This window comes from Sceloporus occidentalis, unplaced genomic scaffold (assembly GCF_023333645.1).
Source record: "Sceloporus occidentalis isolate IW3139 unplaced genomic scaffold, rSceOcc1.0.p SCAF_21, whole genome shotgun sequence".
In the NCBI taxonomy this organism is placed as follows: domain Eukaryota; kingdom Metazoa; phylum Chordata; class Lepidosauria; order Squamata; family Phrynosomatidae; genus Sceloporus; species Sceloporus occidentalis.
Genome location: NW_028317001.1, coordinates 9,840,478 through 9,984,656, shown reverse-complemented (window position 1 = coordinate 9,984,656; position 144,179 = coordinate 9,840,478). Strand labels below are relative to the sequence as shown.

The following is a 144,179-nucleotide window of genomic DNA, read 5'->3' as shown; positions in this document are numbered from 1 at the left end:
ATCAAGTGTCCAGTCCAGTGTCCAGTATCCAATCTTATTCAAATCCTTCTGTTAATTCAAATGCACCAAAGAAAACCCCTTTTGTAAACACAAACATTCAGGTATTCCAATGCTTTAGAATCCGTTATTAACTTTCTACATCAATTTCTTACAACTCAATACTTAGTGACTTTCAGCTTAAATACAACAAATAGTCTGTAAAGGAGTAGCAGGCACCTACCACAGAAAAATAAGTTCAGAAGCTTACTCCTTTTTTTTACCAACGTGTTTATCAGTAATTTACAACAGAGTCCAGCTTTCCTCAGTCCAAGGTTTTCTTTTCCCACACTCTTCCTGGTAAGGAGCTGCTGCTCACAGATTCAATTATAACACAGAGAGTTATCAAAATCTTCTTCTTTCTTCAATGTATAAAGTAAAGTTTGCCGCGTTGACTGGTACCTTTTGGAAACAATTATTGCAACGGCTGCCTTCCAACTCCCACTCCTTCTTCTTTGGTTTTCCCCATAGGAGTCTGCCCCTGAATCAAAGGAATAAGGGAGTCTCCAACAGGCTCTCGTACCACAGGTCTCCCCGACTCTTGGTATCCTTTTGATCATGGGCTTGCAGTAGTTGATCATTGTGGCGTGGAGCCTCGTATCACACCGCCACGCACCTTCGTGGAGAAACCGGATGTCTAGCTCTCTTCTGTTGTTGTCATCCCTTCAAAAATTTAAACAGAGCTATCATATCACATGTTAACTTTCTCTTCTCCAGGCTAAACATCCCCAGCTCCCTAAGTCATTCCTCATAGAGAATGGTTTCCAAATCCTGCACCACTTTAGTTGCCCTCCTTTGGACACATGCCAGCATTGTGGAAACTGTTTTTCTTGGAAGCCACATTTAGTGAGACATCAGAGAGTCCACACAGTAGAGAAGCCATACAAATGCCAGCATTGTGGAAAATGTTTTTCTTGGAAGCCACATCTAGTGACACATCAGAGAGTCCACACAGTAGAGAAGCCATACAAATGCCAGCATTGTGGAAAATGCTTTTCTTGGAAGCCACATCTAGTGAGACATCAGAGAGTCCACACAGTAGAGAAGCCACACAAATGCCAGCATTGTGGGAAATGTTTTTCTTGGAAGCCACATCTAGTGAGACATCAGAAAGGCCACACAGGAGAGAAGCCACACATATCCCAGAAATGAAATAACATTATTTTTGTCAAGAAGGAATACAAATAACACTTTTTAAATCCTGTGGTGATATGAAAAAGCCCTTGTGATTTTGTGTGTTACGTTTGTCTGTCCATATGTCTGTTTATGTTTTAAAGTAATATTTTGTTAAGTTTAGCTTTTAATTGCTATTAGTGTAGATCATTGCTTTAGTTTGTAAACTTGACTGGGATTATTGGTTGTGCAATAAGTTAGCTAGATAGAGTGGTGGGATTTGTTGTAGAGATAAAAATAAGAATGGAACCAACTCTTTATCTGTTGAATATAATACAGGACAGTGAAATAGAAAAAAGATATGGGAATCTCCTGTTCTACTTAATTGTGGCTGCAAGAATGATATTTGCGAAAAAATGGAAGAGTAAAGAAAGCCCAACTCTAAACGATTGGAAAGAAAAGATCTTTGATATGATGAGGCTGACAAACTCACATATCTGCTCAGGGATGAAAGCAACAAAAGGTTTTCAGGAGAATGGAATCAACTAGAAAAATATCTTAGAATAAAGTGATTGGAATAGTATGTATAATATATCTTATAAAAATAACGGTGAGAGGGAATAAAGAGTAACAGATTATAAATGGTAATGAACGCAGATAAGGAGAACGATCAAAAAAGGAAAAGTTACTGGTAAAAAATATAACAATAGCAATATATGTAATCAACAAGGGTGATGGTTAATAGAAAGGAGGTACAGATATAATAGGAGGTTGTAGAGAACATGACATTGGAATAGGAACTAAAAAGGTTTTATAAGCATGGAAAGTTTGAATTAAAATAGTTAAAGAAAAAATATTCAGAATAAGAGATAGGAAGTCATTTTATGTTTCTTTTTTGGTATGTATGTGTGTTATGTATATTTGTATATTTGTTTTTGGTGGTTATTTGTTTATCCAAATCCCCTTTCCCGGTTTGATATGTTTTTTATAAATAATAAATTCTAATTATTTTTTTTTAAAAAAGAATAGTTATGGGAATTATAGCTTTTGGAATTCGTGGGATGTTGGCTGAAGAAAGTTGTAGGCTGGTATTAAGAGAAAGGGGACTAGTTTGGGAATGGCAAAGGGGGCCTTGTTACCTGTGGCACATAAACTATGGGAATTGGAGGTTTAAGCTAGCTTTAGAAGGGGGTGGAGTTTTAGGTTTGGGGGTTTTAATGTATTCTTTGGGTTGGGGAGGATAGTTCTGACTTAAATGCTGAATTTCTGCCTATGTTTTCTTAATAAAGTTCTTATAATAATGTAACATTGATGCACAGAAGTTCTGCATTTACCCATAACTGACCCTTTCTTCTTTTCTCAGCATTCAGTTCCTTTCCCAGCCATAAAAAGAGAGGCAAACACACACACAAACACACACACACACACACACGCACAGAGCTATATGTACAAAGCTGTGTCTTCCCAGCCTTTCCGTCCTGAGCCCAGCTCCTCAGCTTGGGCTCCATTCCGGAAGGAAGGAAGGAAGGAAGGAAGGAAGGAAGGAAGGGAGTACTCCTTCCCTTTTTCCAAAGGCCAACAGTGGAATAAACAGCAGCAGCAGCAAGGGCATTGCTATTCCTTTGCATGCTCAGGAGGGGTCTTTGTGGCAAATGTGCACACACAGCCCCTGAAGCCGCTGACCTCACAGCCTGCTCTGAGGGAGAGACGTGGAGGAGGGCCCGCATTCGGAGGATTGGCTGGAGGGTCTTCTAGGGGGTTGTTTTAAGAATGAAGGAAGCCCCTCTTCTCCCCCCCAAAGAAAGGCATGGGGCCTGCCAGGTCTCCTCTCCCTCTCTCCTTCCCTGCCCCCTCCTCTGGGGATTCCTTGGGGGCCCAGGTACTTGGGTGTTATTATGAGAAAAGAGGGCATGTCCATGGAGGGGAGGGGGATCCAAAGGTAAAAAGGGCTTTGAGAATCCCCCTCCCTCCTGGAAGGGTAGTGGGGCAGCAGAGAGAGCCTCCCTTCTGAGGCCTCATTTGGGGGAGATTTATGTGCCAAATAAATAGCATCACTCAGGATAGAATAGGAAACAACATTTTTCCTGAGGGAGGAGTTTTCTGTGAGTTCTTGGGGGGAGAGGGCTCTGTTTGGGGGGAAGAGAAGAGCCCAGGTTTAGGCCAAAGCCAAGAGGAAGGACACAGAGGGACTCAAAGTCCCTTCTGAAGATAGGGGAACCCCCCCCCCCCAGCAACCTGGGAACTAGGTTTAGAGGTCCCCCAGGATCCAGATTAGGCATCCCCCCCACAAATACATACCTTGTTCTTCACAACATCCCTGTGGAGGAGGACCAGCAGCTATGGCCCCAGAAAGATTCCCCCACCCCCCATTCTGGAAACATGCAGAAAGGGTCTTGAATCCCTTTGAAGGGATGTGGGTTAAAGGAGGAGAAGGAAAGAAGGAAGGAAAGTGCCAAGGAAAGAAAAGCATAAAGGTAGTGATGAAGTCGGGGGGGGGGGGGGAGGGGGACATCTGGGACCTGATTCAGGCACCTTCCCCCCAGAACCCATTATCAGAGTCTTCCACAGCTCACTGTGACACTTTAATTGACCATTTTGCAGATAAAATCTCTCAGATAAGAGCCCACTTAGACACCGGCATCATTGCAGAGGCTATAGGTGAGGTGTACAGTGACTCCGTGAATATAGTCATACTGGATCATTGAATCTATGAGTACTGAGGACATGGACGAGCTCCTCGGAAGTGTGAAGACGACTTGCCCTCTTGACCTTTGCCCTTTATGGCTGGGCCTCCAAGGAGTAGATGCACTTAGGACACCTGAGATATATCATATATGAATCTCAGCCTGAACAGACCGGTCAAAATAAAGCTGCTTTGGGTCACTTTGGAGGTATGCTGTTTAAATGACACATGTACCTTAAGAGGCCAGAAGCTGCACCAAAGCTGCCCTCCAGTTCTTAGGACTGGAGCATGGCTTTGGTGTGGCTTCTGGTATCTTAGGACGCATGCAGCATTTAAACAGCATACCTTCAAAGTGATCCGAAGCAGCTTTATTTTGACCTGTCTGTTCAGGCATTTAGGGAGGGCTATTTTCCATCTTGCTTAAAAAAAGCGGAGGCATGGCCACTTCTGAAAAAGCCCTCCCTAGATCCCTTGGACATGAACAATTACAGACCGGTCTCCATCTTTCATTTCTAAACAAGGTGATTGAGAGGGCAGTTCCTCTTCAACTCCAGGCGGTCTTGGATGAAACAGATTGTCTAGACCCATTTCAAACTGGCTTCAGGACTGGATACGGAATACTGACGGGGAAGTGTGACTGCTGGTGTTTTTGGACTTCTCAGTGGCTTTCAGTACCATCAATCATGGTATCCTTCTGGAACGGCTGAGGGAATTGGGGGTCGGGGGCATGGCATTGCAGTGGTTCTGGTCCTATCCCTTGAGTAGATTCCAGATGGTGATGCTTGGTCCTCTAAGAGGGAGATTAAATCTGGTGTTCTCCAGGGTGCCATCCTGTCCCAAATGCTGTTTAACATAAACACGAAACTGCTGGAAGAGATCATCTGGAGGCATGGAGTGGGGTGCTATCAGTACGCTGATGACACCCAACTATACCTCTTCATGCCCTAGACCTCAGTGTCAACTAAGGAAGGCATCTCCCCTCTGAATGAATGTCTTGAGAAAGCAATGGTCTAAATCATAGAATCATAGAGTTGGAAGAGACCGCAAGGGCCATCCAGTCCAACCCCCTGCCATGCAGGAAATCCAGATCAAAGCATCCCCGAAAGATGGCCATCCAGCCTCCGTTTGAATACCTCCAAGGAGGGAGACTCCACTACACTCCTAGGAAGGAGTGCGTTCCACTGTCGAACAGCCCTTACTGTCAGGAAATTCCTCCTAATGTTGAGGTGGAATCTCTTTTCCTGGAGCTTGCATCCATTGCTCCAGGTCCTAGTCTCTGGAGCAGCAGAAAACAAGCTTGCTCCCTCCTCAACATGACATCCCTTCAAGTATTTAAATAGGGCTATCATATCACCTCTTAACCTTCTCTTCTCCAGGCTAAACATCCCCAGCTCCCTGAGTCGATGAGGAAAAACAGAATGAAACTGAATCCAGATAAGATGGAGCTGCTCGTTGTTGGAGATCCTAATCCAGATATGGAGGTTTGTCACCTGTGATCCATCTGTGGACGGGGTCACACTTCCTCTAAACGACTGTGTTTGCAGTTTAGGGGTGTTCCTGGATCCGTTGCTCCAGACGTTGGCTCAGATAGATATGATGACCAACACACACATATATACCCACTCTCTTCTAGGTCAGCATTCTCTGAAGATGGCAGCCACAGATACCAGCGAAACGTCAAGAATAAACTCTTCTAGAACATGCACAAAGCCCCAAAAACCCACAAAAAACTACTCCTGGTTTATTTTTTTTAGCCAGACTTAAAATGGATCCATTGAAGAGCTTCTCTTTGATACTTGAACCTCTCAACTTGTGCATAGGGAAGATATTACATATTGTACTATTTCTATATGAAATAAGATTCAACCATTACAGGTGGAACTGACTGGACAGAAGTCAAATTGGGAAAAAATGTTTATAATGGAGTCTCAAAAATGTAATAATAACAATTTATTAACCTTTCAGAAAGTTAACAACAAACCATCAGGAAATGTAAGAATATAGATCTATAGGCACTTCAATGTTTCATTTACTATTATTGTTATTGGATTTATTGTTGTGCTTATTCCTCTGTGATTGTCTGTACAATATGATTTTAGGTAGAGTATTAGAATAAAAAAGAAAAGAAGTAGACTCATTGAAATCATTGAGAGACATGAGTCCCACCCAGCCCTTCCCCCATTGACTTCTTTGGGAATGAAGAAGGTTGGGACCAACCCTAGGACTGCAATCCTGGCTCCATTTTCTTGAAGTTGAATCCCAGTGAAGTCTGGTGCAAAACGCAGTGCTGAAATGATGATGAAGATGATCATCATGGTCATGATGATGATAATAATAAGAGTCTTCCCTTCAAAACCAAAAGCCTTGTGGAACTTCAAAGACTAATAGAGGTCCAAATCACATGGCAGAAATAATCCACTTAGAGTTCACTTTAACTGCCTTTGTTCAGCAATAGACAGTCCTGGGGATTGTAGTTTACTGTGGCACCAGAGCTCTGTGACAGAGAAGGCTAAATGTCTCACAAAACTACAGTTCCCAGAATTCCCTAGCATTGAGCCAGGGCAGTGAAAGCAGTCCCAAACTGGAGTATTTATTCAGTGTGTTTTGGATCTCTGTTAGTCTTTGTTTTCAGAAGGCTCTGTGGTTTTGTTGACAAGAGATTTATTATTATTATTATTATTATTATTATTATTATTATCCCATTAACCCCCCCATAAAGGTACACAACTCAGAGTACAAATTTTAAAAAATATAATTAAAACATATGAAAATATTAATTAAAATAGAATTTAAAAGAATTAAATGAATTTAGCTCTCCCTCTGGAAGTGGAAGCAAACGGACCTGAAAGTGACACAGAATGGGAAGAAGGGAAAAGGGGGAAATGCTGAGGGGGGATCTCTTCCTGGAGTTTGCAACCATTTCTCCGTATTCCGGTCTCCTCCGCTGGGAGGAAGGGAGAGTGTGGAATTCTGGGAGAGGCTGGCAGTTGGCTTGCAGCCTGAATAGGGTTCTAGAAGGATGGTGGGTTTGACTGTTGGCTGGTTTGGGAAAAGGGCTCCTTCTGAATTTTCTTGGCAGGAAAGGGAAGGTGAGGACCCCCAAATTTGGTTCCTCTGTGAGAATGAAGACTGAAGGGGGAACAGCTCCCATTTTGGAGTCAATGATGGGGGGCAGGAGGGTCTTCTTTAGGGAGCTAGCCTTGGGGGCTGGAAGCAAAGAAGGCCTCCTCCTCCTCCTCCTCCTCCTCCTCCTCTTCTTTCCTCCCAAAAAGGCAGTAAGGCTCCTAGGGCTGCCAGGCCTCCTTTCCCCCCTTGGGAGTCTCCATGGGGCCATGAGATTTCAGAGGGGGAATTAAAGGGAGGATGTGCGTGTGTTTACGTGTGAATATAAATTTGCTTCTTTTCAGGAAAAAGGAGACTAGCTCTGGTGTTGAATCTCTTTGCAGACTCCTCACTGAAGGCTGAAACCTGGAGGAAGGGGACTCTGACTCTGTTTCCTTCATTGCATACAGTTGGCTCTCTTTCAACTGGGATGGACATCCTATAGCCCACCAGATATTGACAAACTACAGCTCTCATCAGCTGGGAATTGTAGTACCCTGACACCTGAATTCCCATCCCTAGTTTAGGACTAAGCCTTGTGCGTAATCCCAGCTGGAGGGGTTTTATTTTTCTGTTGAAGAAAGAAGGAACAGAAGACCCTTTTCCTGTTCCTCTGTTCTGTTCAGTTGGTTTCAATCTAGAGCAGGACCGCTCAACGTGGCAGTCGGTAAGGGCCACAATTTTAAAGGCTGAACTTATTTGGGCTGCAGATAGGTTTTTAATGGCTCGCTTTCCAACTTTTCACTTGAAGGCGAGTGTTGACCCTTCCTCTGCCGCCAATGTCCAGCTCCTTTCCAGGAGAAAGCTGGAAAGCCTTGAGGGGCAAGCATTGAAGTCTATAGTGTAAATGCAGACTGAAAGAAAGAAGTTGGAAGCATGAGCTTTTGTAGATTTGAGCTTACTTCCTCAGATGCAAGAACTTTCAGTTAGTCTCAGGGGTGCTATAAGATGGGCAGAGGTGCCTTCGGCAGTGCCTCCCCCCAGCCTTCAGAGCCCCACATAGCTGCTGCCTGGTGGGACTCCAAAGGCACTGCTGCTTCCAACCCCCATGCCTTCAGAGTAAAGGAGAGGGAAAAGGAATAGAGGGAGGTGCCCCACTACTCCAACTGTATGCTACTTTCCTGTGGGGCCAGCCAGTGTGGCACAGTGATTTGAGCATTGGACTAGGACTCTGGAGACCAGGGCTGAATTCCCTGGCATAAGTCCCCCCTCCCAGGATTCAGGAGGCAGTGTGCATGTGGGGGGAGTGTGTGGGAGTGGGCCTCAGAGTCCCATGGGGCAGAAGCCCCAGGGACTCAGGAGGGAGAGGGAGGAAGCTTCAGAGCCCCATGGGAGTCTGAAGGCTTGGGGGCAGGGTCTGAGGAGGAGGAGGAGGAGGAGCGCGAGGCAGGCAGAGGGAGGGAGCGAGGGTGGGAAGAAAATGGCTACTGGGGTCTGTTTTGCAAGGGTTATGGGGCTTGGTGCAGCTCTGCACAACATGCAGCCTTGACCATAGCCACCAATGTCCTCCAAATCTTTGCGGGCCACCTGAAATCCTTTGGTGGGCCTTATGCGGCACGTGGGCCATATGTTTTGCAGGCCTGCTCTAGAGCAACCCTAAGAATGAGGGACCTCCAAAATGCCTTGCTATTCACTGGCTGAACAAGGTCTTGCAAGCTCAACCTTTTGGCTTTGTTGACTCAGTCCACTTGGAGTGCACTCTTTCTCTTTTCCTGCTGCCTTCCACCTTACAGACCATCCTCTTTCTTTCAATGAGTCATATCATGTTGCTGGGCAGTTAAACCAGTCCCAAACTAGGTTATTTCTGCAGTGTCTAAAAAGTAGACATTAGAATTGAAACCAAATTGAACAAACTCAGCTCCCTCTCTGGAAAGTGTCAGCAAAGAGGCCTGGAAGGGACATTAAATGGGAAGAAGGGGGAAGGGGTAAATGTTGAGGGGGGTCTCTTTTCCCTAGAGATACCCATTGCTCCTTCTCCCGGTCTCTGGAGGGGTCTTCTGGGGGGAGGGAGTGCATGGAATTTTGGGAGTGGAATTTTAGAGCTATGCCTAAGGTCCGATACACTCGATTTATTTGGTCTTCGAGGGAAGGTTGAGGCTTGATTTGCTCTGAGAGCCATTGAATTATAATTTTGGTGGTCCATGGAAGACTGCATAAGTGTTGCACATGTAAAACACCTCCATTTGTACTTTCTGCAGGTGTGCAAAGAACCAAGATGGTCTCCAAAGGAAGGAAGAGAGGAGAAACTACCCTCAGTTCCTCCTTCGAGGAAGAAAATGGAGGAAAGAAGGCCTGGGACAGTTAATGTCCAGCCCTTCTTTGTTATAGTGAAGCCATTGGGAATTTGAGAGACTGGGATGCAACGGGGGTCAGTTATGTACAATCCTCTGTCTTTCAGTGATTAGTTGATCCATGGTCCCTGCCATCTTGCCCTTGCTTCCCCTCCCAGTCAATCAGGGCCAGGGATGGTGGGAGGGACTGGGATTCCAGCCAATGGCAGACCATAGAGTGTCCTCAGGAGGACTTCTTCTCTTCCTAAAAGAGCATTGAGCCAATGGCTTTGAGACAGCCTGCCATTTCTCCCCTTCTCTTGAGCTCACTGCCATTGCTGCAAACTGAGTCCAAAGGACAAAAGGAGTCTGCCCTCCATGAAGACAGCCAAGGAGAAAGGAGAAGAGGGGCCCTTCCCAGAGGCTCAGGCAAAAGCAAACAGCTGCAGCCTCTCCTAGTTTGCCTCTCCTTCCTCAGAAAGAACCTTGCAGTCTTGATCATATTCTGAGGTTCCTTGGTCCCAGCCTCCCTTTGATTCTCTTGGATCCCTCTCCAAAATCTCATGGCCCCACAGAGACTCCCAAGAGAGGAGAGGAGGCCTGGCAGCCGGAGAAGAGGGGAGGAGGAGGAGGGCTTCCTTGCTTCCAGCCCCCAAAGCTGCCTCCCTCCAGAAGACCCTCCAGACCCCCACCCTTGGCTCCAAAATGGGGGCTCTTCCCCCTCAGCCATCCTTCTCACAGAAGAACCAAATTTGGGGATCCCCCATCGCCATCTCGAGGCTCCCACCTTCCCTTTCTTGCCAAGTAAACCCAGAAGGAGCCCTTCTTCTTCCTAAGCAGCCATTGGTCAAAGCCACCAGCCTTCTAGAACCCTATTCAGGCTCCAAGCCAACCGCCAGCCTTTCCCAGAATTCCATGCTCTCCCTCCTCCCAGCGGAGGAGACCGGGAGACGGAGCAATGGGTGCAAACGCCAGGGAAAGAGAGGCCTGTTACAGACTGCCAAAAAAAAGCTGCTTCGGGTCTCTTTGGGGGTATGCTATTTAAATGATGCATGCACCCTAATAATCCGGAAGCTGCACCAAAGCTGCACTCCAGTGCTTAGGAATGGAGTGTTGCTTTGGCGCGACCTCCAGACTCTTAGGACCCATGCATCATTTAAATAGCATACCTCCAAAGAGACCCGAAGCAGCTTTATTTTGGCAGTCTGTAACAGGCCAGAGTTTGTTTCTGAAACTTTTTTCAATAAAGAACATTCCTAATACAGCGCCGCCCTCTTGTGGATACTCAGGGCACTGCAGCCTCCTTGGGCTTCTCACCAACTTCTATTCTGGAGCGCCATCTGGTGGTCACTCTTGGCAATTCACTAATAGCAGTTAACCAAATTAAACAGTATATAAAACAAAAACATGAAAGAAGCTAGACAAGGAAACTGTTACATGGATTTGTAATTCGTTGACTGGCCGAATCGAAAGGGTGCTCAACAATGGCTCCTTTTCATCCTGGAGAGAAGTGACCAGTGAGGTGTCCAGTGGGATTCTGTCCAGGGCCCAGTGCTATTCAACATCTTTATCAATGACTTGGAGGACAGAATTGGGGACATGCTTATCAAATTTGCAGATGACACCAAATTAAGAGGAGTAGCTAATACCCCAGAGGACAGGATCAAAATTCAAAATGACTTGAATAGACTAAGAAGCTGGTCCAAATCTAACAAAAATGAAATGCACAGATATAGGATGGGGGACACCTGGATTAATGAAACTACGTGTGAAAGGGATCTAAGAATCAAGTAGGCACAAGTTGAACATGAGTCAACAGTGTGATGCGGCAGCTAAAAAGGCCAATGCGATTTTAGGCTGCATCAATAGAGGTATAGTGTCTAGATCATAGGAAGTAATAGTGCCACTCTATTCTGCTCTGGTCAGACCCCACCTGGAATATTGTGTCCAGTTCTGGGCGCCACAATTCTAAAAGGATGTTGAGAAACTGGAGCACGTCCAAAGGAGGGCGACTAAAATGGTGAAGGATTTGGAAACCACAATGGGACAGTCTCAAAGCCTCAGGCAAAGAGCATCAGATTGAAGTCTGTAGCAAGGTAGAGGTGAATGAAGGGAGAGTTGGGGAAGGAGGGAGCGATCAGGTGGGAGAATCAAGGGAAAGAAGCCCAGGGGCGGAGCCAGAGAGGAGCTACAGGAGGGTATAAAGAGAGAGGAGCAGCCTTGCGTGGGGAGAGGGTACAGACGCGGAAGAGGTGGGCGTGGAGAAGCGGTCGAGTTAGGGATAGCGAAGGTATTCCACAGCCCTCAGCGGGTAGGGAGGCCCGTCTCCCTGCAGACTAAACCAAGCCCTAGACCTCCAGGACCCCATTAGGCTCTGAAGTTAAGAGACCCTAGAGAAGAGGGCGACTTCCCTTATCCAGAGGACGAAGGTTGGGGAAAGGCTGAGACAAAGAGTTTGGTGAGTGAATGGTGGGACAGTAAGGGCAAGCGGTGGGAGCAAGGACCCAAACCGCAGGACTGGGAGAAGGCTGACCGGGAGTGCCTGGAGAAGCATTCGGGCGGAAGAGCCCCGACTCTAAATTGAACTCACCGGTCGCGGAGACCTAAACACCCCGGACGGGGTGGTTGGACACAGGTTCTTGTTTTGGGACTGAGTTGTTGTTTTGTTGGACCCTGTTTCTTTAACTGTTGCTAATAAAGGCACCATTGTTGCAGCACCTGTGAGTTAAGGCAAGTTTGTTACACACGTGTTGGAGGGAAGGAGGGAACTACAACTCCCATCATGCAACCCGCCGCGCCGGCTCTGCCCACAAAGTCACAATGGGACAGTCTCAAAGCTTCAGGCAAAGAGCATCAGATTGAAGTCACAATGGGACCGTCTCAATGCTTCAGGCAAGGAGCATTAGACTGAAGTCACAATGGGACAGTCTCAATGCTTCAGGCAAGGAGCATCAGACTGAAGTCACAATGGGACAGTCTCAATGCTTCAGGCAAGGAGCATCAAACTGAAGTCACAATGGGACAGTCTCAATGCTTCAGGCAAGGAACATCAGACTGAAGTCGCAATGGGACAGTCTCAATGCTTCAGGCAAGGAGCATCAAACTGAAGTCACAATGGGACAGTCTCAATGCTTCAGGCAAGGAGCATCAGACTGAAGTCACAATGGGACAGTCTCAATGCTTCAGGCAAAGAGCATCAGACTGAAGTCACAATGGGACAGTCTCAATACTTCAGGCAAGGAGCATCAGACTGATGCCACAATGGGACAGTCTCAATACTTCAGGCAAGGAGCATCAGACTGAAGCCACAATGGGACAGTCACAATGCTTCAGGCAAAGAGCATCAGACTGAAGTCACAACGAGACAGTCTCAATGCTTCAGGCAAGGAGAATCAAACTGAAGTCACGATGGGACAGGCTCAGGCAAAGAGCATCAGCTGCCCTCAGTTCGCCTCTGACATCTTCCTCCTCCACATCTTTGTTATGCCCAAGTTTGTAAGGGCAACCTGTTTAACTTGAGAGCATGTAATGAAAATTTCTCTTTCTGTGGACTTATTCAGAGCAGGACTAACACAGATAGTGAGACACCAAATTTGGGTTTAAACACTATACATGCAACATTTATTAAATCACAAAAATAATACAAACATTGATTATAAAGAGCTCTTTCATTCACTCATACATTCATACAATACTCACACACACTTTCCTTCCGCCGGACATTGATCAGTTGTCCTCGAAGGCTGGGGATGACATTGTTGCCTCACGGCTGGTGCCAACAAAATTAGGGTGAAAGCCAAGGATCCTTATACTTTTATTCTTTCTGGCTTTTGGCTGTTGAAATCTTGCAATATTGCAGCCCATTACTCAACTTTTCCTTTTCGGGAGGAGAAAGCTGTTCAAACAGTCCACGCTGTTCAAAGGCAGGTCGTTCTGTTCAAATTAGTCCGTTGTCCTGTCAGTTCCTCTTTATTGCCACTCAGGAGAAAAAGCACCTTCCTGGTCATACTTCGACACACCTGAACATCTCCCCGCTTCAGCTTCCAAATTCCTCAGCCTTTCTATGTCTCAGTTGCCAAATCCCTCCTTCATATCAATGCTCTGCGCGGAACCATCTTGTTTAGTTCTTTAGCTTGTTTTAAACACCATTCCTTGGTTCTTGGTTCTTCAGCTCTTGGTTTAAGTCAGAACTCACACATTTGTCTTACATCTTTAACTTGGACACCATCCCACTTCACATGGTCCTTTTTTCCTTTCTGTCTTCCTCCATTCGATAAATGTCTACCTGGGGTTCTTCTTTGCTGGGGCAGGTATCAAGCGACTCCCCCACTGCCAGGTCCCAGGCTGTCATTCCCTCCTCCCCCCCCCAACGGTCTTCCTTTCCCCAGTCTGGGGCCAGAAACCCAAATCCTCCAGTGGTGGCCTGGATGGTGTGAGCTTCAGGAGGTTTCCCAGTCTTGGGCTTGGCTCCTAGTTCCTCTGAAGAAGGCACCTGCTCCTCCACCACCGGACTCTCCAGAACCACCTGGTTCCCCAGGGACTCTTCTTGTTCCTGGGTCTCCATTGGAGTTAAAACTGTGAGACTTTACAAACGGTGAGATCTGGAGTCAGTCCTCTGCTCAAAAAATAAAACCCATTTGAAACAAAAGAAGCTTTATTGATGGATCCAGGCAGAAACATCCATTAACACCTTTTTGCAAAGTCTGAAGTCCGAAGGAACTTACTCAACCTTCTCTAATCGAGCCCCCAATTCCCAACCTAAAGCAACACAAGTGGAGGTTGCATAGATACCAAGGTTGTCTCTACTTCCCCTTCCCTTCTCCCAGACAGCCTCACCTTGAAGAGCGGTCTTCTCAAGCCAGCTTCCCTCCTCCTTGATAACCATCTACAGCTGCAACCCCATCCATCTTTCCAAACACCCTCCTTCATCTAAAAGCCACTCTGTCTGTCCTTCTAATTTCCCACTACGTGCTTTCTATAACCCATCACACTACACTACCTACTATGAACTACAACTATAACTCCTACTTTAATACCAAACCCTAATATTTTACTCTTTATGACAGAACCTTTATACACTGTTTCTGACATGCAATGGGCCAGTCTGAATCCTTCAGGTAAAGCGCACCACCCTGAAGTCACAATAGTACCGTCTCAGTCCTTCATCCAAGGAGCATCAGTCTGAAGTCACAATGGGCCAGTCTCATTCAGGTAAGGAGCACCAGCCTAAAATCACAATATGTCATGAATACCTTTATTCATGCATTTATTCATTTGGGATTCATGCCATAAAGGTTATAGGTTTAGGTTAGAGTTAAGATAGATGGGATTTATGGTGGGTTAAAATAATATGTTTTAATATGTGCTATAATAGAAGACACTAGAAAGAGGTAGAGAGATCATGGCTAAAGAATGTGATTGTTTGCTAGGATTGGAATGTGTGGGAATCATCCTTCTAACAGAGGCTTGGGTTTAAAAGACTGGTCTCTGTAAAAGGAGGGGGAACATAGAAAGTTATTGGTTTTTTTATATTGTATTATGTTGTTATGTGTTTATGCTTATTATATTTTTATACGGTATCATATTAGATTGGGATTGATGGGGTTTCAATATATATATATATATATATATATATATATAGACAAGCCATAATGTTAATTAAACTGTTTTTTTTTTAATAATCTTTATTGAATTTTAACATATAAAAAAAAGGAAAGTCAAGCTCTTTTCTAGTCAATATAGTCATGCATTGTTCCTTTACTCTTCTCTTTCCCTCCCCCCTTTATTGTTCTTTATGTTGCTGAACTCTTAGCTACAATTTTTAATTCCTCATAAAGTCGATCAAGTATTAACTCTTTATCTCTTGTTTATCCTTACTCTTCTGCTTAATTACTAAGACTATGGCCTGTTACAGACTGCCAAAATAAAGCTGCTTGGGGTCTCTTTGGAGGTATGCTATTTAAATGATGCATGGGTCCTAAGAGTCCGGAGGTCGCGCCAAAGCCACACTCCATTCCTAAGCACTGGAGGGCAGCTTTGGTGCAGCTTCCAGATTCTTTGGATGCATGCATCATTTAAACAGCATACCTCCAAAGAGACCCCAAGCAGCTTTATTTTGGCACTCTGTAACAGGCCCATATTTCCCATACATCCTCTTTTCTCTTGTTTTTAACAAACCAAGTATTATCCCTTCACCTTTACTTAATACATTTTCTACATATTCACTATATATTTATCTATTTTTACTTAATTATTTTTCTATCTCTTATCAGATTGGTATATTTGCAGCAGCCTTATCCAGGTGTCATTCCCTTCTTCATCCTCTTTCTCATTTAATGCCATTGTTAATTTGTCCATTTCCCATGCCTCTAGACTTTTCTCTAGCCAGGTCTCTATATCCGGCGTCTCTTTGCTTTTCCATTGCTTTGCTAATACTATCCTTGCTACCGTAATCAAATATAGTATGGTCTTCTTTTCTTTTCTTAATTCTTTATTTTCGATTATATTCAGCAGGCACATTTCTGGGAGTAATGGAAATTCTATTTGGGTTATTTTTATTAAAATCTTGTGCACTTTAATCCAAAAATTTTTTATTACGGGGCATGTCCACCACATATGATAGTAACTACCTATACCTTTTTCACACTTCCAACACAATGCTTTATCCTTTTTATATATTTTTGCTATTCTGCTCGGGGTAAGATACCATCTATGTATCATTTTATAATAATTTTCTTTAATATCCATGCATAATGTAAACTTAAGATCTTTCCCCCATGCTTTTTCCCAGCTTTCTAATTGGATATTATGCCCTATATTTTGTGCCCATTTTACCATTCCCTGTTTTATATAATTTTGTTCTAGTTCCAGCTTTAAAAAATGTTTATAGAATTTTGCTATCTTTTTTCCTTTCCCATCTTCTAATATTATATCTAATTCTGTTTTTTTATCCGTTATGCCATATTGATTCACATCTATTCGGTATCTTTCCCTTAGCTGATAGTACAGAAACCACGGTATATTATAACCCTCCGCATATAAATTTTCCCTTGTTTTCATAATTGTTTTCCCTTCCTCCCATTTCAATAAATCTTTATACTTTAGCCAAGCCTTACCCTCTATTTTCCCTCTTTGAAAAAGTGCCTCATGTGGAGAGGTCCAATCTGGTAGTTGGCTGTAAATTTTTCCTTTATATATTTTCCATACCCTCCATAATGATCTTCTTATTATATGATCTTTGAACTCTTTATTTAATTCCACTCTATCTAACCATATATAAGCATGCCACCCGTATCTCAGATTGAATCCTTCTAGTTTTAGAGTTTTTTCATCTTTCAACTCTATCCACGTCCTTATCCACTCCATACAGCATGCATCAAAATACAATTTAAAATCTGGCATTCCTAGTCCTCCTCTTTCCTTAGCATCTATCAAGGTTTCCCATTTAATTCTCGCTTTCCTTCCTGCCCAAATGGACTTTCTTAAATCTTTCTCCCATTCGCTGAACACTTTATTATTAGTTATTATTGGTATGTTTTGGAATAGAAATAAAATTTTTGGTAATACACTCATTTTCACAATCGCTATTCTCCCTAATAACGATAATTGTAACTTCGACCATTTTTCCAGATTCTTTTTTATATCTTGCCAGTTTGTTTTGTAATTGTTGTCAAATAATTCACTATTTTTTTTTCGTAATCTGAATTCCCAAATATTTAACCTTTTTCTGTATTTGTATTCCTGATTTTCCCTGTAATTCTTTTTGTTTACTTTCCTTAATATTAAATGCGATTATTGCTGACTTTTCTTTATTAATTTTTAATCCTGCTAAATTTCCAAATTCATTTATTATGTCCAAAATTCGGATAATGTTTTCAATTGGATTTTCTACTATTACCATTACATCATCTGCGAATGCCCGAATCCTTATTTCCTCTCCTTTAATCCTGGATCCTTGTATCCTTTCTTCCTGTCTTATTCTGTTACATAATATTTCTAGACACATTATAAATAGTAGGGGTGACAAAGGACAGCCTTGTCTTGTACCTTTATTGATTATAAATTCTTTTGTTTTAACATTATTTATTATAACTTTTGCTTTTTGTTCTTTATATATCTCCTCTATCCATGACTGAACGTTGATCCCAAAATCCAATTTTTTTAACAATTTTATCAAAAAAACCCAATTCAAATTGTCAAAGGCCTTTTCCGCGTCTAAAAATAGCATAGCTGCTTCCTTTCCTGGTTTTTTTTCATAATATTCTATCAAGTTTAAAATTATCCTTATATTTTGCTTTGCCTGTCTGTTTGGTAAAAAGCCACATTGATCCTCCTTTATCCAATCCTTTAATACTCTTTTAATTCTTTCTGCCATTATAATTGCAAATATTTTATAATCAACGTTGAGTAACGATATGGGCCTATAGTTTTGAGGGTGTCTCAAATCTTTCCCTTCTTTAGGGATCAAAGTTACATTTGCCTCTTTCCAAGTATTTGGTATTCCCTCTACCAGTATTTTGTTGAAAACTCTTTCCATTGGTTCTAACAATTCCTCTTCAAATATCTTGTAATATTCTAGAGTGAACCCATCAGGCCCGGGTGCCTTCCCTTTTTTCCCTTTTTTTATCGCTTCCCTGATCTCCTTTTTCGTAATCTCTTGATTTATACCTTCCTTTGTTCCTTCCTCTATTTCTATTCTCTCTATTTTCTCTATATATTTCTCTAATTTCCTAAGTTTCCCTTGGCCATATTCCTTTTCCCCGTACAGTTCTTTATAGTATTCATAAAATATATCTCTTATTTTTGTTTGTTCTGTTGTAATTCCTTGATCTCCTAATATTTCAACAATTTGCCTGGCCTCTTTCATTTTTTTAACTTTATAAGCTAAAAATTTGCCTACTTTGTTCCCTTGTTCGAATTGCCTTTGTTTTATAAATTTCATTTTTTTACTTACCTCATCTGCCATGTTTACCTCTAATTGTTTCTTTAATATTTTCAATTTTTTCCCTAATTTCGCATTTCCTGGCTTCTCTATTATCCTTTTTTCTATATCTTGTATCTCATCTGAAATTTTCTTGGCCTCCTCTTTGTTTCTCCTATCTCTCTCACTTTTTTTCTTTATTAAAAGTCCTCTAATTACAGCCTTGTGTGTGTCCCATATAATTTTCATACTGGTATCTTTTTCACTGTTTTCTAAAAAAAAGAATTTCATTTGCTCTTTTAATTCTTTTATAAGTCCTTTATTTTTTAATAATGTATTATCCAATCTCCAATTATATTCTTTTCCTTTTTGTTCTAATTCTAACCATATTTGATTGTGATCTGAATTCTTATTTATTTTTATTTTAACCTCTGTTACTTCTCTCATCATTTCTGCTGAAATAAAAAACATATCTATCCTAGATGCAGAGCTATGTGGAGCTGAGAAAAAGGTATGATCTTTAAGTTCCTTGTTTTTGATTCTCCAAGGGTCCAATAGGGATAGTATATCTAGCATATCAAAGAATTTCTCTGGAAGTTTCCCTTGGTTCTCTGCTATCTTTTTATTTGACATTCTATCTAATTTTGGATTTACTACCCCATTCCAATCTCCCGTAAATATATGATATTCATATTCCAAATTTGTTATTTTCTTTAATAAATTTTTATAAAATTTTGCTTTTTTTTCTTTTGGACCATATATTCCCACTATCAATGTCTGTTTCCCATTAACCATTGCCTCTATTCCTACATACCTGCCCTCCTCGTCGTTTAGCACTTTTTTTATCGGGATTTAATTTTTAAATAATAGCTACTCCGTTTCTTTTCCTTGTGCCTGCTGATATAACCACCTCCCCCAATTTTGGATTTCTTAAATATTTTTCATCTTTTTTCTTTATTCTCGTCTCTTGGATGCTGCAAATATCCCATTTCTGTTTTTCTAATTCATGAAATATTTTTTTCCTTTTGTAATTCGAATTCATTCCTTTTATGTTCCATGAGAGGAACTTCATTTTCGTTATTATTTGTCTTTCCTTTTATTGTTGTTGTTCTCTTCTTGCTCCTTCTTTCGGAGTTTTTACTTCTTCTTACTCCTTCCCTTCTTCCCACTCCTTCCTTTCTTCAATTGTAATTTCTGTATTGTCTCCTAGACTCCTTAATTCCTCTTCCCACTCCAGATCTGCTCCCCCCGTTGCTCCTATAGGGAGATCCTCATCATCTACATCAGCTTTTCCTTCGTCTTCCTTTTCTTCTTTCTTTTTCTTTTCTTTCTCTTCTTCTTCCTTTTGCATTCGATTCTGCTCCTGTTCTTCTCTTCTCCTTTCAACTTCTAAGTCTTTATCCAGTTTTTCTTCTTCCTTGAACCATCTATTGTAGAATATTTTCGCTTTTTCCACTGTATCTATTTTATAATGTCTGCCTCCACATGAAGGAGATCCCCTCCGGTAGCTCCCATTTATATCTTATGTTCTTTATTTGTAGCGCTCTTGTTAAGTTTGAGTACTCTCTTCTCCTCCTCAAAATGTCACCAGGTATGTCCTTAAAGATTTGAACCTCATTCCCATCTACTGTAATTTTCTTTTTATAGCTTTCCTGAATTATTCTATCTTTCACTCTCTCTCGTGTAAAATAAACCACAATGTCCCGTGGCAGGTTTCTGTTTTTAGCTGCAACTGAGTTGATCCTGAAGATCTTATCCACGTCCAGATCTAAAAGTTCTGGTTGACATTCTATCAGGTTTGCTAACACTGGAACTACTTTGTCGTATAGATTCTCGTTGTATCTTTCTTTCAGACCTCTTATTTTAATACACTTTCTTCTTTCTTTCATATCTTTTATTTTATTTTGCTCTTTTTCTTGTGTTTGTGCTTGAGATAATTCTTGTGTCACTCTCTCTAATTCCTCAGTTTTTATTTCCAGCTTGTTCACTTTCTTCTTAATTCCTTTCATATCTTCTGATAGTTCTGCCATTGTATTTTTCAGTTCCTCCATATCTTTTTTGAAATCTGCCCTTAGTTCGTCTCTAGAGTCTTTGATTTCTTGTCTTATATTTGTCTCTATTTTTTGTATCGCCTCTAGTATTTTCCAATTCGGGTCTGTTGTTTTAAGTTCCACTGAAGCTCTTCTCGGTATCATCTGTCTTGCTTCTCCACCTTGCATCATCTTTTTCTCTTTCTCTTTTTCTTGTCCTCTAGTCATCATTTTAAATTCCTCTAATTCCAGTCGTCGGTGCTATTATACCTCTTTGCCACTACGCGTCGCTCTATTTCTTATTCCTTTTAAATTCTTTTCTGTTTCCTTATTTCTATTTCCCAGTGTAGTTATACCTCCTCGCCACTAGATGTCGTTTCCTTTTTCCCCCTCTGTTAGTCCCTTTTGAATTCTCTTCTATTTCCTTATTTCTCTTTTCCGGTGCAATTATACCTCCTCGCCACTAGATGTCGTTCCTTTTTCCCCTCTGTTGGCTCTTTACCGGGACCTTCTTGCTTCTTCTCCTTACTCTCGCGTTTCCGGTTCCTGTCCCTTCACTTCCCTTCCCCACACGTGGCGTCTGACCTTGAAAACGCTGAACAGTAGGTTTTTAGTCCTAATATCCACTGCCTCTCTTCCCAGTCCCAAATCGTCTTCTTCTCCTCCTAGTCCGCTGTCGTCTTTTTCTCCTCCTGGTCCGCTGTCGTCTTTTTCTCCTCCTGGTCCGCTGCCGTCTTTTTCTCCTCCTGGTCCGCTGCCGTCTTTTTCTCCTCCTGGTCCGCTGTCGTCTTCTTCTCTTCCTGGTCCGCTGTCGTCTTCTTCTCCTCCTGGTCCGCTGTCGTCTTCTTCTCTTCCTGGTCTGCTGTCGTCTTTTTCTCCTCCTGGTCCGCTGTCGTCTTCTTCTCTTCCTGGTCCGCTGTCGTCTTCTTCTCCTCCTGGTCCGCTGTCGTCTTCTTCTCTTCCTGGTCTGCTGTCGTCTTTTTCTCCTCCTGGTCCGCTGTCGTCTTCTTCTCTTCCTGGTCCGCTGTCGTCTTCTTCTCCTCCTGGTCCGCTGTCGTCTTCTTCTCTTCCTGGTCTGCTGTCGTCTTTTTCTCCTCCTGGTCCGCTGTCGTCTTCTTCTCTTCCTGGTCCGCTGTCGTCTTCTTCTCTTCCTGGTCTGCTGTCGTCTTTTTCTCCTCCTGGTCCGCTGTCCCCTTCCTCTCCTCCGTTTCTGCTTCTCTTTCAATCTCTTTTCTCATCTATACCCGCCGCTTTCCCTCCTCTCCCTTCCTCCAAGCTAGCGGTCGGGCTGCTTCGCTCCTCGGTTTGTATTTTCCTTCTGCTAACACACGTTCTTCTTATTGTTATTTTATAGTCTTAAATTGGTTTTCTCTCCTTCCAACCTTCCTCCTCTCTACCTCCGATAAAGTATGTTTGATGAGGATCTCAATCTACAGCAGCAGCTTCTTTCCTCCCACTCCTATTCTTCCTTCTTTCTTCTTTCTTTCTCCCCCTAAAAACCGGGCTGGCGGGGCTTTGCTTGCGCCCTGCTTATAGTCGCGGTTTGCCCTCGTCCTCCTTTCCTCCACCGATCCCCCACAAGAAGCCCTTTTAGTGGCTCCTTCTGCAAAATCCTGTGGTTCCTAGAGGACCCCGCGGGCCCGCCCGAGTCCCCTTTACCGGGGGGAGCGATTTTCCCCACCAAAACACTATAAGCGGTCACTGCTTCTTGCCTGCTACCGCAAGTTGCAGCTTTCACTCCGCCATCTTTCCCGGATCCCCATAATGTTAATTAAACTGTTGTGTGGTTGAGTTCTGTGGTCCAAGGCATATGAGAGCTTAATTGTCTTTAGAAACGCTGCCAGAATCCTGGATGGGAAGACATTGCGCAGAAAAGGGCGGGAGAATGCTCTGTGGGAAAGGGCTATCCAATTAATTAGCTTTATTGGTTAATGGAGTGAGGTTAATTGATATGGTTATAAAAGTAATATATCTATACTTTCTTTCATTCCTGACAAAAAAGTCACTTCTATTGCATATATCTCCTTCAATGAAAGCTGTTCCTTTTTCAAAGTACTGCCTGTTGTGTTGCAAGAGGGGCTGCAATTAGGACCCTGACAGATATTTCTCTCCCCTTCCATTCAGCCTGCTATCCCAAAAGAGCTGGAGAGTATACCCAACCAACCACAGAACCTTCCCCTGCTCTTGTGTTATACCAGATCAGTCAAAAATACAACTCAGATAGTCCAGGATCTCCTTCTGGACGAAGAGGCTGACCTGGCTTGTTTCACGGAGACCTTGCTGGGTGATGAAAGCTCAGCCACCTGGGATCGGGCCTTACCAGCCGGGTTCTCCGTCAGAGAGCAGGTAAAGGGATGTCGCGTTGGTCCATGAAGACAATCTTGCTTTGCCCAGGATACATATCCGTAAGATGGACCACACTGAATGTATTTATTTCAGCTTAAAGATTAGGAAAGGTCTGGGAATTTGTTGGTTTACCATCCGCCCCGTTCCTTAACAGACTCCCTAGCGGAGCTGACATCTGGTCTCTGAGCTGCTGCTGGATTCACCTAGGCTTTAAGTCTTGGGTGTCCGCAACATCCCCCTCGATGCCTCTCCTCAGCATTCACAGGGATTGCCAGGGCCTAGATGCTGCTGCTTATTCCACTGGCGGCCTTTGCGGGAAAGGAAGGTATGCTCTGCGGGTTCAGCGGCCTCCCCTTCCTTCCCTCTTTTCTTCCTTTGAGGAGACTGCAATGGAGCCCAAAGTGCAGAGCTGGACTCAGGAGGGAAAGGCAGGAAAGGAAGGCTCTCTCTGTGTTTCTTGTATGTGTGTGTGTGTGTGTGTGTGTGTATGTGTTTGCCTCTGCTGTTCTTATGGCTGGGAATGGAGCTGAGGACTGAGGAGAGAAGAAAGGTTCAGTTTGGGCAAATGCAGAACTTCTGTGCATCAAAGAGTCCAGTGTGTTGAAACAGCAAAGAAATTTATTGAGAACACATAGAAATTCAGTGTTTAAGACAGAACTGCCCACTCCAATCCAAGCAATACATTAAAACCCCAAAATTAAAACATCACCCTCTTCCAAACCTAGCCCCACCTCCAATTCCCACAGTCTATGCCCCACAGGTAACAAGGCCACCATTGCCATTCCCACAAACTAGCCCTTTATGTCAATACCTGCCCCCAACATCCCACACATTGCAAAAGTTATCATTCCCATAACTATTCTACACATCTTAACAAATCCCAGCCCTCGAACTACCTAACCTATACTACAACCCACAATCTCCAGCCAAATTTACATCCCAAAGTAATTATCTATACTATTAGCAATTAAAACCTTAAAATAACAAAATACAACTTTAAAACACAAACAGACATATCGACACACAAAGCTTACAAACAAAAACACAAGGGCCTTTTCTTAGCACCACTGGATTGAAAATATATTTTTTGTATTCATTATTGAGAAAAATAATGTTAATTCACTACTGGGATTTATGTGGCTTCTCTCCAGTGTGGATTCTCAGATGTGACACCAGGTTTGACTTTGAAGAAAAACATTTCCCACATTGCTTGCATTTGTATGGCTTCTCTCCTGTGTGGATTCTCTTGTGTGTCACTAGGTTTGACCTCTGAGAATAATAGTTCCCACAACGCTGGCATTTGTATGGCTTCTCTCCTGTGTGGACTCTCTGATGTGTCACTAGGCTTGACTTCTGAGGAAAACATTTCCCACAATGCTGGCATTTGTATGGTTTCTCTCCTGTGTGGACTTTCTGATGTGTCACTAGGTTTGACTTCGAAGAAAAACATTTCTCACAATGCTGGCATTTGTATGGCTTCTCTCCAGTGTGGACTCTCTGATGTGTCACTAGGTCTGACTTCGAAGAAAAACATTTCCCACAATGCTGGCATTTGTATGGCTTCTCTCCTGTGTGGACTTTCTGATGTGTCACTAGGTTTGACTTCGAAGAAAAACATTTCCCACAATGCTGGCATTTGTATGGCTTCTCTCCTGTGTGGCCTCTCTGATGTTTCACTAGGTGTGACTTCCTAGAAAAACCTTTCCCACAATGCTGGCATTTGTATGGCTTCTCTCCTGTGTGGCCTCTCTGATGTTTCACTAGGTGTGACTTCCTAGAAAAACCTTTCCCACAATGCTGGCATTTGTATGGCTTCTCTCCTGTGTGGACTCTGATGTGTCACTAGGCTTGACTTCTGAGGAAAACATTTCCCACAATGCTGGCATTTGTATGGCTTCTCTCCTGTGTGGATTCTCTTGTGTGTTACTAGGTGTGACTGCCGAGAAAAACCTTTCCCACAATGCTGGCATTTGTATGGCTTCTCTCCTGTGTGGACTCTCTGATGTGTCACTAGGCTTGACGTCTGAGGAAAACATTTCCCACAATGCTGGCATTTGTATGGCTTCTCTCCTGTGTGGACTCTTTGATGTCTCACTAGGTCTGACTTCGAAGAAAAACATTTCCCACAATGCTGGCATTTGTATGGCTTCTCTCCTGTGTGGACTCTCTGATGTTTCACTAGGTGTGACTTCCTAGAAAAACCTTTCCCACAATGCTGGCATTTGTATGGCTTCTCTCCTGTGTGGACTCTCTGATGTCTCACTAGGTCTGACTTCGAAGAAAAACATTTCCCACATTGCTTGCATTTGTATGGCTTCTCTCCAGTGTGGATTCTCTTGTGTGTCACTAGGTTTGACCTCTGAGAATAATAGTTCCCACAATGCTGGCATTTGTATGGCTTCTCTCCTGTGTGGACTCTCTGATGTTTCACTAGGTCTGACTTCTGAGAAAAACATTTCCCACATTGCTTGCATTTGTATGGCTTCTCTCCTGTGTGGATTCTCTGATATCTCACTAGGCTTGACTTCTGAGGAAAACATTTCCCACAATGCTGGCATTTGTATGGCTTCTCTCCTGTGTGGATTCTCTTGTGTGTTACTAGGTGTGACTTCCTAGAAAAACCTTTCCCACAATGCTGGCATTTGTATGGCTTCTCTCCTGTGTGGATTCTCTTGTGTGTTACTAGGTGTGACTGCCGAGAAAAACCTTTCCCACAATGCTGGCATTTGTATGGCTTCTCTCCTGTGTGGACTCTCTGATATCTCACTAGGCTTGACTTCTGAGGAAAACATTTCCCACAATGCTGGCATTTGTATGGCTTCTCTCCTGTGTGGATTCTCTTGTGTGTTACTAGGTGTGACTTCCTAGAAAAACCTTTCCCACAATGCTGGCATTTGTATGGCTTCTCTCCTGTGTGGACTCTCTGATGTCTCACTAGGTCTGACTTTGAAGAAAAACATTTCCCACAATGCTGGCATCTGTATGGCTTCTCTCCTGTGTGGATTCTCTGATGTGTCACTAGGACTGACTTCAAATAAAAACATTTCCCACAATGCTGGCATCTGTATGGCTTCTCTCCTGTGTGGACTCTCTGATGTGTCAGTAGGCTTGACTTCTGAGGAAAACATTTCCCACAACACTGGCATTTGTATGGTTTCTCGCCGGTGTGGATTTTTCGATGCATGACAAGGACTGACTTGTAGGCAAAACATTTTCCACAATGGTGGCATTTGTGTGGCTTCTCTCCTGTGTGGACTCTCTGATGTGCCACTAGGATTGACTTGTAAGCAAAATTTTTCCCACAATGCTGACATTTATGTGACTTCTTTCTTGTGTGGATTCTCTCATGACTGACAAGTGATTCTGTAAACAAAGAAAATGACAGACAAGACAATCTCAGCATTAAGAGAAGAAGATGTTACCCCAAGATTTAGCCCAACGTTCATCCCTCCCTATTTCAGATTAGATTAATAAAGTTGGTGTGAGTGGCCTGAGCATGACCCTGTTCTGGATGCTCCCAAATCCATATAATGATTGTAACCTTACTCATAGGAGCGACCAAAAAAGAGATTGAGGGAACTTTGATGAGGGAATCAGTAGAAGCAGAGAGTCAAAGGACTGTTGAAAAAATATTCCATTAACCATGTGCAAAAATACTTTGATTGACAGGTGGCATCATATCCCGTGAGACTGCCATAGAGTCTTGAGTCAGAGCCCAAGGCATGATGCAAGCAAACTGCAGAGGATGCTTTATGCTGTTTGGCTCCAGGAGATGACTCACAATCAATACAGTATACAGCTCACATGCGGATTGGTGTGGATTGGAGTTGTGTGAGGAAGAGATGGTGAAGTTGATGGAAGTCAGAGAGGAGAGCTTGCAAATATTTGTATTATTTTGCGAATCAAGAGAGAGAATCTCCAAGGATTTAAATGAAACCAATTGTGTTTCTGATTTATTTTTAAGTGAAAAGTGGCCAGTGCATTGCCAATATCTATATCTGGATATTTGTTTCCATACTCTGCTATGTTATTCTTGAGCTGCATCTGGGAGTGTCACCCTCAGATTGCACTGTATATTGGCTTGTGAACGCAATAGGAATTCAGAGACAAGAAGGAACTGAGAGCCAGTATGCTAATCCTTTTTGTCTGAGATATTTCCACCAAGCACCCAGTGAATTTAATTTAGTTTCAAACCATTCTCCCCCAGGAATCTTTCTAAAATGATATAAACCTTTTTGGGGTCAGAAACACTCGGTTTCTGACCCCAAGAAACAATTACAGTATAAATATCTGCCCTGACTGACTGTTCTTTGACATCAGTCCAATTACAGACATACAGTCTGTCGGTTTACGTTGCTAAACACCTCACTACACTCGCCAGCTCCACTTGCCATGGAAGTTACTGACTTCTCTCCCCATTCTGGACCCTCAAGAATTGCAATCAAGATCCACCTAGGTAAAGTTTTACCATTAGGAAAGCCTCACACTATTCACCACTCCCACCTTTGTTACTAGTTCTTGTGTATGTGTGAACACCCATATCTGTATATGCATGTATATGCGTGTATATTGCTTTTCCCCTAAATAAAACATAATCTATTTCAATTGCATTTGGAGTTCTGTGTGCTTCCAGGCCCGATATAGTTGAGCTGAATCCCAAGGTAGTTTTTGCCCCAACCAAACTATATGTCTGCTTTCAGCTAAGTACCACATTCCCCTAAAAGCATAGCAGTTGGGAGTGTCCTCCCCAGACTCCAGCATTTTGGATAACAAAGGGTCTCTGGAATCAACCATGGTACTAAGCAAACTCAGGTTGGAAAAGAAACATTAGAGGAAAAGCAGGTTTGTGTCCCCTTTTCCTCCCTTCATAGATATTACTCATAATTGCTTAATGGCACCCCTAAATATGTCTACAAACAAGGATTTGAGCCAATTCTCTCAAACCAGTTCTTAAAATCTGTCAGGTTCATGGCTGCCTCCCAATCCCCAAGGCCCCTCTCCTTTGGTCTCTCTCCAATAGTGCCTCACTAAACTACAAATTCAAATATTCTACAGACTGTTGCTATCACAATTAAACTGCATTTTTTGTTTAGGATGTTGCCAATACAAATATCAGAGGTTGAAATTAAAAATTGGCAAGTATTAGTGAATAGCTATTGTAATGGGAATAAAAAAGCAAGGATTAATAAAAGATATTGGTATAAACCCCAAAAAGAAGGAGGTTTGGGTCTCCCAAATTTAAAATTGTACTATAATGCAAACCAAATAAGATATATTATAGATGGAATCATAGAGAAAGGGGAATTAGATTGGTTAGAGATGGAAACAACAGGAATAGAGGAAAAATTGGAAAATATATTTTTTAAAGAACTTACTATGAAAGAAATGAAAGAAATAGAAAACCCCTTTTTAAAGAATATATTAGAAATTTGGAAAAAAAATAAAGAAAAACTAATGCCAGCTATTTCACCTTTAACACCAGTTATAATGCTAAAAAATTTTCCAGTAAATTTAAAGGAAGAAGTAGAGAAATTAGTAAAAGGTCAAGAAATATATAGGATAAAAGAATGGATGAAGATTATGAGGGAGAAAGGGAAAATAAAGGAGAAATTGCAAGGATCAAAATTAACTTGGTATAATTGTATTCAGTTGGAACAATGGATAAAGAAGTATGAGAAAAATATAGGAGAGATTAGAGAATACACAAAATTTGAACAGTTGATTAGGCAAAGAGAAAGTATAGAGGCGAATGAAACTTTGAAAGGGGTCACAAGTGAAATATATAAATTATTATTAAAATATAATGAGAAAGAAGATTATTTATATGAATCCTTTGTATGAAACATAATCTGAATCCTAGGTCTGGACCTTGATCTGAATCTTTGGAATGAACCTTGATCTGAATCCTGCGTCTGGACAATGATCTTAATCCTTGTGCTGAACCTTGATCTGAATCATAGCTCTGAACCTTTATATGAATCTTTTGTATGAAACTTGATTTGAATCCTTCTTCTGAAACGTGATCTGAATCCTTCTAATGAACCTTCATCTGAATCCTGGGTCTGCACCTTGATCTGAATCCTGTGTCTGGACGTTGATCTGAATCGTTATTCTGAAGGTTGAATTGTTTTTCTGAACCATGATCTGAATCCTTGTTTTGAACATTATCTGAATTCTTGGAATTAAACTTGATCTGAATTGTTTTTCTAAACCTTGATCTGAATCCTTGGTGTTAACATTATCTGAATCCGTCTAATGAACCTTGATCTGAATCCGTCTAATGAACCTTGATCTCAATCCTGGGTCTGAACCTTTATATGAATCCTTTCTATGAAATTTGATCTGAATCCTTCTAATGAACCTTGATCTGAATCCCTCTAATGAAACTTCATCTGAATCCTTGTGCTGAACCTTGATCTGAATCATAGGTCTGAAGATTATTTAAAGACAACATGGGAGGATGATTTAGTACAAAAAATAAATGACCACGAATGGGGGAAAATTTGGAATCAACGCCATTTAAAATTTTATTCTATACGAATAAAAGAGAACTATTACAAAATAATTTGGAAATGGTATTTAACGCCTGTAAGGTTAAGTCATATAAATAAGAATTATTCAAGGTTATGTTGGAGAGGGTGTCAAGAGATAGGCACTTATATGCATATGTGGTGGGGTTGTAGAACCGTAAGGAGATTTTGGCAAATTGTATTTGAGGAGATAAAAGAAATAACAAAAATTGATTTAGAATTTAGTCCAAAGATAGCGTTATTATCTCTATATGATAAAATTAACTGCACCCAAGTTATAAAGGATTTAATTACAAATTTATTAACAGCAGCGAGATTAATGATAGCAAAAAAGTGGAAAGACCAGGGAGATTTACAAATACAAGATTGGTATAGAGAGATTTGGCAAATAGCAATTAATGACAAGTTAACTAGTGAAATTAAGTTTAGAAGAGGAATAATCAAGAGAAATGATTTCGAAGCAATATGGAAAACATTTGTACAAAAAGTTTTAGGAAAAGAAGGAGGTGTTTTACCACCAGAGGAAGAGTTACAATTCTGGAGATAGAGTAATAAGAAGACAGGCTCGGGTGATGGGGAGCACTTGGGGAAGGGGGAAATTATGAAAAATATATGATGAAAAGAAATATGAATTAAAGTTAGATAAAGTAGTAAAGAATGGAATATAAAGGGATATACTATATGTATGGGGAATATAATGTAAAAGTCTTTTTTATATATTATTGTAAGGTGAATTTAATCAATATTTTATCAATTTATTATAATAACATGTATTAATTTCATTCTACCAATAAAATAATTAATAAAAAAAAAAACTGCACTTGAAAGGGATCTAGGACTCCTAAAGGCCAATGTGATTCTAGGCTGCATCAATATGAATATAGTTTCTAGATCAAGGGAAGTAATAGTGCCACTCTATTCTGCTTTGCTCAGGCCTCACTTGGAATAATCCTCACTTGAAATAATTCTGGGCTCCACAATTCAGTTAGAACATGCCCAGAGAAGGGCAACCAAAATGGTGAAGGATCTGGAAACCATCAAGCCATTTTGCACCCCATGGGAGCAGCTTAGAGAGCTGGGTATGTTTACCCTGGAGAAAAGAAATTTAGGAGTGGATATGATATCCATGTTTAAATATCGAAAAGGGTCGTCGTATTGAGGATGGAGCGAGCTTGCTTTCTGCTACTACAGAAAAAAGGAGACACCACAATGGATGCAAGCCAGAGGGAAAGAGGTTCCACCTAAACATTAGGAGGAACTTTGGGACATTAAGAGCTCTTCGACAGTGGAATATACTCCCTTAGAGTTTGGTGGAGTCCTCTTCTTTGGAGGTCTTTAAACAGAGGCTGGATGATGCTTGGAATGTGTATTCCTGCATGGCAGAAGTGGGTTCAACTGGATGGCCCTTGTGGTCTGTGATTCTATAATGCTAGTGGATTCTGGTTCCTTACCCACAGAGGCCACATTCTCATAATTCTCCATCATTATATAATTGTAAATAAGTCTCTGCTTCTTCGTCAACAGTTTCCATTCCTCCTCAGTGAAATATACTGCCACATCCGCAAAGGTCACCTGCAACAGAAAATAGCCCTCATCCACAGAGTGACTAAGCAAAAGGGGAGGAAAGTAGATGGTGCATCCAAGTATTATTTCATCACTTCAGAATTCAGTCCAGGAAATAAACTTTTAATTCTGTCAGCAAGAAAAAAGCTACTTCCTTAGAGATCGAGTTTGTCTCGAATCCTTTCAATATAATATACAATATCATTTAGGCCATGGATGGGATACTGAGGATGGATTAGGATACTGACTATCCCAACACATACAGTACATTTAGCCACAAAAGAATTATGGTGCATTTAGCCATTTCTTGCCAAATTTTAGAACCAAATGTCATTATTACAAAACATTTCTGGGGAGCACTCTGGGCTTGAGGGCCACTGGGCCCACCTCCAATTTAGATCCAGAGATATTCTCCCATATCCCCCAACTTTTCACAGATTGGAAAAGCAATACACATGTGGAAAAGCAATCCAGAAGGCGGTCGAGATGGCCAAAGTTGTTTATGAAGAAGATCACACAAGCAAGGAAGGGCACAGCAGTTTGCTTTTGCTTCAGCCTCTTGGGAAGGGCCATATCCTGTCTCCTTCTTTCCTCTCCTCTCCTCTCCCCACTTTTGAGTTGATGGGGTGCAAACTGAATGGCACTCAGTAATTGAAGTGAGCCGAGAAGGGGGAAAATGGGAGGATGAGAGAGCAACTGGGACATTTTTAAAAGCCCCTGAAAAAGTGGGGTGACAGAGGATTAACCAGGACTGTCTCTGCTAAATTGGGAGAGTATGTTCTCCGCCTGCTTTCAAGAGCTTGCCCAGCAGTGACACAGATGAAACTAATAGGCAAGAACCTCGACTCACCAAAGAGTTCTTGTATCTCTGCATCCTCTTTCTCTTGGAGCCCAACTCCATCCGCTTGGCCTCTGTGTCGGCCATCAGGTGGGCAGGGGTCCTGGTGGTCTTGCTCTTGGGTCTCTTCCAGCAAAAAGGGCCCCAAAGCTGTGTCCAAGGGGGCCGAGATGAAGTTCCTGCGAAAAGAGACCAGAGATTCAAAAAAGGACGCAAATTGAATCTCCTATAAAGAATTACTCCAAATAAATAGAACTGGTTATAGAATAAAGACATGAGAAGATCCTAATGATCAGGGTTATGATCTTTCATGATTCTTTGACAGACAATTAAGAAAGCTCTTTCTAATGGATAAAAAACAATACAGTATTTGCAAATCAGACTCTGATCTAGAACAGGAAATAATGTTGAATAAAGAGAACAGCATCCTGCTGGTGACATACACAAGTCACATATGCCTCCTTTGGGCCGATGCAGAGATGGGTATCCCCTTCCTCCCTCCAAACAAAGCCCCCTGGACCTAGCTTAGATTCACTGCAGCTCCCCTACACAACAGATACTCCATGCCTTATTAGAGTGGTGAGGGATGAGGGGATTGGGAATTGGAGAGGGCCCTGGTTATGTCCCTGCAGCTAGATGTGAAACAACTGCATCATAAATGAATAAATGAATAAATAAATCATGTGCTGAAAACTGCAGAGGTCCCCAGTGCTTTTCCCCATCATCAGCCCCTTTCCCAAGAAGGCTGCATCCACACTGCAGAAATAAGGCACGTTGACACCGCTTTAATCACTCAGTGCTATGGAATCCTGGGATTTTACCTTTGGACACTTAGCCTTGTCTGCCAGAGAGCTCTGGTGTCACAATGAACTACAAATCCCAGGATTCCACAGGATGGAGCCAGGAGAGTTAAAGCGGTTTCGAACTGGATTATTTCTGCAGTGCAGATACAGCCTGAGTCGGCTGGAAAAAGGTAGAAGCGCCCAATTCTTCTTTTTACCCTCCTAATAATGGTTTTCCTTTCTAAAAAATTAAGTAGTTTGTTTTAGTCTCTAATCCTTATTTTTGTTCTTCTTGTTTGTTTCTATGTTTGTTTGTATCATTCTTGGTAATATGAGTTATTCTGGTCTGTCTCCTTCCTTCTTACCTGAAAATCTATTAATAAGGAAACTGAAGAGACTTCAGTTTATCTCAGGAAGGATCTATATCTCCCAAGGCCCCCCTCCCTCCAGGACCTCTTCCACTCTTCCTTCAGTCTCTCTCTCTCCCCTGGAGGCCTCAAAATGACAACTGCCAAGTGCTGAGGAAGAGGCAGCCATTTTATGTTCTGGCAGCCATTTTATTGTCTGCTTGTGACTGAGGGGAATAACATTCCAGAACCTTCTCTGAGGCCTCAGTTGAACAGAGGCTTCTCTTTCTCTCCTGAGGCTCCAGAGTCAGAAGGAGGCCAGGCTCCTTGGGCCAAAAGGAAGGAAGTGTGTCTCTTTGTGTGTCTTTTGTGTCTCTTTTCTGAGAGGGTTTTCTTACACAGCTCTGCTCCTTCTGGGGAACATGGGTTTTAAAAGGGATCAGAAATGGGGAGGATAGGTTTAATACAAGCCTTATTATTATTATTCATAAACATCAGGCTTTGGCTTCTAAGAGGAGGCTAGTCCCCCCAAAAAAGGCCAAAAGTAGCTCCTTTGGGAGGTTTTAGAAGTCTCTTCAGCTTTCTTATTAAGAGATTTTTACGCAAGGAGGAAGTTGACAAACAAGACCATCTCATATTACCAAGAATGAATCAAACAAACAACAATAAAAACAAGGATTAGACAGAAAAACAAAGTGCGTAGTTTTTGAAAGTAAAACCATTATCAAGAGGGGGAAAACCAGACTTGGGTGCTTCAACCCTTTTACAGCCAGCTCAGGCTGTATCTGCACTGCAGAAATATTCCAGTTTGAAACTGTGTTAACTCTCCTGGCTCCATCCTGTGAAATCCTGGGATTTGTAGTTTGTTGCGGCACCAGAGATCCAGAGCCACCCCAAGGCATGGCTCTCTTTGCCCTCCTTTGCTTGCAAATACAGTGGGCCCCTGGTATACGCGGGGGATCCATTCCAGACCCTCCCACATATACCAAAATACGCATATACTCAAGTCCACGCGTGCCGACATTGGGGATAAAAGTCCGTCTCCTCCCCTCCCCAACTTTTTCCCTCCTCGACGCCACGTTCGGGGGAAATGCCGCTTTGGGGTGTTGGAGCCCACTATCCGGCCCTTCTGCGGAGGTGGTAGTGATTGTGGCGGTGGCAGCGAAGAGGAGGCGGAAGAGCAGCGCCAGAGGCCTCCTCTCCACCTCGGCCTGCACGCCCCCGCTGCCCCCATTGCAGAAGGGCCGGGCAGTGACCCAGAGGCCTCTTGGCCTCCAATAGCCCCTCTGGCACTGCTCCTTGGCCTCCTCTCCACCGCCACCATCACCACCACAGGAGGTACCATCGGCGAAGGCGGAGAGGAGTCTGAGGCTTGGCCTCCTCACAGCCGCAACTCCACTGCCGCCGCCAACGCGAAAGGGCCAGGTGCAGCCTGGAGGCCTCTTGTCCAGCTTTTTTCATGTTTTTGTTTTATATACTGTTTAATTTGGTTAACTGCTATTAAGGGACATATCTATGAGATTCTATGATAAGGGGTGCACTATAAACCTTTCAATAAATGAACAGGTATTGCAATCCTATATATACATATTATCAGACATAACTCCAGAGAATGTTAGCCTTTTGGATGTCACAAGGTTCCTCTCATTCTTCAGTGCAAGAAGCAACACTTCAGCTGCCTTTTAGAAGATAAAGCAAAAAGGCTTCCAAAAGGACTGAAGCCTTGGGCAAGTCTCACTCTCTCAGCCTCAGAGGATGGCCATGGGAAACCCACTCTGAAGAAACCTAGAATCATAGACTTGGAAGAGACCCCAAGGGCCATCCAGTCCAACCCCATTCTGCCATGCAGGAACTCTCAATCAAAGCATCCCTGACAGATGGCCACCCAGCCTCTGCTTAAAGACCATAAAGTCACCATAAGACCTGGAAACAACTGGAAGGCAGACACCAAGAACAACATTGGGAAATAGGGGCAAGCCTTGCCTTGGGAAAGTGCAATGACTGGGCTCTTTGTTTGACTAATGTGGATTCTTTGTTTGTATACTTGCCATTGAGTGTCTGATTTGGAGGACTCTGTGGAACTATTTGAGCGAAATAGATTTATTGTGGAGAACTGGGTTCTCTTTCTTTTTTGTTCTTCCCCTACCATCTAGTGAAGGACTACACCTGTAGAAATATAGTAAAGCTTCTCTAATGAATTTACCCGTTTGGGATCTTGAAACCACACGTCTCCTTTAAGGCAGAGTGGTGCTCTCTTAAAACGGAGCTGAGTTTGGAGGACGACGAGGAGGACTGCTGACTACTGATTTATATTTCAACTCATTAGGCTCATCTCTTTTCTCCTTATCCTTCTAGATTCCATCAGCTTTTCATTCTTCTAGGAACTGTATAATTAAGAATTAATTCAAAATATACTGATTTTCCTATCCTGTTCCTGGCATTACCAACTCTTGAAAGACATGTGCACGGAGGCTGGAGGACAGATCTGTTTGGAGGACATCTGGAATTAACTCTACGAACGCTAAGACTGAATCAACTATTTGGTTAACCATTTTACATACATTCTCTTTTTATCTTTATTAATCTGCATATAAGGAAAGATTGGACTACTCATTATTAGAAATCTTTTTTCCTTTATTGAGAAGATTACTGTTTACTGATAGGCTTTTGTATATTTTTTTTCTCTTCTTTCCTTTTTTCTTGGTAAGTGCATATCTGGCAATTATACTTTATTATAATTAGAACTTTCTCAATACTTACTGAACCTTTGTGAATTAACTTAAGTATTTTAAGAAATCCTCCAATTACTATTATTATTATTACTCTTCTCTTTCCCCCTCTCCCTCCAACTACTAGAATAGATTAATTAAAGTTAATTTTGAACATCTATTTTAAGGTTTATTAACTGGGGAAAGCTACAAGGTCTTAAAGTGACAAGAGGAAACAGTTGCAGTATTGTATTATCTTTTAGAAGGGGAAATCCTAAAACTCAAGGTAACAATTCAGCTTAAAGCTTAATTTGTATCAAAGTTTGTTTAGTTTTTTGAGATTAGGGTCCTAATTGAAACTATTTTGAAACTGTAACTGTTACCTCTCTTTATTATTCTTCATATTGGAACAGGAAAGTAACGAATTTAAACAACTGTGCTAACTCAATCAAATTGGTTGGGGAAAGAAATATTACTTAACAACCTTTTTTATTCTTTTGAACTACCAGTGCTAACTACCTTTTTGTTTTTGGTTATATTAGACCTAATTTGGCAGGTCTATACAAGAACCTGTAAATTTATTTGTGATAAATAAATTATAAAAAGTGTGATAAAAAGAAGAAGACAAGGGGGAAAAAGGTTTGAAAAACAACCAATTGAATAGGTAAGCAACAACAATAGAAACAATTCAAAAATATAAAAAGTATAAAAAGTAAATTATTATTGGAAATTTTTGGGAGTACTAATTTTGATTACTTAGCTTAAATTCTGAGAGACCCTAAAATTCATAATTTTGGAGGATAGAAGTGTAATATTGTGGTATTTTATCTGAACTTCTAATTAGCAAACTAATTTCTCTCAATTGATCTTAGCAAAGAGATTTCAAATTTAATAACAGAGTGTCTAATACCTTTTGATTAACACGTTATTCTCTAAAAATAAAGATGCCTGTAGGAACGAGGAAGACAACATCACAAGCCATAACGGCATCACAGAGAAGATCATCAACTCCAACCATATCCGAAATACATAGTAAAACAATAGAAAACAACGAGTCTCTCCTAGAAGAAATGAGGAAACTGCAGGCAGAAACGCATAAAGAGATATGGAATTCTAGAGATGAGTTAAAAAATGAAATTGCTGAGGTTAAAACCAGGTTGGACAAAATCAATGTAGATATAACTACGATCAAAGAAAAAGTGAAGAACCTTGAAAGGAAAACAGAAGATCTGGAAAAACAAAATGAAGAAAGAAATACGGATTTGAAAGAAGAACAGGAGCAGGTATTAAGGATCCAATTGAAGCAGAGGGAGAATTGTTTAAAACTACGTGGCCTTCCAGAAAAAATAAACGAAAATTTATATGTAGATCTGTCACCGCTCTTGGCTAATTGCGTTGAAGAATCTATCGACCATTTTCCTTCGGAACTTGACCGCGTATACAGATTGAATTCCAGAGTTGCTAAGATGAAAAAATTGCCGAGGGACGTGGTAATTTATTTTGTTTGTAAACAAACGAGAGACCTCGTGCTCCAACAAAGCTATAAAAAGAAGCTGTTGATCGAAGGGAAGGAGATCTTGATCCTCAAATATATCCCTGGTAAAATTCTCAAGAGAAGAAGAGATTATTCATTTGTGACGGACAAATTGAAGAATTTAGATATTCCATTTAAATGGGACGAAATTGAGGGGATACACGTCTTCTGGAATGAGAAAAGGATAAGAATTAATTCAATGGGCAAGGCTGGAAAATTACTGGAAGATTTACGAAGAACACATGACAAAAGAAACAGTGACGAAGATAAGGGGGGGAGTACCTAGGAAATTGATTTAATTTAATTAACTCTATTTGTGTAAGCTCCATTAGAAAGTATTTTTGACTTCTTGTAGGTATCTTATTCTTTATTCTGTTGTCTACGAATTTTTTTACTTTTTAATTTCCCTTTAACTGTAAAGAAATTATATTGTGTATTACCTTAATAAACTTTGATATTTTGACTACATAAATAATTGTCGGAATTTGACTTAATCTTGTAAGGTGCAAGTATATCCTTGAATTTTGTAAAGTAATATATTAAGACTACTAAATCTCAATCTCTGAAACTAGTATACTACTCCAAGGGGAAGCACTCCAAGTAAATATTGGTTCAAAATAAGATATCAGCTACTCTCCATATTAAACATATTTATTCCAGCTGTTAAAATAAACATTAATAAATATGAAAATTATATCTTTAAATGCTAAGGGGTTAAATTCTCCCCAAAAGAGAAAAAAGGTTTTTCATTTTCTTGAAAAGCAGAAAGCAGACATTGTATGTATACAAGAAACCAAAATCAGGAAGAAAGATGCTAGACTGGTCCGAAATGAACGATTGGGCAAAGAGTACTTATGTGCCATTGGGAAAGCAAAGCGGGGCTTAATTATTTACACCAAGAGTGGATACGAATCTAAACAAGTTATATGTGACCCTGAAGGCCATTTTCTAGGGGTTGAACTTATTTGGAAGGGGGAAAAAATCCTAATCTTAGGAATGTATGGTCCACAAGAAGGGAAGAGTAAATTTTTCAAAAAACTTAAGAGGAAAATATCGGATTTGGATTATACTAACATGGTTTTGTTGGGGGATTTTAACGGAGTGATGGATCCCCAAAACGACAGAACCTCAGGGAAAAAAATTAAAGAAACACAAGGGAAATTGCCCCAATCTTTTTTTGACCTTATTAAGGACTGGAATATGATAGAAGTCTGGAGGCATTTATATAAAAACCAAAAAATTTTTACCTTCTACTCGGAAAGACACCAATCCCTCTCTCGAATAGATATGTTCTTTGTTTCTAGCTCCTTGATTTGTAAAATTGATAAGATGGAAACTTTAAACAGAAATATTTCGGACCATAACCCAATAGTCTTAGAAATTAAAGAAACACATAAAACCTTCAATTGGTATTTAAATGAAGATTTATTGAAAGACAAAGAGGTAGTTAAAGATGCTAAAATAATGATGAGAAATTACTTTAAAGAAAATTTAGACAAAGAGGTTAAATTACCCATGGTATGGGATGCAGCTAAGGCCGTTTTTAGAGGTTTCTTTACTTACCAAAACATCAAGCATCAAAAAGAAAAAAACAAAAAGGTTATGAATTTAAATAAATTACTGAAAGAGAAGGAAGAAAGTTTAACTAAATACCCTGGTAATAAAAAGGTATTAAACGAAAATAAAATATTGCAGAAAGAATTGGACTCATTTACCACGGAGGAATTGGGGAAAAAGTTGAAATTGGTTAAGCAAAACTATTTCGAACATGCGAACAAAACAGGTAAATGGCTTTCATATAAACTAACTAAAGAAAAACAGAAGAAAATGATTAGTAAGATTAGGAAAGGTGAAATCCTTCTAACTAAACAGGAAGAAATTAAAGAAGTTTTTAGAGAGTTTTATCAACACTTATATGCTGAAAGAGCGATTGACACTGGGAAACTCGAGAATTATATCCAGGATTGTAATATTCAACCTTTCTCAGACAAAATGAGACATGATCTCAACCAACCGATATCCAGACTGGAAATTGAAGAAGCAATCCAGTCATCTAAATTGAGGAAAGCTCCGGGTAATGATGGATTGACTAATTTATTTTATAAAACATTTAAAGAAGAGGTGGTAGATACTCTCCAAACAATCATGAATGAGGCAATATCAGGGAACTTACCCCCTTCATGGAAAGAAGCTGAAATAACCTTAATCCCCAAAGAAAACAGAGATTTGGAAAATCCCTCAAATTACAGACCAATATCACTTTTGAATTGTGATTATAAAATTTTTGCATATATATTAGCTAAAAGATTAAAAAATTGTTTAAATGAGACCATTGGTAATGATCAAAGAGGTTTTTTACCTCAGAGATTCATTAGGGATAACACTAGATTTCTGATAGATGTTCTAGAATATTGTGATAATCATTACGATAAAAAATTAGGTATATATTTTCTTGATTTGGAAAAGGCCTTCGATTCGGTTAGTTGGGATACGTTACTAAAAATGTTAAAAGTATTTAAAGTCGGAGATAATTTTACCAATTGGATAAAGGCCATTTACAGAGATCAGAAAGCACAAGTCAGAATCAATGGGAAAAAACAGAACCAATTATAATCAAGAGAGGAACTAGACAAGGGTGTCCTCTTTCTCCGCTTTTATTTTTGATGGTAATTGAAATCCTGATTAGGAAAATTAATGAAACTAAAGAAATTGAGGGAATAAAATTAAAAAGAAACAACTATAAGATTAAGGCATTTGCAGACGATATTATTCTTTTTTGTGGAAACCCAAGAGACAACGTTAAAAACATTGTACAAATATTGGATGAATTTGGTGAGATATCTGGGTGCAAAGTAAATAAAGACAAATCCGGTATTTTGGCAAAAAATATAAATCAGGTTGACCAATCAGAATTAGAAAAGGAATCAGGCATTCGTATTGTTAAAAACATCAATTATTTAGGACTTCAAATATCTAACAAAACTATAGAACTATTTGAAAACAATTACAAAAAACTATGGGGCAATATTAAAAAAGAACTGATAAATTGAAACAAACTCCAGATGTCTCTAATGGGGAGAATAGCAACAATAAAAATGATGGTGCTCCCTAAGATCCTGTACTTGTTCCAGACCCTACCCATTGGGATCCCCAACAAAATATTTAAAGAATGGGATAAAGATATATCTCAATTTATCTGGAGAGGGCACAAACCGAGAATTAAATTTAAATTAATGCAGGATGCAAGGGAAAGAGGCGGTCTAAATTTACCTAATTTGAGAATTTATTACGAGGCATGCTGTCTATTATGGCTTAAAGATTGGATTTTGTTAGAAAATGACACATTATTAGATATAGAAGCAGATGGGATGAATTATGGATGGCATGCTTATTTGATCTATGGAAAAGAAAAACAAAATAAATCCTTTGCTAGACATTGTATAAGAAGAGCATTAATAGGAGTATGGAACAGGTACAGAGGCAGGATAATTACAAAGATTCCTGACTGGACTTCCCCCCAAGAGGCTTTCTACAGGAAAGAGATGATTAGAGAAGATGACTGGATTAGATATAAAGACCTGATCGATAGGAGGAACCCGATAGTAAGTCTGAAATCCAAAGAACAATTGATTAAAGAGGGATGGAACTTCAATTGGTTTACTTATAAACAACTGCAAGAAAGATTTAGAGAAGATGGTAGATTATATGGATTCGCCCATCGCAACGACAAGTCAGATATAATTCAGTGCTTAATTGATAATTCGGTGAAAGTAATCGGGAAGGTTTATAAAATCTTATTAAATTGGGACATGGAAGAAGAGGTAGTAAAAAAACAAATGATTGCATGGGCTAATAATATCGGACACCCCATTCATTTGAATCAATGGGAGAGAACTTGGAGGAATAATTACAAGCTTACGGTCTCTCAGAATTTACGTGAAAATTTTTATAAAATATTTTATCGGTGGTATTTGACCCCAAACAAAATTGCCAAAATGTCTAAAAATTCCAATAACCTATGCTGGAAATGTGGTAAGGAGGTGGGAACCATGTATCATTGCTGGTGGACATGTAAATTTGCTAAGGAATACTGGAGGAATATTAACAACCAGATTAATATTATTATGGGTAGAACCATTAAACACAATCCGGAATGTTTTCTGCTGGGAATATTTGAAGAAGACATAAAGGGAAAAGAAGAAAAAGTACTGTATTATTTAGTAGTCTTAGCTAGAATGTGCTATGCGCAACATTGGAAATGCCAAACAATACCGACAATTGAAGAATGGATATACAAAGTTTATGAAGGAATAGAAATGGATACTAACTCAAATTTTGAGGGATAAACCTACAGACAAAACAAAGGAGGACTGGCAAGGTTTCTTTAAATTTTTGGACCTTAAGTGGGGTAATACAATGAAGCCTTCTATGTGAGATAATACGACACTTTGTTTTAAACATAAATGAATGAGAAATTGTGTTGTAAAAAATGTATTTTAATAAGGGTGATTGGATCTAGATTGTTGCTTTATTGCATTTTAAGAAAGGCAAGATCAATCAAAAATAATATGAAGACTGGTGAAGGGAAGCTTTATGTTGGTATGAATGTGAACCAGAATGATTGGGGAATTTACTGATCGAAGACCCAATATGAAGAAGGAGATGGTTTCACTAGAGAGAGAGATAGAGAGCTAAAATAGTTAAGTTAAGAGAAGTAAGTGTAGAAGGTTGGAGTAGGTTGAGTATCAGAAGTCAGATTAGTTATCGAAGAAGAAGAAGCGATAGTGTTAAGGAAGGAAAGAAGGAGGTAAGAAAGAAGGAAGATAGAATAGGAAAGGTATTTAGTTGAAGGTTTTAGACCTGGGGTTTAGGGATAAGTAAAAGAAGGGTCCCTTCTTCCATATATTGGGAAACAAGTAGGAATGGAACGTCATTATGAATGTACCTCTGGTATTGTTTTTGTCTGGTTGTTAAGTTGTGTTATTTTAGTGTATATTTGTATATATTCACTTTTTGTTTATTTGTTTTATGTATCTGTTTTAATAATAAAATTTATTTAAAATTTTTTAAAAAAATAAAGATCATAATAGAACTTTACAAAATACAACAAAGTGTATGAAGGTTTGTTTTCCAAAATGTATTTTCGACCATTAACATTTCTACACTTTCTCTCCAGTGTTGATTTTGAGGCCTCTAAAAGCGTGAATTCTGAGAAAATTGTTTAACACAGTCTTACATTTCTATGGCTTCTTTCCTATATGAATGCTTTGGTGATGTGTAAGGTTGGTACCTGAATGAAAACACTTGCCACACTCCTGGCGTTTGTATGTTTTCTCTCTTGTGTGGACTCTGTGATGAACCATAAAGTTTGATTTGTCTGCAAGGTATTTTCCACTCTGCTGTCATATCTATGGTTTCTCTCCTGTGTGGACTCTCTTATGCGCCACAAAGTGCGTCTTTGGAGCAAAGCATTTTCCACACTGCGGACATTTGTATGGTTTCTCCCCAGTCTCCATTCTTTCACGAGTCTCAAATTCTTCTAGAAAGATGGCCAAAGACAGACAAGGCTCAACTCAGCATTAAGAGAGGAGAGGCCTCACAATCTACAATGGAGCTAAGCAAGCTCAACTAGGAAAACAGATATGAGAGCTAAAGGAGTTTGAGTGTCCCTTCATAGATATCAGTCATCATGGCTGCAATGGAACCCCTTAAAATGTCTGAAAACAACAACTTGACCTGGGTCACACAAGTTTAATTGTAGCGGTTGTTAACATTTTTTAGGTTCGCAGCTGCCTCACAATACTTGAGGTGCCTCTATTATGCAGTTTCCCAGAGTCCCAAACTGAGTTCTGTCCAAACAGAGCCAGACATCTTTGCTCTGCTCCTTCCCTCCTTCCCTGGCTTCCAGATCCCTGATCCCCTTCCATTTCTCCCTCCTCTCTCCAACTTCCCCACCTGCTCTCTTCTCCATCTGCACTGATAAAGCATTTCACCTTCAGCATCTCTTCCTTGCCATTCTCTCTCTTAGACACACTGAGAAAGTATGGGGCAGGATAGAGACACTTTCAGTCCCATTCGGTGAGAAAGGTAGGATAAATGAATCCATAGGAAAGGCTGGATAAGGGGGCTTGGAATTAGGTGAGGCTAGGGCTCAAGGGAGAAGCCTTGAAACAGCCTGAAGGCATCTTCAAAACAAGGTTGGGGAGAAACATTGGACCCACAGGGATCTCAGAGGTACCTCCCGTTGAAATAACTCAATACCCCCCCCACTTTCCTTAGGGGAAGTAGAAGCAGTTTTGTCACTGTTGGGGCCACTCTAAGCCCCAACTCTGTAGTAGGGCCAAGGGAGGCCTTTTCCCCAAGAGGACATTGGAAGCTTGTCCAGAGCATAGAAAAACAGGGACCAAAAAATCCCTGTAAACTTGCTGAAGGATATACTGAGGAACTTTTGGGGCCAAAAACATTAACTGACATGGTTCCTTCCTAGGAAATCCTTGGATTGGCAGTCAAGGAAGCAGTATTTACGATCCTTAACTAGAGAGCTCAATGGACTACAAATATATACATATATAAAATAAAATATATAATATAAAATATATAAAATAAAAATGGACTACAAAAATAGTAGTAGCTCAATGGACTACAAATCCCAAGATTTCAGATGATGTTGCTATGTCCCTCCCACATCTCTGGCCCTGATTGGCTGGAATCCCAGTCCCTCCCACCATCCCTGGCCTTGATTGGCTGGAATCCCAGTCCCTCCCACCATCCCTGGCCTTGATTGGCTGGAATCCCAGTCCCTCCCACCATCCCTGGCCTTGATTGGCTGGAATCCCAGTCCCTCCCACATCTCTGGCCCTGATTGGCTGGAATCCCAGTCCCTCCCACCATCCCTGGCCTTGATTGGCTGGAATCCCAGTCCCTCCCACCATCCCTGGCCTTGATTGGCTGGAATCCCAGTCCCTCCCACCATCCCTGGCCTTGATTGGCTGGAATCCCAGTCCCTCCCACCATCCCTGGCCTTGATTGGCTGGAATCCCAGTCCCTCCCACCATCCCTGGCCCTGATTGGCTGGAATCCCAGTCCCTGTTCCTTGTGTTCTAGTAGACATTTGTTCAGGCGGCCATTTTGTGTTTCAGTGGCCTTTTTCTTCTGCTTGTGTCTGAGGGAATATTGTTCCAGAACCTTCTCTGGTTCCTCAGTTGAACAGAGGCTCCTCTTTCTCTCCTGAGGCTCCAGAGTCAGAAGGAGGCCAGGCTCCTTGGGCCAAAAGGAAGGAAGTGTGTCTTTTGTGTCTCTTTTCTGAGAGGGTTTTCTTATTACACAGCTCTGCTATTTCTGGGGAACATGGGTTTTAAAAGGGATCAGAAATGGGAGGATAGTTTTAATACAAGCCTTATTATTATTATGCTCCACAAACATCAGGCTTATTCTTATTCTTCACAAACATTGGGCTTCTAAGAGGAGGCTAGTCCCCCAAAAATGCCAAAAGTGGCTCCTTTGGGAGGTTTTAAAAGTCTCCCCAGTTTCCTAATTAATAGATTTTCAGACAAGAAAGAAGGAGACAGACCAGAATAACTCATATTACCAAGAATGAAACAAACAAACCTACAAACAAACAACAACAAGAAGAATAAAGTTTAGACAGAAAAAGAAACTGCTTATATTTTAAAAAATCAAAACCATTTCAACAGGATAAAAATTCTATCCTTTTACAACCGACTCAGGCTGTATCTGCACTAGAGCCATAATCCAGTTCTAAAGTGTGTTAACTCTTCTAGTTCCATTCTATGGAATCCTGGGATTTGTAGTTTGTTGTGGCATTGGAGCTCTCTGGCAGAGAAGGCTAAGTGTCCAAAGCTAAAATCCCAGGATTCCATAGCACTGAGCAGTTAAAGTGGTTTCAAAGTAGCTTATTTCTATAGTGCGGATGCAGCCTTCTTGGGAAAGGGGCTGATGATGGGGGAAAGCAGAGGGGATTTCTGGGGGTTTCAGCAGGTTATTTGTTTATTTATTTATTTATGATGCACTCATTTCACATCAGTCTATGGGGACATAACCAGGGCCCTCTCCTTTTCTCAGGACCTTCATCTCAGCCTCCTTGTACACAGCTGTGGGGCCTCTCTTTCTGGAAGTGACCCAAGTCCAGGACCACCAGGACCCCTGCCCACCTGATGGCCAACACAGAGGCCAACCGGAGGGAGTTGGGCTCCAAGAGAAGGAGGCTGCCGAGGTACAACAACTCTTTGGTGAGTCACTATTCTATTAGCTTCATCTGGGTCACTGCTGGGCCAATTTATGAAAGGAAGCAAATAAAGTACTGTCCGAGTTTGGCAGAGACAGTCCTGGTTAATCCTCTGTCATCCCAATATTTCGAGGGCTTTTAAAATGTCCTGGTTTCTCTCTTCTTCTCCCACTTTACCAATTCTTCAGCTCATTTCAATTTCTGCATAATGATTGCCAAGGAGTTTGCAGCCCATCAACTCAAAAGTGGGGGTTGGAGAAGAAAGAAGGGGGCAGGGACTTGCCCTTGCTAGGAGTCTGAGGCAAAAACAAAGTGTTGTGCCCTTTCCCACTTGTGTGATCTTCTTCAAAAACAACTTTGTCCATCTTCACCACTTTCTGCTGTTGCTTTTTAAAAATGACATTCGCCTCTGAAATTTGGCAACAAATGGCTAAATGCACTATAATCTTTGGAGGCTAAATGTACTATACGTGTCGGGAAAGTCAGTATTCTAATCTATCATTAATATCCCAGCCATGGCCTAAATTACATTGTATATTACATTGAAAGAATTCGAGACAAACGACCTCAAAAGCAGTAGCTTTTTTCTTGCTAACAGAATTTAAAGTTTATTTCCTGGACTAAATTCTGAGGTGATCAAATAATTTTTGGGATGCATCATGTGCTTCTCCCTCCCCTTTTATTAGTCATTCTCTGGATGAGGGCTATTTTCTGTTGCAGGTGACCTTTGCGGATGTGGCAGTATATTTCACTGAGGATGAATGGATACTGCTGACGAAGAAGCAGAGACTTATGTACAATGATGTGATGATGGAGAATTACGAGAATGTGGCCTCTGTGGGTAAGGAAGCTGAATTCATTGCCCTTACTATGAAGACGGAGGGCCCTTTCATTCTGCATTATCATGGCACTATGATTCCACTTTAGAATTATAGAATCAAAGACTTTAAACAGATAACAAGGACCATCTAGTTCAACCCCTTGCCATGCATTGAAAGCATCAGCAGCAGATGGCCACCTAGCCTTTGTTTAAAGACCTTCAAAGACCTTTAAAGACCTTCAAAGAAGGAGCGCTTTAGAAATTAATAATAATAATAATAATAATAATGAGACACTACCATGCTCTGAGGGAGTATACCCCACTGTTGAATAGCTCTTACTGCCAGGAAGTTCCTCCTAATGTTTTGGTAGAACCTCTTTTCCTGTGCCTTGCTTCCATTGTTCTATGTCCTTTGCTCTAGAGCAGCAGTATCTCTTCAAATATTTGAACAGGGCTATCCACTCTTAACCTTCTCTTCTCCAGGCTAAACATTCCCAGATCCCTAAACCACTCCTCATAGGGCTTGATGGTTTCCAAACCCTTCACTATTTTTATTGCTCTCCTTTGGATAAACTCCAGCTTCTCAACATCCTTTTTGAATCGTGGTGACCAGAAATGGACACAGTATTCCAAGTGAGGGTCTTACCAAAGTAGAACAGAATTGCACTATTACTTCCCTTAATCTATAACACCGAATCAAAGAGTTGAAAGAAACTAGAAAGGCCATCCAGTCCAACCCCCTGCCATAACACTATACCCATATTTATGTAGCCTAGAATCACATTGGCCTTTTTAGCTGCTGCATCAAACTGTTGACCCAGGTTCAAGTTGTGGTCTACCAGGACTCCTAGATCCCTTTCACACATAGTTTGTCATAGCAGCTTTCGTGAAATCTTGGAATTTGTAGTTTAGTGAGTCACTATTTCTCTCCACTTTCTAAGGATTCTAAATATCCTATCCTAAACTGTCAATTCTAGGATTTTGTGGGAAGGAACCATGGAGATAAATGCTTTTTGACTCCAAATGCTCCTCAGCCCATCCCTGACCAAGTTTCCTGGCTTTTTTGGCCCCTCTTCAAGCCTTTTGAGACTCTGGAGAGTCTTCTTGGGTAAAATCCCTCTGTTGGCCCTGCAATGGCTTAGAGGACAATGGCAATGTTATCTCATGTTTCTTTTCCTACCTGAGCCTGCTTAGTTCCATGGTTGGTTCAAGAGGCCCTTTGTTACCCAAAATGCTGGAATCTGGGGAGGACACCCGCAAGTGCTATGCTTTTAGGGGAATTTGTTACTTAGCTGAAAGGAGATATAAAGTTTGGTTGGGGCAAGAGCAACCTTGGGATTCAGCTTAACTATACCAGGCCTAGAAGCACACAGAACTCATAAGGCATTTGAAATAGGATTTTTTATGTTTTATTGAGAGGAAAAGCATAATACACACACACACACACACACACACACACACACACACACACACACACGCAACAACTAGATAACAGGTGGGAGTGGTCAAGTGATGTAAGACTTTCATAATGGTAATACTTTACCTAGGTGGATCTTGATTCCAATTGCTGAGGGTTCAAAATGGGAAGAGAAGTCAGGAGCTCCTGCGACAAGTGGGGTTGGCGGCTTCATTGAGGTGCCTAGCCAAGTAAACCCACAGACTGTCTGTCTGTAATTGGACTGAAGTCAAAGAACAGCCACCCAGGGCAGATATTTAGATGGTAATTGTTGCTTGGGGGCAGAAACCGAGTGTCCAAAAGGGTTTAAATCGCTTTAGGATACACTGGTACCTCGGGATACGAAATACCCAGGTTACGAAATTTTCGGGATACGAAAAACGTGGATTGGAAAAAACTGTTTCGGGTTACGAATTATTTTTCGGGTTACGAAATTCGTTTTGGCGCGAAATTCAAATGATGCAAAGTGCAACGTACAGATTTTCCAGGGATTTCCAGGGCTAACGGAAACCTAAGGGGGCTGGGTTAGGGGTTAGCTTTGGCGCGAATTTTGAATTTCGTTAGCAGCAGTGATTGGCTTGAGAAATCAAGCTGATCAACTGTATTGGCTAACGAAATTGGGGGGTGGTGGCCTGGCTTGAGGTACAAAAGCCGGCTTCCATTGATCTGCTCCTTTGTCTGGCCCTGTGGACTGTGTGAGGAAGAGTTGATATTTTGAGCTCTGACTCTTGGGTTCACTTGCGGTTCGGACTTTGCCTGGCTTTGGACTTTTGCTGCCTTTGCCAGGTGTATCTTCGGATCAAGACCGGCCATCAGGAATTTCTCTACAGGTAGGTTGATGGATTTTTACCTTCTTCTTGTGGGGTGGGCTGGGGTGAGACAGTGTGACCATGCTTTTGCTGTGGGGTGCTGGGTTTTTTTTTTTTTTTCAAAGTGTGGATTGTGGGTTTTGCTACTGGCATGTTCAGATTTGTGGATTATGGGCTTGAGGTGCTGGGTTGCTTTTTTTGGCTTTTTTCCTTTTAGGGTGGCATGTTCAGATTTGTGGATTATGGGCTTCACATGCTGGGTTGCTTTTTTTGGCTTTTTTCCTTTTAGGGTGGCATGTTCAGATTTGTGGATTATGGGCTTGAGGTGCTGGGTTGCTTTTTTTGGGTTTTTTTCCTTTTAGGGTGGCATGTTCAGATGTGTGGATTATGGGCTTCACATGCTGGCTTGCCTTTTTTGGGTTTTTTTCCTTTTAGGGTGGCATGTTCAGATGTGTGGATTATGGGCTTCACATGCTGGCTTGCCTTTTTTTGGCTTTTTTTTCTTTTAGGGTGGCATGTTCAGATGTGTGGATTATGGGCTTCACATGCTGGCTTGCCTTTTTTTGGCTTTTTTCCTTTTAGGGTGGCATGTTCAGATGTGTGGATTATGGGCTTCACATGCTGGCTTGCCTTTTTTGGCTTTTTTTCCTTTTAGGGTGGCATGTTCAGATGTGTGGATTATGGGCTTCACATGCTGGCTTGCCTTTTTTTGGCTTTTTTTCCTTTTAGGGTGGCATGTTCAGATGTGTGGATTATGGGCTTCACATGCTGGCTTGCCTTTTTTTGGCTTTTTTTCCTTTTAGGGTGGCATGTTCAGATGTGTGGATTATGGGCTTGACATGCTGGCTTGCCTTTTTTGGGTTTTTTTCCTTTTAGGGTGGCATGTTCAGATGTGTGGATTATGGGCTTCACATGCTGGCTTGCCTTTTTTTGGCTTTTTTTCCTTTTAGGGTGGCATGTTCAGATGTGTGGATTATGGGCTTCACATGCTGGCTTGCCTTTTTTGGGTTTTTTTCCTTTTAGGGTGGCATGTTCAGATGTGTGGATTATGGGCTTCACATGCTGGCTTGCCTTTTTTGGCTTTTTTTCCTTTTAGGGTGGCATGTTCAGATGTGTGGATTATGGGCTTCACATGCTGGCTTGCCTTTTTTGGGTTTTTTTCCTTTTAGGGTGGCATGTTCAGATGTGTGGATTATGGGCTTCACATGCTGGCTTGCCTTTTTTTGGCTTTTTTTCCTTTTAGGGTGGCATGTTCAGATGTGTGGATTATGGGCTTCACATGCTGGCTTGCCTTTTTTTGGCTTTTTTTCCTTTTAGGGTGGCATGTTCAGATGTGTGGATTATGGGCTTCACATGCTGGCTTGCCTTTTTTGGGTTTTTTTCCTTTTAGGGTGGCATGTTCAGATGTGTGGATTATGGGCTTCACATGCTGGCTTGCCTTTTTTTGGCTTTTTTTTCTTTTAGGGTGGCATGTTCAGATGTGTGGATTATGGGCTTCACATGCTGGCTTGCCTTTTTTGGCTTTTTTCCTTTTAGGGTGGCATGTTCAGATGTGTGGATTATGGGCTTCACATGCTGGCTTGCCTTTTTTTGGCTTTTTTTCCTTTTAGGGTGGCATGTTCAGATGTGTGGATTATGGGCTTCACATGCTGGCTTGCCTTTTTTGGGTTTTTTTCCTTTTAGGGTGGCATGTTCAGATGTGTGGATTATGGGCTTCACATGCTGGCTTGCCTTTTTTTGGCTTTTTTTCCTTTTAGGGTGGCATGTTCAGATGTGTGGATTATGGGCTTCACATGCTGGCTTGCCTTTTTTTGGCTTTTTTTCCTTTTAGGGTGGCATGTTCAGATGTGTGGATTATGGGCTTCACATGCTGGCTTGCCTTTTTTGGGTTTTTTTCCTTTTAGGGTGGCATGTTCAGATGTGTGGATTATGGGCTTCACATGCTGGCTTGCCTTTTTTTGGCTTTTTTTCCTTTTAGGGTGGCATGTTCAGATGTGTGGATTATGGGCTTCACATGCTGGCTTGCCTTTTTTGGGTTTTTTTCCTTTTAGGGTGGCATGTTCAGATGTGTGGATTATGGGCTTGACATGCTGGCTTGCCTTTTTTGGGTTTTTTTCCTTTTAGGGTGGCATGTTCAGATGTGTGGATTATGGGCTTCACATGCTGGCTTGCCTTTTTTTGGCTTTTTTTCCTTTTAGGGTGGCATGTTCAGATGTGTGGATTATGGGCTTCACATGCTGGCTTGCCTTTTTTTGGCTTTTTTTCCTTTTAGGGTGGCATGTTCAGATGTGTGGATTATGGGCTTCACATGCTGGCTTGCCTTTTTTTGGCTTTTTTTCCTTTTAGGGTGGCATGTTCAGATGTGTGGATTATGGGCTTCACATGCTGGCTTGCCTTTTTTGGCTTTTTTTCCTTTTAGGGTGGCATGTTCAGATGTGTGGATTATGGGCTTCACATGCTGGCTTGCCTTTTTTGGGTTTTTTTCCTTTTAGGGTGGCATGTTCAGATGTGTGGATTATGGGCTTCACATGCTGGCTTGCCTTTTTTGGGTTTTTTTCCTTTTAGGGTGGCATGTTCAGATGTGTGGATTATGGGCTTCACATGCTGGCTTGCCTTTTTTGGCTTTTTTTCCTTTTAGGGTGGCATGTTCAGATGTGTGGATTATGGGCTTCACATGCTGGCTTGCCTTTTTTTGGCTTTTTTTCCTTTTAGGGTGGCATGTTCAGATGTGTGGATTATGGGCTTCACATGCTGGCTTGCCTTTTTTTGGCTTTTTTTCCTTTTAGGGTGGCATGTTCAGATGTGTGGATTATGGGCTTCACATGCTGGCTTGCCTTTTTTGGGTTTTTTTCCTTTTAGGGTGGCATGTTCAGATGTGTGGATTATGGGCTTCACATGCTGGCTTGCCTTTTTTGGCTTTTTTTCCTTTTAGGGTGGCATGTTCAGATGTGTGGATTATGGGCTTCACATGCTGGCTTGCCTTTTTTTGGCTTTTTTTCCTTTTAGGGTGGCATGTTCAGATGTGTGGATTATGGGCTTCACATGCTGGCTTGCCTTTTTTGGGTTTTTTTCCTTTTAGGGTGGCATGTTCAGATGTGTGGATTATGGGCTTCACATGCTGGCTTGCCTTTTTTTGGCTTTTTTTTCTTTTAGGGTGGCATGTTCAGATGTGTGGATTATGGGCTTCACATGCTGGCTTGCCTTTTTTGGGTTTTTTTCCTTTTAGGGTGGCATGTTCAGATGTGTGGATTATGGGCTTCACATGCTGGGTTTTTTTTTTTTCTGTTTTCAAAGTGTGGAGTGTGGGTTTTGAAACTTTGGCCATGGTCCCATGTGGGCCAGAGAGTCCCACCATAGGGTGGCATTTTCAGATTTTGGGTTTCTGGCCTATGGGCTTGTGTTCTTGTGTGCTTTGGCCATGGCTGTGATGATTTGAGAGTGTGGGGTGGGACTTTTGCAAGTTTGGGCCAGAGAGTGTGACCATGGGGGTGGGGGTGGTTTCCAATTGTGGCTTTTGCTCAGTGCCTGTGCCTTTTGTCCTTTTTAGGCTTGAGCTATGGCTCCCAAGCCAAGCGGTGAGAAAAAGAAGAGGGCTCCCTTGTCCTTGGAGGACAAGAAGGACATCATCGCCAAGCACGAGAGGGGCGTGCGCTTGGTGGACATTGCCAAGGAGTATGGACGAAACCCTTCGACAATTGGCACTGTCCTCAAGCAGAAGGAGGCCATCAGAGCTGTTGTGGCTCCAGCGAAAGGCGTGACGACGATCGCCAAGCAGAGGACACCGAAGCACGAGGAGATGGAGCGCCTGCTTCTCCTCTGGATCAAGGAAAAGGAGCGAGTCGGGGACACTGTGACCACCTCGGTCATCTGCGAGAAGGCCATCACCATTTTCGAAGACCTGGCCAGCAGGGAGGCAGGCGAAGGAACTTCTTCGCAGGAGGAGCCAGCCACCCCGGACTTCAAAGCATCACGTGGCTGGTTCGAGAAGTTCAAGAGGAGGACCGGGATCCACTCTGTCGTCCGTCACGGCGAGGCGTCCAGCGCAGACCACCAGGCCGCCGAAGCATTCGTCGTCGCGTTCAAGGCCATGGTGGAGGAGGAAGGCTACGTCCCGCAGCAAGTCTTCAATTGCGACGAGACGGGCCTCTTCTGGAAGAAGATGCCTCGCCGCACCTACATCACCCAGGAGGAGAGGAGACAGCCAGGCCACAAGCCTATGAAGGACCGCTTCACACTTGCGTTGTGTGCCAATGCCAGCGGGGACTGTAAGGTCAAGCCCCTGTTGGTGTACCACTCCGAAAATCCAAGGGCTTTCAAGGCACACAACATCCAGAAGGACAGGTTGCCAGTGATGTGGCGCTCCAATGGCCGCGCATGGGTCACACGCCTCCTTTTCGTCGAGTGGATCAACAGTGTCTTCGCCCCGACAGTGAAGCGGTACCTGGAGGAAGAAGATTTGCCCTTGAAGTGCCTCCTCCTCTTGGACAATGCTCCTGCGCACCCGCATGGCCTGGAGAAGGACATCCTCGCGGAGTTCTCCTTCATCAAGGTCCAGTTTCTGCCACCCAACACGACCTCCCTCTTGCAACCCATGGACCAGCAGGTGATCGCCAACTTCAAGAAGATCTACACCAAGCACATGTTCAAGCGTTGCTTCGATGTGACAGAGAGCACACAGCTGACCCTTCGAGAGTTCTGGAAGCAGCATTTTGATATCGTGGTGTGCTTGAAGATGGTGGACTTGGCCTGGCAGGAGATCACCAGGCGCAACCTGATTGCTGCGTGGAGGAAGCTGTGGCCTGATGCTTCTTCCTTGGAAGGGTCACAGTCCGAGGGTGCTGAGCCAGGTGAAGAGGAAGAGGTGCACGAGATCGTCTCCATCGCAAGGTCCCTGGGACTCGACGTGGACAACGAGGACGTGGAGGAACTCATCGAGGAGCACAACGAGGACCTGACAACAGAGGACCTGAAGGCCTTGGCGGCGATGCAACACTCGGCCGTGGATGAAGACGTGCTCCATTTCGACAGGGGCCAGGAGGAGGAGGCTGCGGGGGCATCTTTGCCAACGGCAGAAATTAAAGACATTTTGCGGCAATTCCACAATGTGTCTTCATATGTGGAGAAGCACCACCCTGAGAAGGTGCTCACCAGCCATGCCATTGCCCATTTTGATAATGTCTGCCTTAGCCATTTTAAGAACCTGCTTAAGGGCCGGCAAAAGCAGACATCCTTGGACCAGTTCTTCACTAGAGAGGGAGAACCGTCATCCAAGAAGGCAAAAGGTGACCCTTAAAAAAAAGGTGACCCTTAAAAAAAACACCAAATTCTTTTTTAAAAAATGGTTAACTTTGTTAAATTGGTGGCATTGGCTAAATTGGCTGAATTGGTTAAATTGCTTGAATTGGCTAAATTGGCTGAAGTGGTTAAATTGCTTGAATTGGCTAAATTGGCTGAAGTGGTTAAATTGCTTGAATTGGCTAAATTGGCTGAATTGGTTAAATTGCTTGAATTGGATAAATTGGCTGAATTGGTTAAATTGCTTGAATTGGATAAATTGGCTGAATTGGTTAAATTGCTTGAATTGGCTAAATTGGCTGAATTGGTTAAATTGCTTGAATTGGATAAATTGGCTGAATTGGTTAAATTGCTTGAATTGGATAAATTGGCTGAATTGGTTAAATTGCTTGAATTGGATAAATTGGCTGAATTGGTTAAATTGCTTGAATTGGATAAATTGGCTGAATTGGTTAAATTGCTTGAATTGGATAAATTGGCTGAATTGGTTAAATTGCTTGAATTGGATAAATTGGCTGAATTGGTTAAATTGCTTGAATTGGATAAATTGGCTGAATTGGTTAAATTGCTTGAATTGGCTGAAGTGGTTAAATTGCTTGAATTGGTTTAAATTTGGCTTTTTGGGCTGCCCCTCTCCTCCTCCTCCTCCTCCTGCCTCACTCCGAGATGCCAGGACCAGATGCCAAGACCAGCAAAGATAAGAAAAACACTTTTTTTCTTTATCCTTTAGAATGGGCCTGACCATGGGGTTGCTTTTTTAGATTTGGGGTTTCTGGCCTTTGGGTTTGAGTTCTGGGGTGGTATGGTCATGGGTGTGATGATTTGAGAGTGTGGGATGTGAGGTTTGCATGTTTGGCCTTGATTTGATGTGGGCCAGAGAGTGTGACCATGGGGTTGCTTTTTTAGATTTGGGGTTTCTGGCCTTTGAGTTTGGGTTCTGGGGTGGTTTGGTCATGGGTGTGATGATTTGAGAGTGTGGGATGTGAGGTTTGCATGTTTGGCCTTGATTTGATGTGGGCCAGAGAGTGTGACCATGGGGTTGCTTTTTTAGATTTGGGGTTTCTGGCCTTTGAGTTTGGGTTCTGGGGTGGTTTGGTCATGGGTGTGATGATTTGAGAGTGTGGGATGTGAGGTTTGCATGTTTGGCCTTGATTTGATGTGGGCCAGAGAGTGTGACCATGGGGTTGCTTTTTTAGATTTGGGGTTTCTGGCCTTTGAGTTTGGGTTCTGGGGTGGTTTGGTCATGGGTGTGATGATTTGAGAGTGTGGGATGTGAGGTTTGCATGTTTGGCCTTGATTTGATGTGGGCCATAGAGTGTGACCATGGGGTTGCTTTTTTAGATTTGGGGTTGCTTTGGTCATGGCTATGATGATTTGAGAGCTCCTCCTCCTCCTTCTCCTGCCTCACTCTGATGCCAAGACCAGCAAAGATAAGAAAAACACTTTTTTTCTTTATCCTTTAGAATGGGCCTGACCATGGGGTTGCATGTTCAGATTTGGGGTTTCTGGCCTTTGGGTTTGAGTTCTGGGGTGGTATGGTCATGGGTGTGATGATTTGAGAGTGTGGGATGTGAGTTTTGCATGTTTGGCCTTGATTTGATGTGGGCCAGAGAGTGTGACCATGGGGTTGCTTTTTTAGATTTGGGGTTGCTTTGGTCATGGGTGTGATGATTTGAGAGCTCCTCCTCCTCCTCCTGCCTCACTCTGAGATGCCAGAACCATCAAAGATAAGAAAAAAACTTTTTTTCTTTATCCTTTAGAAAGTTTAGAATGGACCTGCCAGTCATTGTTAAGATCCTTAGAAAGTTTAGAATGGACCTGCCAGTCATTGTTAAGCTCTTTAGTGCCTCAGGCAACTTGTATTGTAGGGTACTTAGCTTTATAGGCCTCTATTGTGCCTTTGTTTTGACTTGCAGGTTCAGTCTGAGGTCATAGAACGCATTAGTTATTTTCAATGGAAAATGTGTTTCGGGTTACGAAATTTTCGGCTTACGAAAGGAATAGCGGAACGAATTAATTTCGTAACCCGAGGTACCAGTGTATCTGCTTTACTAAGAGGGAAATCAAAAGGATATTTAGAAATGGAATGGAGTTGTCTTAAAACATTTGAAGAAAAGGGTAATAAAATCCCGTTAAATTAATAGTTAATATTTGGTCGATATTTGGTAATTTAAATACTATTATGGGAATATCTCAGTGTAATAAGAAATTTGAAAATAAGAAAAGGAAGACCCACATCATTGTTGTTGGAAACGCCACACACGGAGTTGTTTAGCCACATTCTTTGCTGCTCCTGGCCTTGCTGCAGTGGAGCGATTGACAGTTCAAGGGTGGCGACACGCTCCAACGCTGCAATGGTAAAAGGAAGTGTTTAGACTTTGCTTGTTGTTTCTTGCTTCCTTCACCCTTAAATATAAGGCCATTCAGACTACATTTTACCCTGGTTCCCAAACCGGTTTAAAAGTTGGAAGTTCACACTCACACCAATTTTAACACAACTCTGTCAGGGGCTTGCACAAGAGATCCAGGGCAAATCCCCCTTAGTGCGTTTTTTCTGAAAGCGGACTATGGACCCTTTCCTTTTGAAAACAACCGGCTCTTCCCTGTTGCCGACAAATATGAACTCAGCCCCGGTCATGATTGGGTCAAGTTCAGGGGGTAGATTACCCTGATTGAGGTAAAGGGTAGTAGGAACTTGATTCTGGGGAGATTCGTTATGGGGCACCCAGATCTGCCCAGTTCTATCCAGGGCAAATGAGGGAGTGGGAATGGGGCCTTTGTGAAGGTGGAGGGAATGACCTTCCTGGTGATGGCCCTCCAGGTGAGCGATGCATTGGGCAAGGAGTCCCTCTCCTCATCACCTGCAGCTTCTGGTTCCGCTGGAGGCAGGGCGTCTTCTCCAGCATCACCTGGAACAACGGACCAGAACAACGGACAACAACAGATGGATGTGTGCATGTGTGTTTGTGCATATTCATATATGTATATATGTGGAGGCATCTCTATCTAAGACGACTCAGACTTATACCTTTATGAACCTATATATATATATATATATATATATATATATATAATAAATTTTATTTCTACCCCGCCCTTCCATGGAAATGATCAGGGCGGCTTACAAAATTTATAAAAACATTACAGTACAAGATTAAAAATTCAATATAACAGTTAAAACCATTACTACAAAAAACAGGAACAGGAAACAGTAAAATAGGAAAATACACATATCAGGGGCAGAAGGAAAATGCAAAAAAGTTCCATCGATCCAGGGTCAGAAGGGAAAGAAGGGGCAGGAAGAATAGACAAACAAATTAAGGTGGGAAGGCCAGCCGGAATAGATATGTTTTCAGCTGTTTTTTAAAAACAGCTAATGAGGCGGCGGAGCGAAGCTCTGCAGGGAGCTTATTCCAAAGTAAAGGGGCAGCAGTAGTAAAAGCCCTCTGTGAGGTCTGGGTAAGGTTAGACCTAGGGACCTCCAACAATTTAGTCCCAGATGTTCTGAGTGTGCGGGGTGGATTATATGGGGAGAGGCGGTCCTCCAAGTACCCTGGGCCCAAGCCATTTAGGGCTTTATAGGTCAAAACCAACACCTTGTATTGAGCTCAGAAGCGAATAGGCAGCCAGTGAAGGTCTTTTAAAATAGGTGTTATATGGTCCGACCTGGAGCTACCAGCGACCAATCTGGCTGCCATGTTCTGCACCAATTGCAGCTTCCGAGTTTGGTACAAGGGTTGCCCCATGTAGAGCGCACTGCAGAAATCCAATCGAGAGGTTACCAAAGCATGTACAACAGACTCTAGGTCCTTTCGGTCCAGGTAGGGACGCAGCTGGCGTATCAGCCGAAGCTGATAACAGGAACTCCTGACCGTCGCATCCACCTGAGAAGTCAGCTGGAGCGACGACTCAAGGAGTACTCCCAAGCTGCGCACCGAGTCCTTCAGGGGGAGTGTGACCCCGTTCAGGGCCGGGTGACAGATCTCACCACCAGAAACCGGGGAACCTATCACCAGTACTTCCGTTTTCCCTGGATTCACACTGAGTTTGTTCTCCCTCATCCAGCCCATTACCGACGCCAAGCAGGCATCTAGAGGAGAGATGCCATCCTTAGTTACTGCATCAGTCGGAGACATAGAGAAAATTATCTGGGTGTCATCAGCGTACTGATAACACCGCGCCCCATGTCTCCGGATGATCACTCCCAGCGGCTTCATGTAAATGTTGAATAGCATAGGGGACAGAATCGCTCCCTGAGGAACACCAGATGCCAGGGCCCTCCTATCGGAGCGACAGTCCCCCAGCTCCACCATCTGGGATCTGCCCGAGAGGTAGGAACGGAACCACTGCAAAGCAGTGCCCCCAATTCCCAACTCCCTCAGGCGTCCCAGAAGGATACCATGGTCGATGGTATCGAAGGCCACTGAGATGTCCAAGAGCACTAACAGGGACACGCTCCCCCTGTCCATGCCCATATAATGTTTCAAGTCTATAGATCTTGCATACAACATCCATAGATACACCTATACATATCCATAGATACCTGTCTGAACATGTGCATGTGTATGCGCACGTATTTAAACACACACACACACACACACACACATATATATATATATATATATATATACGCACAGAGAGAGAGAGAGAGAGATGCAAGCACATGTACACATATATGTTGGATTATATATACACACACACACACACACACACACACGTATATACACACACACACACATTTATATATACTCTTCTACTTGCGTACAATTTAAACTTAAGCAAACGCATGGAGAAATATGCGGGTACATAAGCATGCACATGGACGCACCTGCACATGTATACACCGCCCACGTTCTGTTCAACATCAGTGTGTATATATAATTATAATTGCATATATGTTTACTTCCAGTCATAACAGCATAACTGCCCTGCGATTACTGTAACTGGAATGTTTATACTTTGTGATGTTTTTATGATATGTAAAGTCGAAGGCTTTCATGGCTGGCATACACAGTTTTTTGTGGGTTTTCTGGGCTATGTGGCCATGTTCTGGCAGAGTTTCTTTCTGATGTTTCGCCAGCATCTGTGGCTGGCATCTTCAGAGAATGCTTTGCCTCGAAAAATGCTTTGCCTGGAAAAAGGACCAGAGAGACCCTCTCACAGCCGCAGGAGTTTACTGCAAACCATGTTTAATGGAATATGTTTTTCAGCAGTCCTTTGACTCTCTGCTTCCACTGATTCCCTCATCAAAGTTCCCTCAGTCTCTTCTTTGCTAGCTCCTATGAGTAAGAATACAAACATTATATAGATTTGGGGGCATCCAGAACAGGGTCATGCTCAGGTCTCTCACACCAACTTTATTAATCTAATCTGAAATAGGGAGGGGTGAACGTGGGGCTAAATCTTGGGATAACATCTTCTTCTCTTAATGCTGAGATTGTCTTGTCTGTCATTTTCCTTGTTTACAGAATCACTTGTCAGTCATGGGAGAGTCCACACATGAAAGAAGTCACATAAATGTCAGCATTGTGGGGGGAAATTTGCTTACAAGTCAGTCCTTGTCAAGCATCAGAGAGTCCACACCGGAGAAAAGCCATACAAATCCCAGTAGTGAATTAACATTATTTTTCTCAATAATGAATACAAAAAATATATTTTCAATCCAATGGTGCTAAGAAAAGGCCCTTGTGGTTTTGTTTGTAAGCTTTGTCTGTCGATATGTCTGTTTGTGTTCTAAAGTTGTATTTTGTTATTTTAAGGTTTTAATAGCTAATAGTATACATAATTACTTTGGGTTGTAAATTTGGCTGGAGATTGTGGGTCATGGTATAGGTTCGGTAGTTCGGGGGCTGGGATTTGTTATAGATGTCTAGAATAGTTATGGGAATGATAGCTTTTGTAATGTGTGGGGTGTTGGCTGAAGAAAGTTGGGGGCAGGTATTGACAGAAAGGGTTAGTTTCTGGGAATGGCAAAGGGGGCCTTGTTAGCTGTGGGAATTGGAGGTGGGGGCTAGGTTTGGAAGAGGGTGGAGTTTTAGGTTTTGGGGTTTTAATATATTGTTTGGATTGGAGTGGGCAGTTCTTGCTTAAACACTGAATTTCTATGTGTTCTCAATAAAGTTCTTTGCTATTTCAACACACTGGACTCTTTGATGCACAGAAGTTCTGCATTTGCACAAAACTGACCCTTTCTTCTCTCCTCAGTCCTCAGCTCCATTCACAGCCATATGAACAACAGAGGCAAACACGCAGAGAAACACACAAACATACAGGATACAGAGAGCTATATTTCCAAACTAGAGCCTTCCTTTCCTGCCTTTCTCTCCTGAGTCCAGCTCTGCACCTTGGGCTCCATTGCGGTCTCCTCAAAAGAAGGAAGGAAGGAAGGGGAGGCTACTGAACCCCCAGAGCATACCTTCCTTTCCCGCAAAGGCCCCCAGTGGAATAAGCAGCAGCATCTAGGCCCTGGCAATCCCTGCGCATGCTGAGGAGGGGCATCGAGGGGGATGTTGAGGTCGCCCAGGACTAAAAGCCTAGGTGAATCCAGCAGCAGCTCAAAGACCAGTTGTGTCAGCTCCGCTAGAGAGTCTGTTAAGGAATGGGATGGATGGTAAACCAACACAATCCCTAGACTTTCCCTAGTCTTTAAGCTGAGGTAAATCTTACAGATAGGTATCCTGGCCAAAGAAAGATTGTCTTCATGGACCAAAGCGACGTCCCCTTACCTGCTCACTGACGGAGAACCCGGCTGGTAAGGCCTGATCCCAGGTGGCTGAGCTATCATCACCCAGCCAGGTCTCCATGAAACAATCCAGCTCAGTCTCTTCATCCAGTAGGAGATCTTGGACTATGTGTGTTTTATTTTTGACTGACCTGGCATTAAACAAGAGCAGGGGAAGGTTCTGTGGTTGGTTTGGTATGCTCTCCAGCCCTTTTGGGATAGCAGGGGGAATGGAAGGGGAGAGAGATATCTGTCAGGGTCCTAATTGCAGCCCTTCTTGCAACACAAAAGGCACTACTTTGAAAAAGGAACAGCTTTTATTGAAGAAGAAGATACATGCAACAGAAGTGACTTTTTGTCAGGAATGAAAGAAAGTATAGTTATATCACTTTTATAACCATAAATTAACACCACCCCATTAACCAATAAAGCTAATTAATTGGATAGCACTTCCCTGCGCAGTGTCCTCCCATCTGGGATTGTGGCAGCGTTTCTAAAAACTATTTAGCTCTCATGTGCCTTATCCCAACCACTGCACCTATCTCCTTGGACCACAGAACTCAGCCACACAACAGTTTTAATTAACATTATGGCTTAACTATATATATATATATATATATATATATATATATATATATAAAATGAAACCCCATCAATCCTAATCTAATATGATACCGTATAAAAATATAGTAAGCATAAACACATAACAACACAATACAATATAACAATACCAATAACTCTCTATGTTCCCCCTCCTTTTACAGAGACCAGTCTTTTAAACTCAAGCGTCTGTTAGAAGGATGATTCCCACACATTCCAATCCTAGCAAACAATCACATTCTTTAGCCATGATCTCTCTACCTTTTTCTAGTACAGTGGGCCCTCACCTTACGCGGGGATCCGTTCCGGATCCCTCCGCGTAAGGCAAATTCTGCCTATGCTCAAGCCCCATTGTAAAGAATGGGGCTCGTGCATGGTGGCGCGGTGGCGCGCGGGGTGCAACAGGCGCGTGCGCCCATGCAATTGAATGGGACGTGCCACCCCTTTTGCCCTGCGCGCGCCCCGCGGCTTGATAGCGTATGCTCAAGCCGCGTAAAGCGCACCCGCGTATGGCGCGGGCGCACTGTATCTTCTATTAATGCACATATTAAAACATATTATTTTAACCCACCATAAATCCCATCTATCTTAACTCTAATCTAAACATAAACCTAGAATCCCAAATGAATAAATGCATGAATAAAAGTATTCGTGACATATTATGATTTCAGGCTGGTGCTCCTTCCCTGAATGAGACTGGCCCATTGCGACCTCAGGCTGATGCTTCTTGCCTGAAACATTGAGACTGCCCCATGGTGACTTCAGTCTGATGCTCCTTGGATGAAGGATTGAGATGGTACAATTGTGACTTCAGGGTGGTCCTCTTTACCCAAAGGATTGAGACTGGCCCATTGCAACCTCATGCTGATGCTTCTTTCCTCAAGGATTGAAACTGAATCATTGTGATCTCAGCCTGAGGTTCTTTGCCTGAAGAATTGAGATGGTACTATTGTGACTTCACCTGAAGGATTCAGACTGGCCCAATTTGAACTCAGGCTCATTATGACTTCACGCTGATGCTCCTTGCCTGAAAGACTGAGATGGGAGAATTGTCACTTCAGACTGGTGATGTATACCTGAAGGATTGGGACTGGCCCATTGTGTGTCAGAAACAGTATATAAGGGTTCTGTCATAAAGAGTAAAAATATTAGGATTTGGTTTTTAAAGAGGAGTTATAGTTGTAGTTCATAGTAGGTAGTGTAGAGTGATGGGTTATAGAAAGCATGTAGTGGGAAATTAGAAGGACAGATCGAGTGGCTTTTAGATGAAGGAGGGCGTTTGGAGAGATCGATGGGGTTGCAGCTGGAGATGGTTATCAAGGAGGAGGGAAGCTGGTTTGGGAACACCGCTCTTCAAGGTGAGGCTGTCTGGGGGAAGGGAAGGGGGAGTATACACAACCTTGGTATCTATGCAACCTCCGCTTGTGTTGCTTTAGCTTAGGAATTGGGGGCTGGCTTAGGGGGTTGAGTGGGTTAAGAAGGGAGCAAGTTCCTTTGGACTTCAGACTTTGCAAAAAGGTGTTAATGGATGTTTCTGCCTGGATTCATCAATAAAGCTTCTTTTGTTTCAAATGAGTTTTATTTTTTGAGCACAGGACTGACTCCAGATCTCACCGATTGCAAAGTCTCACAGTTTTAACTCCAATGGAGACCCAGGAACAAGAAGAGTTCTTGGAGAACTCGGTGGTTCTGGAGATCCCGGTGGTGGAGGAGCAGGTGCCTTCTTCAGAGGAACTAGGGCCAAGCCCAAGACTGGGAAACCTCCTGAAGCTCACACCATCCAGGCCACCACTGGAGGATTTGGGTTTCCGGCCCCAGACTGGGGAAAGGAAGGCCGTCAGAGGGCAGAGAGACAACCTGGGACCTGGCAGTGGGGGAGTCGCTTGATAGCTGCCCCAGCACAGAAGAACCCCAGGTAGACGTTTATCGAATGGAGGAAGACATAAAGGAATTAAAGGACCTTATGAAGTGGATGGTGTCGAAATTAAAGATATGGAGGAGGAAGATGTCAGAGGCGAACTGAGGGCAGCTGAAGCTCATTGCCTGAAGCACTGAGGCTGTCCCATTGTGATTTCCAAATCCTTCACCATTTTAGTTGCCCTCCTTTGGGTGTCCTCCAGTTTCTCAACATCCTTTTGAATTGTGGGGCCCACAATATTCCAGGTGACCAAAGCAGAATAGAGTGGCACTATTACTTCCCTTGATCTAGACACTATACTTCTATTGATGCATCTTAAAATCACATTGGCCTTGTTAGCTGCCGCATCGCACTGTTGACTCATGTTCAACTTGTGGTCTACTTGGACTCCTAGATCCCTTTCACACATAGTTTCATTCATCAAGGTGTCCTCCATCCTATATCTGCACATTTCATTTTTCCGCCCTAAGTGCAGTACCTTACATTTCTCCATGTTGAATTTCATTTTGTTAGCTTTGGCCCAGCTTTCTAGTCTATTCAGGTCATTTTGAATTTTGATCCTATCCTCTGGGGTATTAGTTACTCCTCCTAATTTGGTGTCATCTGCAAATTTGATAAGTATGCCACCAATTCTGTCATCCAAGTCATTGATAAAGATGTTGATCCGCACTGGGCTCAGGACAGAACCCCACTGGACACCCCACTGGTCACTTCTCTCCAGGCTGAAAAGGAGTCATTGTTGAGTGCCCTTTAGGTTTTCGCAGGTCAGCTAATTACAAATCCATGTAACAGTTTCCTTGTCTAGCTTGTTTCATGTTTTTGTTTTATATACTGTTTAATTTGGTTAACTGCTATTAGTGAATTACCAAGCGTGACCACCAGATGGCGCTCCAGGCTAGATGTTGGTGAGAAGCCCAAAGAGGCTGTAGTGCCCTGAGTATCCATAAGAGGGCGCCGTTGTATTAGGAATGTTCTTTATTGATAAAACCAAAGTCTATGGGGATTTTCCCATTGGCTCCCCATTCCTGAGGGGGCGTGGCCTCCTTCCCATTACCTGGACCTTCCTCCACTCCCATTGGCTGCCTATTCCCCCCCTCAGTTGCCCTGAAAGCGAAAGGACCACCGGAAGGAAATGGGGGGAATTGAAGCACTGCATCATGGGAAATTTGCAACCGGGGGGTTTGCGGTGGTGAAACAAAGCAGAAGCAAAGCTGCATTCCACACCAGACCAATTTGGAGTGGAATCGGAGTGAGTTTGGAAGCCATTTCTGTGCATTCACTTGTTACCGATTTCCCCAAAATGAGGGGTCACTTTGGAATCACTGCGGAAGCCCCACGGAAGGAGCCCCCAATTAGACTATTTTGATCATGCCAAGAAAGTAGGAAGATGGTTAGCCGTTAAATTAAAAGAGAAGAGAAATGGAAACCAGATCTTAAAAATCAAGAAAGACGGGAAAATATTATCAAGACAAGAGGATATTAAACAGACCTTCTTTGAATACTTCAAAAACTTATACGGAAGTGAAAATCTCAAGGTGGAAAACTTACTTGATTGGCGTAACATAGAAGAAAGAGTGAAACTAGACGAAGGACAGAGAAATTTCTTAGAGCCAGATATATCTATGGATGAAATTTTAAAAGCAACAGAGGAAGGGAAAGCCCATAAAACCCCTGATGGCTTTCCCTTAGATTTGTATTAAACCTTTAAAGAAGAGTTATGCCAAGTTTCGAAAGAAGCTCTTACTGGTAAAATACCAGATACATGGAAAGAAGCAAATGTTACCTTAATCTTGAAAGAAAGCAAAGCAGATGATGACCCCGCTAATTATAGGCCTCTCTCGTTATTAAAGTCCGACTACAAAATATACACAGCAATTTTGGCTAAAAGATTTAAAAAGATCTTAAGTAAAATCATTGATGTGGATCAGAAAGGTTTTCTCCCTGGAAGACAACTAAAAGAGAAAAGACGGCATGCCTTGAATATTTTGGAGGACCATCATAGACATAATGGCAAGCAGCCGGGTTTATTTCTTTTAGACCTACAAAAAGCATCCGATTCTGTAAATTGGAACACAATCTTTAAAATCTTAGAGGCGATCAATATAGGAGATAATTTTCATGGACGGAAAGAGAGATTGTATTCGGATCAAAAGGCTAATATTTTAAGAAACGGAGAGAAAAACCCCTCCTTTCCAATTAAAAAGGGAACGCGTCAAGGATGCCTCTTATCTCCCCTCCTCTTCTTAGTTGTGATTGAGATTTTAATTAGGAAGGTAAAATTGGATATTGATTTGAAGGGAGTAACAATTAAAAAACATACATATGAAATAAAAGCCTATGCGGATGATTTGTTTATAGATCTAGAGGAGCCCTTAGATAATGCAGATAAGCTTATCAAGGCTCTAAAAACATTGGAGATTTTAGTGGTTTCAGAGTGAATTTACCAAAATCCACGATTTTAACGAAAAATATGAATAAAGAACAAATGTCCAAAGTAACCGGATTCACTGGAATTGAAGTTAAAGGGGAAATTAGATATTTAGGATTAATTATTTAAAATAAAACAAATGAACTCTTCGGGAATAACTATGGCTCTCTGTGGAAAAACAATTAAAATGAAATTAATACTTGGAATAAACTGCACTTATCTTCTTAGGTAAGAAATCTGCCATTAAAATGAAGATATTACCTAAAACCCTCTTTTTATTTCAAACTCTCCCTATTATAATCCCAGAGAAAATGCTTAACAATTGGCAAAGGGATTTAACAGACTTCATTTGGGAGGGAAAACCCTAGAGCAAAACTAAAGGTCTTACAAGACGCAAAGGAAAGAGGAGGGTTAATGGTTCCAAATATTAAATTATATGATGAGGCTAATTAAAAACTGGATTAATTTGCAGGATAAAGAATCATGAGAATTGGAAGGAGAAGGCCTTAAATTTGGAAGGCACGCTTTTCTCTTATATGACAAAGAAAAAGCACATCCCTCGATTAACAATCATTGTATTAGACATGCGTTGTTTAGGATTTGGAACAAGTATAAAGGTTGGATAGTTATGGGATTCCCAAAATGGGCCTCACCTTAGAAGCCATTTACAGAACGAAAATGGAGAGAGAAGGGAATTGGATTATTTATGACGATCTCTTAAAGTTTAAGGGTGAAGAAATAGAAATTAAAACATAAAAAGATTTAAACTTACATGGTTTTAATCTCAATTGGTTTGAATATCAACAAATATACTCCAAAACGCAGCAAGACCTAAAATCATGGGAGAAAAAAGATGATAGTTCAGAGCTAGAAAAGCTTTTATTGATCAAAGGATATCAAAAAGGTCTGATGGGTAAAATATAAAAGTTGTTGCTAATCTGGGACTCAGAGCAAGAAATGATCAAGGAATCAATGGTAAAATGGGCCAAAGATTGTGGTCACATTATCCATTTAAATCAATGGGGGAAAGCATGGAGTCAAAGCATTAAATTGACAGCGGCCCAAAACCTTAGGGAACATTGGTACAAGATGTATTTCAGATGGCATCTAGCACCAGCAAAATTGGCTAAAATACATAAAAATACAAATAATATATGATGGAAATGTCACAAAGCTATAGGTTCCTACTTCCATTAACCCCTGAAGCTGTTATTAGGGATGTTTGAAGGTAATCTGGATAAGAAACATGAGAAAACCTTAATATATATGGTTTCTATCGCCAGGATCCTGTATGCAAAGAAATGGAGATCGAAAGAGCTGCCCAGTCTTGAAGGATAACTATTTTCCCCAAATGCAGAATTATAGTAAAGGGTAAACTGTTCCAAGAACAAAGTAAACCAATAGATTTCTTCCAGCATGCTTTCAGAGAGAGAAAAGTAATCATCTCTTTAACCTCTAACATAGCATCTGAAGATCAAGCTGATATTAGCATATAATTATATCACCCCATTTCTTCTTAATGTGGTCTAAGACTTTGCACCAGTCCTTAGGAACAGTCTCCCAGGAGCCTTCTTAAATCCTAAAGGAGAGTTTATCCATTTGTATCATTTCATATCAGTAAACAGACCATCTTCTAGAACTTATACTTCAAATGGACAACTGAACCGACAGAAGAGAAGTGGATTGCAAGAGAGGACTAAGCTTTATAAATCAATGGTGGCGGAAGTCTTTTAGTGTGGAAGATGAGAATGTTAGAAGTAGTTGATAGATTAGCAAGGTGTGTAGAAGATGTAGATTCAGAGGCAGATTCGTAAAGAGACGAGAGAAGAGTAAGTAAGTGAAGAAGGTTAGAGTATGGATGAACGAGGAGGAAGAGACACGGAAAGTGTGATTAGTTGGATGAGTGAGATAAGAAAGATAAAAGGAGAAGGGAGCTGATCTGAAGAAGGTATGAGATGGGAGAAGCCAAAGAACTGAGAGGAACACAATAATAATAATGCTTTCTTGCTTCTGTACTTTGCTTTGCAAAAGAATCAATAGTTACAGAAGGCCCATAGATTGAGCCTACAGAGTAAAGTGCAAATGGGCTATGCTGGCCCCCACCCTTGATTTCTGTATGTGTGGCAGTAGTATACACACTCACATAATCACCCCCTCCTTCCTCTGGAGGGCTCTGAATACAATGGCCTGTGTTTAACCAGCGGCCTTGAAGAGCCTAGCTTAGCCGAGTATGTATCTTACAGTTATCTCTCTGTACATTCCAAGCAAGCAAGCAAATGTAATACCAAGCAAATGTAATGCCAAAAAGACAATGTAGGACATAATGCTGTTTCGCTTTTGTGATTGGCTTACGCTAGGAAAAGTAGAGTTAGAAGGGCATAAAAGAGGATGGCAAGAGGCCCTCGGGGCTGCAGTTTTGATAACGCCCACCTTGCTGTGTGTGTGCGTGCTGCTGCCCTGCGCAGAGAATAAAGCGTTTTTTTTTATCCTAGCCAATTCGGTCTCTTTGACTCTGCTTGTCCACCGGCAGGCCACGGGCCTTCGGGTTCGTGGATTTGGGGTTCACCCGCTACATTTTCTGGGGGTGATCGTCCGGGATTCCCCCCTGCCATTTTGGAGGACAGAGTCAGGGAAGAGGGTGTTAGCCCCGCCACGCTGACACCACCCCGGTGGACGACGGGACTTCTGTGCGATGAGAGGGGCCCCTACTAATAACCGTTGGCAGTCTTCGCGCCGTCCGACGTGGCTGTCCCAGTGTTAGGTGCCGAACCAGGTGGCTAGGATAACCGCTTCGGGAAGATCGGTGCACCGGAGGAGGAGGCAAGTATGAACACAAAGGGAATGTGTTAATCAAATGTGGGAGGCTTTTGTGTGCAGAGTGCATGACCTATGAGGCTGGTACGGTTTCTGTCGCTTGCCATGATCGTCTGGGGGCACAGGCTACCAGTCTGAGTGTTCAAGTGGTTACTCCCCCATTTCCTTAAGTAACCACGAACTCCCTGTCAACCCTTGTGTGAATGGTGATTTATGTACCGCGGTTGGGAATAAAGAAGAGACAAACAAAGTCTAGACTATAAAGATAGGTTGTAACCTAAGGGAAACTGCAGTTAAAGTCGGTCTAGGTGAGGGTGATCCGAGACCCTAGTTACCGCAATGGGGTCAGGAAAGTCAAAGGGACTGACCCCCTTGGATTGTATGTTGAAAAATTGGGACCAGTTTAAGGAATATATAGGACATGGTCCAAAGAAAGCATCTACTTTAAAAACTCTCTGCCAAACCGTATGGATTACATACCCTCTTAAAAACATGTGGCCTGCAATTGGCTCTTTAGATCCTAGGACCATTGCTGATGTAGTCCAATTTGTTGCCCGCCATAAACCCAATGAGTACTATTACATTTTGGCCTGGGAAAATGTGGTTGCAGACAAACCAGAGTGGTTAGAGGCATGTAGTAGCACAGCTTGCATGGCTGTGAAAGTTAAAGCCCCAAAAGGAGAACCCACTACACCAAAGGTCCCAATATTACCGGATTCCAGTAATCCAGAAGATGAGGTTAAACCCCCTCCCCCTTATGCACCCCTTTATCCTAGCCTCCAAGTCCCAGCGGTGCCTCTGCCGGGACTGGAAGAAGAGGCTGCCAGCCTGGGCACCTCCTCAAAAGATCTAACTCCAGAGAAAGAAACACATGAATTAGGACAGACCTTGGAAAAGTTAACACTAAATGAAGGAGTGCAGACAAGGAATATGACTAAGAAGAAATCAGACATGGATAAACAAGAGCCCTCACAAGGCATATTCCCTTTAAGGGAAATACCTCAAATTGTAATAAGTGGTGAACAAGCTGGACAACCTACTTATGAAACTCGGTCCACTTATCAGCATGTACCATTCACTAGTAGTGACCTATTGAACTGGAAGGCGAGCAAATCTCCTTGGTCTGTGGACCCCAGAGCCATGGCCAGTCTTATAGAGGGGATAATGGGAACACATCTTCCCACCTGGCAAGATATACAACAATTAATGGAAACTCTATTAACACCTGAGGAAAAGAATATGGTCCTAAACCATGCCAGAGAAGAGGCAGGAAAAGACTATATAAGTGGAGGAGGAAATGAGGCTGGAAAGATGGCAGAAATGGATACTAGGGTGCCCATCGCCCAAGTTCCCAATTGGGACTATAGCACTAATGAAGGAAGACAGTCACTCAGAACATATCATTAATCCTTTGCTTAAAGGATTAAAGAAGGGACCCCCTAAAGCCATAAATCTTAAAAAGGTAGCTGACATCACTCAAGAAAAGGATGAGAGTCCAACTAAGTTTTTAGAGCGCCTCCGAGATGGCTACCGCCGATTCTCTCCCTATGACATGGATGATGAGGCAGAAAACGGACAGTCAGTGACTCTCCTGAAAAATAGCTTTGTAGCCCAGTGCGCTCCAGACATTAGAAGAAGGCTCTAGAAGGATTTGGGCCTACCTGGTATGACTCTTGGTCGCATAGTAGAGGTGGCAACTAGAGTCTATGTGGGAAGAGAAGCAGAACAGAATAAAAGGGCAGAGGAACAGTTCCACAAACGAACACATTTCGTAGCAGCAGTGTTCCAAGGGAATCAAACCAGAGGCAGAGGAGGAAGAGGAAGAGGAGACGCAGGAAGGGGACGAGGAAGATCCCAATTGAGACGCTCCCAATGTGCGATTTGTAAGGAAGACGGACATTGGAAGCGGGATTGTAAGCAGAACACAGAAAGGGGACGAGGAATGGACAGAGGCAGAGGAAGGTCAGGAAGGGGAAGAGGACTCAACATTCGAGCCGAACCATGGGTGCCGGCTGCCACTGGAGAAGCAGTAGGACCAGACCTGTACGGCATGGCTGCCATGCCGGATTGGGAAGGCCAAGAATAGGACAGACCGGCTCCTCAACAGAGTGGGACAACAATAATTGTGACTGGCCACCAGGAGCCACTGGTCAATTTACAAATAGGTGGCCAGAAAACCCCTTTCCTCATTGATTCAGGAGCAACAAAGTCAGTTGTTAACAACAAGTGTGCCCCAGTAACCAAGGAAAATACAGCCATAGTAGGAGCAACAGGCAAAAGACAAATACACCCCATCCTACAGAATCGGACCTGTAAATTAGATACACATGAAGTCACTCACAAATTTATATATATACCCTCATGCCCTGTTTCCCTGATGGGGCGCGATTTGCTAAGCAAAATGAGGGCTCAATTGTCATTTGAAGAAGATGGTACCATGGAAGTACATTTCAGAGGGCCAACAAGATCTGCAATAGAAGCTCATAAATTGATGTTGGTCCTTCCTCAAGAAGAGGAATGGAGATTATTTACAGTAATTACAGAAAGAACAGACTGGACAACTTTTAATATACCTACTGTGTGGGCTGAAGACAATCCTCCAGGCATGGCAAAAGATATACCCCCAGTCATAATTCAAGTAAAACCTTTTGCAAGTCCGGTCTCCATTCCACAGTACCCATTACCTCGACAGGCTGTGGAAGGCATACACAGGCATTTACAGAAATTAGAATCACATGGAATCATTACTAGATGCCAATCCCCATGGAACACTCCCTTGCTGCCAGTGGAAAAATCAGATGGCTCATACAGACCAGTTCAAGACTTGAGAGCAGTAAATAAAAGAGTTATAGTTTTGCATCCAGTGGTACCTAATCCATATACCCTGTTGAGCTTGGTGTCTCCCCAAGCCAAGTGGTTTTCAGTATTAGATCTCAAAGATGCATTCTTTTGCATCAGACTGCATCCTACCAGCATCCCCATTTTCGCTTTCCAGTGGGAACAGCCAGATACGGGACAGAAGGTCCATGTGAGTTGGACAAGATTAGCTCAAGGTTTCTGTAACTCGCCCAGTATCTTTGGCCAAGCATTGGCCCAGGACTTAGTCCCGTTGACTCAAGCAGGAAATCCCTATGGGATCTTGCAATATGTAGATGATATACTTTTGGCCACAAAGACCAGAGAAGAGTGCCTAGAGGCGACAGAAAAACTCCTGAAACACCTAGAACAGAAGGGATATAAAGTATCTAAGAAGAAAGCCCAATTGGTACAGCAAGAGGTTCGTTATTTAGGCTTCATCCTGAGAGATGGAATGAGAAAACTAGACATAGGGCGCAAAGAAGCAGTGTGCTCAATCCCAACTCCACAAAATAGAAAACAAGTGAGAGAATTTTTAGGTGCAGCAGGGTTTTGCCGCTTATGGATCCCAAATTTTGCCATAATGTCCAAACCTCTACATGAGGCAACTAAAGGAGCAAAAGACGACCCGTTTGTATGGACTGAGAAACAAGATCAGGCATTCAGGAACTTAAAAGCAGCCCTTATGGAAGCCCCGGCATTGGGATTACCAGACTTAACTAAGCCCTTCACCTTATATGTTGGAGAAAGAAAAGGCATCGCCGTGGGAGTCCTAACCCAGTTGGTGGGACCGTGGCCCAGGCCAGTAGCATACTTTTCCAAACAAATGGGAACTGTAGTGCAAGGATGGCCTTCATGTTTAAGGGCAGTGGCAGCTGCAGCAATGTTGGCTGAAGAATCCAGTAAATTGACATTGGGACAACCAGTCCTGTTAAAGACCCCTCATGCAGTAGTTACCCTGATGGAGCATAGGGGACATCATTGGATGACTAATTCAAAGTTGTTGAAGTTTGAGAGCATACTAGTAGACAATCCCAATGTGTCACTTTCCATTTGTAACACTTTAAATCCGGCCACACTGTTGCCTGTAGAAGACAGAAAAGGAATAGAACATGATTGCATCCAAGTCATGGATGAAGTATATTCAAGCAGGCCTGACTTGAAAGACCAACCCCTGTCACACCCTGACTTGACCCTGTTCACAGATGGAAGTAGCTTTGTAGAAAAAGGAGAAAGATTTGCTGGATATGCCGTTGTGGACAGTCTTGGCAAAATAGTTGAAGCCAAGCCTTTATTAAAAGGAACGTCTGCCCAGAGAGCAGAATTGGTTGCTTTAATTAGAGCTTTGGAACTAGCCGAGGGAAGTAAGGTAAACATTTACACAGACTCAAAATATGCTTTCCTCACCTTACAAGCCCATGGGGCCATTTATAGAGAAAGAGGACTTTTAACTTCAGCTGGACAGCAAGTGAAGAACCATAAGGAGGTTCTGCAATTGTTAGATGCTGTCTGGAAGCCTAAACAAGAAGCAGTAATGCACTGCAAAGGACATCAACATGGTGATGATCCTGTGGTTCAAGGAAACAGATGGGCTGATGAAGCAGCCAGACAAATAGCAACACAACCTCTAGAAGAACACATCATGGCCCTAGATACTCAGCAAATGTTACCAGCAAAAGTGGAATATACAGCTACAGAAATAAATTGGGCCAAAGGAGAAGGAGCAAAAGTCATAGAAGGACTCCTGATTTTCCCATCCAACAAGATATTTGTTCCAGGACATTTAGCCGAACCATTCATATATACATTACATCAAAAGACACATGCAGGAAGCACCGCGCTAGCTAGTCTAATAGAAAGGCAATTCTACATAGAAGGACTGCATGCCTTGGTTAGGCGCATTACATTGAGATGTCAGACATGTGCCAAGAACAACCCCAGGGTGGGCCCCTTGTTACCCCCAGGAGTACAATATGTAGGTCACAGCCCCTGGGAGAGCATTGTTGTTGACTTCACTGAGATGCCTAAGGTGGGAAAATACAAATACATGTTGGTTTCTGTGTGCACATACTCAGGGTGGATTGATGTTTGGCCCACCTCAAATGAAAAGGCAGAACAGGTGTCCAAAGCCTTGCTAAGGGACCTCATTCCTCGTGGGGGGATCCCACTCCATATTGGTAGCGACAATGGACCCTCCTTTGTTCATCAAGTAGTCCAAACTTTGGCTAAAATGTTGGGGATCAATTGGAAACTGCATTGCGCCTACAGGCCCCAATCGTCAGGAATTACAGAACGTATGAATAGAACCCTAAAAGACACTCTGTCTAAATTGTATCAAGAAACAGGATTAAACTGGGTCCAGTTGTTGCCAATGGCAGTGTTAAAGATCAGATGCATGCCCACAAAGAGATTGGGTCTGTCACCTTATGAATTGGTGTTTGGCAGACCACCGTTAGCAATTCCCCAACTGCATGCAGATCCAGGAATTTTGGGCCCCAACAGGTTAGCTAAAGAGGTCCAAGCATTAGGGATTATTTTGCAACAGTTGTACAAATATGTGGGTGAAATCAGATATCCGTTCCCCTTTACTGCTTTACATTCTTTCTCTCCAGGGGACACTGTGTGGCTAAAAGATTGGAAAACGTCTACCCTGGGACCCAAGTGGAAGGGACCATTTGTGATTTTGCTGACAACTCCAACTGCAGTTAAACTGGAAGGAGTTAAACCTTGGGTCCATTACACTCGCATCAAGAAGGACCACACCCAACAGGGACCTGTGTGGACCATACAGACCAATAAAGACAATCCTTTGCAGGTAAAGATCACCAAACATTCTATAGATGGAGATGGAGGAAGGGGCAGCATCGCAACGTGAGCCCCCCTTCCGAGGTCATGATGCTAAGATCAGCCTCGAAGTAACAGGAGGAATGGCTTCCGAGAGCCATTCTGAAAGACAGAAGGGACTTATGGGAAGTGGGATGTGTTGCACAATTGATGTAGAAACACAAACACAAACATTTTCATCACCCCCTCCTATATGCCCACCTTCATCCAGATTAAGCTGCCTCACACTTAACCATATGGTAATCATTTGGTTAGCTGGTTTCATAGTAATGATGTTCATATTCCCACCGAGATGTCATGGATTTTCAGAAAGTAATTCCCTTTTGGTATACTCACAGAAAATTGGGAACGCTTTAAATGTATCTGACTGCTGGGTGTGTCACCAAATGCCCCTTGACTCACACACTGGGATGCCCTTTGAGGTAGTACCATTGAACTCTGCTGAATTGGCCAAACCATATAGACCAGACAACAGCACAGGCTGGAGTTGGGTAAAGTCTGAACCCTCCACCCAAGGGTACTATAGAATTGGTCAAAAGGCAGGACAATGGTGCTGGCAATGCAATGAGACCACAGGACCAAGAGTGGGCATCAGTAAGTGTAAAGTCAACCTAAAAATAAATGGGGCATATATCAATGGTAGCTGGGTGGCAGGATACACCTTGCAAAATCAGAATGTAAGTGGTTATTATGCATCATGGACAGTGTCTGCATCATGTAAAAGGTCGTTCCCTGCTTTGAAAGGACATTATTTCATCTGTGGGATACGTGCATATGCCATTTTGCCTGAGAACTGGAGTGGGAATTGTTATGTAGCCACCATACTTCCAGCTATGACAATTAGAAATGAACTACCTGAGGGAATAATTAGAAATTACCGAGATTTGGAAGAAAGCAGGCAGCTTGTAAAAACTTATGCTCCAATGAGACACTGGAGAGGCCATAGAGGCCTATTGAATGCAGTATATAGACTGCAGGCGGTGGTAGAAATCATGGCAAATGAGACAGGTGAAGCCCTTATTGGTCTAGCCAAAGAACAGAAAGAAATCAGAAAAATGGTGTTGCAGAACAGGCTAGCACTGGACACCATGTTAGCCAGTCAGGGAGGAGTGTGTACACTAATAAAACAGGAATGTTGTGTATACATCCCAGACAATGAAGAAGATGTCAGACAGCATGTCGACAGAATAGCAAAAATAGCAGAGGTTCCTCACATGGGAAAAGGATGGAATCTATGGGACTGGCTGACATCCTGGTTGCCAAACTTTGGATGGTTAAAAGGTCTCTTTGGAACAGGAATAATTGTCCTCACAATAGGGCTATTGTTATGTATGTTAGTGCCATGCTTATTGCAATGTATAAAGAGAAGTATTACTAAGACCACTGCAAGCTTTGTAGCAAAAGAAATGATGATAATGAGGGCATATGATGAACATTCATAGTGAAACTTGTTTTCACAACTTTCAAAGAGAAAAAGGGGGGAATGAGAGGAACACAATAATAATAATGCTTTCTTGCTTCTGTACTTTGCTTTGCAAAAGAATCAATAGTTACAGAAGGCCCATAGATTGAGCCTACAGAGTAAAGTGCAAATGGGCTATGCTGGCCCCCACTCTTTCTTTCTGTGTGTGGCAGTAGTATACACACTCACATAATCACCCCCTCCTTCCTCTGGAGGGCTCTGAATACAATGGCCTGTGTTTAACCAGCGGCCTTGAAGAGCCTAGCTTAGCCGAGTATGTATCTTACAGTTATCTCTCTGTACATTCCAAGCAAGCAAGCAAATGTAATACCAAGCAAATGTAATGCCAAAAAGACAATGTAGGACATAATGCTGTTTCGCTTTTGTGATTGGCTTACGCTAGGAAAAGTAGAGTTAGAAGGGCATAAAAGAGGATGGCAAGAGGCCCTCGGGGCTGCAGTTTTGATAACGCCCACCTTGCTGTGTGTGTGCGTGCTGCTGCCCTGCGCAGAGAATAAAGCGTTTTTTTTTATCCTAGCCAATTCGGTCTCTTTGACTCTGCTTGTCCACCGGCAGGCCACGGGCCTTCGGGTTCGTGGATTTGGGGTTCACCCGCTACAGAACTGACTGTTGAACCTCTGAGGATAAAAGGCTACATACAAATATTGATATATCATATACCTTGTCAATGTAACTGTCGGTTGTTTTTAGAAAGATGTATGTATGTATGTTTTATTTTAAACTCAATAAACTTTATTTAAAAAGAAGAAGAAAGGAATTGCGTGTGATAACACAAAACGCTGTCGCCTGAATTCGCATCGTTGGACCCGCAGTGGCTTCGGATCTGAGCTGCAAAGAGCTGCAAAAACCTCCGTGTGATAAACACAGTCTTTGAGATTTCACAAGGCTCTGTGGTTTTGGAAACAAGAAGCTAATTACCATAATTATTGTTGTTGTTGATAATAATAATAATAATAATAATAATAATAATAATAATATCCCATTCTCCCTCATAAAGGGACACAACTGGAATTACAAGTTTAAGACAACAAACTCTCTTCTCCTGGCATTTGCACCCATTGCTCCGTCTCCCGGTCTCCTCCGCTGGGAGGAGGGAGAGTGTGGAATTCTGGGAAAGGCTGGCGGTTGGCTTGGAGCCTGAATAGGGTTCTAGAAGGCTGGTGGCTTTGACCGTTGGCTGCTTATTAAGAAGAAGGGCTCCTTCTGGGTTTCCTTGGCAGGGAAGGGAAGGTGGGGGCCTTGAGATGGCAATGGGGGACCCCCAAATTTGGTTCCTCTGTGAGAAGGATGGCTGAGGGGGAAGAGCCCCCATTTTGGAGCCAAGGATGGGGGTCTGGAGGGTCTTCTGTAGGGAGGCAGCTTTGAGGGCTGGAAGCAAGGAAGCTCCCCTCCTTCTCCCCACTGTCAGAATCTACCTTCATGCAGTGATTCAGGATGTATTCTGCCATGAGGATTGTATGAGTTAGGGAGATAATTAGGGATAGTTTCACAAGGGAGGTTGCAGACGAGAAGGCCAGCAGGTAAGCTCTCACACATATATAGTTATATAGGTAGATAGAGATATAGATAGATAGACATGATAGATCTTAGGTCAACCTCATCTGTATCTAATTCGCTCAGGGAAAGGCATTCTGGGAAGGAGTGCTGCCACCATGGGCTATGCTCAGGATGATCACGTATCCGGAATTGTCAGCTGAGAGCAGCAAGGAATTCTCACCAGGCAGGCAGTTTTATGACAGAGTGATGGTTAACGATACCCTCTGTTCCGGTATCTATAGATCTCTCAAGGCAGAAGAGACTAGGAACCAAATGGCGATTTCGCTAGGACAGCTTTGATGTAGAATTCCCTCCTCTGCGGTGAAGGAGGGGGAAATTGGGATAAACAGGAAAAAAGGGTGGGGGTCGGGGTTCTTTAAAGTGTGGCTAATTCTTGGGAGTTCTTCAGATTCAGCAAAAACGTGATCCAGTGTATTTCTACTTTCTCCACAATAAATTTTTGTTTTACAATAGTTGTTGTCGCTGTTTGGTTAGAATACGCAATTCTCACACCCTCTTCTCCAGCTGCCAGGTCTCCTCTCCTCTTTTGGGAGTCTCTGTGGGGCCATGAGATTTTGGAGAGGGATCCAAGAGAATCAAAGGGAGGCTGGGACCAAATAACCTCAAAATATGATCAAGACTGCAAGGTTCTTTATGAGGAAGGAGAGGCAAACTAGGAGAGGCTGCAGCTGTTTGCTTTTGCCTGAGCCTCTGGGAAGGGCCCTCTTCTCCTTTCTCCTTGGCTGTCTTCATGGAGGACAGACTCCTTTTGCCCTTTGGACTCAGTTTGCAGCAATGGCAGTGAGCTCAAGAGAAGGGGAGAAATGGCAGGAGGAGGAAACTGTGCCATTTGAAGAACAGCTGAAAAGGTGGGGGGGCAGAGGATGAACCAGGGGAGGGTCCCTGCCAAACTGGGAGAGATGGAGGGCATTCAGATGGAGCTGGGCCTGGAAATGGAGGAGGAAAAGGGGGGCTTGCAAAATGACCTCCATGGATGAGGAAGCTGGGCCAAGTCCATGACATACGATGGCCGAGTGAAACGATGTCCATGTTGTAGGAGCCAGTGTGGCCTAGTGGTTTGAGCATACTGGAACTATGACTCTGGAGATCAGGGTTTGAATCCCAGCTCCAACATAGAAACTCTCTGAGTGACTGGGCAAGTCACACGCACTCAGCCTTAGGGGAAGGCAAAGGGAAACATTAAATACAGACATTTAAATATTGCAGTTCCTATGGTTGTTGTTATTGGGTTGTTGTTGTTGTTATTCCTGTCTAGCTATACATTATGATTTTATGTAGATATTTGGAAGAAAAAATTAAAAAATAGACCCATTAAAAGCAATCAGACACATGAGTCCCACCCAGCCCTCCTCCTATTGAACTCTTTGGGAGTGATGAAGGCTGGGGCCAAGCTTAGGACCCCAATCCTAGCCCCATTTTCTGGAAATTAAAGGGATGTACAGGCCTCCCCTTTTAGCGCCAGAACAGGGCTATGGCAAACACGCTGCTTTTCGCAGCTCCTTTTCGCACTATGATAAGGCTACGCTGTGCCCTGATGTGGCCTTTCCGTGGTGCAAAAAGGAGCTCCTTTCTGTGCCAGGGAAAAAGTGCCATATCCGCCAACGGTGTGGCTTTTCTGCACTCCTTTGGCACTGCGTCATCTGGATGTAGTGCTAGAGGAACGCCGTGACGTCACCTGTGATGTGGTGCAGTGTGCAGCGTCACACCGACATGCGGGAAGAGTCACGGAATGCGCTGTGCAGACACCATCTTTGCCCTCATGCCGGCTAATGATGCTGGTCTCTATGCCCCGAAAGGCCCAGTGAACTGTCTTAGTCTTCCAGCATTCACAAGATTCTCTCTCTGAGGGTTTGGAGGCAAGACTAATAATAGTAATAATAATAATATCATCACTAATTAATATCCTGCTTTCCAATGGATTTATTTTGAATTTTAGGGTAGGTTCAGGTTTGATTTGCCCTTAGCGCTGTTGAATTGTATTTTCGGTGGTCTGTGAAATGTGCATAAATGTGTGCACATAAAAATACTTTGTATTTTCTGCCGGTGTGGAAAGAACCAAAATGGCTTCCAAAGGAAGGGAGAGAAAAGAAACGACAATCAATTCCTCCTTTGTGGAAGAAACTGGAGGAAAGAAGACCTCCGGACAGGTTAGTGTCCAGACCTCCTTTTTTGTGGTGGAGCCATTGGGAATTTGACTGACTAGGATGCAATGGGAGTGTTATTTACAATCCTCTGTCTTTCAGCAAAGGCTATTTTCTATTGCAGATTACCTTTTGAGATGTGGCAGTGTTCTTCACAGAGGAGGAATGGCCACTCTTGAGTCCAAAGCAGAAATTTCTGTACAACGAGGTGATGATGGAAACCTATGAAAATGTGTCCTCTGTGGGTAAGGACCCATTGCCCTTCCTATAGAATGGGGGCAAGTGCTCTAGAAAGCTGCATTGCATGCAGCACTGGTTCCAATTTAATTTTTAGAGCAACATCCTGTGAAATCATGGAATTTGTAGTTTGTAGTTTCTAGAACTGCCCACAATACACCGGTTCTTAAATCCCTCCACTGGCTGCCCATTAGTGTCTGGGCAAGATACAAGGTGTTGGTTGTAACCTTTAAGGCCCTACATGGCTTGGGTCCTGACTACTTGCGGGAATGCCTTCTTCCACATAATCCTCCCTGCACTGGAAAAAGTCTCCTAAAGCCTAAGAGGACTAGATTGGCTACAACAACCCAGAGGACCTTTTCTTCTGCCACTCCTAGGCTTTGGAATGACCTTCCGGAAGAGATCCATCACATCACCACCTTAGAAGCCTTTAAAAAGGCTTTTAAGAGAGATGTCTTTCAGCAGGCTTTTCCAGATTAGGGCCTTTCACTGTCACCGACACTGTTATTGATATCGATACCCCGGCTACCCTGCATAGATAGAAGTTCTCTCCTCAGCCTCTCCACCCTAATTTAGACCATTTTTTCTTTTTCTTATCTGTATTGTAATTTATCTTACTTAGAGCCCATAGAGACAGGCCAAAATAAAGCTCCTTTGGATCACTTTGGAGGTATGCTATTTAAATGATGCATGTGTCCTAAGAGGCCAGAAGCCATGCCAAAGCCATGCTACAATCCTAAGGACTGGAGTGCAGCTTTGGTGCAGCTTCTGGCCTCTTAAGACGCATGTGTCATCTGAACAGCATACCTCCAAAGTGACCCAAAGCAGCTTTATTTTGGCCTGTCTGTTCAGGCCCATAATTTACTTTTATAATTGGGACTGGGGTGCGGGATGGACCTTAGGGTTTGGCTATTATTTTAAATGTATAGTTTACACATATTGTATTTTATTACTTTTTCTTGTAACCCGCCTTGATTCCTTCGGAAGAAGGCGAGATCTAAATAAATTATTATTATTATTATTATTATTATTATTATTATTATTATATTCACCCAGAGTTAGAGGGCATAAGAGTGGAGTGGAGCCATCACTGTTGTACATAATGATGCAGAAATGCATCAGTCAGCCTTCAAAGGAGATAGAAGGAGATGACATTGTAGATTCTTTTATGTGTATTAACTGAACTTTGGATAGAGTAGAAGAATATAAACTGAGTAATAGGATAGAAGTGTGGTAGTAAAGTAAATATGAAATAGAGAAAGAAAAGAAAGTTATGATACATGGTAAAGTATAGAATAAATTAGAAGTGAAGAAGCTGAAATAAGATCTTCTTTCCTATTCTTCTAGAATTGAGAAAGAAAGGGAAAAAGAAGATTAATTTAGTAAAAAGAGAGTTATGTGTGTAGTTGATGGTAGTTGTAAGTGTAGACAGTAGAGGATAGAGTTGGTTAGAGTGAAATGATGAGAAAGATAAAGGTACAGTTATGAAGGAGAGAGAGAGAAAGGAGGAGAGAGGGGGAAAGAATGAGAAAGAAGGTAGTAGGAAGGTAGGATGACATGCGGTTTAAAGAATAGAAGAGGTAGGAAGGAGAAAGATGTAGATGGAAGAAGTAGATGGTAATAATAATAACAAAAATAAGAACAAGTGTGATGTATGTTTGAATTGTAATTTTATTGATTGTATGGTTGTTTATTCTGAAAATAAAAAGAATTTGAAGATTATTTACAGTTTGACCTCAGTATCTGCTGAGGTTTGGTTTCAGGACCCCACGAAGTAACCAAAATCCCTGGATGTTCAAGTCCTATAACAAACAATGGGGTTGTAGTATGATGCGCCTTCTGAGTTTCACTTAATTTGCTCAGGTAAAATTGTATTTATTTGTTAGACTGTTCTTATCCTTTAAAAAAAAATCTTCTCCAAAGGACTTGGAAAGAAGAAAGGTCTCTCCACAAAATTGTCTGGCCTTAAGATGAATGAGAAAGGCATCATGCGAAATGAAGAAGAGACGGCGATCCTGAACCAGACAATTCTTTCTGACCCAGAGGAAGGGATCCAAGTGAGTCTGGGACACTTTTATGCAAGAGGTTCTTGGCCTTAGGAGAAAAGCCGCAATATGGAAAAGGGGCACCAGCTCATCTTTCTACTCTTTGTTCAAATGGACAGGTTTTCTCTGACCTACAGAGTCAAAGCAGCCCATTTGGATGTTGAATGCGGATTGGAGGATGACTCACATTTGCCGCTGGGATCTTACTGGCATGGCTACAGAAACATGGATCTCATAGAATCAGAGGACGACCTGGAACTAACTAACAAGGTATAGAAGAAACCTCATGCGCTTTCCATGGTGTTTTAGAGTAGGGCAGCATGTTCGCATCTGGCTGTCTTGCAAAGAGAGTTAGTTATTCCTTCCCACTAAGAATTTATCCTTATAGTAATGGAGGTCAGGGCAGGGGAGCATTAAATCCACCCCAACTTTTTACTGAACTATCTTTCCCCCAATAAGTTCAATGCCTTGGATAGTTAAGATTAAAACCAACATGGATTCACTGTCCCACTAAGATGGAAGCCACTAAGGGGGTTAGACAAAATGGGACACAGACCTTTGTCTCTAGTGAGAGCCATGCAATGAATTTTACAAGGCAAGTCAGGTCAGATCTAGACAACAAATTGAACATGAGTCGACAGTGCGATACAGCAGCTAAAAAGGCCAATGCAATTTTAGGGTGCATCAATATTAGCATAGTTAGAAGTTAAGAGGTGATATGATAAACCTGTTTAAATATTTGAAGGGATGTCATATTGAGGAGGGAGAACGCTTGTTTTCTGCTGCTCCAGAGACTAGGACCCAGAGCAATGGATGCAAGTACAGGAAAAGAGATTCCACCTCACCATTAGGAAGAACTTCCTGACAGTAAGTCTGTCCGATAGTGGAACACACTCCTTCCTTGGAGTATAGTGGAGTCTCCTTCCTTGGAAGTGTTCAAACAGAGGCTGGATGGCGATCTGTCAGGGATGCTTTGATTGAGAGTTCCTGCATGGCAGAATGGGGTTGGACTGGGTGGCCCTTGGGGTCTCTTCCAACTCTATGATTCTATGAATCCCCTTAAATCTTCTATCATTTTGATATAGTCCATCACTTTGTCCCATTCTTCTACCAGTCTTGTTATAGAATGTATTCCAGTATTCTTTCACTTTGACACAGGAGCAGCAGAGATGGAAATAAATGCCCTTTTCATTTCCGCACATCCAGCACCCATCAGAACAAGTCTTAGATATAAAAATACTTTGTAGTAGTTTTCCCTTAGGGCTTGGGAAGCTGTGTATTTTATCCTCCTTTTCCAAGTGAACTCCCATTCTTCCATCTCAATATTGGGTCCTAGATTTCTTGGCCATTGAACCATGTTTTCTTTAACCACCTCAGATTCCATCTCATGTTTTAACAGGATTTTATACAATTTCACAAGTGAACCTTTCCCGATAGCAAGCACATTTCCTTGTATTTATGTACTAATTATTTCTATTCCATATGTTTTCATATCCAACAAAAATCTCTCTTTTATTTGCCGGAAAATAAGCCAGTTACGTTATTTACCTTCTTCTCTTATTTCTTCTAACTTTTTAATTTAATCATATTGCCTTGCTTATTTATCAAATCATTCCTGCTGCTGCTGTTTATTCCACTGTCGGCTTTAGAGGGAAGAGAAGGAGTTAGCCAGGGGTTCAGCAGCCCCCCCCCCCCTTCCTTACTTCCTTCCTTCTTTCCTTCGAAGAGATTTTGAAGAGGCCGCAATGGAGCCCAGGAAAGGCAGGAAAGAAAGGTTCTGCTTTGGAAATAGCCTCTCTGTGTATACTGTAGGTATATAGATATATATAGATATATGTGTGTTTGCCTCTGCTGTTCTTATGGCTGGGAATGGAGCTGAGGACTGAGGACAGAAGAAAGGGTCAGTTTTGTGCAAATTCACAAGTCCAGTGTGTTGAAATAGCAAAGAACTTTATTGAAAACACATGGTCAGAAATTCAGTTTTTAAGCCAGAACTGCCCTCCCCAAGCCAAAGAATATATTGAAACCCTAAACCTAAAACTCAACCTTCTACAAAACCTAGCCCCCACCGACAATTCCCACCATCTATCCCTACTATTAACCAGCCCCATTTTGCCATCCTTCTCACACACACAATCTCTCCCTGCCACAGACATTCGAAGAAGCTTGCTCCCTTTGTGTTACTACCGGTCCCAAACTTTCTTCAGCCAACATCCCACAAATTCTGAATGCTATCATTGTATTCTAGCTAGCTGCAACAAATCCCAGCCCCTCATCTAACTAACCTAAACCACGACCCACAATCCCCAGCCAAATTTATAACCCAAAGCAATTATCTTTACTAGTAGCAATTAAAAACTAAACTTAACAAAACATAACTTTAAAACATACACAGACATATGGACAGAAAAATCGTACATATAAAATCATAAGGGCCTTTGAGCACTGCTGGATTGAAGAAATATTTTGTATTCCTTCTTTACAAAAATAATGTTCGTTCACTGCTTGGGTTTGTGTGGCTTCTCTCCTGTGTGGACTCTCTGGTGTGTCACTAGGTGTGACTGCCGAGAAAAACATTTCACACAATGCTGGCATTTGTATGGCTTCTCTCCTGTGTGGACTCTCTGGTGTGTCAGTAGGGTTGACTTCAAAGAAAAACATTTCCCACAATGCTGGCATTTGTATGGCTTCTCTCCTGTGTGGATTCTCTGGTGTGTCAGTAGGTTTGACTTCAAAGAAAAACATTTCCCACAATGCTGGCATTTGTATGGCTTCACTCCTGTGTGGATTCTCTGGTGTGTCAGTAGGGTTGACTGCCGAGAAAAACATTTCCCACAATGCTGGCATTTGTATGGCTTCTCTCCTGTGTGGATTCTCTGGTGTGTCAGTAGGTTTGAGGGCTGAGAAAAGCATTTCCCACAATGCTGGCATTTGTACGGCTTCTCTCCGGTGTGGACTCTCCGATGCTTGACAAGGTTCGACTTGTATGCAAAATGTTTCCCACAATTCTGGCAATTGTATGGCTTCTCTGATGCGTGGACTCTCTCATGACTGACAAGTTCTTCTGTAAAGAAGGATAATGACAGATGATACTGAGTTAAGAGAGGAAAGTGTTAGCCCAAGATTTAGCCCTATATTCACTCCTCCCTATTTGAGATTAAATTAATAAAGTTGGGGTGGGTGACCTGAGCATGACCCTGTTGCAGATGCCCCAAATCCATGAAACGATTATATCCTTACTCACAGGATCTGGCAAAGAAGAGATTGTGGGGGACCTACCTTGAGGTAATCAGTAGAAGCAGATAGTCCTACAGACTGTTGAAAAAAGATTCTTTTAAACATGTGTTAAAATATTTTTATTGAAAAGTGGCATCATATCCTGTGAGACGGCCAGAGAGTGCTGAGTCAGAGCACATGGCATGATGCAAGCTAACTGCAGAGGACACTTCATGTTGTGTGGCACCATGAGATGAATCACAACCAATACAGAATACAGGACACATCTGGATTGTTGTGGATAGGATTGGATTGGAGTTGGTGAACATGATGGAAGTCAGAGAGGAGAGCTTGCAAATATTGTTGTTATTTTGCATCTCAAGATAGAGAACCTCCAAAGATTTGGATGAAATCAACTGTGTCTGTGACTTATTTTTAAGTGTGAAGAGGAGTCAGTGCATTGCCAAAACCTGTATCTGGAAAGTTGTTTCCATACTGTGCTATGTTATTGTTGAGCTGCATCTGGGAGCTTCATGCTCAAATTGCGCTGTACATTGGCTTGGGAATGGGACTGGAATTCAGAGCCAACAAGGACCTGAGGACCGGTGTACTAATCCCTTATGTCTGAGGTATTTGCACCAAGCACCTATTGCATTCAATTTGATTTTGTTCCATATTTTCTCCACCCAGAAAACATTCTAAAACTATTTAAACGTTATAGAAAACTTGGGTTCTGCCCACTAGCAACAATTTCAGTATAAAGATCAGGCCCAACTGGCTGTTCTTCAGCGTCAGTCCAGTTGCAGACAGACACTTTCTGGGTTTACACTGCTAAACAACTCACTACACTCGCCAGCTCCACTTGTCATGGGAGTTACTGGTTTCTTTCCCCATTCTGGGCCCTCAGCAATTGGAATCAAGGTCCATCTAGGTTATTTATTATCATTAGGAAAGCCTAACATCTATTCACCACTCCCACCTTTGTTAGCTAGTTTTTGTGTGTGTGCGTGAACACCTATATATGTGTGTATGTATGTACAGTGCACCTGTGTCATAGGTGGGCATGCCTTACACAGATTTCAGGATACACAAAAAGGCACACTGGGAAAAGGGGCAGTTTGCCCCATAAGGGTTAATCACGCCTGTGGCGGTGGCGGGTGCAGCCGCTCAACTGCGCGGAGCCCTGTTCATTTATATAGGGCTTGAGAATGCATGGAATCCCCCTAACAGAACGGGATGACTCCCGATGTCACTGTTGCCCCAGTCTCTCCTTTGAGCTAAGTATTCCCTTAAAAGCATAGCACTTGGCAGTGTCCTCCCCAGACTCCAGCCTTTCGGGTAACAAAGAGCCTCTGAAATCAACCATGGAGCTAAGGAAGTTCAGGTTGGAAAAGAAACATTAGAGAAAAAGGAATTTTTCTGTCGCCCTTTCCTCTCTTCAAAGACATTGCTCATAATTTCAAAATGGAACCCCTTAATATGTTTGAAAACAAGAGCCTGCGCTGGTTCTCATCAGTTCAGTTCTTAAAATCTGTCATGTTCGTGGCTGCCTCCCAATCCCCAAGGCCTCTCTCCTGGCCCTTCCCAGAGGTCCCTTCCTCTCCATACAGAGCTAGGCAATCCTGGCTTTACTCCTGCTTTCCCCTCCTGGCTCCCATCTGCCAGATCCCCTTCCCTTTCTCCCTCCGCTCTCCAACCTTCCCTCTTGCCCATCTGCACCGCTTCAGCATCTCATTTTCAGCATCTTTTCTCTGTCGTTATATTTTTTAACTTTCCCTCCGTCTCTCCATCACAGACACATACCCACAGAGTGTGATGCATAAAAGGGATACTTTGAGGCCCATTTGTTGAGAAAGGCAGGATAATCAATATACAAATAATTCATTGGCAAAGGCAGAGCAAGGGGGCTGGGACCTGGACTCCAATTTTGGTGAGTGTCAAGCACCAGGGAGCAGCCTTAAAACATCTATAAGACAGGCATGGACTACTATGGGGTTTGTAGGAGATCTCAGGGGCAACCCCAGATTGTATTGCCAGGGGGGGGGGGAGGGATGAAATAATATTTTGACCCTCAACATCCTATAGCATCCCTTTGGGGAAGTGGAGGCCATTTGGCCACTGTTGGACCCTCTCTGAGCCATTGCAGGCCCAAGGGAGGTATTTCCCACAAGAAGGCTCTCCCGAGCCTTAAAAGGATAGAAGAGGAGCCAAAAAAGGTAGGAAACTTGGTCAGGGATGTGCTGAGTACCATTTGGGTGTGAAAAGCATTAATCTCCATGGCTCCTTTCCACAAAATCCTAAAATTGGCAGTTTAGGATGGAGTATTTGGAATCCTTAGAAACTGGAGAGCAGTATTGCCTCACTAAACTACAGATTCAAATATTCTACAGGATGTTGCTATCACAATTAAACTAGGCTTGAACGGGATCTAGGACTCCTAGTAGACCACATGTTGAACATGGGCCAACAGTGTGATGCGGCAGCTAAAAAGGCCAATGTGATTCTAGGCTGCATCAATACAAGAATAGTTTCTAGATCAAGGGAAGTAATAGTGCCACTCTATTCTGCTTTGGTCAGGCCTCCCTTGGAATAATCCTGTGTCCAGTTCTGGGCCCCACAATTCAAAAAGGGTGTTGACAAATTGGAGCATGTCCAAAGGAGGGCAACCAAAGTGGTGAAGGGTCTGGAAAACATCAAGCGCTATGAGGAGCAGCTTAAAGAGCTGGTTATGTTTAGCCTGGAGAAAAGAAGATAAAGATTGGATATGATATCCATGTTTAAATATTTGAAAGGGTGTCATGTTGCGCAAGGGGCAGGCTTGCCTTTTGCTGCTACAGAAAAAAGGAGACACCACAATGGATGCAAGCCACAGGGAAAGAGGTTCCACCTAAACATTAGGAGGAACTTTGTGACAGTAAGAGCTCTTTGACAGTGGAATATACTCCCTTAGAGTTTGGTGGAGTCCTTTTCTTTGGAGGTCTTTAAAGAGAGGCTGGATGGCCATCTCTTGGGGGAGATTTCAATGTGTATTCCTGCATGGCAGAAGGGGGTTGAACTGGATGGTCCTTGTGGTCTATTCCAACTCTATGACTCTATAATTCTAGTGGAATCATAGCGACATGGTAATATAGTATGAAAGGGTCCTCAGTCTTTATAGAAAGAGCAATGGTTTCAGGTTCCTTACCTACAGAAGCCACATTGTCATAATTGTCCATCATTACATAATTGTACAAAAGTTTCTGTTTCTTTGTCAACAATTTCCATTCATCCTCGGTGAAATATATGGCCACATCTGCAAAGGTCACCTGAAATAGGAAATAGCCCTCATCCAGAGAGTGACTAAGCAAAAGGGGAGGAAAGCACATGGTGCATCCCAAATATTATTTCATCACTTCACAATTCAGTCCAGGAAGTAAACTTTAAATTCTGTCAGCAAGAAAAAAGCTACTGCCTTTCAGATCCAGTTTGTCTCTAATCCTTTCAATATAGTAACAATATAATTGAGGCCATGGCTGGGATATTGAGGATGGATTAGGGTACTGACTATCCCAAAACATATAGTACATTTAGCCACAAAAGAATTATGGTGCATTCAGCCATTTCTTGCCAAATTTCAGAGGCAAATGTCATTTTTAAAAAACAGTTCTGGGGAGCACTCTGGACCTGAGGACCAATAGGCCTACCATCAATTTAGAGCCAGAGATGGTGTTCCATATTCCCATCATTTCAAAGTCAGGAAAAGCATGGCACATGTGGACAAGCAACACCAGAAGGTGGAGAGGGTGGCCAAATTTGTTTATGAGGAAGATCACACAAGCGGGGAAGGGCACATTAGTTTGCTTTTGCCTCAGCCTTCTGGCAAGTGAAGACACTGGCAATGTATCTCCTCTCCTCTCCCACCTTTTGAGTTGATGGGGTGCAAACTCCTTGAAAGTCATTTTTCAGCAACCCAAGAGAGCTGAGGATAAGTGGGAAAGTGGAAGGAGAGAGAAACCTACACTTTTGAAAGCCCCTGAAAACGTGGGGTGACAGAGGATTAACCAGGACTTTCTCTGCCAAACTGGGACAATATCTTCTCCACTTGCTTTCATGAGCTGGCCCAGCAGTGACACAAATGAAGCTAATAGTCAGGATGGCGACTCACCAAAGAGTTCTTGTACTTCGCCAGCCTCTTTCTCTTGGAGCCCAACTTTCTCTGCTTGGCCTCTGTGTTGGCCATCAGGTGGGAAGGGAGGGGGTCCTGGTGGCCCTGCACTTGGTTCTCTTCAAGTAAAATATGCCCCAAAGCTGTGTACAAGGAGGCCGAGATAAAGTTCCTGAGAAAAGAGACTAGGGTTAGGCTTGGTTTGTCAAGAAATCCTGCACCACTCGAAGACACAGAGAACAGCATGCTTCTGGTGAGATACGCAGGTGCCATATGCCTCCTTTGGGCCAATGCGGAGATGGACATCCCCTTCCTCCCTCTTCACCAAACAAAGCCCCATGGAGCTAGCATAGATTCACTGCAACTCCCTTACACAACAGATACTCCATGTTAAAATGCTTTTGATGTTGCTATATTGCGCAGCACGTGAGGCAACATGTTAAAGTATGGCGCCAGATTCTCCACCTTGACTGTAGTCAGTAGCTTGTGAGCTGAACAAGCACCTGTCACTTTCTCAATGAGCAAAGAGACACTGTAATCTTCTCTCAGATGAGGCTTTTATTCATATAAGAAGTTCCACTGTGTACAACACTATATACATCGACACCCTCCACCATCCACACCAGAAACAACCCACTCTGAGGCACACACTGTCTGACTCTTCCTCAGTGACAGTTGAGAATGACAGTTGACAGTTGCATCAACATTCCAGTGATGCACTGTTTAAATGCTGACACATCTAACTGCCACTAGAGCTGTCAATGACTTCCACAACAGCTCCATCTAGTGGCCACATGCATGTCATTTCCTGAGACCTGTTCACCATGGTCCTGACACTCCATGCCTTGTGAGATTGGTGGGGGGTCAGGGGATGGGGAATTGGAGAGGACCCTGGCTATGTCCCTGTAGGTAGATGTGAAACGAGTGCATCATCACCCAAAATAAAATGGGACCTCTTAGCAAATCTATGGGAGACGCTGCCTCAAAGCACATGGGAGGAGTCTTTGGCTGGATGGCCATCTGTTCGGAGGACTTGGAGGGCAGAATGGGGCTGACTGTTTGGCCCTTGGGGCTCCCTTCCAGCCCTAGGAGTTTATGAAGCCTACCTTACAAGGCTGTTGTGGGAGTTAATCACAAGACAATTACTACACAAGAATGGCCACCTTTTAGCAGCTTACAATAAAAAGATCCATACAATACAATAAAAACATGTTTCATGATATCCCAAACTCTAACCCTAACACTCCCATCCAAAATAAAATACCATTAAATTACTGGACAGTTATTAAAACAGTTATTAAAAACAGGGATAGTAGCCAAAGCCTGATGTTTGTGAAGAATAAGAATAAGGCTTGTATTAAAACTATCCTCCCCATTTCTGATCCCTGTTAAAACCCATGTTCCCCAGAAGGAGCAGTGCTTTGTAAGAAAACCATATCTGAAAAGACACACAAAACACACAAAAAGAAACACACTTCCTTCCTTTTTGCCCAAGGAGCCTGGCCTCCTTCTGACTCTGGAGCCTCAGGCTAGAAAGAGAAGCCTCTGTTCAACTGAGGCCTCAGAGAAGGTTCTGGAACATTGTTCCCCACAGTCACAAGAAGCACTAAATGGCCTCCAGAACACAAAATGGTTGCCTCTGCCTCAGCGCTTGGCAGTTGGCAGTTTGAGGCCTTCAGGGAAGAGAGAGAGACTGAGGGGAAGAATGGAATGGAGGTCCTGCAGAAATAAGGCACTTTGATACTGCTTTAATCTCTCATTGCTATGGAATCCGGGTTTTTTCCTTTGTGACACTTAGCCTTCTCTGCCAGAGAGCTCTAGTGCTGCAACAAACTACAAAGCCCAGGATTCCACTGGATGGAGCCAGGAAAGTTAAAGCGGTTTCGATCTGAATTATTTCTTCAGTACAGATACAGCCTGAGTCAGTTGTAAAAGTGTAGAAGCACCAAAGGCTGGTTTTTACCCTTAAAAATGGTTTTACTTTTTAAAAGATAAGCAGTTTGTTTTTCTGTCTAATCCTTATTTTTGTTCTTCTTGTTTGTTTGTATGTTTGTTTGTTTGTTGGTAATATGAGATTGTCTGGTCTGCCAGCTTCCTGAAAATCTCTTAATAAGAAAAGTGAGAAGACTTTTAAAACCTCCCAAAGGAGCTACTTTTGGCCTTTTTTGGGGGTCAAGCCTCCTCTCAGAAGCCAAAGCCCAATGTTTGTGAAGAAGAAGAATAAAGCTTGTATGAAAACTATCCTCCCCATTTCTGTATAAGAAAACCCTCTCAGAAAAGCGACACAAAAGACACACCAAGAAACACACTGACTCCCTTTTGGCCCAAGGAGCCTGGCCTCCTTCTCACTCTGGAGCCTTAGGGAGAGAAAGAGGAGCCTCTCAGTTGAACTGAGGAGGCCTTACAGAAGATTCTGGAACATTATTGCCGACAGTCACAAGCAGCACAAAATGGCCGCCGTAACACAAAATGGCTGCTTCTGTCTCAGCACTTGGCACTTGGCAGGTGGAGGCCTTTAGGGAATCCCTAATGCAAGATCAAAGGGCCTCAAAGTCAGAAGGGACCCCAAAGAGGGTGGCCAGAGGCCTGGACTGCAAAGGACCTCCCTTCTTAACCACTTCTGAGCCTAGAATAAGATGGAGGCTTTTAAGTTCTGCAGAGTTCTTTTGGTCTAGAGAGGCTGAAGTGGGGAAGGCGGGGGCCGAAAGTCCCAAATGGGGTTAGGACACACTGCTTTAATTAGTGCCAACTGAGTTTGAAGCAAAGTAATTTGCCCTCCATAAAATGGGAAGAGAAGAAAATCTGAGAGCCCTAGAATTGGAAATGATCCCCCAAGGGCCATCCAGTCCAGCCTCCTTCTTCCATGCAGGAATACCCAAAATCCTAGACCACAAAGGGCCATCCAGTCCAGCCTCCTTCTTCCATGCAGGAATACCCAAAATCCTAGACCCCCAAGGGCCATCCAGTCCAGCCTCCTTCTGCCATGCAGGAATACACAGACTCCTAGAGTTGGGGGGAGATCCTGGCAGGGAGGGCAGTGAAAAGAGATCCTTAGAAGGAGGGAGGATTGGGAGATATAGTTCTGGAAATCACATTGTTAAAGACTCCTTGTTTTTTTGCCTTTGCCACCCTCTGAAGCTGAGCAAACGAAATCCGAACTCTGGTCTCCAGAGTCCTAGTCCAGCACCAAAAGGCTTCCTCCGAGCACTGTATTTCCAGGAAACCAAATCATGTCCTGGGTGACTCTGGAGCCCAGGGTTCGAGTCCAGGCTTGGCTGTATAAACCCACTGGATGAACTGGGGCAATAAGCCACACTCTCTCAGCCATCAGTGGATGAATATGATGGCAAAACCACTCTGAAGAAATCTTGCCAAGGCACACTGCAACAACAGCAACAACAACAACAACATGCTTGTCCTGACCTCAGTGAGACTTGCTTGTGAATAGACAGGTGCAGCCTTGTTCTGAACGTGTGCATATGATGATCCGCTGGTACTATTGGATCCTTATATCCACAGATGTATAGCAGGATCAAACCTATCTCCTCACCAAGGACTCTGACTGAGATCAGTGTTTACGTTTGAGCCTGGTGGCCTTAAAATGGATCCTAGATCTGAAATAGTCCCTCCAGAAAAGGGACAGATGTCGCCTGACCATCTTGTCCTTGGACTGATTCCTAAATTCCAAGATTTAGGCCAGGGAGGAGGTCTGTCCCTGCCCTCCTCTGAGGCTGAAAGAGTGTGACTTCTCCAGGGAAGAAATGAATCCTAACCTTCCCATCAGCTTCGGGGCTTAATGGATGGGATCAAGGGAGCCACCATGGGCTTGAGCCTCTGCTGAACCGTTGCCTCCACCAAGAAGGCAGTGGCCGGTGGCCAGGGCACTGTTGACTTTTCCACCATCAAATGCTCCATGGCTGCTGCAGTGTGAAAGGCTGGGGAAACCCTTGGCTGAGCAGTTCCTATCACTACTGTGCTCTGAGGCTGAGAGAGTGTGACTTGCCCAGGGCAAGACTTGCACCTATTTCCCAATATTGTGACTGGTGTGTGTGTGCCTTGTTTCCAGGTCTTATGGTGACCTGATGGGAATCTCTGAAGGGGTTTTCTTGGCAGGTTTCTGCAGAGTGGGTTTCCCATGGCCATCCTCTGAGGCTGAGAGAGTGTGACTTGTCCAAGGCTTCAGTTCTTTTGGAAGCCTTTTTGTTTTATCTTCTAGAAGGCAGCTGAGGTGTTGCTTCTTGCACTGAAGAATGAGAGGAACCTTCTGGCATCCAAAAGGCTAACACTCTCTGGAGTTATGTCTGATAATATGAATATATAGGATTGAAATCTGAAAAGACACAGAAAAGACACACAAAGAGACACACTTCCTTCCTTTTGGCCCAAGGAGCTGGGCCTCCTTCTCACTCTAAAGCTTCAGGGAGAGAAAGAGAAGCCAATGGTCTGTTCAACTGAGGCCTCAGAGAAGGTTCTGGAACATTCCCCACAGTCACAAGCAGCACAAAATGGCTGCCAGAAAACAAAATGGCTGCCAGAAAACAAAATGGCTCCGGAAAACAAAATTTGAGTCTGGTGCAGGGGGCGGGGTCTTCCAGGTCCTCTGCCCCCATTGGCCAGCCTCAAGAAGAGGAGGAGCTTCTGCTTCTCTATTTAGCTTTGTGCGCGGAAGAGTGAGTGAGGAGAGAGGAGCAGAGTGTCAGAGGGAGAAAGAGACAGAGAGGGAGGAAGGAGTGAAGTGAGTGGAGGGACAGCAGAGGGACAAGGCCTGGTCACTAGGCTTCACTGCTGCCCTGAGGTCTGGCTGGGCCTGGCTTGGGTCTACTGCTGCTGCTGCTTTCCTTTGGCCACTGCCATTAAGGAGGGGAGGAAGGAGGCCCAGCAGTCCTTCTAGGCATGGCCCTCTCTCTGAAGGTGGGAGAGTGGGACTCCCCAAAGGGGAATTCAGTGCTTCTAATGGTGGCTCTCATGCAGAGATATTATCAGGCCTGGGGGGGGGGAGGATGGAGCTGCCGCCAGATCATCAATGCCACCCCCCCAGTCATTCTGAGGCAGAGGCATCCAGTTTGTGTTCCGGGGGCCATTTTATCTTCAAGCAGTCATTTTGTGTTCCAGCGGCCATTTTGTGCTGCTTGTGACTGTTGGGAATAATGTTCCAGAACCTTCTCTGAGGCCTCAGTTGAACAGAGGCTTCTCTTTCTCTCCTGAGGCTCCAGAGTCAGAAGGAGGCCAAGCTCCTTGGGCCAAAAGGAAGGAAGTGTGTCTCTTTGTGTGTCTTTTGTGTCTCTTTTCTGAGAGGGTTTTCTTATTACAAAGCTCTGCTCTTTCTGGGGAACAAGGGTTTTAAAAGGGATCAGAAATGGGGAGGATAGTTTTAATACAAGCCTTATTATTATTATTATTCACAAACATTGGGCTTTGGCTTCTAAGAGGAGGCTAGTCCCCCAAAAAAGGCCAAAAGTGGCTCCTTTGGGAGGTTTTAAAAGTCTCCCCAGTTTCCTTATTAAGAGATTTTCAGGGAAGAAGGAAGGAGACAGACCAGAATAACTCATATTATTCCCAAATAAACACAGAAACAAACAAGAACAACAAAAATAAGGTTTAGACAGAAAAGCAAACTGCTTATTTCTTTTAAAGGAGAGCCATTATTAGGAAGGTAAAAACAAGACTTTGGTGCTTCTGCCCTTTTACAACTGACTCAGGCTGTATCTGCACTGCAGAAATAATCCAGTTCGAAACCGCTTTAACTCTCCTGGCTCCATGCTGTGGAATCCTGGGATTTGTAGTTTGTTGTGGCACTAGAGCTCTCTGGCAGAGAAGGCTAAGTGTCTCAAAGGTAAAATCCCTGGATTCCATAGCACTGAGCGGTTAAAGACAAACATATTACTTGCATTTACCATCCGCTGCTTCCAAACTACCAGACTAACTTTTATTCTATCTCATTCGTTTTTTAATTATCTGTTAATAAGTTAAAAAGGAAATATATATTGTTTTACTTAGACTTATCCTTACGAATCATTTATTTTCTGTTGCAGTCTTCATTTAAATTGTAAAACAGTTGATACAAAATCGCTCTCATTAGATTAAACTAAACATCATTGGGCTTTTAACCTCCCAACATACTTCTGTTTTACCGATGTTATATTTCTTTGAATAAATTAAAACACTTCAAATTAAATTAGTCTTGTCTCTAAAGTAACATTTTCCCTCCATGCTTCTGGAGATATTCAGTTATATTATTCCAGTCTCCTTTATATAAATTTGACGGTTCGTTTCTAATTCCTCTTGAGAGTTTGTCCATTTCCATCATGTCCAAAAGCTTAAATATCCAATCTTCTTTTGAAGGTATTTCTTTAGTTTTCCATCTCTGAGCAAACACTGTTCTTGCAGCTGACAACATATAAAATAATATTAAACCATGTTTTTTTTCCTATGGATTGTTCTATTATATTAAGCAAAAAGTTTCAGGTGAGAATTTAAAAGATAAAGTTACAACTTTCTTAATTTCAAAATAAACCAACTTCCAAAGTTGTATCTCTTTCCCAAAGTCCACCACATTTGATAGATTGAGCCCTGCTCCTTTTCACATTTCCAACACAAATTACTGCAATTCTTATACATCTTCCTTATTCTCTCTGGTGTTAAATACCATCAAAAATGTTTTATAATAACTCTCTTTGATGTTTTGGCTGCAAATATAGTTCAATCTGCTTTTCCAAGTGTATTCCCAATGGTCTAATTCAATTAAAAAACCAAAGTTTTGATACCATCTGATCACATTTTCTTTAATAACTTCCTCTTCTGTATAGATTTTTTAAGAATACAATTATAAAGTCTTGCTAATAAGGCATCTTTATTCAACATTATTTCCTGTTCTAAATCAGAGTCTGATTTGCAAATACCTTATTGGTTTGATCCAATAAGAAGAGCTCTCTTAATTGTCTGTCAAAGAACCATGAAAGATCATAACCCTGATCATTAGGATCTTCTCGTGTCTTTATTCTATAACCAGTTCTATCTATTTGCATTAATTCTTTATAGGAGATCTAATTTGCGTCCTTTTTTAAATCTCTGGTCTTCTTTCTCAGGAACTTCATCTCAGCCCCTTGGACACAGCTTTGGGGCCTCTCTTGCTGGAAGTGACCCAAGTGCAACACCACCAGGACCCCTGCCCACCTGATGACCAACAGAGAGGCCAAGTGGAGGGAGTTGGGCCCCAAGAGAAAGAGGATGAAGAGGTACAAGAACTCTTTGGTGAGTCGAGGTTCTTGACTATTAGTTTCATCTGTGTCACTGCTGGGCCAGTTCATGAAAGCAAGCGGAGAACATACTCTCCCAATTTAGCAGAGACAGTCCTGGTTAATCCTCTTGTCCCACTTTTTCGGGGCCTTTTAAAAATGTTCCGGTCGCTCTCTCATCCTCCCACTTCAGTTCCTGAGTGCCATTCATTTTGCACCCCAAGTCAAAAGTGGGGAGAGAAGAGGAAAGAAAGAGGCAGGATATTACCCTTCCCAGGAGGCTGAAGCAAAAGCAAACTGCTGTGCCCTTCCTAGCTTGTGTGATCTTCCTCATAAACAACTTTGGCCATCTCCACCGCCTTCTGGATTGATTCTGCACATGTGTCTTCCTTTTCCCATATGTGAAATGTTGGGGATATGGGAGAACATCTCTGCATCTAAATTGGGGGTGGGCCCATTGGCCCTCAAGTCCAGAGTCCTCCCCAGAACTGTTTTTTTAAAATGACACTTGCCTCTAAAATTTGGCAAGAAATGGCTAAATGCACCATAATTATTTTGTGGATAGATGTACTATATATTTTGGGGTAGTAAGTATCCTAATCCATCCTCAATATCCCACCCATGGCCTAAATTATATTGTTTATTATATTGAAAGGATTCGAGACAAACTGGATCTCAAAGGCAGTAGCTTTTTCTTGCTGACAAAATTTAAAGTTTATTTCCTGGACTGAATTCTGAAGTGATGAATTAATATTTAGGATGAACCATGTGCTTTCCTCCCCTTTTGCTTAGGCACTCTCTGGATGAGGGCTATTTTCTGTTGCAGGTGACCTTTGCGGATGTGGCTGTATATTTCACTGAGGAGGAATGGAAATTGTTGACGAAGAAGCAGAGGCTGATGTACAATCATATAATGATGGAGAATTATGAGAATGTGGCCTCTGTGGGTAAGGAACCGAAATCCATTGTCCTTTCTATGAAGACTGAGGTCCTGTTTATGCTTAATTATCATGGTGCTATGATTCCACTCGAATTACCAAATCATAGCGTTGGAATAGACCACAAGGGCCATCCAGTTCAACCCCCTTCTGCCATGCAGGAATATACATTCCAAGCATCTTTTTAAAGACCTCCAAAGCAGAGGAGTCCATCAAACTCTAAGGGAGTATATTCCATTGTTGAAGCGCTCTTACTGTCACAAAGTTCCTCCTAATGTTTAGGTGGAACCTCTTTCCCTGTGGCTTGCATCCATTGTGGTGTCTCCTTTTTTCTGTAGCAGCAGAAAGCATGCTTGCTCCCTCATCAATTTAAACTCTTTCTGATGTTTAATCCACTCTTAACCTTCTTTTCTCCAGGATAAATTCCCAGCTTCCTAAGCCACTCCTCATAGAGCTTGATGGTTTCCAAATCCTTCACCACTTTGGTTGCCCTCCTCTGGGCATGTTCCAATTGTCGACATCCTTTTTTAATTGTGGGGCCCAGAACCGGACACAGGATTATTCCAAGTGAAGGCTGACTAAAGCAGAATAGAGTGGCACTATTACTTCCCTTGATCTAGAAATTATACTCATTTTGATGCAGCCTAGAATGATATTAGTCTTTTTAGCTGCTGCATCACACTGCTGGCCCATGTTCAACTTGTGGTCTACTAGGAGTCTTATATCCCTTTCAAACGTAGTTTAATTGTGATAGCAACATCCTGTAGAATATATGAATTGTAGTTTAGTGAAGCACTATTGGAGAGACATCAAAGGAGAGGGGCCTTGAGGATTGGGAGGCAGCCACGAACCTGACAGATTTTAAGAACTGGTTTGAGACAACCTCTAAGAATCAGCTCAAATCTTTGTTTTCAGACATATTTAGGGGTTGCATTTAGCAATTATGAGTAATACCTATGAAGGGAGGAAAGGGAGGCACAAAACCTGCTTTTTCTCTAATGTTTCTTTTCCATCCTGAGCTTGCTTAGCTCCATGGTTGATTCCAGAGGCCCTTTGTTACCCAAAATGCTGGAGTCTGGGAAGGACACCTGCAAGTGCGATGCTTTTAGGGGAATTTGGCACTTAGCTAAAAAGAGAGATATAGTTTGGTTGGGGCAAGAGCAACCTCGGGATTCAGCCCAATTGTGCCAGGTCCGGAAGCACACAGAACTCCAAACGCATTTGAAATAGGTTTTATGTTTTATTTAGGGGGAAAACAACACACACACACACACACACACACACGTGTAAGCCTTCACACACATGCACAAGAACTAGATAACAGGTGGGAGTGGTGAAGAGATATAAGACTTTCATAATGGTAATACTTTACCTAGGCAGATCTTCATTCCAATTGCTGAGGGTTCGAAATGGGAAGAGAAGTCAGGAGCTCCTGTGACAACTGGGGTTGGCGAGTGCATTGAGGTGCTTAGCCATGTAAACCGACAGACTGTCTGTCTGTAATTGGACTGATGTCAAAGAACAGCCACCAGGGCAGATATTTACACTGTAATTGTTGCTTGTGGGCAAAAACCAAGTGTTCAAAAAGGTTTAAATCGCTTTAGAAACAGCATGAAGCATCCCCTGCAGTTATCTTGCATCATGCCTTGGGCTCTGACTCAGGACTCTATGGCAGTCTCACAGGATATGATGCTACCTGTCATTCAAAGTATTTTTGAACATGGTTAATGGAATATTTTTTCCAACAGTCCTTTGACTATCTGCTTCCACTGATTCCCTCAAGGCAGTCCCCATTTTTTGCTAACTCCTATAAGTAAGGATATGATTGGTTCATGGATTTAGAGCATAAGCAGCAGGGTCATGCTTGGGTTACTCACAGAAACTTTCTTAATTTAATCTCTAATAAGGAGGGGCTAATAAGATCTAAATCATGGGGTAACACCCTCCTCTCTTAACTCTGATTTTCAGTGTTAATTGTCTTTGTCCTTCTTTGCAGAAAAACATTTGAGTCATGAGAGAGTCCACACAGGAAAGAAGTCACATAAATGCCAGCACTGTGGGAAACGTTTTGCTTACAAGTCAGTCTTTGTCATGCATCGGAGAGTCCACACAGGAGAGAAGCCATACAAATGCCAGCATTGTGGGAAAGGTTTTTCTCAGAAGTCATACCTAGTGAGACATCAGAGAGTCCACACAGGAGAGAAGCCATACAAATGCCAGCATTGTGGGAAATATTTTCCTTGGAGGTCACACCTAGTGACACATCACAGAGGCCACACAGGAGAGAAGCCATACAAATGCCAGCATTGTGGGAAATGTTTTTCTATGAAGTCAAACCTAGTGATCCATCAGAGAGTCCACACAGGAGAGAAGCCATACAAATGCCAGCACTGTGGGAAATGTTTTTCTATGAAGTCAAACCTAGTGATCCATCAGAGAGTCCACACAGGAGAGAAGCCATACAAATGCCAGCATTGTGGGAAATGTTTTTCTATGAAGTCAAACCTAGTGATCCATCAGAGAGTCCACACAGGAGAGAAGCCATACAAATGCCAGCACTGTGGGAAAGGTTTTCCTTGGAGGTCACACCTAGTGAGACATCAGAGAGTCCACACAGGAGAGAAGCCATACAAATGCCAGCATTGTGGGAAACGTTTTCCATTGAAATCAAAACTACTGATACATCAGAGAGTCCACACCGGGGAGAAGCCATACAAATGCCAGCATTGTGGGAAATGTTTTTCTCAGAAGTCACACCTAGTGACACATCAGAGAGTCCACACACGAGAGAAGCCATACAAATGCCAGCATTGTGGGAAATGTTTTTCGTCGAAGTCATACCTAATGACACATGAGAAAAGTCACACTGGAGAGAATCCATACAAATGCCAGCATTGTGGGAAATGTTTTTCTTCAACATCAGACCTAGTGAAACATCAGAGAGCCCACACAGGAGAGAAGCCATACAAATGCCAGAATTGTGGGAAATGTTTTTCATTGAAATCAAACCTAGTGAGACATCAGAGAGCCCACACAGGAGAGAAGCCACATAAATCCCAGGAGTGAACGAATATTATTTTTGTCAAGAAGGAATACAAAAAATATATGTTCAATCCAGTGTTGCTAAGAAAAGGCCCTTCTGATTTTGGTTGTAAGATTTGTCTGTCCAGGTCTGTTTATGTTTTAAGGTTGTATTTTGTTAAGTTAGGTTTTCATTGCTACTTGTATAGATAATTACTTTGGGTTGTAAATTTGGCTGGGGATTGTGGATCATGGTATAGGTTAGGTAAATGGGGGGGGGGGGGGCTGGGATTTGTTGCCGCTGGCTAGGATAGTTATGAGAATGATAGATTTTGAAAAGTGTGGGATGTTGGCTTAAGAAAGTTGGGGGCAGGTATTAACAGAAAGGGCTAGTTTGTGGGAATGGCAAAGGGGGCCTTGTTACCTGTGGGGCATAGACTGTGGGAATTGGAGGTGTGGGCTAGGGTTGGAAGAGGGTGGAGTTTTAGGTTTGGAGTTTTAATGTATTCTTTGGATTGGAGTGGGCAGTTCTGCTTAAACACTGAATTTCTATGTGTTCTCAATAAACTTATTTGCTGTATCAACACACTGGACTCTTTGATGCACAAAAAATTCTGAATTTGCCCAAAACTGACCCTTTCTTCTCTCCTCAGTCCTCAGCTCCATTCCCAGCCATAAGTTCACCAGAGGCAAACACACACACACAAATGTACAAGATACACAGAGAGAGCTATATTTCCAAACCATAGCCTTCCTTTCCTGCCTTTCTCTTCTGAGTCCAATTCTGCACCTTGGGCTCCATTGTTGTCTCCTCAAAGGAGGGAAGGAAGGGGAGGCTGCTGAACCCCCAGCGCATACCTTCCTTTCCCGCCAAGGCCGCCAGCGGAATAAGAAGCAGCAGCAGCAGCAGCCTGCCCCTAGCAATCCCTGGGCATAAATGCATGAATAAAGGGATTCATGACATATTGTGACCCATTGTAACCTCAGTCTGCTGCTCCTTACCTGAACGACTGAGACAGGACTATTGTGATCTCACCCTGAGGTTTATTGCCTGAAGGATTGAGACTGGCCCACTGTGACTTCAGTCTGATGCTGCTTACCTGACAGATTGAGACAGGACTATTGTGATTTAAGGTTGGTGCTTCTTACCTTCAGGAATGAGATGGGACTGTTGTCATTTCAGACTGCTGCTCCATACCTGGAGGATTGATACTGGTCCATTACGACCTCAGGCTGATGCTCATTGCCTGAACGATAGAGACTGTCATATTGTGACCTCAAGCTGATGCTCCTTTCCTGATGGATTGAGACTGGACTATTTTGAGTTCAGGAAGATGCTTCTTTCCTGAAGGATTGAAACTCCCATTGTGATCTCAGTCTGATGCTCCTTGCCTGAAGCATTGAAACTGTCCCATTGTGACTTCAGTCTGATGCACCTTACTATTAAAACCCCCAACCCACCTCCAAATTATAAAAACATTACTCCACCCCTAAAAAGGTATTAAACAGCAAGAAAATTTAAATCATCCAAAACACAATATAGTAAAAAAGTTTTTTTCTGTTAAAATATATTTCTAAATTGTATTGAAAATGTTCAGATGTGTCAATGGTTAACTAAGGTTTAAAATGGTTCCTGTTGAAGGCCAGAAAGTCTAGGCCCGGAAGAGCAAGTCTTCAAGGACATGTGCTGAGACATAATATCAACAAATGTATTATTGTTATGCTTTTGTGTAGTGTGGTGACTTCATGGGAAAGAGGTGTGTCCACTTGGTGGGAAAGTTGATCTTGTGAGAGAACAAAGACTGATGTCACATTCAAGTTTTTAGCATGGACTCTAAAAGAGTATAGATGTATAGTAGCTTGCTGTAAAGTGTAAATAGCAACAAAGTTAATAAACCCTCATTTGAGTGAAAATCTGTGTTGAAGTTACTTTGATATTGAGTAGCTGAGAAGACTACATCTGTTCCAGTTGGTACCAGTTCAGAACCACTGGTAACAAGAGACATCAACCATCACAAAGATTTTTTTCTCTAACAAGTGGTAGCAGAGGATGGTTAGGATGGTTGCCGAGATGGTTTGCCTGAGGATGGTTCCCAGGATGGTTGCCAAGCTGGTGTGCTGAGATGGTCTTCTGGAGGGTCTGCTGTTGCTGAAGTTCCTGTTCCACTGAGAATCTGCTGTGGAGTTTTTCTTCCAGCTGTAAGTTAGCTCTGTGTTGTTCATCTGTCCTGTGCCGGGAGGCAAATGGGAAGATAACAGTGTTTGTTGGACATTTTGCTGGGACTCTTGGCTGTTTTGCCGTTTGCTTTGAATCATGGAGGCGGCAGCAAGATTTCCCAAGTTAAACAACAACAATTACAGCTCTTGGGCTGTTTACACAGAATCGCTGTTGGTCCGTGAGGGTCTCTGGCGTGTTGTGGAACAAGGTCCTACTGATGCTACACGTGCTGATGATTCAAAGGCACGAGCTACAATTTTACTCACTGTTGAGCCTAACCAGATTAATCATGTGAGGCTCAAGACTAGTGCTAAAGCTGTCTGGGACACTTTGAAGAATGTGCATGAAAGTAGCACTGCCTTGTCCAGGATGCTCTGTTGCAAAAGGTTATATGCTTGCAAGATGCAAAGTAACCAAGATCCTGAGAAGCATTTGGAGGAAATGCATGACCTGTTTGCACAAGTGCAGCTGAGAGGTGTCACCTTGCCTGAGGAGCAAAAGGCGTACATCTTGCTTGGGAGTTTGTCCCAAGACTTTGAGCACATATTGCATAGCTTCCAAGGGATGACTGAAGACCAGATGACTGCTGAGTTGGTGTCGGCGCGCGTCTTGGAGGAGAGCCAGCGACGGAAGTCAGAAGGGCTCCAGAGGCAGCAGCGACAGATACCAAAGGTATTCAACCCACTGGAGGTTGTGGAGAATTGTCAGCAGGAGAAGGCTGCAGTGTCCAAGTCTTGTTTCTATTGCAAGAAGCCAGGGCACGTCCAAAAGAACTGTTGGAAGTTGGCAGCATCGAAGAAGAAGCAGGGAAAAGGTGCTAGTTGCAGGAGTGGAGCGGCAGTTGTGGCTGGGGTCAATGACTGCAAAGCCCATCAAGCAGCCACAGTGAGTTCAGTCTGGATGCTGGATTCTGGGGCTTCTAACCATATGTGTAATGACAATAAGCTCTTGAAAGCTAAGTCTGTGTCAAATGTTCAGTCTGTTGCAATGGCTGATGGTGTTCCCAGAGAGGTAAAACATATGGGTACTGTACATGTTCCTAGTTTTGGGGAAGATTTTGAAAATGTTTTGTGTGTTCCCAAATTGAAGAATTGTCTTGTTAGTGTGTCTGCATTAACAACAGATGGGTATGCTTTGAAATTTGAAGGAGATAAATGCATAATTAGCAAAGGGAACAAGGTATGTGCAAAAGCACAAAAGAAAAATAAATTGTATTTTATGCTTGATAAAGCTGAGTGTGCCAGTGTCAGTAATGTGCCTTTACATGCAGATTGTGCACATTATTTTCACAGAGTGTTTGGTCATATAGGGTTTTCAGGTTTGGAAAAGCTAGGAGAGGTTTGTCCTGAGTTCAAAATGAATTCTTGTCCTAATCTTGATTGTTCTGTTTGCAGTAAGATCAAATTGAAAGCTTTTCCAGTGGCCAAGCAAACAAAATGTGTCACCAAAAGGCCGTTTGAGGTGGTGCATGCTGATTTGGCTGGGCCTTTAACTAAAACTGTTGGGGGAAGTCAGTATTTTCTGGTAATTGTAGACAGGCACACAAGGTACTCCTATGTGAAAGTCTTGAAGGAGAAAAGTGAGGTTGCTGAAGTCTTCAAAGACTGGGTGAATCAAATAGAGCGCCAATTTGAGTACAAAGTGGGTTCTTTGGTCACTGACAGAGGAGGCGAATTTTTATCTTCTGACCTTAAGAATTGGTTGCAGAAGAAAGGTATACGTCACAACACCACTAATCCTGCAGTTCCACAGGAAGATGGGTTGGCAGAGAGACGTATTGGTGTTTTGAAGCAGATGAAAGACTGTATGTTATTGGATGCTAATGTTTCTGAAAAATTTTGGGGTGAAGCAGTTTTAATGGCTAACCATATAGCAAATAGGGTGTGGAATTCAGCCGTGAAGCAAACACCTTATCAGATGCTACATGGTAGACCACCAAACTTAAAATACCTGAGGGTGTTTGGGCAATTTGCAAATGTGTTTGTGCCAGCAAAATTCAGAAAGAAGGGTGAACGTAAATGGAAAAGGTTGATGTTTGTGGGTTATTCTGGCAACAGTTATAAATTTTACCAGGGTCATGGGAGAATTTTGTTGTCCAGAAGTGCCAATTTTGAGAAACATTCTGGCTGGGAGAGGTTGCATTCCAATCAGGAAGTGTTTCTGCGACTGGGGCAAAGTGCTGGAAATGGAGGGGTAAGACAGCCCACAATGTCCACAATGTCTCCAGAGGAGGAGAAACCCAGTACTTCACAACACACTCAAACACAGCCAACACTACACACACCCATCACCACAAGTCAGTTTGAAGTTGTGTCAAAGAAGGACACTGAGGTGCAAACTAGTTCAGAAAGTGAGGATGAGAGAGGTAGAACAAAGGTGTTGATTCCTAGGAGGTCTCAGAGAGTGAGAAAGCCTCCTGACAGATTTGTTGTTCAGACTGCAACTGCTTGTTGTGCAGTGGCTGATGAGCCTGAGAGTTTTGAAGAGTTGCAGAAGTTTCCTAAGGAGGAGAAAGACAAATGGTTTTCTGCTATGGACCAAGAATTCTTGTCTCTAGTTGAGAAGCAGGTTTTTGATATTGTTGATAGGCCTAAAGACCACAAGGTTGTGGGTTGCAAGTGGGTCTATAAGAAGAAGGAAATGCCTGATAATAGTCAAAAGTACAAAGCCAGGTTGGTAGCTAAAGGGTTCACACAGCAAAGGTTTGAGAATTTTGACAAAACTTTCTCACCTACTGCAAAGCCAGAAAGTTTGAGATTAGTGCTTGCATTAGCTGTGAGGCAAAGAAAAGTGGTAAGGCATTTTGATTTTGAGACGGCTTACCTAAATGCTAAGCTTGAGGAGGAAATTTACATGGAACAACCTCCTGGTTTTGGTAGTAATACTGAGACAAAAGTGTGTAAGTTGAATAAAGCGTTGTATGGCTTGAAACAAAGTGCACGTTGCTGGAATCAGTGTATTCATGCTGAGCTTGAAAGGCTTGGGTTTAAACGAAGTGTTGCAGATGCTTGTGTTTACACTAGAGGAGGGGTAGTTCTTGTGATTTATGTGGATGATCTTTGTGTAACAGCTAATTCAGAACAAGAAGTGCAAGAGGTACAAAAGGAATTGTCTCAGAAGTTTGCATTGAAGGACTTGGGAAATCTGAAAGCTTACCTAGGGATAGAAGTAGAGTGGACAGATGATGGCAGATGTCTGTTGAGTCAGAAGAAAAAGATTGAGAGGCTGATTGAGAAGTGTGGATTGCAGGATGCAAAGCCTGTGAAAAGCCCAATGACTCCTGGTTATGCCAGTGCAGAGTCTGCTGAATTGTTTGATAATCCTGAGTTGTACAGAAGTGTAATTGGTAGTTTGTTGTTCATTGCTAACAATACACGGCCTGATATTTCTTTTGCAGTTGGTTTATTGAGTAGAAGTGCAAATAGTCCAAAGGTGGATGATTGGACGGCTGTGAAACATGTTTTGAGGTATTTGAAAGGTAGCAAGAACAAGAAGCTTGTGTTTCAAGGAAGTGAAGAGAATCTAGTGTGTTACGCAGATAGTTCTTTTGCAAGTGAGGCAGAAAAGAAGTCAATAACAGGAATTGTGATTAAGTTTGCAGGTAGTCCAGTTGTTTGGAGAAGTAGAAAACAGAATTGTGTAGCACTTAGTACTTCAGAAGCAGAATTTGCTGCATTGTCTGATTTGTCTGGAGAGATAGTTTGGATTAGACAGTTGTTAAGTGATCTGGGAGAAAATTGCACTGAGCCTACTTTGGTTTTTGAGGATTCACAATCATGTATTGGGATGGCAGAGGCTGAGAATTTGAAGTGCAGGACTAAGTACATTGGAGTAAGGTACCAGAATGTAAGAGAGTTAGTTCAGAATGGTATCCTAAAGATAGAGTACATTGACACAAGGGATAACTTGGCAGATGTTTTGACAAAGGCACTTTCTGGAGAAAGACATGAACAACTTTCTTGTGCAATTGGTATGGTTCCTTAACTCCACAAAGATATAAATGTAAATACACAGTGTTATTCCACATCTGTACATTTTGGAGGGGCATGTTAAAATATATTTCTAAATTGTATTGAAAATGTTCAGATGTGTCAATGGTTAACTAAGGTTTAAAATGGTTCCTGTTGAAGGCCAGAAAGTCTAGGCCCGGAAGAGCAAGTCTTCAAGGACATGTGCTGAGACATAATATCAACAAATGTATTATTGTTATGCTTTTGTGTAGTGTGGTGACTTCATGGGAAAGAGGTGTGTCCACTTGGTGGGAAAGTTGATCTTGTGAGAGAACAAAGACTGATGTCACATTCAAGTTTTTAGCATGGACTCTAAAAGAGTATAGATGTATAGTAGCTTGCTGTAAAGTGTAAATAGCAACAAAGTTAATAAACCCTCATTTGAGTGAAAATCTGTGTTGAAGTTACTTTGATATTGAGTAGCTGAGAAGACTACATCTGTTCCAGTTGGTACCAGTTCAGAACCACTGGTAACAAGAGACATCAACCATCACAAAGATTTTTTTCTCTAACATTTTCGGCCAAGAAATTGATGATTTTCTGAAAGTGAGAGGAGAGGGCAGGAACATTACATCAATAACAATTCCCATAACAGTAACGATGGCAAGGATAAGGGTCAGGCAGATGGGGAGGGGGAGGCAAGTCAATAGATCTAATCTAGTCTGGAAAGGCCTGCCAAAGAGATCTGTCTTAACAGCCTTTCTCCAGGCTTCCAATTTCGAAATATGACGGATTTCATCCAGAGGTTGTTCCAGAGCCTGGGAGCGGTTGATGAGAAGGACCTCTGGGTCACCGCTGAAAGTCTGGTCTTCTTGAGTTGTAGCAGGTTCTTTCCAGAGGACCTGAGTCTGTGGGTGGATTGTATGGGAGGAGGCACTCCCACAAGTAATTAGGACCCATGCCATGGAGGGCTTTAAAGGTTAAAAGCAACACCTTGCATTTTGCCCAGAAACTACTGGGAAGCCCATGGAGGGATTTAAGAACCGGTGTCAAATAGAAAGCATAACAGAGGATAGGGTTCAATAGCACTGGAAACAACATTTTCCGGGTGAGGGGAGTTTTCTCTGGAGTCTTGGGGGGAGGGGGCTCTGGGGGGGAAGAGAAGAGCCAAACTTTAGGCCAAAGCCAAGAGAGGGAGACAGGGGAACCCCAAAGCTCTGGCAATCCCCTGGCAACTGGGAACTAGGTTTAGAGGTCCTCCCTTCATTCCAAATGCCACTGCCCTGGTCTTGAAGGGAGAGAAGAACCAGAAGTACCTGCTTGACTTGATCCTCTTCCCCACTGCCATTCCCTTCTCTTTTGTGTTGTGTCTTTTTAGATAGTTAGATGAGGGGCAGGGAATTGTCTAATTTACTATCTGTAAGCTGCCCTGGGATCCTTTGTGGCTGAAGAGAAAAGAATAAATACTTTAAATAAATAAGTATAGAAGCAACAATTCCCAAATTACTGTGTTATCTCTAGCTTTGCTTCGCGAACAAAGATTCAGGAAGGACTCATCCCGCACTTTGTACAAGCGTGTTGGCGACTAAAAAGGCCAATTCAGGATAAGCAGGTCCGGTTGCAGAAAGCACAGCAGAAAGTATCTTTTTTTTAAAAAAATTATTTATTACAAATAAAGTACACATACATAACATATAACATATAACATAAGCCAATAACATTCATCTCTATCGTCCCTTCCCTCCCCCCTCCCCCTCCCCTAAACTTAAAATACCTTCCATACTCCTTCTCTTCATACATTCCCTAGACTAGACAACACAAAACTAACTTCCTTGGTCTGAACCCTTGCCGTTTATTTTATTGACTCTAGTTGTCTATCTTTTTGTTAGTAGTAACTGAATTTGTTTTGACTTCACCTATGACACTTTTAACTTTCCTGATCTTAATTCATTCTCCTTGTTTATATTACTTTCTTAAACGTTTCATTTTCTTTTAAACTGACTTACCTACGTAAGTACCTTGTTAGATTTCGTCTTGTATGTTAGGCCATTTTCCTTTTTTCTTTAGCTTCTGCATTTATGGCTAAGTTATCTCTTAATCCTTCCGAGATTATATCTATTTCCATCATTTCTAACAATTTGAGAATCCATTCTTCCAACATAATGTCTTTCTTTTTTCCCCAGTATTTTGCGTATGTTAATCTGGCAGCTGTTAACATGTAGAAAATTATTTTGCCGAATCTTCTTTCTATCTCATCCTCCAACATATTTAATAACAACATTTCGGGTTTGTGCTTTAACTCTATATCCAATATTTCTTTAATTCCTTTAACTATCATTTTCCAAAAATTTTCTGCATATACACAATTCCACCATAAATGATAAAACGTACCTTTCTCCCTTTGACATTTCCAACAATAGATTTGACCATTACCATAGATTCTACACAGTTTTTCCAGAGATAAATGCCATCTATACATAATTTTAACAAAATTTTCCTTTATATCCTGACTTACAGTATATTTCATTCTTTGTCCCCATGATATTTCCCATTGTCTTAATTCCAATGATTTTTTACAGTCTTTCACCCATTTGATCATGTTTTCTTTAACTAGATCTCCTTCCATCTGGTAATCCAATAATGTCTTATAGAGTCTTGATAGAGCAGCTGGTTTCCCTTTCAACATTATTTCTTCTAGTTTCGAGAGACTTTCTGTAATTTTCATTGTACTTTTATCCACTCTAAATCTAGCTTCCATTTGATAATATAAAAGCCAATTACACTTAAAGCCTTCATCTTTAATCTGTTCGAAAGGTTTCATTGCAAATCCATTACCCGTTTTTATTAATACATCTTTATACCTCAACCAATTTTCTTCTTCTTTTTTTTTTTTTTTTTTGTACATCAGTATTAAACAATGCTTCATGGGGGGATAACCAGAGGGGGATATCTGAACTGATCCATCTTTTATATTTCTCCCATATTTTGTATAGAGAAGCTCTTAGAAGCTCTTGGAAGGCGGGGAGGGGTGTGCCGGTGAGAGGGGCACGCCATAAAGTCTACCTGGGGGTAAACCTCCTCGTCCTGCCCCCTCCAAGGCCCTGAGGGACGCCGTTGTTTGCTGCTGTTGCCGGGCTGCTCCTTGGGCAGCGAAGAACTTGCACAGCTGCGCATTTGTCCAGGGACTTGGCAGCCAACGGACTTTGTTCGCAGCATTCCGGCTAACCGAAGGACCAGGAACACCTGAGGGGAAGGCGGGGAGGGGTGTGCCGGTGAGAGGGGCACGCCATAAAGTCTACCTGGGGGTAAACCTCCTCGTCCTGCCCCCTCCAAGGCCCTGAGGGACGCCGTTGTTTGCTGCTGTTGCCGGGCTGCTCCTTGGGCAGCGAAGAACTTGCACAGCTGCGCATTTGTCCAGGGACTTGGCAGCCAACGGACTTTGTTCGCAGCATTCCGGCTAACCGAAGGACCAGGAACACCTGAGGGGAAGGCGGGGAGGGGCGTGCCGGTGAGAGGGGCACGCCATAAAGTCTACCTGTGGGTAAACCTCCTCGTCCTGCCCCCTCCAAGGCCCTGAGGGACGCCGTTGTTTGCTGCTGTTGCCGAGCTGCTCCTTGGGCAGCGAAGAACTTGCACAGCTGCGCATTTGTCCAGGGACTTGGCAGCCAACGGACTTTGTTCGCAGCTGCGCACCTGCACACCTGCGCACCATCGTAGGCAGGCTTGGGGCAGGTCCTGAATTGCTGTGTGCGCAGCAGAGAAATAACGTGTAGTGTTGTCTTCCTCTGCTGCAGCTTTGTTACATTGCTGTATGAGTATTATTGGGCCATGGATGATGGACAGCTGGGCGAGGGAATGGTGGATTGTTCTGTCTTGTATGGAGCTCCTATTAGAGTAGTGTGGGGCAGGGGGAGATATAGTGGTAGGAGAGTGGAGTCGTTTCGGAAAGGAAGGCGGGATCGATGCGTAATATCTATCCCTCCTTCCACCCTCTCTCCTAGCCAAAAAGATCTGTGGGTCAGTCCAACTGTATCACAAACCCTGTCTCTGCTCCTGTGCAATGCCAGGTCTGTAAAGAACAAGACCCATATCTTGTATGATTTGTTGGAGGAAAAGTGTTGTGACCTGGCATGCATTGCTGAGACCTGGCTTGGGCCTGAAAGTGAAGCGGTGTGGGCTCAGGCCCTCCCAGCTGGGTACTCAGTTAAGGACCAATACAGGTTAGGTGGGCGGGGGGGAGGTGTTGCTTTGATCCATAAGAACACCCTTTCCTTGACCAGGAACCATTTACGTCAGACAGATTACATCGAGTGTATTTACCTGAAGAACAGGGACAGTTTGGGGATTTTGTTGGTCTACCGGCCACCCCGTGCGCTAACAGACTCCCTGACCGAGCTGACACAGCTGGTCTCGGAACTGTTGTTGGAGTCCCCTAGACTTTTAGTCTTGGGGGACCTCAACATCCCTTTCGAGACCAGTCGTGATCCAACTGGTGCGGCTCGGGAGTTCATGGCTACCATGACAGCCATGGGCCTGTCCCAATTAGTCTCAGGACCTACGCATTCGGCTGGTAATACACTTGATGTTCTCTTCTGTACGGATATGGAGACGCCTTGGGCAGAGGTTTCTAATGTCTCTCCCTTGTCATGGACGGACCATTTCCTGGTCGAGGCTAATATCAAGGCTTCTACCCAGATCCCTCCTGGGGGTGGCGGACCTATTCGGATGGTCCACCCTCGAAGGCTGATGAAACCCAAAAGGTTCCAAGAAGCCCTAGAGGGGCTTATGATTGGAACTGACGTTGATTCTGTTGATGCCCTAACTAACATCTGGGATATTGATCTCTCCAGGGCTATATACAGTATCGCCCCCAAGCGTCCTCTCAGACCTGCTTCCAAAAAACGGCCTTGGTATACGGAAGATCTTTGGACCAGGAAGCGGGTTTTGCAACGACTAGAGCGCAAATGGCGGAAACATCAGACCTTAGCCGACAAGACACTCCTGGACTCTCTTTTGAAGGACTACGGAGTGGCGATAATCGCAGCAAAGAACTTTCTTTTCTGCGCGTATCGCGTCCGCGGAGTCGTGTCCGGCAGAGCTGTTCAGGGTAGTGAGGGAGCTTACTCAACTCCCTCCTCCCCTGAACCCTATTTTGGAACCATCGAAAGCCTGCTGCGACTAGTTTAACAACTTCTTTGCGGATAAAATCTCTCGGATAAGGATTGATCTTGACTCCATTATTAGTTCAGAATCTAGAGTAGAGGTGTCCCGAGCCTCCGTGGACTTGGTTAAACTGGATCACTTTGAGTCTGTCTGTACTGAGGATGTGGACAAGATTCTTCGAAGTGTTAGGAAGACGACTTGCTCTCTCGATCCCTGTCCTTCATGGCTGACAGCTCAAGGGGGAACGGTTGTGACTAATATGTTGCACCGTATTATCAATACATCCTTCAGGGATGGGCAGTTTCCATCAACTTTGAAGACGGCCATTGTTAAACCTTTGTTGAAAAAGCCCTCCCTTGACCCCCTAATTCGGAACAATTATCGGCCTGTCTCGCTGCTGCCATTTTTAGGGAAGGTGATCGAGAGGGCAGTTGCCTTTCAGCTTCAAGGGATCTTGGATGAGACGGATTATCTGGACCCATTTCAAACCGGCTTCCGGGCGGGCTATGGAGTTGAGACTGCTATGGTCGCCTTAGTTGATGATCTCCGTCTGGGTATGGACAGGGGGAGCGTGTCCCTGTTAGTGCTCTTGGACATTTCAGCAGCCTTCGATACCATCGACCATGGTATCCTTCTGGGTCGCCTGAGGGAGTTGGGTATCGGGGGCTCTGCTTTGCAGTGGTTCCGTTCCTACCTCTCGGGCAGATTCCAGATGGTGGAGCTGGGGGACTGTCGCTCCGATAGGAAGGCCCTGACATCTGGGGTCCCCCAGGGAGCGATTTTGTCCCCTATGCTTTTTAACATTTACATGAAGCCGCTGGGAGAGATCATCCGGAGACACGGGGCGCGGTGTTATCAGTATGCTGATGACACCCAAATAGTTTTCTCTATGTCTCTGTCTGATGTAGTAACTAAGGATGGCATCTCTCCTCTTAATGCTTGCTTGGAGTCGGTAATGGGCTGGATGAGGGAAAACAGACTCAGCCTGAATCCAGAGAAAACGGAAGTACTGGTGATTGGCTCTCCTGGTCTGGGTAAGGAAATTTTTCCACCTGTCCTAAATGGGGTCACGCTTCCTGTGAAGGACTCGGTTCGCAGTTTGGGGGTGCTTCTGGACTCATCGCTTCACCTTACTGCTCAGGTGGATGCGGCGGTCAGGAGCACCTGTTATCAGCTTCGGCTGATACGCCAACTGAGACCCTTCCTTGGCCGGGGGGGACCTTGAAACCGTTATACATGCTCTGGTAACCTCTCGATTAGATTTCTGTAATGCGCTTTACATGGGGCAACCCTTGTACCAAACCCGGAAGCTTCAATTAGTGCAGAATATGGCTGCTCGGCTGGTTACTGGATGTTCCAGGGCCAACCATATAACACCAGTCCTAAAAGATCTCCATTGGCTGCCTATTCGCTTCCGGGCTGAATACAAGGTGTTGGTTATCACCTATAAAGCCCTAAATGGCTTGGGCCCAGGGTACTTGGAGGACCGCCTCTCCCCATATAGTCCGCCCCGCACTCTTAGATCAGGAGAAAGACATCTGTTGACGGTTCCAGATGTCCGCTACGCTGTCACAAGGAGGGCTTATTCTGTCTCAGCCCCTAGACTCTGGAACGCACTCCCTAATGAGCTCCGCATGTCCACTTCCCTTGACGTTTTCAAGAAAAACTTGAAGACTTACCTTTTTCGTCAGGCATTCCCCCCATGAATGTTGGTGTTATTTTTCTCCCCCTGAATGTGACGTTTTTCCATTCTGTCAGCCTTGTAATTGTACTGTTGTTTTTATCTTGTTATTTTATTGTATATTGTGTTTTTAAATTGTTTTTACTATGCTGTAAACCACTATGATCCATGGAATAGCGGTATATAAATAAATTTTATTATTATTATTTATTATTATTACTGTTATGGAAATTGTTACTGATGTATCGTTCCTGCCCTCCCCTCTTGCCTTCAGAAAATGACCCATTTATAATTGGGAGGAGGGTTGGGGGTTTGGAATTTTAATTGTATTTCTGAAATTGTATGTTATTTTATTACTGTAATCCACTTTGATTCCTTTGAGAAAAGGTGGAATATAAAGAAATAATAATAATAACAACAACAACATCCCTTCAGGGGTATCCAAGGCCCTTTCAGAATGCTCCCAGAACCAAGGGGGGGGGTGTTTCTGGGGCTGTGGGTCTCTCTGTTGGTCCTCCTCTGCAGGGTTGTTGTGAGGGAAAAGGTAAGTATGTGAGGGGGTGCCCAATTCGGATCCTGTGGGCGTCTAAGCCTAGTTCCCGCGTTGCCAGGGGATTGCCAGAGCTTTGAGGTCCCTGTCTCCCTTCTCTTGGCTTTGGCTTAGATTTTGGTTCTTCTCTCCCCCACACCCAGAGACCCCTCCCCCAGGACTCCAGAGAAAACTTCTCTCCCCCCAAAAACTATGTTGCTTCCAATGCTATTGAACCCTATCCTGTATGATGCTTTCTATTTGGCACAAAACCCTTCTCCAAATGAGGAATCAGAAGGGAGGGTCTCTCCTCTGCCCCACTTTCCAGGAGGGAGGGAGCTCCTCAAAGACCTTTTTACCTTTGGATCCCCCTCCCCTCCATGGTCATGCCTCTCTCCAAGGGTCCCCCCTGCCCCCTTTTATCATAATAACCCCCCAAACACCTGGGCCCCAAGGAATCCCCCGAGGAGGGGTAGGAAAGGAAAGAGGGAGAGGAAGCCTGACAAGCCCCTTGCCTTTCTTTGGGGGAGAGGAGGGGCTTCCTTCCTTCTTATAACCCCTCAAGGGCCCCAAGAAGACCCTCCAGCCATTCCTCTGAATGAATGAGGGCTCTCCCCACTTCTCTCCCTCCCTCAGAACAGACTGTGAAGGCAGCAATGGCTTCAGGGGCTGAGACTGTGCATACACAGATGCCCCCAAAGACCCCTCCTCAGCATGCACAGGGATTGCCAGGGCCTAGATGCTGCTGCTTATTCTACTGGCGGTCTTTGCAGGAAAGGAAGATATGTGCCAGGGATTCAGCAGCCTCCCCTTCCTTCGCTCCTTTCTTCCTTTGAGGAGACAGCAATGGAGCCCAAGGTGCAGAGCTGGACTCAGGAGGGAAAGTCAGGAAAGGAAGGCTCTGATTTGGAAATAAAGCTCTCTCTGTGTATCCTGTATGTTTGTGTGTGTGTGTGTGTGTGTATTTGCCTCTGCTGTTGTTATGGCTGGGAATGGAGCAGAGGACTGAGGAGAGAAGAAAGGTTCAGTTTGGGCAAATTCAGAACTTCTTTGCATCAAAGAGTCCAGTGTGTTGAAATAGCAAATAATTTTATTGAGAACACATAGAAATTCAGTGTTTAAGCCAGAACTGTCCACTCCAATCCAAACAATATATTAAAACCCCAAAACCTAAAATATCACCCTCTTCCAAACCTAGCCCCCACCTCCAGTTCCCACAGTCTATGCCCCACAGGTAACAAGGCCCCTTCGCAATTTCCACAAACTAGCCCTTTCTTTGAATACCAACCTCCAACTTTCTTCAGCAAACATGCCACAAATTCCAAAAGCTATCATTCCCATAACTCATATATAACAAATCCCAGCCCCCCCCAGCTACCTAAACTATACCACAACCCACAATTTACAAGCCAAAGTAATTATCTACATATACTATTACCAATAAAAACCCAAACTTAACAAAATACAACCTTAAAACATAGACATATAGATAGACAAACCTTACAAGCAAAATCACAAGGGACTATTCTTAGCACAACTGGATTGAACATATATTTTTTGTATTCCTTAATGACAAAAATAACATTAGGTCACTACTGGGTTTTGTGTGGCTTCTCTCCTGTGTGGACTCTCTGATGTTTTACTAGGTCTGACCTCTGAGCAAAACATTTCCCACAATGCTGGCATTTGTGTGGCTTCTCTCCTGTGTGGACTCTCTGATGTGTCACGAGGATTGACTTCCGAGAAAAACATTTGCCACAATCCTGGCATTTGTATGGCTTCTCTCCTGTGTGGACTCTGTGATGGGTCACTTGGACTGACTTCGTAGAAAAACATTTCCCACAATGCTGGCATTTGTATGGCTTCGCTCCTGTGTGGACTCTCTGATGTGTCACGAGGATTGACTTCTGAGAAAAACATTTGCCACAATCCTGGCATTTGTATGGCTTCTCTCCTGTGTGGACTCTGTGATGGGTCACTTGGATTGACTTCGTAGAAAAACATTTCCCACAATGCTGGCATTTGTATGGCTTCGCTCCTGTGTGGACTCTCTGATGTGTCACTAGGACTGACTTCTGAGAAAAACATTTCCCACAATGCTGGCATTTGTATGGCTTCGCTCCTGTGTGGACTCTCTGATGTGTCACGAGGATTGACTTCTGAGAAAAACATTTGCCACAATCCTGGCATTTGTATGGCTTCTCTCCTGTGTGGACTCTCTGATGTGTCACTACGTCTGACTTCTGAGAAAAACATTTCCCACAAGGCTGGCATTTGTATGGCTTCTCTCTAGTGTGGACTCTCTGATATGTCACTACGTCTGACTTCTGAGAAAAACATTTCCCACAAGGCTGGCATTTGTATGGCTTCTCTCCTGTGTGGACTCTCTGATGTGTCACTAGGTGTGACTTCAAACAAAAACATTTCCCACAATGCTGGCATCTGTATGGCTTCTCTCCTGTGTGGACTCTCTGATGTATGACAAGGATGGACTTGTAAGCAAAATGTTTCCCACAATGCTGGCATTTATGTGACTTCTTTCCTCTGTGGACTCTCTCATGACTCAAGTGTTCTTCTGTAAAGAAAGACAAGCACAGATGAGATTGAAAATCAGAGTTAAGAGAGGAGGGTATTACCCCATGGTTTAGCCCTCATTCATCCCTCCTTATTAGAGATAAAATTAAGAAAGTTTCTGTGAGTAACTGAAGCATGACCCTGCTGTTTATGGCCCTAAATCCATGGAACGATTGTATATTTACTTATAAGAGTTAACAAAGAAGAGATTGGAGGGGGTCTACCTTAGGGGAATTACTAGAAGGAGATATTCAGACAAAGGACTGTTGAAAAAATATTCCATTAAACATGTGCAAAAATACTTTGATTGACAGGTGGCATCATATCCTGTGAGACTGCCATCGAGTCCTAAGTCACAGCCCAAGGCATGATGGAAGCTAAATGCAGAGGTCCCTTCATGCTGTTTGGCACCAGGAGATGACTCACAACCAATACAGTATGCAGCTCTCATGCGGATTGGATAGGAGTTGTGTGTACAAGAGATGGTGAAGATGATGGAATTCAGAGAGGAGAGCTTGCAAATATTTGTATTATTTTGCAACTCAAGATAGAGAACCTCTAAGGATTTAGATGAAACCAACTGTGTTTGTGACTTATTTTTAAGTGTGAAAAGTGGTCAGTGCATTCTATATATCTGGCTATTTACTTCCGTACTCTGCTATGTTATTGCTGAGCTGCATCTCAAAGTGTCACCCTCAGATTGTAGTGTACACTGGATTTTGAACACAATCGAAATTCAGAGCCAAGAAGGACTCGAGATTCTATGTGCTAATGATTTTTGTCTGAGATATTTGCACCAAGGACCCATTGCATTCAATTTGGTTTCAGACCACCACCACCCCCACCCCCCGCCAGAAACATTCTAAAGTGATTTAAACCTTTTTGAACACTCAGTTACATGGATTTGTAACTGGTTGACTGGCTGAACCCAATGATGGCTCCTTTTGTCATGCCCAGCCTGGAAGATGGCTTGGAGGACTCAGAGGATGAGCTAGAGCCTCTGGGATCTGAACCTATAACGGAGGAGCCAGAGCCCCAGGGGCTTGAACCTGTAATGGAGGAGCCAGAGGCTGGCCCTAGTTCTGCTGGAGCAGAGTCTGTGGCCCCTCCAGAGGTTCAGCAGTCAAGTTTGCCTGGTGCCGAGGCTGTGGACATGGAGGAGGATCTGGGCAGTGTGCCTACCTTCAATGAGCGTCGAGCAGAAAGAGAGGGCCTTCGAAGATCTCGGAGGCTTTATCAGAAGCGTCTTCGCAATCAGGCACAGCTGAAGGCCAGCTCCTTGCCTTTATAAACACCTGGAGCATGTGTGGTTCTTTGCCAGTGGATATCTGACTCTTTTAGAGGAAAGACTCTGTCTCTGGCTCCTTGGCTTCTTGTCTTGAATACCCGGAAACCTTGACCTTGGACTGCTTCATCGACCTGCCTATCTGTTGCCCTGAACCTCGGACTGTCTGACAATTCTCTTGGTAATCCCTTTTGGTAAAGCTACTGCATCTCTCTAGGACTGACTTTGCTGTGCTGGGAGAGGGTTGTTTGTTTGGGAACTAGCTGCCTTATCAGCCCTTTGGCTGCTTTCCCGGACAGAATATCCACTGGCCTTGTAATTAGGCTGATAGCAGCATCATGGCAAACGAACAAGCTCTGGCCGAGATGATGCAGATGAATTTGCAGCTTTCTGCTCAGGTGCAGCAATTGACTGAGACTGTAGCTGCTATGCAGAATCAAGGGAACCCTTCTGCTCCTGAACGCCGACGGAAATGTTTTGCTTCCCTTCCTGATAAATTCCAGGGAGACGCTACGATGCTGGACAGTTTTCTTGCTAATTGCAAGTTACATTTTAAGCTCCGGAGGGAAGATTTTCCTGATGATTCCCATAAGGTGGCTTTTATAATTAGTTTGCTTTCTGGGCCTGCCAGCAAATGGGCTACCCCTTACCTGAACCAGGACAGCCCCCTCCTCAATAGTCTGCAAGACTTTATTGCAGAAATGCAAGCCACCTGGGGGAATCCTGTAAAGGCTGAGTCTGCAGAACGTCAGATCCAGGCTCTTCGCCAAGGGACAGGAACTGTAGCTGAGTACTCCACCAACTTCCGCTTGCTTGCTCAGGACTTGACATGGAATGATAGTGCTTTGCAGGCTCAGTTTCGGGCAGGGCTCTCTGAAGCTGTGCTGGATGAATTGGCACGCTCTGAGCCTCCTGATTCTCTGAGCTTGTTGATTGCACAAGCTACCCGATTGGACTGCCGCCTCTCTGCTCGTAGACAAGCTCGTCAGAATGCCCTTCCACCTCTGCCGCGTCCTGCTCGACCAGCTCCTGCAGCATTACCTGTGGCTGTTCCCTCTCAGCCAACTGAGGAACCTATGCAGCTGGGAGGAGCACGACCACGGCTCACCACTACAGAGAAGGAGCGCAGGAGGAGGGAGGGTCTTTGCCTATACTGCGGCCTCCATGGACATTTTGCTCGGGAATGCCCTGCTAAGGGACGCCGACCCACCCCGCAGGGAAACGGATCCTCCCAGGTGTAGAGAGGGTTCACCACCTGGGATTGTCCCTCGAACCCACTTCATCCACATCAGCTTCCAGGAAGGACCCTTTGCTAGTGGCCGCCAACCTGAGGCTCCCCTCCATGGAGCTCCTTCCTGTGGGAGCCATGATCGACTCCGGAGCTTCCAGCTGTTTTATGGATCTGAGCTTTGCTCAACGTCATCACATCCCACTGGAGGCTCTGGCTGAGCCCAGGCCGGTGGAGACTATTGATGGACGGCTCCTCCGGTCTGGTCCTGTGACGCACCAGACCCCCGTGCTCCACCTCGAGATCCAGGGCCATGTGGAGCAGATCCGGTTCTTGCTGGCTGCAGTCCCGCACTTCCCTTAGGTTTTGGGCATGTCGTGGCTCTCGCAGCACGACCCACACATATCCTGGTCTCGGAGGGAACTTCTTTTTGGCTCGGAATATTGTCAGGAGCACTGCTGGCCAGACCGGATCCCGGCTGCAGTGGCTGCGGAGGCTCAGGAGTGTTTGGTGGTGTTGCCAGAGAAATACCGGGACTTTGCCGATGTTTTTGATAAGAAGGAGGCAGACCGGCTCCCTCCACACCGCCCTTATGACTGTGCCATCGACCTGGTGCCGGGGGCCCCTATTCCAGCGGGGCGACTCTACTCCCTCTCGGAGCCTGAGCTGGCAGCTCTGAGGGACTTTCTGGAGAAGAATCTGCGGAGAGGGTTCATCCGCCCCTCCAAGTCCCCTGCTGGGGCCCCTGTACTGTTCGTGCGCAAGAAGTGTGGGGAGTTGCGCCTCTGCAACGATTACCGGGCCCTCAACAAGATCACCATCCGGAACCGGTACCCCCTGCCTTTGATCCCAGAGCTGCTAGAGCGGTTGCGCCACGCCAAGGTGTTTACCAAGCTGGACCTCCGTGGGGCGTACAATTTGGTGCGGATCCGGGCGGGGGACGAGTGGAAGACAGCCTTTCAGACCCGGTATGGGCATTACAAGTACACCGTGATGCCCTTTGGACTATGTAATGCTCCGGCTGTTTTTCAACATTTTGTGAACGATGTCTTCCGGGACTATTTGGACCATTTTGTTATAATTTACTTGGATGACTTTTTGATTTACTCTCCAAGCCAGGCCGCCCATGATGCCCACGTCCGTGCTGTTCTCCAGAGGCTCCGGGAGCACAGGCTTTACGCAAAGTTGGAGAAGTGTGCCTTCGACCTCCACGAGGTGGACTTCCTGGGTTACCGTGTCTCTGCTCAAGGTGTGGCCATGGACACATCCAAGGTGGAGTCGGTGCTATCTTGGCAACCTCCTCGCAACAGGAAGGATGTTCAGAGGTTCCTAGGGTTTGCAAACTTCTATCGGAAGTTCATCAAGGACTACGCCACCCTAGTGAGCCCTATCTCTCGACTGTTGCGAGGGAAGACCCGGTTCGAGTGGACAGCTGCTGCACAGAAGTCCTTCGAGGTCCTGAAGGTGAAGTTTACGCCGGCCCCGATCCTGCAACACCCTGACCCGCGCACACCCTTTGTCCTGGAAGCAGATGCCTCTGATGTTGCCATAGGGGCTGTATTGCTTCAGCCAACGGGGCCCAAGGCGCACCTGTTGCCCTGCGCCTTTTACTCCCGACAGCTCACCACCCCAGAGCTTAATTACACCATCTGGGAGAAGGAGCTGTTGGCAATCAAGGCGGCCTTTGAGACCTGGCGGCATTTGCTGGAGGGAGCGGCTCACCCAGTCCGGGTGCACACGGATCACCGGAACTTGGGGCACCTACAGACAGTGAGGAAGCTCTCCCAGAGGCAGCAGCGATGGTCATCGTTCTTTGCCCGCTTCAACTTCCAGCTTCAATATGTGCCTCGAGCCCAGAACTGACAGGCCGACGCTCTCTCCCGGAAGCCAGAGTATGATACAGACCCAGAGGGGGAGATTCTGTCCACGATTCTGCGTCCAGAGAACTTCGCCGCTGCTCTGAGGGAGGCTACACTGCTGGACCAGATCCGGAAACTCCAGGGCCAGGACCCATTTGTGGCACAGCATTCGGCGGAGGGGGACACCTCTCCCTTCGTGATGCGGGATGGCTTGCTTTACCACCGGGATCGCCTTTATGTGCCAGCAGGTCCTTGTAGAGAGACGGTCTTGCAGCTTTGTCATGACTCGAAATCGGCTGGGCATTTTGGCTTTTGTAAAACCCTGCACCTCCTCACCCGGGAGTTTTGGTGGCCTCGAGTCCGGGCAGAGGTGGCTCAGTACGTGGCCACTTGCCCAGTGTGTCACTGGGCTAAAGACCATAGGGGACGACCTGCAGGTTTGTTGCTGCCTTTGACAATACCAGCAGGGCCTTGGAAGTTAGTATCTATGGACTTTATCACGGACCTGCCCCCCTCTGCTGGTTGCACTACCATTTGGGTGGTGGTGGACCTTTTTTCCAAGATGGCCCACTTCGTACCCTGCGTTGGCCTCCCCACGGCGAAAGAGACGGCCCGGATGTTCATCCAGCATGTCTTCCGGCTTCATGGCCTTCCCGAGGGTGTGATTTCAGACCGCGGTACCCAGTTCACCGCCCGCTTCTGGACCAGCTTGCTCCGCCTCCTGGACATCGCGCCTCACCTGTCCTCGGCACATCACCCTGAGTCAGATGGTCAGACGGAGAGGACCAACGGGACCCTGGAGCAGTATCTCCGCTGCTATGCCAGCTACCGGCAGGACAACTGGGTCGACTTGCTCCCGCTGGCCGAGTTCGCCTACAACAACTCGGTCCATGCCTCGACCCAGCAGACCCCCTTCTTTGCCACTGGGGGCTTCCATCCTCGAGGATTCCCTGCTGTGGCTCCTGTCTCAACGGTCCCAGCGGCAGATCAGTGGCTCCAGGAACTCCGAGCGGCACAGTCCCTGTTGAAAGAACAGCTTGATGTAGCCAAGGAGGCGTATAAACGGGGAGCGGATCGGCGACGTCAAGAAGGTCCACCGTTGCAGGTGGGGGATTCAGTCTGGCTGTCCACAAGACACCTTCCTCTGCAGCGGTCGTGTCGCAAGTTGGATGCCCGGTTCGTGGGGCCATATAAAATTGTGGCCCAGATTAATCCTGTGGCTTTTCGGCTCCAGCTTCCCCGGACATGGCGGATCCACCCAGTCTTCCACCGCTCCTTGCTGCTCCCTGCCTCAGGGGTTCGGCCGGATGCGGGTTCAACTCCTCCGCCTGATCCAGTCCTGGTGAATGGGGAAGAGGAATTTGAGGTGGCTGAGATTTTGGACTCCCGTCGACATCGGGGTCGCCTCCAGTATCTAATTGACTGGGTTGGCTATGGGCCAGAGGAGCGCTCCTGGGAGGATGCCTCAGATGTTCATGCCCCTCGTCTGGTTCAGGCCTTCCATCGTCGCTTCCCTGACCGGCCTCGTCCTCCTCAGGGTGAGAGGGAGATTGATGAGAGGGGGAGTAATGTCATGCCCAGCCTGGAAGATGGCTTGGAGGACTCAGAGGATGAGCTAGAGCCTCTGGGATCTGAACCTATAACGGAGGAGCCAGAGCCCCAGGGGCTTGAACCTGTAATGGAGGAGCCAGAGGCTGGCCCTAGTTCTGCTGGAGCAGAGTCTGTGGCCCCTCCAGAGGTTCAGCAGTCAAGTTTGCCTGGTGCCGAGGCTGTGGACATGGAGGAGGATCTGGGCAGTGTGCCTACCTTCAATGAGCGTCGAGCAGAAAGAGAGGGCCTTCGAAGATCTCGGAGGCTTTATCAGAAGCGTCTTCGCAATCAGGCACAGCTGAAGGCCAGCTCCTTGCCTTTATAAACACCTGGAGCATGTGTGGTTCTTTGCCAGTGGATATCTGACTCTTTTAGAGGAAAGACTCTGTCTCTGGCTCCTTGGCTTCTTGTCTTGAATACCCGGAAACCTTGACCTTGGACTGCTTCATCGACCTGCCTATCTGTTGCCCTGAACCTCGGACTGTCTGACAATTCTCTTGGTAATCCCTTTTGGTAAAGCTACTGCATCTCTCTAGGACTGACTTTGCTGTGCTGGGAGAGGGTTGTTTGTTTGGGAACTAGCTGCCTTATCAGCCTTTGGCTGCTTTCCCGGACACCTTTTCATCCTGGAGAGAAGTGATCAGTGGGGTCCCACAGGGTTCTGTCCTGGGCCCAGTGCTATTCAAAATTTTTATCAATGACCTGGATGACAGAATTGAGGGTATACTTATCAAATTTGCAGATGACACCAAATAAGGAGGAGTAGCTAATACCTCTGAGGAATGGATCAAACTTCAGTATGACCTGAATAGACAAAGCTGGGCCAAAGCTAAAAAAATAAATTTCAACATAGGGAAATGTAAGGTACTGTACTCAGCCCAGAAAAATAAATGCACAGATATAGGATGGGTGACTCCTGGCTGAATGAAACTACATGTGAAAGGGATCTAGGAGTCCAAGTAGACCACAAGTTGAACATGAGTCAACAGTGTGATGCGGCAGGTACAAAGGCCAATACAGTTTTTGGCTGCATCAATAGAAGTATAGTGTCTAGAACAAGGGAAGTAATAGTGCCACTCTATTCTGCTTTGGTCAGAGCCCACCTGGAATACTGTGTCCAGTTCTAGACACCACAATTCAAAAAGGACAGAACAATGGAAGCAAGGCACAGGAAAAGAGGTTCAGCCTAAACATTAGGAAGAACTTCCTAACAGTAAGAGCTATTCAACAGTGCAATATACTCCCTTAGAGCATATTAGCGTCTCATTCTGGTTATTACTGTTTTCCTTCTTTGAAGGGTTTTAAAGGTCTTTGAAGGACTTTAAACAAAGGCTGGGTTGCCATCTACTGGGTATTCTTTCAATGTGTTTCCTGCATGGCAATGGCTTGAACCAGATGGTCCTTGTGGTCTATTCCAACTCTATGATTCTATGATTCTAAAGTGGAATCATAGTGCCATGATAATGTAGTATGAAAGGGACCTCAGTCTTCATAGGAAAGGCAATGAATTCAGCTTCCTTACCCACAGAGGCCACATTCTCGTAATTCTCCATCATCACATCCTTGTACATAAGTCTCTGCTTCTTCGTCAACAGTTTCCATTCATCCTCAGTGAAATATACCGCCACATCCGCAAAGGTCACCTGCAACAGAAAATAGCCCTCATCCACAGAGTGACTAAGCAAAAGGGGAGGAAAGCACATGGTGCATCTAAATATTATTTGATCACTTTAGAATTCAGTCCAGGAAATAAATTTTAAATGCTGTCAGCAAGAAAAAAGCTACTGCCTTTGAGATCCAGTTTGTCTAGAATCTTTTCAATATAATACATAATATAATTTAGGCCATGCCTGGGATATTGATGATGGATTAGGATACTGACTATCCCAACACATACAGTACATTTAGCCACCAAAGAATTATGGTGCATTTAGACTTTCAAAAATTGGCCCAGCAGTGAAACAGATGAAGCTATTAGGATAGTGACTCACCAAAGAGCTGTTGTACTTCGACAGCCTCTTTCTCTTCGAGCACAACTCCCTCCGCTTGGCCTCTGTGTCAGCCATCAGGTGGGCAGGGGGTCCTTGTGGCCCTGCACTTGGTCACTTCCAGCAAGAGAGGCCCCAAAGCCGTGTACAAGGAGGCCGAGATGACGTTCCTGAGAGAAGGGACCAGGGTTATGATTGGCGTGACAAGAAACCCAGCAGCACTCAATGACAGAGAACAGAATCCTGCTGGTGACATACGCAGGTGACATATGCCTCCTTTGGGTCGATGCAGAGGTGGTCATCCCCTTCCTCCCTCTGCATCAAATAAAGCCCCCTGGACCTAGCATAGATTCACTGCAGCTCCCCTACACAAGATATACTCCATTCCTTCTTGGAGTAATGGGGGATTAGGGGATGGGGAATTGGAGAGGGCCTTGGTTATGTCCCCGTAGCTAGATGTGAAATGGTTGCATCATTTGTTGAAACCTCCTGACCTCCCTAGTGACCCTCAGAGGAAGATGCCTTCATTTTGCTTCTCACTACATAAACACAGCTGCATGCTTCTTCAATACCTCACACCCAACACTCTCACTAGGCATGGAATGGCCATGTGGGATTGCTTCCACAATTCTATGGTAGGACCTGTGTCAGTGAATGGCCAGTTTTAGCCTGGTCCCACTTGTAGCAACACTGGAGAATAGAGGCCCAATGTTTGTGAAGAATAATAATAAGGCTTGTATTAAAACTATCCTCCCCATTTATGATCCCTTTTAAAACCCATGTTCCCCAGAAGGAGCAGAGCTGTGTAATAAGAAAACCCTCTCAGAAAAGAGACACAAATGGCACACAAAGGGACACACTTCCTTCCTTTTGGCCCAAAGAGCCTGGCCCCCTTCTGACTCTGGAGCCTCAGGAGAGGAAAAGAGGCCTCTGTTCAACTGAGGCTCAGAGAAGGTTCCGGCACATTATTCCCCACAGTCACAAGCAACACAAAATGTCCACCAGAACACAAAATGGCTGCCACAGCACAAAATGGCCACCAGAACACAAAATGGCTGCCAGAACACAAAATTGCCACTAGAACACAAAATGGCAGCTGAAACACAAAATGGCTGCTTCCGCCTAAGCACTTGGCAGTTAACATTTGAGGCCTTCAGGGGAGAGAGAGAGACTGAGGGGAAGAGTGGAAGGAGGCCCTGGAGGGAGGGGGCCTTGGGAGATATAGGGCCTTCCTGAGATATTCAGTGTTCGCTTCCTAACAAAGGGGTTTCTGGCCTCATAAAGGATTTGGGGCAAACTGGATCTGAATGGCAGTAGTAGCCTTTTCTCTTGCCAATGGGACTTAAAGTGTATTTCCTGGACAGGATCTCCCAGCATCCACATGGCCAGAAAGAGAAGGGGGCCCTGCCCTGCAGTAAGGCCCCTCCAATCCCTCTGAACCGAGGACTACAACTCCCATGTCTTCTTTCTTTCTTTCTTTCTTTCTTTCTTTCTTTCTTTCTTTCTACCTAGCTGCCTTGTTTTAGTGGTGTTACTGCTCTTGTTGTCGTTGTGTGCCTCCAAGTTGTTTCTAACTTATGGCAACCCTAAGAAAAGCCTGTTGCAGGGTTTTCTTGGCAAGATTTGTTCAGAAGTGGTTTTGCAAGTGCCTCCCTCTGAGGCTGAGAGAGTGTGACCTGCCTAAGGTCACTCAGTGGGTTTCCATGGCCAAAAGGGCATTCTAACCCAGGGCTCCAGGGTCACAGTCCAATGCTCCAGCCACTAAACCACACTGTCTCTTTTTTGAGGCTTTGTTGTTTTTTGTGGAGTAGCCCGAATTCATTGCCGACTTCTGGGGAGCCTCTCCTGGGGTTTTCTTGGCAAGAGTTGTTCAAAGGAGATTTGCCATTGCCTTCCCTGAGGCTGAGAGAGTGTGGCTTCTTGCCCAAGGGACCCAGATGGTTTCATGGAGGAGTGGGGCACTAGACTCTGGCCTCCAGAGTTGAAACCCAACACTCAAACCACTGCACCACACTGCCTCCCATTCCCATGTACAACTTGTGAAATAATTGCAGACTTATTTCTGTTCTTCATGTGTGTCTTCAAGTCATTTCTAACTTATGGTGACACTAAGGCAACCTTATCATGGGGTTTCCTTGGTATGTTTCTTCAGACAGGGGTCTCCAATGCCATTGAGGCTGAGAGAGTGTGACTTGCCAAGGGTCACCTAAGTCCAAAGCACACTGCAGCAATAATCCAATCTGAGATTGCTTTAACTGCCCTGGGTCAGTGCTAAGGAATTCTGGGAAATGTAGTTTTGTGAGACATTGATCCTTCTCTGTCAGAGGGCTCTGGTGTCACAATAAGTCCCTCCCTCCCAACACTTTCGCATTTCCCCCCAAAACCAGCACAAAGCTGGCAGATGGAAAGAGGTTTTAAAGCAGCATTTAAATCTGCCATATTTGTTTTTTAAAGACTAAATGTCCCAAATGCTATTATCAGTTTTGTAGCTATTATTACAGAAAGACGTAGAGTGCAAACTCCTCAAGTACCTTTATTTTCTGGAGTGAGATGGGCTTTTCCAACTGACTCACTGTGATGATCTCCGGTGGTCCAAGCAGCCAAACTGCGACCCTGTAATAATAATAATAATAATAATAATAATAATAATAATAATAATATACCCCTCTCTTCAGCCAAAAGGCTATCAGAGTGTCTTACAAATTTTTAATGAGACATTTAGACATTATGGCTCTTAGCCCAGCAGACCCTTAATTCCTTAAATCACGCTGCCATCATCCAGTGAATTATAAAAGGGTTTCCCTTAACCTACACTGGGACCAGTTAAGGAACCTTATTTCTCCTTCTTTACTGATCTTCCCAAGGATCAACTGAGCCAAGACATGTGTAAAAGGAGCGTTGAGTAGTAGATACTCCAAGGAGATATTCATTATAAATAACAAAATATAACAGAAATATAAGTCCTACAAGATATTAAGAATCTTGCAGGAACAATATTTGTAAGTATATAATATTCAATTCATATAAACTATTAAAATAATAAATAAACCTAAGTGTCCAATTCTGAGACTAACTTCCAAGATCCGCTCTTTAACTCTCTCTCTCGATCTCCAACCGACACAATTCCCCCAACTGTCTCTTGGTCTCTCAGGCCTTATATCTCCTTCTCACAGAAGCTTCCAGAAGAACCTTCATCTTTCTCTCTGATTGGTCAAGAGAGCCTTCCGTAGCAGTGATGTCATTCTGCATTTGCATAAACCTCCCTTTTCTGCCTGAAGAAGACCTCCATTCACTGGAGCCCAGTCATTACACTTTCCCAAGGCAAGGCTTGCCCCTATTTCCCAATGTTGTTCCTGGGGTCTGCCTTCCAGTTGTTTCCAGGTCTTATGGTGACCTTATGGGAGTCTCTGAAGGGGTTTTCTTGGCAGGTTCCTTCAGAGTGGGTTTCCATGGCCATCCTCTGAGGCTGAGAGAGTGTGACTTGCCCAAGGCTTCAGTTCTTTTGGAAGCCTTTTTGCTTTATCTTCTAGAAGGCAGCTGAGGTGTTGCTTCTTGCTCTGAAGAATGAGAGGAACCTTCTGGCATCCAAAAGGCTAACACTCTCTGGAGTTATGTCTGATAATATGAATATATGTATTATGTATACACAGAACAATTACAATACACAAATCAGCTTTAATTTATCTACTCTGAATAACATACTGATGTAATGCAGAATACCATCTAAACAATGATAATGTAAAAACTAATTTTAGTTTATTACTATGAATAACCTACTAATGTAGGTAATACAGAATGACTTCTACAAAAAATAATATAAACAAGGGCAATTGTGAGTACAGGTACACAAAGGCTTCAGTACAATGATAATACAGTGGAACCTCGCCATACGCTGTCTTGACATACACGGACTTGAGCGTACGCGCTCAAGCCACGGGGCACGCGCGGGGCAGAAGGGGTGGCGCGTCCCATTCAATTGAATGGGCGTGCACGCCCATTACGCCCTGTGCGCCGCCGTGCCGCTGTGCATGAGCCCCATTGTTTCCAATGGGGCTTGAGCATAGGCAAAATTCGCCATACGCAGAGAGATCCGGAACGGATCCCCCATGTAAGGTGAGGTTGCACTGTACATATAATTAAGAATGGGATACAACAAAACAATAAAAGGAACAATTACAAGACACAAACTCCCTCCAATATCTCTGCTCTAGGTGACATGCTATAATAGATCAGCTGAAACCAAATAAGTGTTATTATCCCTGTCTTTGGGAACTGATGGAGGACATTTCAAGACAAGAGGTCTTCCTCAGCCGCAAGGAAGCAGGCTGTCATCTGAGATACTCTCGTTCTTCCTCATTCAATAAATGTGCCAGATACGTATTTTGCAACCCATCTTCCTCTACTTTCCTGCATGAAACCTGTCCTGGTTTTGGGATCTTCTGGGGAGGCCCTGGTTGCTGTCCATGGACCTCTCAGGTGCATTTGGGGGGAAGGCAGGAGAGGGCTGCTTGGGGGCTGCTCTCAAGAGTTGGGACCCCTTCTTATCCTTGCCATTTTCATTCATATTCTGCTTCCCCTGATTTGGGACACAAGGCAGGTTCTGACCATTAACACAACCATTGTTTTTGTTGTGTGTCTTGAAGTGGTTTCTGACTTATGGCGACGCTATCCTGGGTTGTTCTTGGCAAGATTTGTTCAGAGGAGCTTTGCCATTGCCTTCCCTTGAGGCTGAGAGAGTGCGACTTCCCCAAGGTCACCCAGAAGGTTTCTTTTTTAAATCTTTATTGTATTAAAATACATATAACTTGAATAGATGGTACTTTACTCCCTGGAAAATGGGAAAAAATGTATAGAGTATCAGACGGAAACTGTTGGAGATGTAAAAGCAAAAAGGGTACCCTTTACCACTCAGTGTAAACTGCTTTGATCTTTATGGAAAAGTGGTATATACAGTGGTACCCCGGGTTACGAAAGTAATTCATTCCGCCGCCGCTTTCGTAACCCGGAAACTTTCGCTAGCCGAAAAAGCCCATAGGCTTTAATAGCGAAAGCCGCGATTCCGTGTGAAATCGCGCCGAAAAGCACCAAAATTTCTTTCGCAACCCGGAATAACCTTCGTAACCCGGAAACAATTAATTAAGTGAATTTCTTTCGTAACCCGGAAATTTCGTAAGGCGGCGCATTCGTATCCCGGGGTACCACTGTAAATAAAATTTATTATTATTATTATTATTATTATTATTAGTGGTGGGGTTGTGAGGAAATTCAGAAATTTTGGGAAATGATTCATGAATCCATTCAACAGATACTCGAAATTAAATTCCCAATGAACCCAAAGTTGTATCTTTTGAATATAACTTCGGTACTAAATTCAAAAGAAGAAAACAAAATTAGGAGAATTTTACTTTATTTTGTTTCGGCAGCTAGAACAGAAATAGCTAAATGATGGAAATCTGATAAGAGACCAATTTGGGAAAACTGGATGCTGAAAGTAAATGAGTGCAGGGAATTGGATAGACTTTCATGTATATCCCAAAATCATGATAAAGGCAAAAGAAAGGAGGAGTGGAAGAACGTTTTGATAAAGTGGGGAAAAGAATGGGAATTAAACTTGTCGCTAGTAGAGGACTAATCAAAGTCCTCTCTTTTTACTGTTCTCAATGGATTTGGGAGAATGAAATTTAAGAACCTTTAAGAATATTATGCTATGCATGTTATAAATTGAATATAAGCATATTCTGTTTCTTTTTGCTTTCTTATATAAATCCCAGGTCAACAGAGGATGGTTGAATGACTCACTGTGTATATTAAAAACAACAGAGAGAGATCCATACAATGACATTGATGTGAACATCTGTATAAATATATATTTCTTCAGTTGTTGTTAACCTTACAAAATAGTAAGAGAAGTAGACACATTTTCTATGTAAAATTGAATGAAAAAATTTGCAGTTTATTTCTGTTTTTACTTAAATTGTAAAAGAATAATTCACAGCTACACATCGTATTTCGGAGGAAGGTTTCAAGGCAAAGGACATTCAAATGGGCTCGAATTCAGAAGACGGAAAAGGAAGCCTTTAGAGGGTCCCAAATGACCAGTCAAGACTCAAATTTGCTTTTACAAGTAATTTTTATTTGGATTATGTATTGGTCATGTTTTATGTATTTGGAAACTTAAATAAAGATGAATTTTTAAAAATACATATAACTTATAACAAACAAATGAACAAGCTTTAAATTACCATACATACATAGGAATGCCATAGATACATGTAATTCTAAATGCAAAATACATTAGAATAAACTTCCAAACCTAAAGCGACAGCTACCTCCTTTCTTTAAGTAATCCTCTTTTATCTCTGGCTAATTAGTCTTTACATCTTTTCTTGTTCTCAAGTTGATTTAGACTCATGGCGACCCTATGGATGAGAGTCCATAATTCTCTATTTGTCTTCATACTTAACCTATACCAATTTTATTTTGAACTGTAATTATTCCCTCCCCTTTTCAATGTAAATCCTTTCTACATATTCCCCCAGATATTACCGTTTCTTCCCACAAAACATAGTAATCTTCATTACAAATTTGACGTTTATATAATCTTTATTATTTTCTGACTCATAAAAATAGAAAAAACTACACAAATATAGTTTCCATAACATCACTGTCACAAATCTTTCTGTTTTCTTGGACCCTCTTTCTGCTTTCTGTCTTCTTGACCTTTCAAAGAGCTCACTTTCATCATATTATAACCGAACCCTGCTTTTAAACACAAATTTTATGCACAACTCTAAAACGTATGAACACAATATATCCCAATTGTTTATTGATAGTATCAGTTTTCATTTATGTTCTTATCTATTGTCAAAATACCATATGCATAACTTCGCAGTATTCAATTCCTTCTTTATCATGTTTTACTTTAAGCAGGAGACTCAAACTTTCTTCTACTGACCTATAATTAATCAGGAAATAAAGATACACATTTAAACCAATCTTTGAAGAACAAACTTTGTAGGTTCAATTCCAGTTATTTCAGACCTCAACGAGCTTCAGATTTCAGTTCCATTCTTTTCCCATTCCTCTTCTCTTTTTCCATATCGTAATTCTGAGCCCTACAAGAGAGTTTGTCCCGTTCCCTGTAATCATTAACTCTCTGCATCCAATTTTCCCGTCTTGGATCTCATCTGACTTCCATAACTTTGCTATTTCAATTCTAGCTGCTTTTACAAGATATAATATAATCCTCCAATATTGTCTTTCGTCCCGTGGGCTTAAAATCGAAGTTATATTGAGTAAGTACAACTTAGGGCTCATTGGGAATTTTATTCCCAATATCTGCTGTATTGAGTCATGTACTTTCTTCCAAAATGTCTGAATTTCCCTGCAATGCCACCATATATGATAGATGTTTCCCTTTTCACAATCACACCCCCAACAATTAATTCCCCTGTGCTAATTTATAAGGGTTTTTTAGCTTCCATGGGGTGTAATATCACCTGTTCATTATTTTCATGTGATTCTCTTTTAGATCCTGCGCTACTGTAAATTTACTTGTTCTATTCCAGGCGTTTTGCCATTCTTCCATTTCTATTTTGCATCCCATATCCTGCGCCCGTTTCCCCATATACTCTTTTACAGTCTCCTGTTCCATATTCCTGCTCAACAGTAGTTTGTGTCATTTGGATATCTTTTTCTTATCAGGTCGCCAGAACAAATCATCCAATCCGTTTAGTCTAGCTTCGATCCCTATTGTTTTGTCGTCTACCAGAAATCTTTGTTTTAGCTGGTAGGAATTAAACCACTGTCTATTATGTCCATCCTTGTTAATATCTTCCCTAGATCTTATCGGCCAATTCCCTGATTGATCCTTCTTAGGCCAATGTTTGTATGTGAGCCAATTACTGATGCTTATCCATCTACCGAAGAGTGGCTCCTGGGCCGATGTCCGAAGTGGTAATTTAAAATGTCTTTTTAATCTTGTTCCAAGTGAGTAGTAAAGATTTCCTCATTGGATGATTATTGAAATCTTTATTCATCCCCAACTTCTCATAACATAAGAAGTCCTGCCAACCAAATCTTAACTGCACATCCTCTAGATCAAGCATCTTTGTCCTCTAATTTAATCCAGTTTTGGATCCAAATTAGATTACATGCCCAATAATATAATCTGAAGTCTGGGAGCGAATAGCCCCTCTCTCTGAAGCATCTTTGAGCTCCTCCCATTTAATCCGAGGTTTGTGTCCTTTCCATATGGATTTTTTTAGCTCGGCTTCCCAACCTTTAAATATCTTATCCTTAATCTCTATTGCCAAATTTTGTAGCAGAAACATACTTTTCTGTAGAAGTGCCATTTTGATTACAGCAATTCTGCCTAGTAGTGAAAGATTTAACCAGTTCCCTCTCCTTAAATGTTCTCTTATGTCTTTCCATACCCCTAAATAATTATTGTCTTTAGAAACCCAAATTCCTAAGCACCTCAGTTTCTTTCCTACTTGGAAGCACGGTTTCCTCTTTCATTCCTCTACCTCTTCTCCAGTCATATTTTTAGTTATCAACACTGTCTTGTCTTCATTGATTTTCAGTCCTGTGAATTTGCCGAATTTGTTTAGCTCCTGTAGCAGCGGTTCTCTGCCCCGATTTGGGTCCTCCAAAACTGTTACCACGTCATCCGCAAACGCTCTTATCTTGGTTTCCTTTCCTTTCCTGTTAATCCCTTTTATAATTGGATTACCTTTAACAGAGGAAATCAAGATTTCCATCACTTCTAAGAATAAGATATCGGGCATCCTTGCCTTGTGCCCTTATTGATCATACATTCTTGGGATCTTTCTCCGTTGATAATTAAGTAATCTCTTTGCCGATTATATATTTGCCTTATTGTGTTTCCCATTTCCATACTTTTTACCACTTCTATAAAAAAATCCCATCTCTCACCGTCGAAGGCCTTCTCCGTGTCAATAGCAATGATGGCACATTTTTCTCATTATTGACCTGGTAAAATTCAAGACAATTTATAATCGTTCTGATATTGTTCCTAATCTATCTGCCCGGTAAAAACCCGTTTTGCTCCTTCCCAATTGTCGAATTCAAAATTCCCTTCAGTCTGCTGGCAAGTATTTGTGTGAATATCTTATAATCAGTGTTCAGCAAACTTATTGGTCTATAATTAGTCATTAACAAGCTGTCCTTTCCTTCTTTAGGAATTAAAGTGACACTAGCTAGCTCCCGTGAGTCTGGAATCCCCTCTGCATTAATAGAATTAAACCATTTATATAGTGGATCCACTAGTTCCCCTTGAAATATTTCATAATATCTAGCTGTAAATCCGTCCACTCCAGGGGATTTCCCCTCTTTATAATCTTCTTATCTTCCCTCCGTCTATGGGGCCTGCAAAGGGAGGGGGCTTCCTTTCCTGGGGAGGGCATGGTCTAGATCTTCCCTGTCTATGGGGCTTCAAAAGAAGGCTCCAGGGCAGAGGAGAATGTGGCCCAATAGAGGGACCCTAACATTTCCCCAAATGAGCACATTCTCCATCTCTCTGTCCAGAGGCAGAGCCCTCTTTCCCAAAATGGCTGCTGAGGGATTCCTATCCAGATGCCCTCTGTCTTTCAGCAGCCCCCTTTATGCCATCTCTTCCCTTGGCACTTTCCTTCTTTCCTTCCTTTAACCTCCATCCCTTCAAGGAAGGGGGCTTTCAGGCAAAGAACTAACAATGGTTTCCATGTCCTTTCTGCATGTTCCCAGAGGAGGATCACTGATCTTTGCAGGGTTGTTGTGAAGGGTAACTAAAGGATGTGTGTGTGTGGGGGGGACTAATTCAGATCCTGTGGGCCTCTAAGCCTAGTTGCCAGGGGGGTATCCCTCTCCCCAGAAGGGGCTTTGAGCTCCCTCCGTCTGCCTGCTCTTGGCTTTGGCCTATATCTGGGCTCTTCTCTCCCCAACAGACAGAGCCCCCTTCCCCCAGGGAAAACCCCTTCCCCCCAGAAAGCTGTTGTTTCAAATGCTGTTGAAGCCTATGCTATCTGATGTTTTTTATTTGTCACAAAAGTCTTTTGACTGGGAGCCTCCCCTCTTCCCAGAGATGAAGAGGGTGCCCCCATTGGAAGACCAAAGAGGGGGGCTTGCCAGCCCTTATCTCCCCCCAAATGAAGAGGAAGGAAGGGAGAGTCTCTCCTCTGCCCCACTTTCCAGGAGGGAGGGGCTCCTCAAAGCCCTTTTTACATCTAAAGGACCCTGCCCCCTCCCCCATGGCCATGCCTCTCCTCAAGTGCCCCCTGCCCCCTTTTTGCCATACATTTCTCTCCCCCATTTCCATCTCTTCCTCTCTCTGAACAGACTGTGAGGGCAGTAATGGCTTCAGGGTCTGAGACTGAGCATGTGCACATGCCGCAAAGGCCCCTCCTGAGCATGCGCAGGGATCGCCAGGGCCTTGCTGCTGCTGAGGCTTATTCCGTTGGCAGCCTTTGCGGAAAAGGAAGGAGTGCACCCTTCATTCCTCTCTTTTTTCCTTCCTTCCTTTGATGAGACTTGGAGGATGCCAGAATGGAGCCCAAGGAGGAGCTGGACTCAGGAGGGAAAGGGAAGGAAGGAAGGCTCTGCTTTGTACATAGAGCTCTATCTGTCTGTTTGGTATGTGTTTGTGTGTGTTTGCCTCTTTTCTGCTTATGGCTGGGAATGGAGCTGAGGACTGATGAGAGAATAAAGTGTATTTTGTGCAAATTCAGAACTTCTGTACAACAAAGAGTCCAACACATTGAAACAACAAATAACTTTATTGAGAACACATAATCAGAAATTCAGTGTTTAAACCAGAACTGCCCTCCCCAAGACAAGGAATACATTGAAACCCCAACACCTAAAACCCACCCTCTTCCAATCCTAGCCCCCACCTCCACAGTCGCACAGTCTATGCCCCAAAGGGAACAAGGCCCCCTTTGCCATTCCCAGAAACTAGACCCCTTTCTGTTAACACCTACCCCCACCTTTCTTCAGACAACATCCCAAACTTTCCAAAAGCTATCATTCCCATAACTATTCTAGCCAGTTGTATAAAAAAATCCCAGCACCCCCTATCTAGCTGACCTATGCCATGACCCATAATCCCCAGCCAAGTTTATAACCTGAAGCAATTATCTATACTAATAGCAATTAAACTTAACAAACTATAACTTTAAAACAGAAACAGACATATAGACAGACAAACGTAACACACAAAATCACAAGGGCATTTCTTTGCATTATTGGATTGAAAATATCCTTTTTGTATTTCTTATTGACAAAAACAATGTTAGTTTACTGCTGAGATTGGAGCGGCTTCTCTCCTGTGTGGACTCTCTGATGTGTCACTAGGCTTGAGTTCTGAGAGAAACATTTCCCACAATGCTGGCATTTGTATGGCTTCTCTCCAGTGTGGACTCTCTGATGTCTCACTAGGTCTGACTTTGAAGAAGAACATTTCCCACAATGCTGGCATTTGTATGGCTTCTCTCCTGTGTGGACTCTCTCATGTGCCACTAGGATTGACTTGTAAGCAATTTTTTCCCCACAATGCTGGCATTTGTATGGCTTCTCTCCTGTGTGGACTCTCTGATGTGTCACTAAGATTGCCTTCAAAGAAAAACATTTCCTACAATGCTGGCATTTGTATGGCTTCTCTCCTGTGTGGACTCTCTGATGTCTCACTAGGTCTGACTTTGAAGAAAAACCTTTCTCACAATGCTGGCATTTGTATGGCTTCTCTCCTGTGTGGACTCTCTGATGTGTCACTAGGTGTGGCTGCCGAGAAAAACATTTCCCACAATGCTGGCATTTGTATGGCTTTGCTCCTGTGTGGATTCTCTGATGCATGACAAGGACTGATTTGTAAGCATACCTTTTCCCACAACGCTGGCATTTGTATGGCTTCTCTCCTGTGTGGACTCTCTGATGTAACACTAGGTGTGACTTTGAAGAAAAACCTTTCTTACAATGCTGGCATTTGTATGGCTTCTCTCCTGTGTGGACTCTCTCATGTGCCACTAGGATTGACTTGTAAGCAATTTTTCCCCCACAATCCTGGCATTTATGTGACTTCTTTCTTGTGTGGACTCTCTCATGACTCACAAGTTCTTCTGTAAAGAAGGACAATCACAGTCAAGAATGAATATCAGAATTAAGAGAGGAGGGTGTTACCCCAATTTTTAGCCCTTGCTGAACCCTCCCTATTTGATATTAAATTAATAAAGTTGGTGAGAGTGACCCGAGCATGACACTATTGCAGATGTCCCGAAATCCATGAAACAATTGTATCCCTACTGACAGGAGCAAAGAAGAGATTGTAGTAGAACTGCCTTAAGGGAATTGGTCGAAGCAGATAGTCAAAGGGCTGTTGAAAAAATATTCCATTAAACCTGATTTAAAATATTTTGATTGACAAGTGGCATCATTTCCTGTGAGACTGCCATAGAGTACTGAGTCAGAGCCCAAAGCATGATGCAATCTAACTGCAGAGGTCACTTCATGCTCTTTTGCACCAGATGACTCACAACCAATACACTATACAGCTCATCTGCAGATTGGTGTAGACTGGAATGGAGTTGTGTGTACAAGAGATTGTGAAGTTGATGGAAGTCAGAGAGCTTGCAAAGATTTGTATTATTTTGCAACTCAGGATAGAGAACCTCCAAGGACTTGGGTGAAATCAACTGTGTCTGTGAGTTACTTTTAAGTGTGGACAGTAGTCAGTGCATTGCCAAAACCTATATCTGGATATTTGTTTCCATACTCTGCTATGTTATTGTTGAGCTGAATCTGGAAGTGTTGCTTTCAGATTGCACTGTACATTGGCTTATGAACAGGACTGGAATTCAGAGCCAAGAAGGACCTGAGAGCCGGTGTGCTAATCCCTTTTGTCTGAGGTATTTGCATCAAGCATCCATTGCATTTAATTTGGATTCAGACAATTTTTTCCCCACCCAGGAAACATACTAAAGCAATTTAAACCATTTTGAACCCTCAGTCTCTGTCCGTAAGCAACAATTTCAGTATAAATGTCCGCCCCGATATTTACTGTTCTTTGGCGTCAGTCCTGTTGCAGAGAGACACTCTGTTGGTTTACATGGCTCAGCGCCTCAATATACTCAACAAACCCACTTTCCGTTCCCTTGCAGGACCCTCAGCAATTGGAATCAAGAACATTCTAGGAAATGTATTACCATTAATATAGCTTTACATTGTTCACCAATCCCACCTTTGTTACTTACCTCTTGTGTGTATGTACGAATGCTTGTGTGTGTGTGCGCGCGCGCGTGCAAGCGTGTATTTTGCTTTTTCCCTAAATAAAACATAAAAACCCATTTGAAATTCCTCTGGAGTTATGTGAGATTGCGTGCCTGGTATAGTTGGGCTGACCTCCGAGGTCACTGTTGCCTGAAAAAAATTATGTCTCTTCTTTGGGCTAAGTACCAAATCCCCCCCCCCCAAAAGCATAGCACTTGCAAGTGTCCTCCCCAGACTCCAGCATTTTGGGTAACAGAGGGCTCCTGGAACCAAAAATGCAGCTAGGCAAGCTCAGGTTGGAAAATAAAAGTGCTTTTTCTCTAATTGTGTCTTCCTTTCCTTCCTTCCTAAATATTACTCATAATTGCTAAATAAAACCACTTAATATGTCTGAAAACAAGGACCTGAGCCGGTTCTCATTAGTTCACTGAAACCAGTTCTGAAAATCTGTCAGAACTGCCTCCCAATCCCCAAGGCCCCTCTCCTGGCCCTTCCCAGGGGTCCCTTCCTCTCCGCACAGAGCTAGGCGATTCTGGCTTGGCTCCTGCCTTCCCCTCCTGGCTCCCAGATGCATGACCCCCTTCCCTTTCTCCCTCTGCTCTCCAACCTTCTTTCTTGCCTATCAGCATCTCATTTTCAGCATCTCTTCTCTGCCTTTCATTTTTCACTTTCTGTCTCTTTATCACAGAGATACCCACAGAGTGTGATGCATAAAAGGGGCACTTTGAGGCCCATCTATTGAGAAAGGCGGGATAATCAATATACAAATAATTCATTGGCAAAGGCAGAGCAAAGGAGCTGGGACCTGGACTCCAATTTTGGTGAGGGTCAAGCGCCAGGGAGCAGCCTTAAAACAGCCTTAAAACATTTATAAGACAGGCATGGACTACTGATGGGGTTTGGAGGAGATCTCAGTGGCAACCCCACATTGTATTGCTGGGGGGGGGGGGGCGGAATGAAATAATATTTTGCCCCTCAGCATCCCACAGCATCCCTTTGGGGAAGTGGAGGCCATTTTGCCACTGTTGGGCCCTCTCTGAGCCATTGCAGGCCCAAGGGAGGTCTTTCCCCCAAGAAGACTATCCAGAGCCTTAAAAGGATGGAAGAGGGGCCAAAAAAGGTAGGAAACTTGCTCAGGCATGTGCTGAGTACCATTTGGGTGTGAAAACCATTAATCTCCATGGCTTCTTTCCACAAAATCCTAGAATAGGTAGTTTAGGATGGAGTAATTAGAATCCTTAGAACCTGGAGAGCAATAGTGCTTCACTGAACTACAGATTCAAATATTCTACAGGCTGTTGCTATCACAATTAAATTAGGCTTCAAAGGGCTCTAGGACTCCTAGTAGACCGCAAGCTGAACATGGGCCAACAGTGTGATGCAGCAGCTACAAAGGCCCATGTGATTCTAGGGTGCATCATTACAAGAATAGTTTCTAGAACAAGGGAAGTAATAGTGCCACTCCATTCTGCTTTGGTCAGGCCTCACTTGGAATCATCCTGTGTCCATTTCTGGGCCCCACAATTCAAAAAGGATGTTGACAAATTGGAGCATGTCCAAAAGAGGGCAACCAAAGTGGTGAAGAGTCTGGAAACCATCAAGCCCTATGAGGAGCAGCTTAGAGAGCTGGTTATGTTTATCCTGGAGAAAAGAAGATAAAGAGTGGATATGATATCCATTTTTAAGTATTTGAAAGGGTGTCATTTTGCGCAAGGAGAAGGCTTGCTTTTTTCTGCTACAGAGAAAAGGAGACACCACAACGGATGCAAGACACAGGGAGAGAGGTTCTACCAAAACATTAAAAGGAACTTTGTGACAGTAAGAGCTCTTTGAAAGTGGAATATACTCCTTTAGAGTTTGGCGGAGTCCTCTTCTTTAGGGGGCTTTAAAGAGAGGCTGGATGGCCATCTCTTGGGGGTGATTTGAATGTATATTCCTGCATGGCAGAAGGGGTTGAACTGGATGGCCCTTGTGGTCTATTCCAACTCTATGACTCTATCATTCTAGTGGAACCAAAGCGTCATGATAATAGAGTATGAAAGGGCCCTCAGTCTTTATAGAAAGAGCAAAAGATTCAGGTTCCTTACCTACAGAAGCCACATTCTCGTAATTGTCCATCATTACATAATTGTACAAAAGTTTCTGTTTCTTCGTCAACAGATTCCATTCATCCTCGGAGAAATATACTGCCACATCTGCAAAGGTCACCTGAAATAGAAAATAGCCCTCATCCAGAGAGTGACTAAGCAAAAGGGGAGGAAAGCACATGGTTCATTCAAATATTATTTCACCACCTCAGAATTCAGTCCAGGAAATAAACTTTAAATTCTGTCAGCAAGGAAAAAGCTACTGCGTTTGAGATCAGCTTGTCTTGAATCCTTTCAATTTAATAAACAATATAATTTAGGCCATGGCTGGGATATTGCTGATGGATTAGGATACTGACTATCCGAACACATATAGTACATTTAGCCAGAAAATAATTATGGTGCATTTAGCCATTTCTTGCCAAATTTCAGAGGCAAATACCATTTTTCAAAAAACAGTCCTGGGGAGCACTCTGGACTTCAGGGCCACTGGGCCCACCCCCAATTTAGATCCAGAGATGGTCTCCCATATGCCCAACATTTCACAGACAGGAAAAGCAAGGCACATGTGGACAAGCAACACCAGAAGGTAGAGAGGGTGGCCAAAGTGGTTTATGAAGAAGATCACACAAGCGGGGAAGGGCACAGTAGTTTGCTTTTGCCTCAGCCTCCTGGCAAGGGAAGACCCTGACAACTTATCTCCTCTCCTTTTGAGTTGATGGGTGCAAACTCCTTGGAAGTCATTTTTCAGCAACCCAAGAGAGCTGAGGAGAAGGGGCAAGGTGGGACGAGAGAGAAACCTACACTTTTGAAAGCCCCTGAAAAAGTGGGGTGACAGGATTAACCAGGACTTTCTCTGCCAAACTTTGACAATATGTTCTCCGCTTGCTTTCATGTGCTGGCCCAGCAGTGATACAAATGAAATTAATAGTCAGGATGGTGACTCACCAAAGAGGAGTTGTACTTTGACAGCCTCTGTCTCTTGGAGCCCAACTTCCTCTGCTTGGCCTCTGTGTTGGCCATTAAGTCCTGGTGGCCCTGCAGTTGGGTCTCTTTCAGCAAAATATGCCCCAAAGCTGTGTACAAGGAGGCTGAGATGAAGTTCCTGAGAAAAGAGACTGGGGTTAGAGTTGATTTCTCAAGAAATCCTGCATCACTCAAAGACACAGAGAAGAACATGCTGCTAGTGAGATACGCAGGTGACATATGCCTCCTTTGGGCCAATGCAGAGGTGGGTATCCCCTTCCTCCTTCTTCACCAAACAAAGCCCCCTGGACCTAACATAGATTCACTGCAGCTCCCCTACATAACAGATACTCCATGTTAAAATGCTTTTGACATTGCTAAGTTGTGCAACACATGAGGCAACACGTTAACGTATGGCGCCAGATTCTCCACCTTGACTGTAGTCAGTAGCTTGTGAGCTGAAGAAACACCTGTCGCTTTCTCAATGAGCAAAGAGACCCTGTAATCTTCTCTCAGATGAGGCTTGTATTCCTATAAGAAGTTCCACTGTGTACAACACAATATACATCGACACCCTCCACCATCCACACCAGTAACAACCCACTCTGAGGCACACACTGTCTCACTCTTCCTCAGTGACAGTTGAGAATGACAGTTGGCAGTTGCATCAACATTCCAATGATGCACTGTTTAAATGCTGACACATCTAACTGCCACTAGAGCTGTCAATGACTTCCACAACAGCTCCACCTAGTGGCCACATGCATGTCATTTCCTCAGACCTGGTCTCCATGGTCCTGACACTCCATGCCTTGTGAGAGTGGAGGGGGGTCAGGGGATGGGGAATTGGAGAGAACCCTGGCTATGTCCCTGTAGCTGGATGTGAAATGAGCGCATCATCTGCTGAAACCTCCTGACCTCCCCAGTGGCCCTCAGAGGAGAAGGCCTTCCTTTGGCTTCTGGCTAGAGAAACACAGCTGGAGGCTTCTCCAATGCCTCGCACCCAACACTCTCATCAGGCATGGAAGGACCATGGAGCATGGCTTCCACAATTCCCATTTTTTTTAATAGTTTTTATTAATTAAAAGCAGTACAAACGAGGAAACACAATATACAATATACAGTATTACAAACTGTAACATACACCCATACAAAATATAAAACCATCCAAGCCCCTACAACCACCACCACCCCTTAAACTACACAAACATAAACGTACAGACGCAAATACAAAACGTAACTTCCTTAGCTGGGCCCTTGTTGCTTGATATGAGTGATCTATATTCAAAACATACTCTTAATAATAGTTAAGTATCCAATCTAGAAAACTTATTCCACATTCATTAAATCCCAACTGTGTATCCAAACTGATCTCTGCGTTAAATACAGTCATATTTAAAAGAGCGTTGCCATCCACACTCTCTATTTTTATTGCCCATGGATCCAGTTCCTTAATCCTCCCGCTAATACTCTACTAACCACCCTCTATAATCCAACGTGTGGCCACTATATCACATAACATAAATAAATAATACACTCGTATCTTTGTATCAATAAATCTGGCACCCTCATAAACGTTTAACTTTAATCTACAACAGCTATATATCTATTAGGACTCTCTTCTTGATATAAATAGGAGATCCATGGTTCCCAGTCCTTTAAAAACTCTGACACTGAGTCTGTTTTCATCAGGCATACTAGTTTGTCCGTTTCGTACATTTCATATAATTTGATTTTCCATTCATCTATTGATGGAACCTCCTTAGACTTCCAATACTTTGCATAAAGCATTCTAGCCGCGACTATGAACAGAAAAATCAGTTTGCCATTTGTCCTTTCCAGTTCCTGGTCTTCTATCATATTTAACAAATACACCATCGGGTCGGGAGACATGGTAAATTTAAATATCTTTTTCATTTCTCCGTGAATCCTCTTCCAATATTGTTCGGCCTTATCACATAACCACCAGCTATGCAAATAAGTCCCTAGTTCTTTTTGGCATTTCCAACATAAACCCTCCGTGCCCTTGTACATTTTAGATATCCTGTGTGGGGTTAAATACCACCTGAAGATCGACTTATAACAGTTCTCTTTAAGATCTACATTGTTTGTAAATTTAATTCTTTTTTTCCATGTTCTTTCCCACTGCTCTAACCTTATACTTCGATTCAAGTCTCTTGCCCACGCAATCATATATTCTTTGACAACCTCCTCTTCCATTTCCATTCCCAGGATCATATAAAAATTGGATATTACTTTTATTTTAGAGCCACCTGTGATTATTTTTTCTAGCTCTGGGATAGCTAATGTAAAACCTATTCCAGTCTGGTCATTTTTAAATCTCTCGTACAGCTGTCTGTAGGAAAACCAGTTGATGGCAAAACCCTCACTACTAATCTCTTCCTGCGTTTTAATTTTCTCTTTACCTTGATCCATTTTGATGATATCCTTATACGTAATCCATCTATCCTCACTATACACTTCCCTCTTCAAAAAGGCCTCACCCGGAGATGCCCATAAGGGTATCTTTGGGCACCATCTTCTTCTATATTTCGCCCATACCCGCAATAATGTTTTACGAACGTAATGGCAATTAAATTCTCTGTCTACTTTAACTTTTTCGTAAAATAAGTAAGCATGAAGACCGAATTTTAGCCCAAAGCTTTCCAACGACAGCATTCTATCTTTCTCTAATTTAAACCAGTCAAGTAACCAATCAAATACACAAGCATAAAAGTACCATTTAAAATTAGGGAGACCCAGACCGCCTTTTTCCGTCTTATCCTGCATAATCTTCATTTTAATTCTAGGTTTTTTATTTTGCCAAACAAATTTTGAAATATCTTTTTGCCAGTCTTTAAATACCGAATCCTTCGTAATAATAGGAATGTTTTGGAATAGAAACATCAATTTAGGGAGTATTGCCATCTTTACTACTGCTATCCTACCAAGCCAGGAAATTTGTAGATGCTGCCACCTCTCCAGGTCCTTTTTAATTTCTTTCCATACCTTTATATAGTTATTTTGATATAATTCTGTGTTCTTTGTCGACAGAGTGATCCCTAAATATTTTACTTGCTTTTTCCTTTGGAAAGCTGTTATCTTCACGATTTTTTCTATGTCTTTATCTGGGATATTCATAGTCAACATCATTGTTTTTTTCTGATTAATCCTATACCCTGATACTTTACCGTAGTCCTTAAGAATCTTCATGAGGTGGTCTGCACATTCTGAAATATTAGATATGGTAAGGACCACATCATCAGCGTATGCTCGAAGTTTGTAATTATAGTTTTTGATCCTTGTTCCACCAATTACAGTATCATTTCTAATCTTATTCAATAGTACCTCCAAAGTCACTATAAATAATAGCGGGGCAAGTGGACAACCTTGCCTAACGCCTTTAGAAATTTTTACACAATTCCCATTTTTCATTTTGTATTCCTTCTAATTTCACATCTATTTTAAACCTCTCCTTCATTTGATAAAGATACCAGTGACAATCTAGGCCAGATTCTTTAAGTTCTTCTTGTGTTTTGATCTCTAGTTTTCCTTGAGATTCTTTCAGTACATCCTTGTATCTTAACCAGTTAGTTTTCTGGATACCTTTCCTCCCGAAAAGAGCCTCATGCGGCAAACACCATAAAGGTATTTTTGGACATATTCTACACTTGTTTTCCCCAGATCTTCAATAGAGCTTTTGTTACGAAATGATTTGTGTTTTCTTTATGAACTTTCTATTTACCCTAAATTAGGTATCCATGCCACCCAAATCTTAAATGTTCACCCTCCATACATAACAGCTGTTCATTCTCTAACAAAACCCATTCTCTAATACAAACTAAACAACAAACAGCATAATAAAGTCCTCTTCTACTTTTGTCATCACAAAGTATTTTCATTTTTATCCTGGCTCTTTTTTTAATTCCAAATAAATTTTGAGATTTCCTTTTGCCATAGATTCAAGGGTTTTTCATTCTGGATGATGGGTATCGCTTGGAACAGAAACAGTATTTCAGGAAGGAAACTCATTTGGATCAGTGACATTTTTCCTAATATTGATAAGGTCTTTTCTGATTTCCTTCCATGTGTCTCATAGTTATTGTGAAATAGATCTGAGTTTTTATTTGTTAAATTTATTCCTAGATATTTAACTTTCTTTCCCACTTTAAATCC

The 144,179-nt window shown here is 43.3% G+C and overlaps 3 protein-coding genes across 4 annotated transcripts; 1 reads left to right on the top strand and 2 right to left on the bottom strand.

Moving 5' to 3' along the window:
- Nucleotides 1-24,216: 24,216 nt before the first annotated feature.
- Nucleotides 24,217-126,249, bottom strand: LOC149301577 (uncharacterized). Its single transcript, XM_089484022.1, has 4 exons — nucleotides 126,222-126,249; nucleotides 31,444-31,610; nucleotides 30,482-30,602; nucleotides 24,217-25,863 (listed from the first exon to the last, which is right to left on the bottom strand). Exons 2-4 carry the CDS (start codon nucleotides 31,516-31,518, stop codon nucleotides 24,275-24,277), a joined length of 1,785 nt encoding a protein of 594 aa, XP_089340148.1. The 5' UTR covers nucleotides 31,519-31,610; nucleotides 126,222-126,249; the 3' UTR covers nucleotides 24,217-24,274.
- On the bottom strand, nucleotides 83,027-89,959 carry LOC149301579 (uncharacterized). The gene is made up of 4 exons (XM_089483994.1): nucleotides 89,907-89,959; nucleotides 88,432-88,603; nucleotides 87,472-87,592; nucleotides 83,027-84,135 (listed from the first exon to the last, which is right to left on the bottom strand). Exons 2-4 carry the CDS (start codon nucleotides 88,504-88,506, stop codon nucleotides 83,570-83,572), a joined length of 762 nt encoding a protein of 253 aa, XP_089340120.1. The 5' UTR covers nucleotides 88,507-88,603; nucleotides 89,907-89,959; the 3' UTR covers nucleotides 83,027-83,569.
- Nucleotides 93,127-99,892, top strand: LOC149301578 (uncharacterized). Of its 2 annotated transcripts, XM_089483992.1 has the most exons (4): nucleotides 93,127-93,166; nucleotides 95,517-95,682; nucleotides 96,493-96,613; nucleotides 98,601-99,892. In XM_089483992.1, exons 2-4 carry the CDS (start codon nucleotides 95,608-95,610, stop codon nucleotides 99,668-99,670), a joined length of 1,266 nt encoding a protein of 421 aa, XP_089340118.1. In that variant the 5' UTR covers nucleotides 93,127-93,166; nucleotides 95,517-95,607; the 3' UTR covers nucleotides 99,671-99,892. The 2 variants fall into 2 exon arrangements, with proteins under 2 accessions (XP_089340118.1, XP_089340119.1); XM_089483993.1 differs by lacking the exon at nucleotides 93,127-93,166 and having other exon boundaries at nucleotides 95,599-95,682; nucleotides 96,459-96,613.
- Nucleotides 126,250-144,179: the final 17,930 nt, after the last annotated feature.

Excerpts from the sequence above, each read along its gene's own strand:
- LOC149301577 (XM_089484022.1), bottom strand. The coding sequence starts at position 31,518 with ATGGCCGACACAGAGGCCAAGCGGATGGAGTTGGGCTCCAAGAGAAAG. Across the intron at positions 30,603-31,443 it reads AGAGATACAAGAACTCTTTG|GTGACCTTTGCGGATGTGGC; the intron begins GTGAGTCGAGGT and ends TTTCTGTTGCAG. Across the intron at positions 25,864-30,481 it reads TGAGAATGTGGCCTCTGTGG|AATCACTTGTCAGTCATGAG; the intron begins GTAAGGAACCAG and ends CTTTGTTTACAG.
- LOC149301579 (XM_089483994.1), bottom strand. The coding sequence starts at position 88,506 with ATGGCCAACACAGAGGCCAAGCAGAGAAAGTTGGGCTCCAAGAGAAAG. Across the intron at positions 87,593-88,431 it reads CGAAGTACAAGAACTCTTTG|GTGACCTTTGCAGATGTGGC; the intron begins GTGAGTCGCCAT and ends TTCCTATTTCAG. Across the intron at positions 84,136-87,471 it reads TGACAATGTGGCTTCTGTAG|AAGAACTTGTCAGTCATGAG; the intron begins GTAAGGAACCTG and ends CCTTCTTTACAG.
- LOC149301578 (XM_089483992.1), top strand. The coding sequence starts at position 95,608 with ATGACCAACAGAGAGGCCAAGTGGAGGGAGTTGGGCCCCAAGAGAAAG. Across the intron at positions 95,683-96,492 it reads AGAGGTACAAGAACTCTTTG|GTGACCTTTGCGGATGTGGC; the intron begins GTGAGTCGAGGT and ends TTTCTGTTGCAG. Across the intron at positions 96,614-98,600 it reads TGAGAATGTGGCCTCTGTGG|AAAAACATTTGAGTCATGAG; the intron begins GTAAGGAACCGA and ends CCTTCTTTGCAG.